Genomic DNA, 144,179 nt, shown 5'->3' with positions numbered 1-144,179 from the left:
ACACACACTTTGTGCAATTTGGTAATTTTTATGTAACAGTGGAGCCATCACCACAGTCAAGATAATGGACATATCTACCACCCCAAAATGTTTCCTCTGGCCCTTTTGCAACCCCTTCCGCCTGCCCTGTCCTCCCCACTCTGGCCCCCCTTCACCTCATCTTCCATCCAAACAACTGGTCAGCTTTCTATCACCATAGATTAGTTTGAATGGTCCAGAATTTTAAAGAAATCATACCGTATGTTCTCTTCTTTGATCTTTTTTTAAAACTCAGCATAATTATTTTGAGATTCATGCATATTGTAGCATGTATCAGTGGTTGATTCCTATGTATTGCGGAGTCATACTCCATTGTATGGATATACCACAATTGGTTTCACCCTTCGTTGGGTGGTAAACATGTAGGATTGTTTCTAGTCCTCCGGAGATTTGGCAGAAGTGAGGTCACATCTGGGTAGGATGAGTCTCATGGCCCTGGAGCTCTTTGTTGAGGATGCTCTTGTGGCATTGTCACCCCTTCTTACAGCTGGCATTTTATCTTCAGTGTTTCTGTGCACCTCCTTAGCTCTTAAGGACAGCAATAAGATGCGTTCCCGAATTACATATCCCTATGGCACTACACAGGGCAGTTTCTTGTTGACCTGGGGCCCCAGCCCGTCACACTTTGCATCCCTTTCTACGTTCCCATGTATTCTTCTCCCCAGTCCCTTATTTGCCTCATCTCCAGCCAAACTGAGGTATCTACTGTTCACCCTTTTATGAGGCCTCGACCTTCCCCTTTGCCCTATTTATGCTCCAATGCCACTGTCTGCCCCGGAAGTCCTTCCCTCTCTTCTCTGCCAGCCTCCTTGGCCCCATTCATCGCCCCCAACCCCCAACTCTGCTTATTAACATTCTGCAGTTAGTGGGTTGTCGCTCTAGGAAAAGGCAAACAGGTTGATAACACAGAATTGATGGCCCCGATGTGGACCTTATTAGATGTAAGAATTTAATATATGCTGTCAAGAAGGTATCACAGATTAAGGCAGAAAAGGATTGTCAATAAATGGTATAGGAATAATTGATAAGCTTGGAGGAAAAATCAATTCAGGTCTTTATCTCAGCCTTCCCAAAATAAATTCCAGATGTATTGATGAAGTTAGTTTTAAAAACCTAGAAAAAATTGAGGGGTGCCTGGGTGACTCAGTCGGTTCAGCATCCGACTTCAGCTCAGGTCATGATCTCATGGTTCGTGGGTTTGAGCCCCATGCCGGGCTCTGTGCTGACAGCTCAGAGCCTGAAGCCTGCTTTGGATTCTGTGTCTCCCTCTCTTTCTACCTCTTCCCCGCTTTGCTCGGTCTCTTTGCCTCAAAAATAAATAAATATTAAAAAACATTAAAAAAAAAAGCTTAGGAGAAATTGAGAGTGAGTATTGATTAAATCTTTGGAGAGGGAGGACTGTCTCCTTTTTAGCTTAGATTTGGGTGATGCTCATAAAGGAAACAAATCAGTAGTTTAAAAAAAAAAGTATTAAACTTTTGCATGTCAGAAAAGTAATCCAAAACAAAAGGTGCTCTTTGAACTTTAAAAAACATTGTGGCAAATACAGCCACTAATGGCATCATGCAGAGCAATAAACATTCTAAAGAAAAATTGCCAGAGGCCATGTGTCCAAATAAGGAAACGCACTCAGTTACTGAACATATGGACAAATGTTCAACCTTATTTGCTGCACTCAAAAATGTGTACAATTAAAAAAAGAATGAGATGAGATTCAATCCTTTATAGATTAAATTACTCAAGATTAAAGATAATTAGAATACTTAATGAATTACAGTTTAGTTACCTCTGCCTGATCCTGACTTTTGTGTGCATGTGTCCCTACGGGTGCTCTGCTCACAGCAAGAGGCTCCTGGGGCCTAAGAGCTATCGTTTTTGTTTTTTTTTTAATTTTTTTTTTTTCTTACATGTATTTATTTTTTGAGAGACAGAGCACAAGTTGTGGAGGGGCAGAGAGAGAAGGAGACACAGACTCCAAAGCAGGCTCCAGGTTCCGAGCTGTCAGCACAGAACCTGACACGAGGCTCGAACTCACAAAGCATGTGATCACGACCTGAGCCAAAGTCAGCCGCCCAACCAGTGGAGCCACCCAGGCGCCCCAGAGCTATCGTTTTAAAAGCCCTGCTTTTATCAGAATCTTTACACACAGTCTCTGAAATCCTTATGACAAGGTACAGAAATTTAGGCTCATTTTACAGATGAGGAAGTTTGAGGGGTGGGATTTGAACTCCATTTGGCCTAACCACACGTTCTCGGTCTCTGGTCTCTTCCCACTGGGGTAGGCTGCCTCTCTGAAATGCTCTTAGCCGCTAGGAGCGCCTGGCTGGCTCAAACTTAAAAAAGAAAAGAAAGAAACGCTCTTAGCTGGTGACGAAAGTGGCAGCCTCTGCTGCTGAAGCCTGAATCTGGAAGAGCTGCGCCCCTCCCCCCACAACCCGCAATCTGGAAGGAAGTTGAGTAAGAAGTTATAAAGGAGTTGTAAAGAAGAAAACAGAATGAGGACTGAGAAGTGCCAAGCAGAATTCAAAATCAAAGAACAAAGTGTGCAAAAGAGGCAAAACAAGAGCAGCTGCTGGAAGAGACACGTTGCAGCCGCTCTTGAGACCACTTGCCGCCCCGCCCCCTCCCCGGTAACTGATCCCCGTCGCCATGAGGTAACCCTGCCTGTGCCGGGTCCGGCCTCCAAGGGGATCACAGTCAAGACATTTTACGGCTGGATATCAAAGCGCCAGGCTCCGCCCCTTTGTGGGGCAATAGGACAGGAGTCTGTCCTTTGAGAACCTTTGTCCCTTCTCATTCTGCCCTTTGTGGATAGCGGACGTCAAATAACTGGGGATAATTTAGCTTAATATGACCCAGTATATAACAGTGTGATGCATGTGGAAACAGTTAGCATTTGAGGGCCCCTAATCAGAAAGCCACACCTTAGGGATGATAAGTGAGTCCCTGAAGTACCCTAATCAGGAAGATATACCCCAGAACTACTACAGATTTGAGTATTGTTGTTTGAAATGTAATGAGAGAATGCTTGTCGACTAGCATAAGGAACAATTGGAATGATTTCCCACTGGTGACATACAGAATGAAAGCTGTGGCTGACTAGAAAGACTATACTCGCCCTAGTGCCCTCACCTGAGAATCCAGCAAGCCCAGTCCCAAAGCTCTGAAGCAGCACTTGACTCCCAGATGTTGACGTGCCCCTGTGTTCTGCCTGGTCCCCAAGGCCTGTTTCCTGACCCAATTAGAAATTTGGCTAATCCTGATGTAAAAATATTTATTGTTCCTCCTTGGAGAGAACCTCTCAAGCAAACAGCTAGTTGGAACGCCTGAAGAGAGATGGGACCTTTCCCCAACTCACCAGAATGGACCGTCTGATCATTTTTATGCCAGTAGGTCAATAAACACTGGCACATGTAGCAGAATTTGGTCTCAGGCTCCCTTTCATTGTCATCAAACACACGGTAGCAAAGTTGTCCAGGAGAGGATACACAGACCTCACTGTATGTCATACCAGAGGCTACCAGCATTTACAAGAATAACAAAAACTACAAATAAATTGCCTAACACTTGCTTGTAGACACATTGACAGAGATCAGTCTGCAATGTGGCCCTTTTAGCCTGAGAACACATCTCTGAGATGCCTGACAGCCTTTTCCTACCTGAGTGAGAAACAAAGGCAGGGATGCTAACTTGAGAGAGGGGAAGCTAAAAAAGATTCCCCTCCCTCCTCAAAATCCTACTTTGATTGACAGGTAGGGCCAGCTCCATGCATGCTCCAGGGCTAGTGCTCTGCAAGCCTTGTGTGTGTGTGTGTGTGTGTGTGTGTGTGTGTGTGTGTAAGGATGGGGACTTGTTGGTAAAAAAGACAGGGGAAGTGACACCTGCTCCTGGTGAACCTGATCCCGTTGTCTTTAGGAGGACAAGACTTCCAACTGGTCTATTGCTGCATGTAGACAATGAGAACCAGGCCTCTGATCACAGCAAACCTGGGCCATTTTCATTGTCACTGTCAACTTGACCTACTATTATGGAAATTGCTGCAATTACGTGCATAACATTTGCATGTGAAATGACAACTAAGTGCTTGCCTAAGAGGCATTTTTTTTTTTTTGCAAATGAAGCTGGGTGTTTTTAAAATAGGGTATTTTGCCCTTTGTTGGGATTTTTTGTGACCAGATGAGATGACAGCCCTCCTCAAGCATTGCCCTGTAGCATGTCGTAAATTACTTGTCCCTGAAATGCTTCCTATGGCTTGCAGACGAGCCCCCTGAAATAAATGGGCTTCAATCACTAACTTCAACAATTCTCCTGTCTCCAAGTAATAAAACATCTGGAAAATTGGGCTAAATGGATAAAACAGTTCTCTGTAATAAGTATCTGGCATCCTTACAACTCTGTATAATGCATTTTTTTTTTTATGACCAGATGTTGTACTTCTATGTTATAAAGAACAGAGGCATGTTTAGTCATGCTTTTTATTACATTTAAAATGCAAGGTATATGTTCATAGCTCCCTGGAGAAATGCTATCCCATTGATTGGGAATTGTTGATGTGTTGGTTTACAAACTTGAAAAGTAAGTGAATGGCTCAGAAAATTGCGGATATAACTTAAACAGTCATTAAACTGGACACTCACAGGGAGCTGGCTGAAGAAGAAGAATTCGGCCTATAAATTTCCCTTCACTCCTAGTGGATGTGTTCCACAGGGTCTTTGATCACGCAGCCGTTTATGTTCTTATGTGTCTTCTGTAATATTTACAGCTTTATGAAGAAATGATTTCATCAAACTTGCTATGCACCCTTCCCAATTTCTCATTAAGAAAGCTTATCTGGGAACCCACCTGCGTAATCTCGATTTTATAGTCCTTTGTGGGGTTCCAACAAGATGTTTTAAACATGTGTATGGTGGGGGAGGGGGATGGTTCTCCCGGAACCGGAACCGGCACCACCAAACACATGCACGTTACTTATTTAGGTTAGGAAGTCTGCAAAACACAGAAAATCACGAGACGAAAATCGAAAAATTGCAACTATATCTAGTTGTTATCACTCACCATTCATATACGTATTTTTCTTTTTTTCTTTTGTTTTAATGTTTATTTATTTATTTTTTTGAGAGAGAGAGAGAGAGGGAGAGAGAGCATGAGCAGGAGAGGGGCAGAGAGAGAGAGGGAGACACAGAATCCGAAGCAGGCTCCATGCTCTGAGCTGTCAGCACAGAGCCGGACGCGGGGCTCGAACTCACAAACAATGCGAACGTGACCTGAGCCGAAGGTGGACACCCAACCGACTAAGCCACCCAGGTGCCCCTAACGTATGTTTCTTTTTATAAGATTATAATCATGCTCTCTATGCTGTTTTGTCACTTCACACACCAGGAACCTTTTTTCTTTAATTAAGTATCCTTTTAAAATAGGAGTCTGGAAGGCTAGACCATTTTTACTGAACTAGTTCCTTCCCGGGCATTTAAATTTTTCAGAGATCTTCACTACCAGAAATAATCTATGACAGATATCTTCATGCAAAAATGTTTTTATAGTTCTCTGAATCTTTCTGGGAAGTAGAGTTACTGGAGTAACGTGTATGAGCTTTTATCTTTAAGACTTTATTTCAATATGTGCTGTCCCAACTGTTCCGCAGAAAGTGCTCAGGGGTGTAGCTCCCGTCTGCCCCTAATGGGATGCGAGCATTCTGTTAGCAGGCACGCGCGGTGTCCTCACATTAGTGACGGTCCTGCAGTGACAATGGTAATCTCTGTCTGCTCTTTGAGTTGCCGGTGTTTTCCTGGTTTGATACTTGCCTTTTAACTTGGATGATGAGCTGGAACATTTTATTTGTTTTGTCAGGTCTTCTTCCCTCTCCCCGCTCCTATTTAGAGGCTTTCAACTTTTCCCTCAATCTTTTCCTTTATGGAGTCTTCCTTCTTTGGCTTTGAGGCTTTGCCACCTTGAAATCAGATTCCAGATTTAGGCTTTTCTTAAATGCATATTTTTGAGTTCTTTAATGGTTTCATTTAAAAAACATTTTTATAACATTTATTTATTTTTTGAGAGACAGAGACAGAGCATGAGCAGGGGAGGGGCAGAGAGAGAGAGAGAGACACACACACACACACACACACACACACACACACACAGAATCTGAAGCAGGCTCTAGGCTCTAAGCTGTCAGCACAGAGCCCAACGCGGGGCTCAAAGTCACCAACCACTCATGAACCTCGAAGTGGTGACCTGAGTCGAAGTCGGATGCTTAACCGACCGAGCCACCCAAGGGCCCCCATTTCATTTTTAAAATTTTTTATTTATTTATGTTACTTTCTGAGGGAGAGGGAGCAGGGGAAGGGCAGAGAGAAGGAGAGAGAGAATCCCAAGCAGGCTCCATGCCTGGAGCCCCATGTGGGGCTCAATCCCACGACCCTGGGATCGTGACCTGAGCCAAAATCAAGACCGGGATGCCTAACTGACTGAGCCACTCCGGCCCCCGGAACCAGGTCACCATTTTAGTTGAACAGTTGATTCTAAGGGTGCAACAGACACCCATGTGAGTCTGTGGGCCTCCCTTCACTCATTTGTAAAGTGGCAGAGAAGCAATGAGCTTGGAATGTGTCCTTTAAACAGCACGTGTTTTGTTAGATATTGCAGGTAAGACTGAGGAGTTAAAAGAACCCAAAACAACCACGGTGGTGGTGGGGAAGGGCGATTACTTAAGCAGGCCTCAAAAACCCTGCACTGGATTCCCCCCCAACTTAACCCTTTTAATGACGGTGTAGCCTTGGGGAAATAGTTTAACTTCTGCCAGCATTTTTTTTTCCCCCTTCACAGTAAAATGAGGTTTGCCTCTGACCTAGGACCAAATCTTCATAACCGATGAAATGTAGCTGGTTAATAAATTGCTGAAGAGACGCACCAACCCGAGGGGTGATCAAAGATATGCAGATTAACCTCATAATGAGATATGGTGTTTCACCAATAAATAAATATTTTTAAAACACCCACTCAGTGCTGGTGAGTGGGGACTTGGGGAGTGCAGATTGGTATGAGGCTTGGAGAGGCACTTTGGCAGTCGAGCACCTTAAACATTCATTTCTTTTGGAGAACCAGGTCCGTCTCTGATCACTGAGCCTGAAAAAATTCGCCATAGTTTTAGATAAAGATTTGTACAGACGGAGGTCCATGAAAGAATGAATGACAGGAGGAAAGACTCAATAGTAGGAAGAGTGATTAGCTTGGTAGATTCTATAATGGCAAAGTTGTTTTAGATTTTTGTGTGCACGACACGGGCAGGGTGATCCAAAACAAAATGGGCAAAGTATTTCATCACTGGCAATAATGAAGCAAATTATAGCGTGCAGTTGTGAAAAAAAATGACACTAAGAGGAAAAACATCCTGAAATAATATGCACGTTACGTTGGGTGAAAAAAAAAAAGCAGAAAATAAAATGGTCTCACCAGTATTACGCCCAAGCGAAACTTACATGCAGGGTGCAAAGACAAAGAAAACCTTATGAGAATGTAAGGTGCACACTGTATGGCATGGGGACCATAGTTAATAATACTCTACTGCATACTGGAAAGTGGCTAAGAGTAGACCTTAAAAGTGTGCATCACAAGAAAAAAACTGTGTAACTATGTGTGGTGACTAGACTTACCATGGTGACCATCTTGCAACATATACAAACACCAAATCCTGCTGTATTCTGGAAACTACCATAATGTTGTATGTCAACTGTGTTTCAATTTAAAGGATTATTTAAAAAAAAAAAAACCTTGGGGCGCCTGGGTGGCGCAGTCGGTTAAGCGTCCGACTTCAGCCAGGTCACGATCTGCGGCCCATGAGTTCGAGCCCCGCGTCGGGCTCTGGGCTGATGGCTCGGAGCCTGGAGCCTGTTTCCGATTCTGTGTCTCCCTCTCTCTCTGCCCCTCCCCCGTTCATGCTCTGTCTCTCTCTGTCCCAAAAATAAATAAAAAACGTTGAAAAAAAAATTAAAAAAAAAAAACAAAAAAAAAAAACCCTTAAAATCGTGGTGGTTTTCTTTGGAGTGTGGAGGGTTTTTTTTCTTTTTTCCACTCTTCTGTATTTTCCAATTTTCTGCAACGAGCACATACAAATTTTACAATCAGCTGGAAACAAACCTATTTTTCAAATGAAGATTGGCTCTTTGAACAAAAACATACGATTTTGAAAGTAACATCTATCCTTTTCACAAAGACAGCGCTGCCATGAGGATTAAATAGAGTGGTCATGAGGGCAAGCATGTTGTGGACGTGTTTTGCGAAGGACGAAGCACTTTGCACGCATGAAGGGTGTTCTGCTTACACACGGACACACTGCTAAAGAATTCTGATGAGTTCAAATCCCGAAGCATAGGCTCATGTCATGAAGAAACCCTGCACTACGCAAAATGAACTCTCCATCCAGAATGTGCACGATCTTCCAGTTTGTTTTGTAGGTTTGGATTTTTTTATGTGTTGGATTTCCTTTAGGTAGAACTCCATTTCAAAATTCGGAACTAAAAGAGGCAAGACTTCTTGAGGTAGCGGAAGACCTGACTGGTTTGTCTAGCACGGGCTCCTTTCCCCCCCTGGCTTTGCTTTTCCACCTCTTGGCCTCCTAGTGATTTTCTCCTATTCCCATGCAGAGGATAACTCTCGGGGTCAACGACTGTGGACTTCAATTTGTATTCAGCCTCCATAATGCTCTGGGAATCTAATGAGTGCCTGTTACAAGTGCAGTTGGCCTGTGTGAAAGCTCTGGGCTTGTCATGCTGGGAGCCAGGGAGGGGACCAATTGCTGCACGACGCCCTCACCAACACCAACAGACACGGCTCCCTGTGGTTCAGCCTGCTGCAGTCTGGCGTGAAGGGCGGATAGGCCGAGCAGAAATGGATTTCTTGCCACCATTCTCTCTCTTCTCTCTCTGCCAGAGGGATGCCGGGTGTGCCCAGGTTCCAGCTCCCACATTCTTACTTTCTTTTTTTTTTTTTATTAGTTTTTTAAATGTTTATTTATTTTAGAGAGAGAGAGACAGAGCGTGAGCAGGGGAGGGGCAGAGAGAGAGGGAGACACAGAATCGGAAACAGGCTCCAGGCTCTGAGCTGTCAGCACAGAGGCCGACGCGGGGCTCGAACTCACGGACCGCGAGATCAGGACCTGAGGTGAAGTCAGACACTTAACAGACTGAGCCACCCAGGTGCCCCTCTTACTTTCTTGAGTTGCCCCTTTTCTTCTAGTCAATGTCTTGTCTGTCTTACTCTCGCCATAATTGCTTCTCTTGCCTGGTTCAGCTCTCAAATGCAGTTTATGGAGCAGGAGGATCAGAGGCCTCTTTGATGGGATGCATGAGTTCTAAGGCAATCTTTTTTTCACGTAGGCTTCATGCCCAGCACAGAGTCCAATGCAGGGCTTGAACTCACAACCCTGAGCTGAGATTGAGAGTTGCACATTTAACTGACTGACCCATCCAGGTGCCCTCTAAGACAATTAAAAAAATTACTGAGATTCCTCTAGTGATACTCTAAAATACGATTTTACCAGTTATAAAGGTAATAATCCAAAATTGAAAGACATTTTCTTTTTTTGATTATCAAAAAAAAAATTTTTGTTTAATGTTTACTTATTTTTGAGAGAGAGAGAGAGTGTGAATGAGCAGGGGAGAGGCAAAGAGAGAGAGGGAGACACAGAATCCAAAGCTGTCAGCACAGAGCCCGACGCGGGGCTTGAACCCACGAACTGCGAGATCATGACCAGAGCTGAAGTTGGACGCTTAACCGACTGAGCCACCCAAGTGCCCCAAAGGACATTGTCTTAGCATAAGACCTTTGTACTGGGGCTGCTGCTAGGAAGACAGACACGCCAAGGATGGCTTCAGCAAGAAAGTTCTCATTTTCCTCACCTACCGACATGCCTGGCAGTGGGCAGCTGCTGGCTCAGTTCAGTGGTTTAATGACGTCACAGCTGCTGTCACTGTGATTCTCCTGCCTTGCCCCTCAGAGCTGCAAGTCGGTTGCTGCAGCTTCAGGCATCGTGATCTGCGATGGAGGCTGGATGAAGAGGGAAAGGGGAGGCATAAGCCTCATGGACCTCTTTTAACGGACAAGCAAAACATTTTCCGGAAACCTCCCAGCTGGCTGCCTTTTACTCAGGGGCACCAATCGAGTCACACAGCTCCCCTGGCCAAGAGGGAAGCCTCGAGATCCGCTCCTTGATAAAAGGGATGGGGTTGCTAAAATCGGCTTAGACGAATCACTATTTGAGACTTGGGGCTGCACCCAGTGTTGAGGGTCAGATCAAGGTTTGAAGTGGCTGTTGGGCATGCGGCGTGGGCCATGCAGCACACGTGCCCTTCCCTCTGGCCTCCTCCCCTTTGTTCCCTTGTCTCCTCGCCCTTGGCTTCTTGCTCTGTTACCATGGTGACTTCCTCCTGCCTTTGGGCTCCTCCCCGCCTCCTCCACTCCATCCACTCTGTCCAGTTATGGACAGAGTATCGCCCATCAGTCCCCAGTCCCTCACCATCGGGGTGGGAAAGGTCATTACATCGAAGTTAAGAGCCCCTTTGACTTCAGAGCTCTGATACGAAATCCCAGGTATTTATCACACTTTCAAGGTTGGAATTCTATTTGTCGTCATCAAAGTGCAACTTCCCGGGTTGAGGAAGAACACGCGTGCTCAGCTGATAGCAAAGCAATGTTAGTTTCTGCTCAAGGACCTGAGAGTCAAGTGTAGCTAACTGAAAAGTTAAGAGAGAAGGGATCTAGCGCAGCTCTTGGTTCCCCATCCACCCCCTGCCCCCCAGAGGAATGAGCTGGGCTTGTTCCCTAGCTCTCCATGCTTCCACACCTTCTCTAGGACATCCTACTTTGTTCACATCTACTAAGTGCCTCTGCGTCTTTCCTTACACCTCCTTTACCCCTCCCTGCTGGCCGGGACTCATCTTTCACCTTGTGATCCCTTCAAGGTCAGGATTGCCTGTGGCTCCCCTTCATCATTTCTGCACTTTTCCTGAGGCAGACAAGCTCCCCTGTTTCCTCCTGGTTCAGCGCCTTCACCTGCTGCTTCCTGGTTATCATGGGCTTTCTAGTGTGTTCTAAGGTTAATATGTCTCAGCCCTGACCATGGTCTGTGAGGCAGCGAGGGGTCGGGCCCTGCATGTTCTTTTCTCAGTTTGGCTGTGGGCATTGTGAGGCCTCAGGCAGGTGACTTCGTTACGCTGCAAAATTCATACTATGCTGGGACATTATTTTCAAATTCAATATTTTTAAAGTCTCTTGGGACTTAGTGACACAAATATTACATAAGTACCAATGACATGTTGTTCCCCTGTTTGGAAAGTCTGTTTCCTCTATGAAAGCTTTTAAATGTAAAGAAATGTGAAAATAAAAGATAAAGTGACATGGGGCGCCTGGGTGGCGCAGTCGGTTAAGCGTCCGACTTCAGCCAGGTCACGATCTCGCGGTCCGTGAGTTCGAGCCCCGCGTCAGGCTCTGGGCTGATGGCTCGGAGCCTGGAGCCTGTTTCCGATTCTGTGTCTCCCTCTCTCTCTGCCCCTCCCCTGTTCATGCTGTCTCTCTCTGTCCCAAAAATAAATAAACGTTGGAAAAAAAAAAAAAAAAAAAAAAAAAAAAAACATTAAAAAAAAAAAAAGATAAAGTGACATGGAGGAAGGAACATACGGTATTGGACTGAAACACCTCAGATCCAAGGCCCCCGTCTCCTCGTGCTTTGGGGACGTCACCAGTGTCGCCAGACTGTGAGGTTTGAAGGCACGGTCCCCAAGCCGCCCTCACTTCTGACACCAAGTCCAAGGTTGTGGGAAGGCAGTTTATAAGACTCTGTTTTGATAATTCACTAGAAGGAAGACTTATAGAAGCCGCTGGAAGCTATTGTGCCCACAGTTATGCTACATCGCAGGACAAGGATACAGGTTGAAATCAACCAAAGGAAGAGAATATAGAGCAGGTGGGGGAGGGTGCCAGGGCAAAGCTTCCGACCACCCCGGCATCACCGTGTGACAGACACATGGGACATCACCCATCAGGGACGCTCACCTGAGCTGTGGTGTTCAGAAGATGTTGGGGCTCTTTTTACCTTGGCATGATGGACTATCCAGGGGTTGATCTCAGCCTCCAGCCAAAGGCCCCCACCTAAATCACATGGTTGGTCTTTCTGGCATGGCCAGCTCTCACCCTGAAACTGTCAGGTGTGGCTAACCCCACCCTAAGATCTGGTGTATCCAGACCCTGCCCTAAAGAGACACTTCTAAAATGTCTTTTTTTTTTTTTTAGTTTATTTATTTGTTTTGAGAAAGAGACAGCGTGTGCAGGAGGGGCAGAGAGAGAGGGAGAGAGAGAATTCCAAGCAGGCTCTGTATGGTCAGCGCGAGGAGCCTGATGTTGGGGCTCAAGCTCATGAACCGTGAGATGGTGACCTGAGCCGAAATCAAGAGTCAGATGCTTAACCAACTGAGCCACCCAGGAGCCCTTCCTTTCTATCAGGAATGACACAGATTACATCCCAGGAGCCGAGCTCAAGGGCCAGGACTCTTTCTGGGCAAAGGCTTCGCTGTGCAGGATGCTTTGCTTCTGATTCACTATGGACCTCGCGTGTGCCTCCAGGTAAGTGCAAAGTGAGAGAGGCATCTGGCACCATTTGGAGGCAGCAATTTGTTAGCGGGTGCTGGTGTTCAATCCCCACCCCTTTGGGGCCCGTTTTCTTTCTCACCAGAAATGCCCTCTCGATGCTGGGAGACACAGGTACCAAAGGTCTCAGGCTGCCACTTCCCACAGCTCAGACCTCAGAGATGCCGGAGAGGCAGGGCCCCTGGAATCTTCCCTGTTTCAAGATGCCGACGCCCTGGGGGCTCACAGACAGCTGACGCTTTTGAAAGTTACTGACCTTCCATCAGCCTAGGTCAGAGCCTGTGATTCAGCTCTGTTAGTGGATTCAGCTGGAGCTGGAGACTGGGCAGGAAAACCTGGCCCTTACATGCTAACAATAAGAGAGGTAAGCTGAGGTAAGAGAGGTAAGACACAACATGTGACATGCAGACCCAATAGCAAATCAGCCAAGGAGCAGACAGGACGCGGAGGCTCGTTTGAAAACATGGGACTGCCAATGATCAGTGTCAAGTTTCGCAAGGAAAATACATTCTTCACTCAGTGAAGGATTTATTAGCCTTCTAATAAAATTTTGAAGAACAAGTGCTATCTATTTAACAACTATTTATTGAGGATTTACCAGGTGTCATGCAACATTCTAGGTGCGAAGGTTTTAGCAGAGAGCGCAACTGACAAACTCCCTCTCCTCACAGTAGGAGGCGGTGAGAAGTAAGCTGAAGGAAAATTAAGCAGGAGGAAGGGATGGAGAGGGAAAGGACCTTGTTGTCTCAGGCCAGGAGCTCAGGGACAGCCTCACTTATCTGGAGACATCTGAGCAGGGATGTGAATGAAGGGAGGGACCTGGTCATGTGATATCTACGGAAAAGTTTTCTAGGCAGGTCCATAAGTGCAAAGGTCCTGAGGTTGGGGAACGCTTGGTGTGGAATGGGGATGAATGAGGCAGCCAGTGTGGCTGGAGTGAAGATGAAAGTAGATAAACAGGGGCGCCTGGGTGGCGCAGTCGGTTAAGCGTCCGACTTCAGCCAGGTCATGATCTCGCGGTCCGTGAGTTTGAGCCCCGCGTCGGGCTCTGGGCTGATGGCTCGGAGCCTGGAGCCTGTTTCCGATTTTGTGTCTCCCTCTCTCTCTGCCCCTCCCCCGTTCATGCTCTGTCTCTGTCCCCAAAAAAATAAATAAACGTTGAAAAAAAAATTAAAAAAAAAAAGAAAAAAAAGAAAGTAGATAAACATCACCTTGTGGTTGTAGAAAGGGGGTGGAAGCCACTAGAGGATGTCAGCTCTAAGTTTATGTGACGGGGACAACAGAAGGTTGTGTATGCACACACACACCCACCTCACCGTCCTTAGTCTGGGAGGATCTGACAGCTTCCTGCTTCCATCATGATCTTGACCAGGGGGGGAACTGAGGAAGAGTCTTGGACACAGCTGAGAGGCTAAACTGATTTCATACTGGAAAGGAGTTGGAGTGACCATGGGAAGGAATGAACTCTGGAAGTCACTACGGGTGCGGTGGCCAGTGAAGGGGCAGCAAGGGGGCAGGAAGAAGGTACTGAGAGCAGTCTTTTGGGGAAGAACAATTTTAAGGGAAGCAGCTACTGAGATAAAGGAAATGAAAAATTTTAAAATATTCTGTGTGTCATCCAGTATGGTTCCCTGTTTGCTGCCTCTCCAAGAGATTTCGCACATTAAGCTGCAAGGCTTTTTTGGAGCTGGGTTTGTGTTTCTTTTGAATGCAACACGCTGCTGAGACCAGCTCCAAGGTGGCCCAGGTTTCATTTCTATCCATAGTGCCCAGGAAGTGATCGATGAACTAGCTGTTTTATAGCCTTTTCTAGCCAGCTCTAAATATTTTCTTTTTCTTTGAACGATTAAAAAAAACCCCTCTGTTTCACTTTAGAATATTTATGCAATTGCCATTATGCAACAGGTAACCTCATTTGGAGTCTCAGATTTACTGTCACCAGCCATGTTACCTCACTCAGGTCAGTCACCTGACCTTTTTAAACTCCAGGAGTCTTATCTGTAACTGGAGATAATCCTTAAAAAATTTCTACACAGAATCTCAAGAATGAAATGATACTCTGCACATAAGAAAGAATGCAAACGACAGTGTTTTAACTGATTATTGTTTTTAAATTACCATTTGGATACTAACACATGCTCATGAAATATATGTGCAATAAACTTAACAATTAAAAGAAAAGTATACAATGTCAACTTAGTTGTGCATAAATATCACAAATGTAGATTCATTTGACCAGAAGAGACAAAATGTGTGCCTCAGAGTGCAGTCAATTATATCGAATTGCTGGCATCTCTTTCTTAGCCTACATGAGTCAAGAAAGACATATAAAATGTTGCTTCTCTTTTATATTTCAGAGTACGCAATCTTGAGAATAAATTTCCCTTATTAATAATAAAAATAAATTCTCCCAAACTATAACTTGTGTCAGAAGTCACATGATGATTACTGAAATTACAACTCAGAAATAAACACCAGCTATATATAGAAGTCTATATATACACACACACACACACACACACACACATATTAGAACAACCTAGTATGTAGAATTTCTGGAAAATAACGCAGAAAACAGCAAGAATAATCATTTGTACAAGACTGGCTTTGCTGTGAAAAGGAGATTTGGCTCCTTTAAAAAAAGTAAACTCTGGGGTGCTGGGTGGCTCAGTCGGTTAAGCATCCAACTTCGGCTCAGGTCATGATCTCACAGTCGGTGAGTTCGAGCCCTGCATCGGGCTCTGTGCTGACAGCTTGGAGCCTGGAGCCAGCTTTGGATTCTGTGTCTCCTTTTCTCTCTGCCCTCCCCAGCTCGTGCTCTGTCTCTCAAAATTAAATAAACATTAAAAAAATTTTTTTAAATTAGTAAAATAATAAAAAACCAGTAAACTGATTTTTTTTTTCATTGCTTCAAGTCATCTACATTTAATAATAGTGGAGTACCTAATCGTGTGAATTAGCATAAAGACTGATTGCTGACCAGTTCTAACTGGCTTTGCCACACCATAATGAACACAGGTTTTAATAGACTCTGAGAGATCAATGGTCAATAGTCTGAGACTCTTTTCCAAGTTAAAAAAAAAAGTTCAACACTTTAACAGTTACAATCTCCATGCTTATCTGAATGTTGGCTACAACATTCTTAAAAGCTTGATGTTCTTATCACAGCCCTTCTTAGCGCCTGACATAAACAACTATGTCGTTTTTACCCTTATCTTAACAGATGCTGTTGGGGCGCCTGGGTGGCTCAGTCGGGTAAGCGTCCGACTTCAGCTCAGGTCACGATCTTGCGGTCCGTGAGTTCGAGCCCCGCGTCGGGCTTTGGGCTGATGGCTCGGAGCCTGGAGCCTGTTTCCGATTCTGTGTCTCCCTCTCTCTCTGACCCTCCCCCATTCATGCTCTGTCTCTCTCTGTCTCAAAAATAAATAAACTTAAAAAAAAAATTAAGGGGCACCTGGGTGGCTCAGTCGGTTAAGTGTCCGACTTTGACACAGGTCATGATCTCGCAGTCTGTGAGTTCAAGCCCCGCATCAGGCTCTGTGCTGACAGCTCAGAGCCTGGAGCCTGTTTCAGATTCTGTGTCTCCCTCTCTTTCTGACCCTCCCCCATTCATACTCTGTCTCTCTCTGTCTCAAAAATAAATAAATGTTAAAAAAAATAAAAAACATCGCTGTTATTTTAAAAAAAATAAAAATTAAAAAAAAAATTAAAAAAAACAACAACCAGATGCTGTTAGTGCTGGTGCTGATGGAAAAGGACACCCAGAGCCAAAGAACCACTTAGTGTGGCTTTGCCAGGGCCTCACATCACCTCTACCCTCCCTGGGAAGATGCATCCCCCTAACTCCCGACCCCCTTTTGATATGCACGTGGGAATCAGGGTCCATCCTCAAGGTCAGACACCAGCTTCAGATTGCTGATATCCATCTCCCGGACTTTGAGCCCCACCCAACTTCAGTATCTGCACAGCCACACCCACTGTCTTCCCACTCCCCCAACTGCCACTTCCTGGACAAAGGCACCAGGAACCACATCTGAACCACATCTGCAGGTTGTGGGGATCCTGCTTCCCTGCTGTCTTCAGCGCGGTCTAGACCCTCACTGTCTGTTACATTAGAGCTATCTTCCTGGCTCTGGCCTGCCTTTCCCTACCTGACTGCATACCCAGCAGTCAGGATGCTCTAGAATACATGTTCAATTATAACACAATAAAATACATTAAAATACATATTCTCCAGGGGCACCTGGGTGGCTCAGTTGGTTAAGCATCTGACTTGGCTCAGGTCATGATCTCATTCAGTTCCTGAGTTTTATTAAGCCTCGCGTAGGGCTCTGTGCTGACAGCTCAGAGCTTGGAGCCTGCTTTGGATTCTGTGTCTCCCTCTCTCTCACCCCTCCCCTGCTTATGCTCTGTCTCTCTAAAATAAATAAACATTAAAAAATTTAAAGTTAAAAAAAAAAATGTTCCCCGGTTTAACCTTTGAGTCCCTTGTAGGGACTTACCCCTCTGTGCCTGTTCTTCCTCTCCATCCACTGAACTCCTATTTTTACACACCTAGCTCAGAAATCACCTCCTTCCGGAAGCCTTCCCCGACCTCCACAGGGAGTCCGTCATTCTCTTACGTTCTATGCACTATGTTTATTTACATGTCAGATCCCCTTAACTAAGGAATGAAAGCTAACCTCGCCTCTAAGGAGCCATCGTCTCACGAGGCTGAAGAGCGGTTCATATCACTCACGGGAATGTCTCCAGGAGATTCTGTGGTTACAGATGGCTTCCTTAATACTGTATCTTGCAAGACCTTGCCTCTCAGGTGTGGCCTGCAGCCCAGTAGCATGGGCAGGCACCCGAGAGCTTGTTAGAATCACAGAATCTCTGTTCCTACTCCAGACCTTCTGAGTAAGACTCTACGGTTGAACAAGATCCCCACGTAATTTGTATGCACATTAAAGTTTGAGAAGCACTGGCGTAGGGGATGTTAGTGTCAAGAGTTTAAGTAAAAAGTGTAAAAGACCTGCTGATTCCTGGCAAGCAATTTTAGAGCTGGGCTAGATTCGGGACGGGTTGGCTCCCCATTACCAGTCCTGGGCATTAATGTGACGCCTGGGTAGCACAAAGAGAGCAAAGACAGCTTCATTAGGGGGAGCTGGGAGGGCTCCCCATCTCTCCCTGCATCACCCAAGCTGGTGCCCACGGGATATCTTTATCTTTTGTTGCACAGGAAATTAACATATAGGAGGTGGCCTAATCGCTGATTAAGAATTTAGAGACCAGAGCGCCCCCTACCGGGCTCTGAGTTCCCCGAACGTGTCTTATTGGCCTCTGCAAAGCTGACCTGTGGTGGGTGCTCAGCAAATGTTTATGGTTGGATTTGGGCTTATGTGATGTGCATTGTGCCTGCTCGCACCTCTCAGGTCAGCGTTCTGTGTTCAATCCCCCCAGTTCTAACAGAAATCATTCAGTCACCACAGAAGTCCGGGAGCTTCATCGGGGCTTAATGTTATCCTTTTTGGCCACAATTATCTACAACAGCATCAAACTCAACATCGCAAGAGCTAAACCTCACTTAGTTAAGTGCAAATCTATTTGTGCCTTCAAGCAAAGAGAGGGGATGGATTTAATGTTCTAAAGCAGAGGTGCTGGGGGAATAGGTCTGCCTGTAAGTTTGGACTGTGGCCCGTAAGGTTGGCATTGGTTGCCTGACGACCCAGTGTTTTAAGGGTCCTTATTTCATACGCTTTGTCTAGTTTTCGTTGTTTCAGATGGAAGGTAATTCTGGTCTCCATTACTCCATTTTGGGCAGAAGGGGAAATTGCCCACTTCATTTACCTACTTTTTTTTTTTTGAAAGAGAGAGAGTGAGAGAGAGAACGTGTGCAAGTGTGGGCGAGGGGCAGAAGGAAAAGAGAGAGAGAATCTCATGCTGAGCGTGGAGACTGATGTGGGGCTCGATCCCACAACCCTGGGATCATGACCTGAGCCGAAATCAAGAGTCAGACATTCAGCTGACTGAGCCACCCAGGTGCGCCTATTCATGTATTTTTGTGGTGTCTTAATACCATCTGAATTATCCAGGGTTAGGACCACTGTGAGAAGTGAGGGACAACTCTTCTCTGTCTGGTTTGGGATTTTGGCAAGATAATCATTTTGCTAAGCCATGTTGCTGATGTAATGTGAGTCCTGGTCCTTGAGTGGCCAATGTCATTCTATATTTGGAGATGTGTGTTCACAGTGATCCTGCATTCGTAGGAGACTACCTGACTCCTTTCTAATGTCTGTTACTGTGGTCATGTTAGGACATTTACATATTTAAGCACGTATGATTTTATTACACTTTTCCATGGAGGGAGAAGGCTGTGTGGTGAGTTCAGAAAGGGTCTTATACAACCTCACAGAGTTTCCAAAAAGGAACAGGGCAGCAAAATGATGGAGGGCAACTGAGAGGGGCTGGCAAGTTCATCGGTAACCACCGGATGAAGATCAGAAGGGGTGGTGGTCGTCCTGGGGGTGGGGGTGGGGCAGGTGTGCCTCCATCCTTGACCTTGTGGCTCCTCAAAAGCACTTCGGAACGTGGACAAAACCCCGGGGAGAAAGGGAAGGGGGCTGAGGGAGGGAATCCCTTCAGTGACTGAGAACAGTTTTCTGCCAAAGGAGCCGTGAATAAAAATTAAGTTCCGTTCTAGAAAAAAAAAAAATGACATTTCATATACTTTTAAGTCCGTGCCTTAAGATTCGTAATTACTACCCAAGCTCTTTTCAGTGTAAAAAAAAATTGCAGAATGTCCCAAGCATGAGAGCTGCTGTGATTTGACATCTGTTGATTGAGAAAAGACATGAAGGCAAAACGCTGCCCTGTATTCAGGAGGCGCTTGCTTCTCGCACAATTAGACTTGCAGATCAGTAGGCTCACAAGCTAGGCAGAACACCCCCGCCCCCATTTAATGTTTACTTACTTATTTTTGAGAGAGAGAGAATGAGCAGCAGAGAAGGAGACGCAGACAGAAAATCCCAAGCTGGCTCCGCGCGGTCAGCACAGGGCCTGATGTGGGGCTCGAACTCACAAACTGGGAGATCGTGATGGGAACTTAAATCTAGAGTTGGAGGCATATATTGTTTATGTTAACTCCTTTCATGACTATTCTATTTTGAAATAAGGTAAGTATTGATTGACATAGTCTACATAAACGAAAGGTTTTGGAATTGTCAATAATTTTTAAGTAGTGACCCAGGATTTGGAAGGACGCCTTTAGTAATGGCGACAAGAAAACATGGACAACTTTAACTATCAAATTTGTTAAATGAAAGGTGTTATAAAAAGGTTTTCTGGGACACTCCCCTTCTTTTTCTAAATAGGGCTCTGGCTGTTTTGGAGTAATTTTTTTTTACTTACTATACATGATTATAAGCTCCGTATGCACCTTGCCACTCAGATTTCATGCACCTATGTTGATGATTGACTTTATTTAACTTGATAGAGATTGGCTAAATATATGAATAATGATTAAAATGCTGTATTAAAGTAATTTTGAACTAGCTTTTCATTAAAAAAAAAAAAAGAGTTGGAGGCTTAACCGACTGAGCCACCCAAGTGCCCCAAGAGCAAAGGTTCTGAATAAGAAAGTCTGGGCCCAGAGTTTGCTATTTACTAACTGTGGGCAAGTTAAATTGCATTGTTTCTCCTGTTTCCTCATTAACAAAATGGGGATAATGAGAATACCTACCTCCCAGGATGATTGAGACAATCCAGCCCACTCCGTAAGCCATGGTGTGATTATAAATGGACACGAATTGTTGTTTATAGATGCTGCATGTATATGTATTGCCTACAGACATAAAAGTGAGCATTAATTTCTGTGTTAGACTCATTCCTCCAGAGTTAGGTATTAAATCAAGTGAAAATAATTTAGGGTTAGACTTTTTAGGGAATTCCTAGTCTGTCGGCATGAGGGGAGCTTTACACGGAGCCGGTGAACAGACTACCTACCAAACCACAAGATTCGTGCTGGCATGTTAGAATTAACAACCGGCTACTCATTGTGAAGCTTTCCCCACAGGGAGATGCGTTCTGGTTTTCCATTACCTGAGTCATATCCTTTCTAGCGCCAAAGAAGACAGACCGATTGATCACCAGGGAACAGAAATAAATTACTTCACCTTTGGGCGTCCTGCTGTTTGGGTGACTTGGCACTTCTTATCTCGAGAGGAAAAGCACAGTGATGCCGGTTGGTCCACAGTGGGAGGGGTCCACGCTTCCACGAAGGCCCAAGTTCTTGCGAAGAGGCATTCGTCATCTGCTGATCATGGTTCCTGTTTGGGGGCTGGGGGAAAATTTCTTCTCAGTCACGGCTCTGAATGTGGTCCTATTTCTTGAGGCATCCAGTGGAACCCTGATTAAGCAAAATAGGGAAATAGGATTTTCCCCGATAAGGTAAGGGGATCATCTAGGCTGAGCCCAAGTTGCAAATGTGTTCTGAACGCTTTGCTAGACCTTCTTGCCTTAGCAAGTACAGAGCAATGAATGCATTTTGGATATTTCTTTGTGAGGTAGTTGGAAGAGGTGTTCGTTCATTTGTGACACCATTCATGTATTCATTCCACAAATATCTATTGTATTACTGCTGAGTTCTGGGAGAGGGGCTGGCCACGGGGTGGTAAAAAGACAAAGGTGGTCTGATCCTCTGCAGAACCTGTGTTCAGACCACAACCATCGCCACTTAGCAACCGCGTGATCCCAGGCAAGTTCTTTATTCTCTCTGACCCAGTTTCTTATCAGGGAAATGGGGCCCGATAACTCTAATATTCACCTTGCCAAGGGCGTCTGAGGATTATAAAGCAAAAAACACTCTACAAACTGCAGGTGTCTATGAATGGGCATATTATTCGATGACTGCGAACCTTGCCTTGCATTGTGAAAATCGTTCTAAAAGGCCCAAACCATTATATCGTTTTAAGGGATGTCTATGTAGACTTCGTATTGTATAAAAAAGTAACATTTGGGGGGGGAGGGGGGAAGGAACTATCTGGTTCAATTCCTTTTTGACTAATTAGAAAACCCAGGCCCCAAGAGGTGGACTGACTAGCCCAAGGATTCTGTTAACAGATAAACTGAGGCACATTCAAAATTTTAAGAGTTTATTTGAGCAAAAGTTGGCTCAAATTGGGCAGCGTCAGATCTAGCTGAGAGGAAAAAGCCAGCTGTAAGATGCTGTGCGAAAAGTGAATGACTTTTCTAGACAGAAGGGAGGAGGAACGAGGAAATTATATTAAGAGCGGGCTGGTTATTGCAAGGTTACTTTCCTTTAGGGGAGGGCAGGGGTCTGTCAGGCAGATTACCTAACTGGTGCTGATCAGATTTCTGACTGACTAGTTGAACATTCCATTTCTGGAAGAGTTGAACCTCTAATCAAGTTCAGTCTTGGTGTGGTGACATGGGGTTCAGCATAAGCAACTTCCTTCGGGACCCGGTGTCCTGTTTTTAACATCGCACGGAGCTGGGGCTAGAGCTCAGCCCTGTTCCTCCGACCAGGTTCATTACTCAGCCTGAGTAACAGACCCACAAAACATAGGCAGATACTAGCTCACAAATAACAGTAGCCTGTACCCCGATACTGGGCTGTAACTTCTCTCCACTTGAATCTGTCTTTGAGGAAGAATAGAATTATTGTCCGTTCAATCCATTTCCAAGAACCGTTGATTTTATCTTTGTTTCTTTTTTCTTTCTTTCTTTCTTTCTTTCTTTCTTTCTTTCTCTCTAGTTAATATACAGCGTAGTATTGGCTTCAGGAGTAGAAACCCGTGATTCATCACTAACACTATAACACCCAGTAATCATCCCAACAAGTGCCGTCCTTAATGCCCATCACCCATTTACCCCACCCCTGGTTTTATCTTTCTATTTAAACCTGTGTGGCAGGCATAATTCTGGCCTGCACTGTCTCTGCCCTCCCATGTCATGCCCATGGTTATATTAGGAGGAGAAGGGACGTGGCAGATATAATCAAGGTCACTAAACAGCTGGCTTTAAGAGAGGGAGATTATCCTGTATTATCCAGGTAGGCCTAGATTAATCACAGGAGCCCTTAAAAACCAAAAAGGAAGCCCAAAGAGGAAATCAGATAGACGTAGCAAAAGGGAAAGTTGGAGATGCCAAGCCTGCGAGGGGTTCCATGCACCACTGTTGGCTTGAAGATGAAGGGGGTTATGTGATGGGAAAATGGGGATCCCAGTGCTACAACCTCAAGCAACTGAATTCTGTCAATAAGTGAAATGAGTTTGGAAGTGGAAACTCCCTCCGAACCTCTAGGGAAGACACCAGGCTGACGGAACCCAGACTTCGGCCTTGGGAAGTCCTGAACAGGGGACCCAGTTGAGGGCTCTCTGCTGGGACTTCTGACCCACTGAGGTATTACATAGGTATTGCTTTAAGATTTCCTTTTTTCTTTTTGTCATTGACTTTAAAAAATTTCTTTTAAATGCAGATGGATATGCAAATGGTACAGAAGGATGAGAGGACAGAGCAGCCATGCCCTGTTCAGTAAACCCCTCCCAACCTGCCCTCCCTGCAGAGGGCCGCCAGGGGGAGCAGTTGCTGTTTTCTGCTCTTCAGCTACACCCTCCATCTGTCAAATCACCCCTCTACTGCTTTTTTAAACAATTTGAGATGCTACTTATTGATTTGTCGTTTAGGTGGATATCATTTACTTTTATAAGAAATCTCCAACAGGGACATCGTTTCTTGTGTTTGGTATCTTTCTTCTAAAAGTTCAGCAGAGGAGGGCCCCTGGGTGGCTCAGTCGGTCAAGCATCCGACTTCAGCTCAGGTCATGATCTCATGGTTCGTGAGTTCAAGCCCCGCGTCAGGCTCAGAGCCTGGAGCCTGTTTCCGATTCTGTGTCTCCCTCTCTCTCTGCCCCTCTCCCGCTCATGCTCTGTCTCTCTCTATCTCTCTTTCAAAAATATATAAACGTTAAAACACACACACACGTAATTTTAACCAGTTGATGGCAGCTTCTCATTTGTCATACCTTCATCAGACCTGTCAACGCAAAGCAAAGCAAACCAAGCAATTCATTTCTTCTTCTCTGGTAAATTTGCTGCATATGTGCTGGGTGGCTAAAGCTGACATTCCCCGGGACAGAAAAGCAGAAGCCCTAGTTGATCAGGAAAATGGAGGAGGCAGTGTATGTCAGTGGTTAGAAACTCACCTCTAACAGGATACAAACCACTTTGGGTTCTGGCTTCAGTCGGTGAGATCTTTAATCTTTTAGGGTTGTTGTGGGGATTATGATATGAGATGTGTACATAGTGCTTAGTGTATGTACATAAACGTTAGGGTTGCTAGTCATTCTTATTACTTCCAAGACCATCCCAATGGACATATGGGTCCCTGTCCAGCAGCCTTGAGGACAACTTATATTAGTATTGTACGCAGGAGGGGGCAATGGCACTAGACTGACCAGCTGGGAACTGCCCAGCCTGTGCTGAGGAGAGACATGACTCAGTGGTGCCCTCTGCCTGCCGGTTTATAGAGCACAGGAGTAGCAGGGCATTGTTGCGGACTGGCCAGACCTTGGATTACACTTGGCATTGCGCATTTGAAGCATGGCCTTTATCGCTATGAAGCTGCTCAAAAGTTTCCACAAGGAGTTTCAACACTATGTTCACCTTTTCTTTTTCAATATGGGCCTTAAAAAAAAAAAAACAACACCCACTGGGGGAGCTGGGTGTCTCCGTCAGTTAAGTGTCTGACTCTTGACTTCGGCTCAGGTCATGGTCTCACTGTTCCTGAGTTTGAGCCCTGCATCTGTTAGCACAGAGCCTATTTGGGATTCTCTCTCTCCCTCTCTCTCTCTGCCCCTCCCCCTTTGTTCTCTCTCAAAATAAATAAAAATAAACTAAAAAACAAACAAACAAACCCACCCACTCTATTGAAGTATGATCGACCTACAAAAAGCTGTATGTGTTCAATGCATATGACTTATGAGTTTGGGGATAATTATACACCCGTGAAACCATCACCACATCTAGGCCATAAACGTATCCGTCACCTCCAAAAGTTTTCTCCCACCTTCTTTCTTTCTCATTATTGTGATAATAGCATTTAACGTAAGACCTACCCTCTTGTCACAACACAATACAGTGTTGTTAACTGTGGCCGCAATGCGAACCGCACCTCTAGGATGGGTCTCGAATTTTGTTTCTTCTGTAATTAGTTCTTCGTTGGAGCCAGGAGAGGGCACTGTTGCCTCATCCAAATTCTGCACCGTGGTCTACCAGCTGTGCGTCTTAAGCTACAGTGTCTCATTTTCTGGCTTTGTTGGGTGTGGCAGTTAATTTCTTAGGTACCCAACAGGGAAACGAAATGAAACGAAACGAAACGAAACAAAACAAAACAAAACAAAACAAAACAAAACAAAACAACCTTTTGTCTGTACTAGGACAAACACAAAAACTTGAGACTTGACAAATTAAAACAAAAATTTTAAACCATAAAATTGTGTGTAGAAGTTTTTAAAAACACACACGTGCAACACAGGCAATTCTTTGAAACTGATCAAGGATCTTTCTGAACCCACTGTCTGAAAAATTAGAGTCTAAAGCTGGTGTTCCTTCTCATTTCTGGCATCAAAGTGACAGGGAAAAGACGTAGAAGAGGCTGATACGCAGTTTTAGGGAACTCTGGGATGTTTCCTTCTCCTGTGGCAACACTCATAACCTCCAGAAAACAGAAGCCTTTGTTAAGAGCAAGGAGGGTGCAATGTTGCCACTCACCCCCTACTTCTGCCTCTGAGGTTCGCCTGTTTCTTTCTTGGCCGATGCCATTACGAGCCGTGGCAAGCCACGTTGCCATTTTTAACAGGCCCTTTTTAAATGAGGCAATAATGGCTTGATTTATAATCTTTGGGTGAAAAATGGCACTTGAAGAGGACCGTTTCACAATCCAGGCGGCCTGCATTCTCGTGGTTCTCTTCCAAACTAGCAGTCTAATAAGGGTGGCAGGAGCTGAGCTCCTTTTTGGCCCCGCCATTCCCTCTCAGGTTTCCCTATATGTGATTTCTGTCCATGGCTTCAGAGTTGGACTGAGATATTCAAAATGAAAAATACAAATATGCTGATGGCAAGCCGAGCCTACACAGTGTCACATCACAGCATAGGGCTAAAAAACCTCGCGGTACTGGAGAATATCCCCAGCACCAAGTACTCATATATGATGCCTGTAAATAAATATTTGCTGGATGAACGACTGATTGATTGGGTGAGTGAAGGAAACCGCTCACTTCTCAAGATAATTGTGGGTGTGAAAACTGATTCGTAACTATTTGAATAGACGTGACCTTTAAAAAATGTTACCATTAATTATTTGGGATTTTATACCGAATGCTTTCCAAAGATTTCCCATGAGGCCAACAGGAATTGGTGAATGCGTGTCTACGTGCATTTATGTCCTCACTCACGCTGTTATTTCAAAATCACGAGGAGAGACAAGTGTGGGAACTTGAAGACATCGCGTCTGTCAACATTTCGCATTTCTCCTTTTTTATTCTTTCTTCATTCTGGTAATGGTAGCTTGCAGCTTGTTTGGCTGGTTGGTTGGTTTTTTTCCAGACTCCTGTCTGAGCTGAACTCCGTGCAGTGAGTAAAGTCTGGGCTCACAGAGGGCCATAAAATCCTTTTAATATTCATTTGAAGGTACAAGCTCTTGGACCACAAAGGTCCCTTCTCCTGGTCCCCTTTTCATGCCCAGACATGCTCAGGGACTTGGCATCTTGCCCTGGACGCAAGGCATATAGGCCCAACAAAACGCTCATTTTCACTGCTTGGAACAATGATCAATTCTTTAATGTAATTACTTAGAACAAATTAAGAGTTTAGATCCGGGAGCCTTGGGGCACTCAAAGATTATGGAAAATAGTGGGGTGGGGAATGGTTTCAGATGCCCCTGGGCTGTAAAAAGCCACACCCCTCAGAGGCCGGGTGTGATTCTGATAGATAGGTGTGAGCTTTTACTAAGTACACCCTGAAGATCTGCAGGGCAGGAAAAAGTAGGAGCTTACGGTCCATGCGTGCTCTGTCTTTGCCAGGCCGCCTTCTAAAAATAGCTAGCGGCTGCTTTTTTAACTGTGTGACTTCTTAAATACGTTTCCCTTTCCAGCAGTTCAGTTTGCTAAAGGAAGTGGAGAGTAAAAATATTGTTTCTCTGTCTTCAGCTGAAGACCGGTGGCCCCAGTGTAAGACACGAAGACAGTATCGATAGGTGATAGGAGGGGGCAAAGGCAAACCCCGTGAATTTGAGCTTTTATTGCACGCGCTGTCGGGTTCCTGGGTGTGGGAGAAAAGCAGACCCTTACATACAGACGCCAAGAGAACCTCTCATTTCACTCAAGACAGGAAGTGTCCTTTAACCCGATGCTACTGGGCAAATGTGGAAATAGGAACTTTGATAATGATTCAAGTTACTTTTACTTGGGAAGGTTCGGGAGGAAATAGCTGTAGGAATACCATTCTTAAACAGCTTACTAAGCCATTATCCAGGCATAAAGCAGGCATTATCCAGGGCTCACCGCAAGCCAGGCACTGCCCTCTGTGCTTTCCATATGCTAGTTTATTTAATCAGCAAAACAATGCTCGGAGCCAGGTGCTCATATGACCTCCCATTGCAAAGAACCAGGAAACTAAGGCACCAGGATACTAGGAAGCTTGCCCCTCAAACAGCTAGTACAGGAAGTCCAGCTTGATTCTAGGCTCTGTCCTTGACCGCTTAACTGCTAAAAATAAGACACTTTATGGATATAGAAAGACGGAACTGAAGTGCTAAATGTCATTAACTCCAAATGGCGGTTTCACGGTTTTTTTCTTTTACTTTCTTGTGTTTTTCCCCCCAAATGTCTACCATGTGTTGCTTTTATAATCAGAGAAAAAATAATAAATGCGGCTTTAAAATCCTGACCCTAAAATCCATAACCTACAGCAGACTGTGAAGATCATTGCATGGAAGGGCTTTGGAGAAGAAAGAACACAGGCAGCCTAGATTGCTTGATTCACTAAAGACCAGACTTTATAGACGGACACCAAGGACAAGTGGCTCAGATGTATCCCCCTCTGCATTCCTGTAAGCAGCCAGTAAACAGTCTACTCCTTGCAATGTTACCTGGGGCTGCAGGACGTGATGGTCAGTCTCAAAGGAAGAGTGAATTTCCCAGCTACCATAACTCTGAATGGTGGGCTCGGCACCGAAAGGACACAAATACACTTTCACACACAACTTTCTATGAAAAGTCATAAAACAGTGGCGCCTGGGTGGTGCACTTAAGCATCCGACTCTTGGTTTTGGTTCGGGTCAGGGGCACATAGTTCGTGAGTTCAAGCCCCGCGTTGGGCTCTGCACTGACAGTTGGGAGCCCGACTCTTGGTTTTGGTTCGGGTCAGGGGCACATAGTTCGTGAGTTCAAGCCCCGCGTTGGGCTCTGCACTGACAGTTGGGAGCCCGCTTGGGATTCTCTCTCTCCCTCTCTCTGCCCCTCCCCTGCTCTCCCTGTCTCTATTTTCTCAAGATAAATAAACTTTTAAAAAAAGTCCTAATACAAAAGTCCATTGTATTCGTATAGATCAGCCATGAACAACTGGAATTTGAAATTAAAAAGTAATGCTATAGCCCAATTTAATTCACAAAATACACGGAAGGTGGTGGCACACATAATGGATGCAGGAAGCAACTGAAATTTTAGAATACGACCGTGTCCATTTGGATACAATTTTAAGAATATTCTCAAGGTTTATCCTAACAAATATTTGACACAAATACAGTTGAAAAGACATACATGCAGAAGGTGGGAAACCAAAATTCAGAAAACCATCAGTTCAGAGTTCTTGTTTGTTCCCAGAGGAAAATAACTGACTTCTACAATGCTGATAACTTCTCATATTGACCAACTTACTTTATAATTTTCCTTGTAATTTTTATTTTTATTTTATTTTTTAACGTTTTATTTATTTTTGAGACAGAGAGAGACAGAGAATGAACGGGGGAGGGGCAGAGAGAGAGGGAGACACAGAATCGGAAGCAGGCTCCAGGCTCTGAGCCATCAGCCCAGAGCCCGACGCGGGGCTCGAACCCACGGACCGCGAGATCGTGACCTGAGCTGAAGTCGGACGCTTAACCGACTGAGCCACCCAGGCGCCCCTGTAATTTTTAATAAATAGCCAGACTAAAAAAAAAAAAATCCCCATCTTTTTGAAAGTAAGAGGAGTGCTGGGAGGAACTGAGGTCTCACTTTTCTAGGTTTGAGTATCTGTGTTAAGGGGAAGTGTTGAAATGGGCGCAGAGCTGAGTCCCTCAAATCCTCGAACGAGAGAGAGGACTCCCTCCCCCAGCTCTGGGGGCGCTGGCAGCAGAAGGTCCTCAGCCACCTGCCCTCTACAGAACTGGGGACTCTGTGGACGAGTGCCACCTTGGCCAAGGCCTTGGGCCCTTTCCTGGGTAGCCCGCGCTCAGCAACCGGTGGATGCGGCCCTTTAAGCCCTGGCCTTCTGGCTTTTACGGGGGCAGCTCTGCAGGGTCATGTCCACTCCAGACCTGCCCACATGGCCACCCAAGGCCTCCGCTGAGACCGCATTTATCCCAGCCGAACTCTGCCTGCCCGTCCCACTTCCCTCCCTTTCCTTCCACAGGTATTGATCCCAAGGCAAGCGCAGACGGGGGAATGCTGTCCCTGGCTCTGGGTCCATGTCCCAGCACAAACCCAACACGGGGTGTGGGGGGGTGCTAGGGAGGAAGAACACAAGGCTTTGGTGAGCAGCTGGCCCCTCTGCCACACGGATTCTACGGGCCACAGCCCTGGAGCCCGTCTTGGAAATTACACGAGGAAGGAAAGCAGTGCCATTTTCCACACACAGATTCAGGAAGTGAACCGAAGAACAAAGAAGACACTTTGGGAAGCCTGGCAGGGGACACGTCTGAAATTCGGGCGGGGCTTTGGGGGACCACAGGAGGCAGGATGGCAGCTGCATAGCCCACTGTTTGGTCTAATCCCCTGAGCTGTCCTGTCCCTGGTACCGTGGTCTCACTGTGTTAATTAAATCATTCTCATTAATTCAGCCCGAGTGTAAATTAGGAAGGAATGAAGATAAATTAGGTTTGAAGGCAGCTAATACATTTAACCCCATGCTGCTTATTTTGCAGCCTAACAGAATAACGTTGTTAAGGGAGATAACAAGGCCAAAGCCTTGGGCACAGCTTCTTAATAGCATTAAAAATGAGACCTTGGTTTGGTGTCACAAGGCAGAGGCAAAGACCAGCTCCCGGGGGCCTTTGGGACTGGCCTAACATCTTGGGTCAGGTGGTGGCCATTTTATGACACGGATCCATAGCATTTCCTGAGTTGTTTATGCCTCAGATAGCTACCACGTTTGTGGTTGTCCAGTTTGATCACAGGCCTGTCTAGAGAGTTCTTCCTGTACAGATACAAGATTTGCTCCCCTTCTCGTCCTGTGAGGGAAGTGATAAGGATTACCTTTAGGATTGGCTGGAGTAATGACAATTTGAGTTGCTATGATCAGAAATATGCTAACTTCCAAATCGCTCTCAGCTGTGAAATAAACACTAGAAACTGCACACAGGCCTGAAAACTTTTGATACAGTGGTTCAAGCAAACCAGTGCAGTTTGTAGGAGGTCATTGAAGGCACACACATTTTCCCCCAGATGCAAGTTTAGTTCCTCTATCTCTCAGCAGGAACGTGTCCTTCACTTTTATGCCCTCCGTAAGCTCATTTCTTTCCCCTGCCTCATGTTGCTTATCTCCCTGAGGCAGATGAAGCAAATGTCGATGGTCACTGAACACATTTCAAGATTTCCTAAAGCTACAACATTTTTTTCCTTCTCTTTTCTTGCAGCCTAGAAGGACGGCAACATTAGGTTGAAGAGACCAGGAAAATGGCATCGGTGGACGATGACACGATGTCCACAGCATCCCTGCCTGCTTAGCAGAGTTTTGTGCAAAGAGAGATAAATGCTGCTGTCCCGTCAGTTAAGGACACTGCAGTTTCCAGGTGGTGAAGATACAACAGAAACAGATTGGCTGTTCCCAACTCAGTGGCTTCCTGGGACAAAATCCCCAGCCAACCAACTGAGCTATGCACATGTTTTATATTTCTAGGCAAGATCAGCTAGGCGTAGATTGGGTAAGTAACTGAAGTAAGAAACAGATACTTCTCCTTAATGAGAAAAAGTGTTAACCTCTCAGTTGAAACAGAACGATTCCCCCAAAGGAAGACGTTGCATCCGGCTCTTCAAACCAGCGTGCCTACTTTGAGCCCACGACCCAGACAGACAAAACGCTTCTAGAAGGTGCCTTTGCGGCTGCCCTGATGGACTTCCTCCACACCCCTCCACAGGCTACAGAAACGTGTTTTTAAAAGCGGGGGGTGCTAGCGCTGCACATAGCCACTTCGCCTCTTTTCAGCACCTGCCTCTGGTGTGTGTCTACACTCTCTCTGGTCCGGCCTGATTTTATCCACCTCTCCTTCAGGAACAGGGTCGGCTCTTCACCTGGCCAACCCCAGAGTCGCTGCACGTGGCTCTTACCATGAGCTGATCCAGCTGTCGCTGGCTTTGTGAAGCAGTCTGGAGCTGAGGCCCCGCATAAAGAATTAAACTATGAAACAGACTCGGAAAGGCTCCTGGTGAGGCTGGCGAGTTAATGCTAACAAAGGACTTCAGAGGGCACTGTCTTTCCTTGCATGCAAGGAGCAAAATTTCTCAGCGCAGACCGGCAGGGACCGGGGTACAGAAAAGTGTGGATTAGAATAAAGAACCGACAGAGTCTTGGTTCAGGCAGTCTCTGGACACCGGGAGCTCTAGGTGGGGCCTCCTCAGCCTGTGTAAACCATTTCTGCGTCTAGTGTTTAGAGGAAAGCTGGGGGGGGTGGGGCGGAGAGGGGAGAAAACCCTTGCTCGGTGGATCCTTACTCGAGCTGCAGAGCAAGGCCACTGCTAAGTGGCCGTGGGACCTCGAGCTGGACAATTCACATCACCCTGGGCCCCACTTTCCCAACGTGCAAAACGAGGTGGCTGGACAGGTAATCGCTACAGTTCATTCATAGATTGTATTCCAAATACCTAATAAAATCCAAACACGAGCTTTAGCTCCCGCTGGAAAACCAGTCCTTAGTGCAAAGATCAGAAATGGATTTCGCAAAGGGCGATCGCCACGCGAGATGAGTTTTCGAACCGCCTTCCTTCCTCCTGGCACGCGGCGCTTCAAACAGGCGCGCTGGGCCATTTCTTTGCTGAGCTCCAAGCTAAACACAACGGAGCGATAAAAGACAGGAAGGGCCCAGCCCGAAAGGGCGATTTCGGCTCTATAGCCAGGGAGAAGGGGCGGCGTGGCCGCTCCTTTGAGCTGCTCGCTTTGAATCAAGCGGCGGCGGCGATTGGCTGCGGAGCACGTGGTGCGCGCCCCGCGGGACAGCGCCCGACTGCGGCTGCTGCTGCTCCCCGCAGCGTGGGGCAGAGTCCGGCCGCACAGGGTGCCGCACCCGCCGGGGTGGGGCGGTGGGGCGGCGGGGCACAGGGGAAACGCCAGGGGCTCGAGTCTGGCTGCCCCTTGCCAGCGAGAAACCCCACGGGCCGCCTTTGGCCGACCTGCAGTGTCCCCAGAGTGGCCAAACTTGTGCCCCTGCCCTCGCTCCAGGTGTCCCACGCAGCGCGCGTGCGCCGGGCACCCTGCCTGCCCCTCGCCACCTTTCCTGAGCATCTCGCGGGGCTCCGGCTTCGCGGAGCGCACAGCCGGGTGCCTCCCCTGCCCAGGGTCCCTCAGCTCCGGGGCTATCCATTCACCGGGCTGGGCCAGAGAGGCGCAGGTACTCCGACCCGGCCAAACTTCTGCTACTCTCGGTCCCTGAGGGTTGCAGCTGCTAGTGGCTCAGGCACCGTGTCCGCTTTGTCTCTCTCTACTCTCCGCAGCCCCCCCCCCTCCCCCGCTTCCTCTCTCGATTAACTCCCCCGACACGCTCTTCTCCAGCTCCTCGCCGTCGCCTCCTCCTCCCCTTCCTCCTCCTCCTCCTCCTCCACGGCGGGCGGCCTTCACGCGCTTCCTCCCTCCTTCCCCTGGTGTCACTCCGCACCCGCGCCCTCTCCTCCCTCCCCTCCCTTCTCCTCCCCGCCCCGCCGCGCCGCTTATAGCCCGGCGCGCGGCTGCTGGGCGCAGACTGCTTGGGCAGCCAGAGTGGAGGCGGCGCGGCGGTGGCGCTGCGGAGACCGGGTCCAGACGCCAGGCGGCCGCCGGCGCGCACAGCGCTTCCTCGCTCCCTCCCCGGAGTGCACTGCCCGCCTCCTCGCGCGGCGCCGGCAGCCGCAGGCTCGCTCACCCTTCCCGAGACGCGCTCCCGGAGACGCTCCGCGGGTCGCGGGCAGAGGCCGCGGCGTGGGAGTCGCGAGGCGCTGTCCTCTTCCCGGCTGGCGCCCCATGCGCGCTCCTTTCGCCCGGGTTGTCGCCGCCGCTCCCCGGGGCTGAGACGTCCGCCTCGTCTCCTCCTGCCTGGTGACCTAGGCGAGAACCCATCTGGTTGTGCGCCGACGCCGGTCGCCTCTGCTGTAAGTTTCATCCGCTGCCCGGAACCTGTTGCGGGCGCCGCGGCTTTGCGGGGCTGCTCGGCCTGCGGGGGTGCGTTCGCCCTGGAGCCCGGAACTCCGACTTGGGAGGAGGTGGGGGAACCGTTCTTGGGGAGGAGACCTCGGGAGCCGCTGCTGCCCTTCCATAGCGTGCAGACGCTGGCCATCGCCGGAGGGGCCTCCTCTCGTCCGCGGCCCCCCGGGACGAGCTGCTGGGGATCCGCGAGCCCGGCCAGGGTAGTATCTGTCTCCTTCCTCCGCCCGAAGCGGCTCTTCCCTCGGGGTGGGTGTCGCTCTGCCCGGCACCGCGCAGCCCCTAGGGCTAAGCAAGTTGCACCCTACCCGGCACAGGGGAGCGCTGGGGCCACACGCACGCACCCTTCGTCAGGGCATGTTCACTGCGGCGGAATGTCTGTAGGGAATGAATGAAAACTTCCTGAAAAATTAATTTCCTCTCATGCAGGTATTTGGCCTTCAGTGTAATATTCTGAGTTTCGAAGGATAGGAATTGGTGGGCGTGGTGGGGACGAACCATGAAACTTGTTCAGGATGCAATTTCGTGTTGCCCTCTCAGGTGTGGCCAGCGCGTTAAAGAGCGTTGCAAGTGTTCTAGGCGGCTGTATGGTCGATTGTTTTTCTCGTTGACAGTGTCTTTCTAAAGTGCCATTGTATCAGTAAGGTAAATGCCCGAGAAAATCTGCCTAGTTTCTCTTTTGAGTGCATTGAGAACAGGTTCAAAATCTTAGGAGATGTGACGGGATGCAAAGTGTTGGAAGCAGAGGGCTTGGGTAAAGAGCATTAAGTGAACTGAACTTACTGTAACTAGGAGTCCTTTTGATGTTCACGGTAATAGCAGCCCTTTTCTCTCTCTTCTTTGTAGATGCAGGTTAAGTATATGTGTGCAGTTTTTTTTGTTTTTTGTTTTTTTTGGCTACTTACTTGGCATGCAAATATTATTTCTCTGGGGGCTTAAAAATGCCAGAAGGATGATTCATTTTCTGTTGAAGGTATGTTTAGTGACTGCAAAAATGGCTTCTGCTGATATTTTGATGTTTGCATAATTTTCAACCAGAAAGCAGGTCGTTTCCCTTGGGTCTTTAAGTTTACCTTTTATTTTAAGCAAATATTGCTGTAAGAGTGTTGGATTTTGACTGTGACATGCTTCTCCATCTGGATGGTAGCCAAGATGACAGGCTAGCCTCTTCCTTCTGGTTTTGTGGGCCAACTTGGAAAATGCAGGAGCATAAACATAGACTGCATACGGATGCAGATCCTATATCCTAAGGCCTTCTAAACAAACTGTTTTCTTAAGTGTAAGCCTCCTGAATGTTGTTTTACACTGTCTGAAATCTAATGCTCAGGGAAACATGTTCTGGGTCAGGGTGTGATTCCCACTCGGTGTGATGGCACTGTGGTGCTTACGTACCTTGTGCAGGCAGTCTCATTCTCCAGTTACGGCTCTATTCGCTCTTAGCTTGAGAGAAGGCAGCTTTTTTTTTTTTTTTTTAAATATTTTTTTTCAACGTTTATTTATTTTTGGGGGGACAGAGAGAGACAGAGCATGAACGGGGGAGGGTCAGAGAGAGAGGGAGACACAGGATCGGAAACAAGCTCCAGGCTCTGAGCCATCAGCCCAGAGCCCGACGTGGGGCTCGAACTCACGGACCGCGAGATCGTGACCTGGCTGAAGTCGGACGCTTAACCGACTGCGCCACCCAGGCGCCCCGAGAAGGCAGCTTTTGAGGGTGCTTTCGAAGCATTAGCTTAAAAAAAGAACTACTGATTTGATTTGGCATGTTTGTGAGTTTCTGTGTAAGGCTTAGGAATATTCATACTATGTTTTTTTTTCCCCCTCATATTATCTTTTGAGGTTTAAGCTTAAAATCGTGCTCAAAGTACTTGGGACTGGATGTACGAATTCACAACTGTAATAGTGGAGCATCAGAGATGTTAGGCTCTCCGGAGCACTGGGCGTTGGTTAAAAGGGACCAGACTGTAGAGGCTTTGCTTGAGGTAAGAGTGATGTGTGGCTGGCTCCTGGGTCCTAGCCTAAGTCACCATGGACACTAATGTTGTCTTCCGAACAACAGAACCCTAGGACTTTGTTACTAACTTTCTTCCAGTAAGCTGTTTACTCTTAATGAAAAGTTACAATCCAAAAATGAAGGAAAACAAGTTGCCTCACCTAACAGCTCCGTGGCTGGAGAGTCAAGGGCAAATCTGGTGCTGCCTTTGCTGTTTGCTGTGCTGTGCCACAGCTGCTCAGGAAATCCAGCTTGGTATCTAGCCCGTGCATCTGTGGTACATCATGCATTTGCATGTATTAATAATTACTGCAATATAAACCAAAACAGTAAATATCCGAGCGGTTGAAGGAAACAAAGAGGCGGTAGGTTTCAGCTCTATGCTGTGAGAACTAGCTGTTCTGGGTTTGGAACAGATACTGTAACTCACACAGTTCACCCTCTTGGGATAAACAACTTCCTTAAGAATCCCTGGACAGGCAGGTTCTTGAAGGCTTTATTGCTTTGAAATAACAGAAGGATACAGTTTGAAAAAAAAAAAAAAAAGCATGTGGTTCTGCTTTTGAAGGTAGGTGATAGGTATTTACTATGTCTTTAACCTACAGTTTACCTCCTGAAAAGAGCCAAAGAGAGCATTAGATTTTGCAGTAATTTCAATAATATGGAGGAAAGCATGTCAGTCAGCAAATAAATTCTAGGGTGGCCCTCAATTAACAACGGCTGGCAACACACACACACGCACAAGGGCTTTTGATTTAGATAAGGCAGTGTTTGCATTTTGAACTCCTATGCACGTGCCTGTGTTTGCAGGTACATAAGGATGATTCTGGTGATGCACTGTCTAATCGAAAAGAGAGGGATGGATAGATCCTTTGTTCTTGCATCTTGTTTTCTAAGAATTGATATAAAGCAGGAAGAATAGAAAAACAGCAGTCATGGGTATGCTACTCAAAATATTCTTCCTTTTATGTTTGCAAATCCTCATTTTGGAAGCTGTCCAGAGCAAGAAAGATGGGTGGTAATCGTGGCCAGGATCTGTTCTGTGTTTTCACAAAAGCCTGCTCATCAGTACTTGGTCATGTTTATATTGGTGTTCTTTGAGGACCCTGCAGTGGTAGAATTGTCTGGTTGGAAATTATTTGTGACACTTAAAGAAAGATCCAATCATAGTAGAAGTTGGCCTAGGCCTATGATTTTAATGTCACGTTTCCCATTGACTGTGATTCAGAGAGAGACTGGATCTTACTAAAGGAGTTCTTAATGGGATTAATTAATAGGTATTTTGTTTTACACATGGCTTTATGTTGCATAGGGCATAAAAGCTGGTGCCCATCCTGGCGTTACGAGAGCTGGAGGCCCAGCATTTTACGTGGCCTGCGTGAATCAGCTGGACAAGGGACAGGAAGGTGTGAGAGTGAGGCCTGGGTTTTGCTGACTTACATTCTCGAGGACTTCAGTATCCTGAAAGTGGGCAGTCAGGTTTTCCAAGACGAACCTGCTTTCAAGCAGTGGCTTTTTTTTTTTTTTTAAACAGTGTTCCAGTAGCTCAACAGTGTTCCAGTGAATGCCTTTCCTTCTAGGTGGCCGTCTCTGACGCTGGACAGGAGTGACTGTCCACTATTCAGAACAGTGGGCAGTAAGACCAGTGGCGAAGTGTCCCGTTTTCTCTGTTCATGACTCCTTGTTTTGCTTTGTTCTGCTGTTCTGAGCCTCAGGAGCATCGCTGTTCAATGGTCTGTTTTGTTTTGTTTTGTTTTGTTTTTAGGAGTGGAAACAAAATGTCAGTCAGCGTGCATGAGAACCGCAAGTCTAGGGCCAGCAGCGGCTCCATCAACATCTATCTGTTTCACAAGTCTTCCTACGCGGACAGCGTCCTCACGCACTTGAACCTTTTACGCCAGCAGCGCCTCTTCACAGATGTCCTCCTCCATGCTGGAAATAGGACCTTCCCTTGTCACCGGGCCGTGCTGGCCGCGTGCAGCCGCTACTTTGAAGCCATGTTCAGCGGCGGCCTGAAAGAGAGCCAGGACAGTGAGGTCAACTTCGACAACTCCATCCACCCCGAGGTTTTGGAGCTGCTGCTTGACTACGCGTACTCCTCCCGGGTCATCATCAATGAAGAAAATGCGGAATCGCTCCTGGAAGCCGGTGACATGCTGGAGTTTCAGGACATCCGGGATGCATGCGCAGAGTTCCTAGAAAAGAATCTGCACCCCACCAACTGCCTGGGCATGCTGCTGCTCTCTGATGCGCACCAGTGCACTAAGCTGTACGAACTCTCCTGGAGAATGTGTCTCAGCAATTTCCAAACCATCAGGAAGAACGAAGACTTCCTCCAGCTGCCCCAGGACATGGTGGTGCAGCTCTTGTCCAGTGAAGAGCTGGAGACGGAAGATGAAAGGCTTGTGTACGAGTCTGCAATTAACTGGATCAGCTATGACCTGAAGAAACGCTATTGCTACCTCCCAGAGCTGTTGCAGACAGTGAGGCTGGCTCTCCTGCCAGCCATTTATCTCATGGAGAACGTGGCCATGGAGGAACTCATCACCAAGCAGAGAAAGAGCAAGGAGATTGTGGAAGAGGCCATCAGGTGCAAACTGAAAATCCTGCAGAACGACGGCGTGGTAACCAGCCTCTGTGCCCGGCCTCGGAAAACTGGCCATGCCCTCTTCCTCTTGGGGGGCCAGACCTTCATGTGTGACAAGCTGTACCTGGTAGACCAGAAGGCCAAAGAAATAATTCCCAAGGCTGACATCCCCAGCCCCAGAAAAGAGTTCAGTGCATGTGCAATTGGCTGCAAAGTGTACATTACTGGGGGGCGGGGGTCTGAAAACGGGGTCTCGAAAGATGTCTGGGTTTATGATACCCTGCATGAAGAGTGGTCCAAAGCTGCCCCCATGCTGGTGGCCAGGTTTGGCCACGGCTCTGCTGAACTGAAGCACTGCCTGTATGTGGTTGGGGGGCACACGGCTGCGACTGGCTGTCTCCCGGCCTCGCCCTCAGTCTCCCTAAAGCAGGTAGAACACTATGACCCCACAACCAACAAATGGACCATGGTGGCCCCACTCCGAGAAGGCGTTAGCAACGCTGCGGTAGTGAGTGCCAAACTCAAGTTGTTTGCTTTCGGAGGTACCAGCGTCAGTCATGACAAGCTCCCTAAGGTTCAGTGTTACGATCAGTGTGAAAACAGGTGGACGGTACCCGCCACCTGTCCCCAGCCCTGGCGTTACACAGCGGCCGCTGTGCTGGGTAACCAGATTTTCATTATGGGGGGAGACACAGAGTTCTCCGCCTGCTCTGCTTACAAATTCAACAGCGAGACTTACCAGTGGACCAAGGTGGGAGACGTGACGGCCAAGCGCATGAGCTGCCACGCCGTGGCCTCCGGAAACAAACTCTACGTGGTTGGAGGCTACTTTGGCATTCAGCGATGCAAGACTTTGGACTGCTATGATCCAACGTTAGATGTGTGGAACAGCATAACCACGGTCCCGTACTCGCTGATCCCTACTGCGTTTGTCAGCACCTGGAAACATCTGCCTTCTTAGGCGCGGGACATCGTGAAGGAAGCGAGCGTGAGGTAAGACGTTAAGTCAGTGCTTCTCAGCCTTGACTGAGCCTAGGAACCTCCCAGAGAGCTTTTCAAGAGCTTCCCGTCCCGGAGACTGGATTTCATTTGGTCTGGGTAGGTCCCAGGCCTCAGCACCTTTAGAACGTTTTCTAGTGATTCTAATACACAGCCAGGTTGAGAACCCCTGACCTACGTTCATGATGCCAACCCATGCTTAATGAGCCCTCCCTGTATGCCTGGAGCCGGGCCGTGTGTTTCACATGGATCATTTCATTTGATCCTGACAACAACCTCGCGAGATACTATTACTAGAGCGTTTTATAGACGAAAACAACTGATGCACACAGAGGTTAAATAAGTAAGTTGCCCAAGGTCATAGAGCTTAGTCTGTGGAGGAGTTGGTCGAGAAAACAACCCAGGCACTCTGGCTCCAGGGTGGAAGCATGTGAGCATCATGCTCAACTGCTTAATAAACTTGAGCTTCACATTGGTATCACTCCAGGAGATATTTGGTGACGTCCAAACTTAGATTCCTCAAACCCTTTTCTGGAATGAAGTAGGGTGTAAAAAACTGAATGCTTAAATTGATTCGTAGTTCATTCTCTCCAATATTATTTGTTTGCTTATTTAAAACTTCTTTTCCTCAAAAAAAAAAAATAATAATAATACTAGGCCCCTTTAGGCATTTATTAGCTTTCGAGGGAAGTCAAGGTCTATCTTTGTAAAAAAGTTGCACCTGCATTGTATAAATTTGTCTGCGGCGTGGATACACTGAACCATCTAGACCGCCTTATACTGCAGCCTTTCAGAGTTAATCAGACAGGCTGAGCCTATTGTCAGGGCTAACAAAAGTTGTCTTTCCGTGTCATATATCTGAGTCCATAATGGTCGTCTTGTGTACTTAAGAGTATATAATACCCTTGGCTCAAATAATTAATAGGTCTACACAGTTCAGCGTTCGTGAAGCTAATGGCCGCTTTGCTGCCGTTAAGCATCCTTAGTATTGGCCCCAGGAACCACTTAGGCATGTCTAAGTGTAGCACAGAATACGTGGGCTTTGTTGATTTGTTTTGCTAATTCACGGGCTTGTTCCTAATAGTAAGAGAATAAAATCAAAACTTTGCTTTGGAGGAAGTACAGTGAAAACTGACTCATTCCTTGAAAACTTTTGGCTCTGTTTTCCCTAGTATGTTTCACATTTTTGAAGGGGACTTTCAAAGGGAAAAAAAGGAAATCAAGGAGTCTTTGCGAGCAAAGCAAAGAGGGATTTTGACTCATTTGTCTTTCCTTTCCACATTTCGTACAGCTCGTTTTAAGACACCACTAAAGTTGGCCTCACCTTTGCAATTACTCTTTCTTTCTTTTTCATCTCTTCAGTTATCTCTCCAGCCCATTACAGTTAGTAGAATTCTTATAATATAGTGTAACCTTGGAATGAAGTTCGTTCAAAGGAGCTGGAACAGTCAGAAACCTCCTGTGGGGAGCTGGGCTGACAGCGTCCCACACCAAACTGGTTTTTGCAGCCTTGCTGGCATCTCAGTAATCCTAAGTAAACAAATGCTCTGAATGTGGTTATTTCCTCTGCGATATGAGCGCATGACTCAAGTCTAACGCAGGTTTCAAGAACCTTCTAGGCAAAAGCATCAATTAACAGCACGCCAAGTTCGGTGTTAGTCCAGAACCGACTAAGTTTGCATGGGAGAGCCATAAAAATGGCCAGTGATGGTGGTGGCACATCAGAATGATGACTGGTCGATTGGCTGGCATCCTTGGAGCAAGGTAAGGAAACTGAGGCAGGAAGAGGCCACATGTGCATTCTGGCTCTGGCTCTAAGCTGTGGTGTCTAGACCTTTCTGTACTTCGGATCCCTCCTTTGTCAAGTGAGTGATTTGAATGAGGCTTCTCCTAGCTCTGTCCCCAGACTTGGGTGAATTGATAAGGGGTGGGGGAAGGGAGAGAAAATACCTTGCCCAGTGCCTGGCATATATCAGGTGTTCAATACTCTTAGCTTTGTTTCCTCCTTCAATTTAGACCTTAACTTGTCATGGAATTAGCTTTGTGTGTGGAGTTTGACCATTATCTGATTGGAATGTTTGTACTTCATTTTTGGTGCCTCCTTTCTCAGCCCAGAGTATGTTGGCAAACACTTGAATTCACCCTATCCTGGGTATTTGAACCTAAGCACATACTTCCGGTCCCTGGGAAACGAGCAAATAAAGTGTTAGGTCATATGTGAAACACCTACCCACCCTTGGTGCTCCCAGCCGGAGTCCAGCCCACAACAACGAAATCTGACAGGGCCCGGTTTGCCTTTTTAAAGGGCGGCATGAGCCTGCTCAAAGCCACCCTTGCGGTTTCCGATAGGGAGAATGTTGGCTTAAATTTCTCGAGTTTTCTACCCACAAGATAGTGTTAAAACACTTAAGCTCCATGGAGTGACTTAAAAGAGGTGCTGTGTAGGTATCAGCCCTAAACTGCCAAAACTTCCGGGACATCTCTTTGATCTCCAAGTGTAGGTGCTAACCGAATTAATACAGTGTTAACAAGAAGTTTCCCTAGGTCTAAAAGCTCATTCACCAAGGGGATTTTACTCTCCTGCTGCTCTGTCAGTGGGTGGGAAGGACAAAAAGGAAATTACGTAAAAAAATTTTTTTTTCTTTTAATGTTTATTTATTTTTGAGAGAGACAGAATGGGAGTGGGTTAGGAGCACAGAGAGAGGGAGACACAGAATCCGAAGCAGGCTCCAGGCTCCGAGCTGTCAGCACAGAGCCCGACGCGGGGCTCGGACTCGTGAGCTGTGAGATCATTACCTGAGCCGAAGTCGGATGCTCAACCGACTGAGCCCCCCGGGCGCCCCAGGAAATTACTTTTGATTACTGTCCCGTTTTCCTGGTGCTGTGTGGCTCCAGCCTGACACGTGACAGCTTTTGGATTTCGATTTATTTCTTCCGTGTTTAGATATTTCCTTTCCCTTCCCTTTCCCTTCCTCTTCCTTCCCCTTCCCTATCTGAGTATGCAGCATCGTGAAGTGTCGTGTTATTACAAGATACATTCTTCTGGCCGAATGTTGATCTATAGGTTCCTGGGAGGTGGGTTAGAAGGATGACTCTGTAGTCTAAGGAATGCCTTGAGAGCTTGAATCACGGTTATGAAACTGCCAAAAGAAACAACTAACGAAATGAATCAGACTCCTGAGCACACAAAAGCGAGAAGAATTCAGGGCAAGTAATGAGCAGCCCCTCCTGCGTTCCCTTTGTGTGCACTTAGAGTTCTAGCAGCAGGAATGAGATTCCTCCACTGGTGCCGGAAATGTGCTCTCTGAACAGATAGGGCGAGTGTTTGAGAGACCAAAAACCCTGTGCAGAATTTTCCCCGTATCTATACAATTGGATACAGCGGGTGGGGATGGCGGCCTGTGTGAGGAGATAGCGGCTCTCGTGCAATGTGCGGCCTCTGTGGTTATGGCTCCCTGAATTTATATTCACGCTTGACGTCGGTAGTCTGTAGATCCTAAGTGCATACCATAGCTGGCGTCTCCCAAGTGTGGACTGATGAACGTGGAGAATAAACTCCCAGCCTTGGGCTGTGGAGGCCTGGTATGTTAGTCGTGTGAAAGGAAGCGAGACTGATTTCTGCCGTAATGAATAGCAGAGATGCATTTAAATAAGAGGATTAATATGTCTGCCTTCTATATGGTGAATAAATTGATTTGGGGATCCTTTGTGGGAAATGGGCCAAGGAGGGTTTGCCCAAGAATCTTTTTTGACCCTCGGCCGATCGCTTCACAGTGGCTCTGCTTAACCATGGAGATGAATTATGAATGTTGGAAGCGGAAGGTGGCAACTCATAACAGCACCTGGACGTATATAAGTTTGTATTTGAACATACGCACGTTTAAGGTTTAGTAGAGAAATGAAGATTTTTCTTCGGGCACCGTTGTGTCTGTTCAGCTAGTCTTCCGTATCCGTGCACACCCCATGCGTGTGCATCGAAGGCAAGCGCTTTATCTTTGCACACTCGCTACTGAACAAGTACTTAAGACCTCTAGAAGCAATATTGACCGGCTCTGTCCTGATGTTACCTTTTTTGTAGATTTCGAGGCTACTAACAAGAATCTTTTTGTTCCCTCTGTTTTAGCTCACTCCATCACTTGGCGAGACAAAAACCAAGATTTCGACTTTGGAGAGGCCAAACTTAATGAAGAGGAAGAAAAGAAAAAGGAAAAGAAGTTGCTACAAGACTCGATTACAATCCACTGCACCTTGTAAATGCTCTAACTGGACATGAAGGAGGGGGTGGGGGAGGGGGTGGGATTTTCAGTGCAAGTAGCACATGGTTTAAATATGAATGGATGAACCTGTGATCTAGTCCTTGTCTTGTAATTGTGGATTAATGTCAGCGTTAATCAGCCCCTCAAAGGGAGAGAAAAGCCGGGCCTTTTCCCTTGCTGTACCATATTCAGCATTTGATTTCCATGGGCTCCACCATTTATGTGTAAAATTTGAAATGGTTGTCACCTCTCTCCGAGGAGCAAGCTTGAAGCCTCCACACCAGCTGCTGTTGGAGATTGAAAGCCCAACTGTGGGGCCAGGAGGGGAGCTGGCTTGGCTGGCCGCAGAGTGAGGACCCCTGGACTCTCCACTAATCTCTGAGGGGTTGTGCTCCCCAGGAAGGTTCTGAACAATGGGGCCATTGTTGGTAGGCATTTGGTGGATGTTCTTTTCTATTTATAAGTGACTTTAAACTTTCCCTTGGCTGTTAAGAAGTTTGTTATAGATTGAGCTATTTATTGTTTGAGGCCTGCATGCTGAAACAGTGCTTAAAATGGTCTTCACGTGTATGGATGTGTGTGGATGGTTGTATGTTTTGCACAATTTTGTGGCTGTTGGTGAAGCGCTTTGCTGCACAAATATGAAAACTTGGGAGTTACTGTTTGGAGTATAACTGGAGGGTGGGTTGGGAAGGGGGGGGGTTTGTAAATGTCAAGACAGGGAAGGAGTACAAAACACAAACAAATCACATCGTAGAGGTAGAGGACGCACGGAGGTCGCTTTTCTTAGACTCACTCACTTTTAATGGTGTTTCGTGGGCCCTACTCGTGCTGATGGCTCATGGGGTGAGAGGGAAGGCTTCCTTCTGCCCTGCTCCTTCCCATCCGGTTCACCCACTTCAATCTCAGCTACTGAAATTTGGAAAGGACCAAGTCGCCTCGCGGTTTTTTTTCCTTTGTGTCGTATCCTGAAATCCTGGAAAATGCTATGGCATCGTTTTGTATATAGGGCACAGGTAAAGGCATTGCCCCCGAGTTTATTTATTTCTCTATTTATTACCCTGTGAAAATGCTTTGCCATAACCACAGTTACCAGGAAAAGGCTGAATTGTCAACAGACGGCCGTGAATTCGCTCGCCAGATTTGCTCGACCTGGATGCATTGTTCTCGCTTCTCGCCTTATGACCGTCGCAAGCGTTAGAAGTTCTTCAAGACCGCGTTCACGTTGGCACAGCGCTCACCCTTCGCGAGGTCTCTAAAAGAACTCTTTGGTGTGTAAAAGTGACACATCTGGCAGGGAGACACCAAAGAATTACGAGCAGTGGCCCCCGTTGAGAGGTTTTTCCGGGCTAGGTGGGAATCTGTTGTGAATACATTCTTTGCTAGTTCGAGTGTTTGTTTACTAACCGTGTGCCGTGATAGGTATTAGTGCCGGACCCCACGAGGCGCTTCCTCAGGGGCGTCGGGGGAAGGCCAGGGGTTGCCAGTCAGCACCGCTTTCATCCGTGCTGTTCACGTTACCGTAGTTTAGAAAATAGAGCTTAGGACTGATAACAACCTTTTACATCGTGAGTGTGTTTGCATTGTCTAGTGACAGATCAACCCTTCGCATTTCTCTTTACCTGGATGCTTTAGACTAACTGTCCCTGTCTGTTCATGCCACGAGTAAGTGGGCTATCGCTGGACCAAAAGCAATGAGCCGTTGGAATAAAAGCATCCCAGTACTTTTCCAGCAGTCAGCCCCTCACTCCTAGATGTGTTGCAAGCCATGCAAATGTCTAATTGCACCCTGGCAGCAGAGGGGTGGCATTTATACTGTAGCTCTTACAGCTCTCCGGTTTATGATGCAAATCTGCCGAGATGTGTGTGTGTCACTGCGTGACTTCTGAAAGCGGGATGAATTTTCTGCAGCTGTTTCAAAGTTGTGGTCTGTCCTTGAATCCTCTATTAATTACTGTGTGTGAGCCAGAGGGAGCCGTGGTCAGGGTGGGCCCCCAGCCTGCAGGGAACTTTCTGGACTCCCGCTCTTTGAATTGATGTAGGCATTTGGGCTCACTACTTGACCATTCTCACCCTGTGAAACGTCCCCCACTTTGAAGCAAACACAATTCACAGCACAGTGCACACAAAAACCTTGGCAGAAGACAGAGAAGGTTCTTCTTATTCTGTGGACTGGTTGCTGTGGAAACAGATAACAAAGGGCAGCCTTCCACTTCTGGTATAATTGTGTAGCCCCCTTTTCTCTGGGCTTGACACCTGTCTGAATAAGAGTGATTAGAGCTGAATAATATCCCTCTCTTGGCTGTTGAATATGTGGTTCACGTACAAAACTCCGTGTAAGTTGAAGTGAAGTGTTCGTGTTCGTATGTGCTCGGTTGCCACTACTACATTTTTGAGGTTTTGTAAAACTGTTATTTTTGTTTTTCACAATGTGAAACTGAAGGTCAAATAAATTATTAGAGTTTTTCTCTTCATTGTGTGTGTGAGTCTTTATTTTAATACAGCAGAACTTAATCTGCGGAAATCTTGTGTCCTTTCTAGCTTAATCAAGATGAGGATCGTTGCGTGTATTTTCTGAAGGCCTTTCTTGCGCCATCTAGTCACGTACAATCAGGAAAGCAGTTTTGCACATTGAATCATTAAAAATGTTGGCCTTTTAGGATATTTCTTTAAGCGAAGCAAAACACCTCAGTTCTGGGTTATTCATAGCTTAGAATATAAAAAGTCATGTATCATGCGATGTTAAGACAGCGTGTGTAATGTGTAGAAGAAGTGATCTTTTAAATCCCGCTCGTGTGGGTTATATTTTGGTTGGAAAACAGAGAGAAGGGGTTGGCGTTCAATCCCCTTTTCATCTGATGTGCCTTAGAAATCATTTAAAGTAAGTGGGAGTATATGCCTATTCTTTCCCTGGATTGGCACAGAAAAACACAAGTTTAATCCCTCTGATACACTTAGCTTCCCCCACGTTTGAAAGCCAGTGTCCCAGCTGGCTCAGTATAAAGACTGAGGAAGACTTTCACCCCCACCTCACGGTCACTTCCTGTCACAACAAGATGCTCCTTTATCACTTGGGCTGGGCTCCTTGCTGTTTTAATGTGCAGAGCAATGTTGGGCATAATCTTTTTCGGATAGGCAATAAATGCTACCTAATTAGAACTCTAGGAGAGCTCACGGGTGGGCAGAATGCAATTATAGCCTTTGGACTTTGACCAAAATGCCAGAGCAGATGCCTTGGGCTTTACAGAAGGATCATCCAGTGCTGTGCTGGGTGAGGCTGGTCTAGTGCCAAGTTTTGGAGGCCTCAGATCCCATGGGCAGGGTGCTGATGACCCATGGAAACCCTGTTGACACAATATACAACACCATATGACAGGGAAGAGGGAAAAGTTAGCAGCTGGGAGTCGACACGTGGGACTTGGATGTTCAGCAAAAGTCTTGATGTTAATCCTCAGAAAGGTTGAGAATGACTCCTAGGGAGATGATTGGAAACCAACCCTTCATACCCAGTAGTTCTTTTTCTTGATCATCTCAGGACATGTAGGGAGAGTGGAGTAGAGAAGATACTTCAAATACTTAATTTTTGTTAATTTGGACATTTCATTTCATTCAGACGTTCAGGTCGCCCAAAACAGTGGATGAACTGGTTTGGATCGCCTTCGGTTGCGTGTAATAGGAAAATAGGAATCTGGCGATGATGGTGGCTTAACCGCAGTGGTGAAACTGTTCGGCAGCTGGCAGCCCAGGGCTGTAACGGTGCCGTGCACAAGCCCACGGAGGTCTGGGGCTGCTCCTTCTGCTTTGCCATCTTGGGCATGGACCTGTGGGCCTCAGGATAGCAGCTGTAGCTCATGGCGTCACATGGGCTTTCCAGTCAGCAAAGATGGGGACAGGCTAAGGGAGAGAAGCATGGGCCAGATGAAGCTCTTCTCTTTTCTGGGGACAGTAATGGTTTAACAAAGGACCCACCTAGGAGATGCACACTTCTCTCTTGGCCAGAACCAGGTCACGTGAACTAAGAAATAAGGGAGACCGAAGAGAGGCGTGCTTTCACTGGAACACATTGTCAGCCCACACAAAAATGTGATTTTGGTAGTGAGGATGAAAGGAAGAATGAACGGATTGGCAACCACACAAAGAGTCACTTTAAACTGTAGCCTCGTTGATTGATTACGTTGTGCTCAGACGACACGAAGGACGTGCTTTAGGTTCTCTCTTAATCCTCACAAAAAATGTAGGTAAATCCAGAACTTTCTTTTTTATTTATTTATTTATTTTTTTTTTCAACGTTTATTTATTTTTGGGACAGAGAGAGACAGAGCATGAACGGGGGAGGGGCAGAGAGAGAGGGAGACACAGAATCGGAAACAGGCTCCAGGCTCTGAGCCATCAGCCCAGAGCCTGACGCGGGGCTCGAACTCGCAGACCGCGAGATCGTGACCTGACTGAAGTCGGACGCTTAACCAACTGCGCCACCCAGGCGCCCCAATCCAGAACTTTCTTAATGTCTCTGAACCTCAGCTCCTTCATTTATGAAATAAGGATTAATACTCTCTAATAGGAAGAGTTAATAATTCACAAATTTAAATTAAAAAAAAAATCTAATGTTAGTTTTGAGAGAGAGGGGCAGAGAGAGGGAGACACAGAATCTGGAACAGGCTCCAGGCTCTGAGCTGTCAGCACAGAGCCCAATGCGGGGCTTGAACTCATGAGTTGTGAGATCATGACCTGAGCCGGAGTCGGACACTTTACCAACTGAGCCACCCAGGCGCCCAATACTTCATAAATTTAAGACAAAGCACTATACTTAGTGCCTGGCATATAGTAGGTTCTTAATGATTTTCAGCCATCGTTTTAATTTTTATTTTTAAAGATTTTATTTTTAAAGTTGTTTTGGTTTTTGGTTTGGTTTGTTTTGGAGAAAAAGAGAGCCTGAGCAGAGAAGGACCAGAGAGAGAGCAAGAGAGAGAATCCCGAGCAGCCTCTGTGCTGTCTGGACAGGGCCCAATGTGGGGCTCGAACTCACAAAGCGTGAGCTCATGACTTGAGCCAATGTCAAGAGTTGGACGCTTAACTGACTGAGCCACCCAGGTGTCCCAAAGATTTTATTTTTTTAAGTAATCTCTACTCCCAATGTGGGGCTCAAACTCACAACCCTGAGGATCAAAAGTCACACGCTCCTCCGACTGAGCCAGCCAGGCGCCCCTCCGTCATCATTTTGAAACACTGCTAGGAGAAATACACCTGCTAAATCTAAATGCTAGTGCCTATTTCATGCAAAGGATTGCGTGAAGGGGTGCGGACCCACCACCTAACTCTGCCCTCACAGTGACCCTGATAGCCAGGCACTATCATTACCCTCACTTTGTAGATGAAGAAACAGGCTTGGAGAGATTATCTAACTTGCCCAAGGGAGTGGTGGAGCCTGGGTTTCAAGGCCTGCTCTCCGACCTGCTCCTCTCCATCCAGGAATGTGGAGAAGGGATTCACAGGGCTGAGCCTGAATGTAGGAAACTCAGGGCTCTTTGTGTCCCGCACTTCCAGCAAGACTTCACTTCACAAGAAGATCCAAGGGAGCTACAGCTGGAGAGTCCGGCCCTAAGACACGAGAACTGAAGAAGCACGAAATGCCCCTTGACAACATGCTCTGAAGACAAGATTGTGGAGAATTTAAAAATAAAGCCCCCCCCCACCCCGCCCCGGGTGGCTGTTACATTTGAGAATTTATGGAGCTGTATGCTTATGCCTCGTGTACTTTTCTATTTGTACAACTTTTATTGACTGAGAGGTTGAATGTACAATGGACAATAGCCAGACCATAATAGGCAGAGAACTCTGACCCACAGACTGCAACAAGCAGCTCGGGAAACCATAATCTCTAGCAGCCAGCCCCAGTTGAAGCCAGACTTGTGGGAAAGTCAGACCACTATCTCTAGCAACTGGTTCAGGAAGCCAAACACCCCGTGTAACAACTGCCTCAAAATGGCCAGCATTCTGGTTGATAACGGATGCATTCCCTAATTTGTGTCCTTGCTTCCGATTTAGGACCAGCCAAAGTCAAACAGGCACACCTGACCATCACCCACTTTTAATCAGCCCACCTACAGCTTCCCCAGGCCACCTGCCTCCAATCAGGGCAGAGCCGAAGCCTTCCCTTTCCTCCTCCACTCTAGAGCTTTCTCACTTCTCAGCCAGCCTTTGAGACTCTGCCAGAATGCAACTGACAGCGGCTGACTCTCTTGCTGGAGCAAGCTCTGAATAAATAACCTTTGCCTGCTCTCATTTGGCGGGCCTTTGTTTACTCTCGCAGACAAATGTTTGTTCAATAAAATAATTAAATATTTCAATAAAAAGGTTCACAAAAATGAAGTGGGGATCAACACTGTGCGTTCTGGGCAAACCGGGTTTGCAGAAGGATCCTGTTTTCGTCCTGACGGAATAAAATGAAATGTGCGCCGTACATATGAGAAAAAATGGATTTTGAGTTAATGGGGTTGAGATTAGGGCATCTGGTTGGCCAAAAGGAGAGCAACTGCTTTGTTTGGGAATATTTTGTAAAAAAGTGAGAACACTTAAGTAAGTTTTTACGGCCATATTCGTGGTGCACATGAATGTATGAATAAATGCAAAAATTTAGCAGTTAATTCCTGGTCGTGCCTGTCACAAATCTTAAGTGCTTTGCCTGTCTGACACATACTCAGACAAGCCATCTGTCCTGCATTTGAGTTTAATCGTAGACAATGAATTTTAAAGCTCTGTTATTTGTCAGACATTGGGCCACAAAGTTTAAGACCTAAATTTCAGAGGAAAAAAAAATGTACTCTGAGGCATGACTGTGAATTAAAAGTAATTTGCCTAAGTAAATTATAAATCTATCATAATCTTGTCCAGCTCTGTTTATAGCCCAGCTTGCTTTGTGATTCCCGAGGAACCAAACGAGACAAAGTTTCTGTCTTTCTCTCTCTGGTCCTGTTTCCTTGGCAACCTAATCTTTATCTGAAGAAAGATGGAGGTCTGTGCGGAGGAAAGGCAGTCGGAAATTCAGCAAAGTCACTCACTCATCCTTCTGGTGTGTTATCAAATGATTTGTTTTGTTACAAAAAGTTATTTTACACCCACTTTGTAGATAGTACTGGGAGGTGTTTATTGGATATCCTGTAAAGGCTAAGAGAATGTGTCCATGTAAAGCTGTACCCACAAAGAAGATGAAATCAGCCTCTTGGGGGACACAACTAGGCACCCGCAAAGTGAGAACTGAATGTCTCTCGGGGCGCCTGTCTGCCAGTCCGTGGAGCTCCAACTCTTGATCCCGGGGTTGTGAGTTCAAGGCCCACGTTAGGCCTAGAGATTATTTTAGAAAAATCTCTCTCTCTCTGGTCTCACTCAGCTACCCACATACCTTCTGGCCAAGCATTGATGCCAGGAGAACCATTCTGAGAGAATGAATCTTGGAATTTTGACATCATTTGTATTCTCGGGAGGAAAGGAAGGGAGAAAGAGGAAAAAGGTGAAGGACACTGAGGGATAGGCGTCTGGTGGGTCATGACCCACTTCGCATCCCTTTCTGGCACTTCCTGAGAGTGCACTTGCTGAGGAGATGGATGGGGGTCCACCAACGTGCCCAGGCCCCTTCTGAGGGGGCCGTTAGCCATTCACACGTTTATATAAATCAGGCCAGTTGGAAGGGTGGGTGCAGCTTGGGAGTGCTGACAGGCGGCTTCCGGGTACCCCAGCAGGGCGCTTGCCTGAGTGGGATTCAGACACTATGGCACCCCCAGGGGGAACACCAGGAGGTAGGAAGCCTGGAGGTGTAGTAGCAGCAGGTGGGAGAAGAATGAGAAAGGCAAAATTTTACTTCCAAATATTATGGTTAGAGAGGAAGGGCGGATGACTATGTAGGACCCAGAAGATTTTTAGGGCCATGGAACTACTCCGTAGGAGACTACAAAGGTGAGTGCTTGCCATTACATATTTGTCAAAACCCATAGAATGTGCATCACCAGGAGTGAGTCCTAACGCACACTATGGATGTCGGGGGGTAAGGATGTGTAAGTAGAGGTGTTTTGTGCGGTGCCAGATGTTGGCAGGGGGGAGGTTGTGTGTGTGCCTGAGGGGGTCGCTCTACCCTGTCCTCTCAACTTTGCTGTGAACCTAAGCCTGTTCTAAAAAATGTTTATTAAATGCCAAAAAAAAAAAAAAATTACCTTAGAAGCAAAGGAGTCTTTCTGGGGTGTGCAGTACATTGTTTCATCAAGCATACAATATATTTATTTATTTATTTATTAAAAAAAATTTTTTTTAACATTTATTTATTTTTGAGACAGAGAGAGACAGAGCATGAACGGTGGAGGGGCAGAGAGAGAGGGAGACGCAGAATCGGAAACAGGCTCCAGGCTCTGAGCCATCAGCCCAGAGCCCGACGCGGGGCTGGAACTCACGGACCATGAGATCATGACCTGAGCCGAAGTCGGACGCTCAACCGACTGAGCCACCCAGGCGCCCCTCAATATATATTTTTAAAAGTGTCATTGTGAATGGATTCCAAGTACTGGAACAAGAAAAAAAACTCTTCTTCCCATTACTGTGTCTGTTTTCCCAGGACCCGGAACCAGGCCGACACTAGTAGAGGCTCAGGAAATGGCATCACGATGGCTAATCATGACCCAACCCCCAGCGATTTCATGGCCGATAGGGTATGTGTCCCACCTTCTGAACTGGCAACTTACAACTCACACTGTCGGAACCGACTCACCCATAACTTAATGACAGCCTATATTTTGGCAAATACCTGTATACGAATATCCGCGCTCACTGTGTCAATGCTGATTCAGGGACTTTATTTCTGCAAGGGTTTCTCTCTGCAATACTTGGCAGTCAAAATTTAATTACTATAATATATTTTCATTTTCCTTTTCAGGTATTTCTCTGGAGCAGAAAACTAATTTTGTAAAACGGCTGCATGGGTGTGCAAATGCCCATGTGTGGCTAGAAATTCATTTCTTCATTTGTTGCTTTATTTGCTGGGGAAAAGAAAATTAATGCCATTTACTGGAAGTGTAGAAATGTTCAAAGAGATAGATTAAACTATTTGGGCAGAACAATGGGTGTTTCAAAAAGTTTTACCAGAGTTGATTAAAGATGTCTGGGAGGGGAGCAGAGTGTTTCTCTTGGATGACAGGAGCTTGGCCTTGATGGCCAGTGTTAGGGCAGAACTCCTTGAGCTTTCTATGAAGAGGCACCTGTCAGCCTTGGTATCCCTAAGGGTGGAGAAGTTTGTGGGGAGGAATTTTGTAGGGTGGTGACTGCCTATACAGTCTCTAAATGGCACTCACTGCTTCTTCTGACCTTCAAGAATCATGAGAAAGGCAGAGAACCATGATATCTTGACGTCTCTTGGTTGGCTCTGCTTGTGCTCTGACATGCAACGTTGAGTGTGTCACTCAAGGTGATAGGTGTCATTAGTAGATCTTGTCTAGCCTCTGACAACAAGGGATGGGCGTGACTCCTTCCTACACATCACTGAGAGCGTAGGAGCTCTCAGAACCAGAGAGGAAAGAACCATGAGGTAGAAGGTGTTGCCATAATTGCACCTGGAAGCCGGCGCCAGGCATTAGCTCTTAGTGGGGAGCAGAGAGGGGAGAATCTGAGACAGAGATCTGGGCATCTCTCTCTCTACTTCGGCTTATGCACCAATAGCTCTTGTTCGCGGGTGGGCGTGGAAAGGCATGAGAGAGTCTATGACGGGCACAGCCCTAGACTCTGTAATCTGCGGCACTGAACAGAACCTGCCAGAATAAGGTAAGAGAGATGACAGATGGAGCAGCTCCTGCCCCACACAGAAGGCCCCCCCACCCATGGGGAAACATGAGTGTTTACAAGAATGCTGTGCATCCTTCTTCCGTCAGGTCCCAGGGGTCCCCCTGCACTGTGGTCTGAATGCTCTCCCTGGTCCTCTCTCCTTATTCTGCAAGTTCTTTCTCTCTAGACATCTCTTGCTCGTCTATTCCTGTCTTGACATCTGCCCTTGAAGATCTAAATGAACTCAAGAGGGTTCTAATTGAAGACTAAGATCGAATCCGCCCCCCCCCCCAACCCCCATCATCTTGTCCTCTGGCCCTATGATTTCATGTGGGCAGGGCATGTGTAGGAAGGTGACAGAAGTTGTTTTTACAAGGGGTGCCATCACCCCAGTGGCCCAGCTTTTAGCATCTTACTTAAAAAGGGCCAGTTTCTTCACTTTCTTTTTTATATTTGGGGAGATGACTAAATGTTTTTGAAAATTTCTTAGCATTTGGCAATAATCTGCCTGAGCATAGTGATATGATTGCTCTGTTCACAACTAAGCTGCAATTTTAGGCAGAATTTTCAGAGCATCTCAGCATCTAACAACTCACGAAAGCTTGACAGTAATTTCAGGACACATAACATCTGCTCATTTCATTTTGTTACAAGTCACCTGGGCAAAAACTTCCTCACTCTGGTCTGTAAATGAGCTAATATCCAGTTAGAACATTCTGGTTAATAGCAGTAGCAATCTTCCCTGAGCCATGTATAACGAAGCCTTAAAGGTAATGGCACTTCTCGGTGTTAACAAAACAAAACCATTATTTTTCTTTGTAGCTCAGATGGGCTATTTGCTAATGTCTTACTAGTTCTAAAAGCTTATTCTCTGAGGAGGGAGCAGTCTTGGTTTCTTTGAGTACAAACTACTCCTTTTATCTGTGAATTTTGAGCAAATGGATTTGGGATCCATTTAATGGGCATTTTGTTTTATTTATTTTTATTTTTTAGAGTGAGAGAGAGAGAACACGAGCAGGGAAGAAGGGCAAAGGGCGGGGGGATGCCAAGCAGTCTCCACGCCTAGCACGGAGCCCGATCCCACGAACCCGGGATCATGACCTGAGCTGAAAGTCAAGAGCTGGAGACTCAACTAACTGAGCCACCCAGGTGCCCCTAATGCTCTTTTTATTTATTTATTTATTTATTTTTAACGTTTATTTAGTTTTTTGGGACAGAGAGAGACAGAGCATGAACAGGGGAGGGGCAGAGAGAGAGGGAGACACAGAATCGGAAACAGGCTCCAGGCTCTGAGCCATCAGCCCAGAGCCCGACGCGGGGCTCGAACTCGCGGACCGCAAGATCGTGACCTGGCTGAAGTCGGACGCTCAACCGACTGCGCCACCCAGGCGCCCCGCTAATGCTCTTTTTAAAATAATGCGGTGCTATACTAACACTATAGCCTCGTACTTTCTGATCATTTTTTAAAGTATGACTATTGCATCTATTTGAGATTTTCCAAAGGGGGCCTTTGAGTATTGTTATTAAATAGATGCCAAGCACACGGAGCTCCATAGTTATTTCTTCTCCCATTTGCCACCAACCCCGCCTCCCCCCGGCCCCCCCCCCCCCCAGATGGCTATAATGTCACTCAAGAGAAGTGTATCGATTGAACGCGTTTGCAAGGACTTCCCTGCTTTGGAAGGAGCAGGAAGCGCACGTTGGTCATCTTCAGTTTATTACATAACCTGGCCACACGGCAAATGTCTTTCTTCAAGGTCGGCTTTCTGTTGCTGGTGTGCGGTTTTAGAGGATGACCAGAGTACAGCACCCTGGAGAAGACCGCAGGTGATGCCAGGCTCTTGGGGCCGTCAACCACGGCCAGAAAAGAGCCTATCAGCCGCCATTGCAGGCTGCAGTCCCCATCCTGCTTCTGGGTCCTTTGGCCAAACTGGAGACGGCAGGAAATCATTGAGAGTTGGGCGCCTGGGTGGCTCAGTGGGCTGAACATCTGACTTCGGCTCAGGTCATGATCTCGGGGTTTGTGGGTATGAGCCCTGCATCGGGCTCTGTACTGACGGCTTACAGCTTGGAGCCTGCTTCGGATTCTGTGTGTGTGTGTGTGTGTGTGTGTGTGTGTCTCCCTCTGCCCCTCCCCTGCACACACTCTGTCTCTCTCTCTCTCAAAAATAAACACTACAAATTTTTTTTTAATTAAAAAAAAAAAAAGGAAATGACCAAAAGTCATCTGAGCTGGGGCCTAACCAAAAACTCGAAAGTTCCTTTTTAGCGCTCCATGCACGTTTCCTCTGCACCTGTGCTTTACCCCAGAGACGAAGCTCTCAGGATATCATGGGCTCAGAGCGGATCATCAGTCCAGGGCTTGAAGCTGACCTTGAATCTGGACTCTGGGCCTGTGCTTAATTCTCTGCAGTGGCAATGAAAGCTCATTAAAAAGCTGACACATTGTTTTCAGCCTTGAGCTCATCTCTGTGATTCACTTCAATGTCTTAAGGAAGGAGAAGAAACCAAATTAGTCACAGGAAAAAAAAAAAAGAAAGAAAGAAACATTTGGGGCCTCCTTTTTTATGTCATAAAGTTATTTGTAATTGGAGAGTTATTAACTGATCCCACTAAGAGCCCCTTCTGTTGAAATGTTAACAGCAGGAGACAAGCTAAACCTACCCGGAGCGCTGTCCTTCACCCACTTGAAGTGTTACTGAAGAACTAAAATAGAATCACAGACAGCCACACGCCTTGCTGCAAATTCATCCTTAGAATTTAGCTGAAGGAGGAATGACAGATGATGAAGAAGTGTTTTAAATGCGGAAGAAGTTGACTGGAGAGCTTTCATGTTTCAGCTTGATAAAAATAATTTCAAACTTCTTTTTTTTTTTTTTTTACCAGAATTAAAATATCTGAATAACTCGGGCTAGTCCCTTTATACCGCAGTGCATAAAACCAGATCGATTTCAATAGCAATAAACACCCAGTTGTTATTTAACTTGATAATCATACTTCCAGATGGGAATAATTTTCCAGGGAATTTGAAGAAATATTTTTTGAGGTGAGGTTTGGGGCTTTATGTGGCACCTGTGATGGCAGAGTCCCCAGAAATGCGCCAAAGGCCCAAAGGAAAAGGTAGGTGCTTGTCAGAAGTAACCGCCCAGATTTTGGAAAGTAAGTGTCAGGATAGATTCTCAGTGAAGCCAATTATTATGTAACAAATTTTTGAAAGCCTGTAAGAATGACATATGTTTAAAAGCTGATGAGCAAGAATTGTTTAAATTTGAGACCCAGCTTTCCACGGAGAGGGTGTTAACCTGGATGGGTGCAGTTTTACGCTGGCCCCTAAAATGGGGTGGCCCAGATATAGTTGATCCCTAATACCACACGTGCCTGGTTTCTGATGAATCTGGCGTGGGGACAGAGCAGGCCGGAGCAATCATACTATCCTTATTAATCTGCAACTTGTATTTTTTCTCTTCGTATACCATTCAGGTTTTCCTATGCAAATATTCTCCGAATCTTGTTCTCTTTTCCTCTGGAAGGGGGTTGGATATCTGGACATTAGGAATAAGTAGGCCCTCTGGCCTACCCTGTCTTACTCGCTCTGCAGACATATCCAACTGGAAACACTCTTCGTTTTTTCCTATTTCACATTCTCTTGGCCTCCTCAATCCAAGCTGCCCAGTAAACACTTGTACTTGACTTCTAACTGCCTTTTTTGGGTCCTTTGCCAGTTTGGATCTGAGTTCCAAACATATTTGAATGGATGCAATCAGCAAACATATTCTCAGTGGCTTGGCTATGGATAGAACTTCCTAACGCTAACTGTCATAAAGTTTATTTTTCAGAAGCGCAGTCTGTTGGCAAAGTGCTCAGACCTCCAAACCGCTTTAGCTGATGCCTTTGCGATGCATGTGATACCGCCGTTGTGGTTGGTGGCCTTGGCGCTGTTCAGCCTCTCACAGTGATGTGCCAGGACCTCTGTCCATCGCCGCTGCCACGGCTGTAAGATGTTCAGTCAAGAACTGATGCACTGAGCAGCGGAGCAGGTGCACAGCAGAACAGTATGGCGATGATACGTGGGAGAGAAGAAAATGGACGTGCAAAGCATTTGCCCAGGTTAACCGGTAGACCTTACATATCTTCCTGCCTTTAACAGCAACATGAATTTTATTAAAAACAGTGACATGATGAACAAATAGAGGTGCCATGGATTTTTTAACTCTATTTTTAGCTTTGAATGAAGTGACCACAATAAAAATGTACACCTTTGTTTACTGAGGAAATGGAAGGTGAATGAATAAAAACCTTTCTTTCTTGGGGCGCCTGGGTGGCTCAGTCGGTTAAGCATCTGACTTAAGCTCAGGTCATGATCTTGTGGCTTGTGGGTTCGAGCCCCGCATCGGGCTCTGGGCTGAGAGCTCAGAGTCTGGAGCCTGCTTCAAATTCTGTGTCTTCTTCTCTCTCTGCCCCTCCCCGCTCATGTGCTGTCTCTTTCTTTCTCAAACAAACAAACAAACAAACAAAAACCAAAACAAAAAAACCCCTTTCTTTCTTAAACTGATGTCTTCTTTCTTGGGGACTAGAGCTTTTTGTTTTGTGTTGTTTTGTTTTTAAATTTTAATTGCAGCAGGGCGTCCCTAAATCATGAGAGCAGGAAAAGTATCATGGATGCCATAGCAGGGACACCTGACTTAATCTTATTTTCCTAGCTTGCAATGACACCAACCCATGTCACCAGCTGCAGAATGTGTTCAATTATGTGGTGTCTTTAATCTGGAATGTCTCCATGCTTGGGAAACATCATTGCTTTAATTATCACCACACCCCTAGGAGGAACCACAGGTGGAAACTCTGACCTGCATCCCGGTATTACAGGTGAAGGAGTGAAGGAAGGGCTGCTGAATGGCTAGACAGACAGCCTTGAAGGCCTGGGGGCGGCAAGCATACCGGCACCGAGGCGCTGAGTTCAAACTCACAGGTCATTACGCTGGTCTGTAATGACCAGTGTCCATTGACTGAGATAGGTGATGACCCTGAGGCACGCTGAAGTGCTATATCAGCAATGGATTTGAATGGAGTCAAGAACCAGGTAGCTAATCCCCATCCTCGCTTTACTGAGTGTAAAAAAAACACCACTTTCCTGGCATATGGGAGGACTAAGTACCTTCAAAGGATTTTGAATCACTAGTTCGGGGCAGCCTGGCCAGACGGTTAGATCTGAGGGACAAAGTAATGCTCACTGGTCTTGCCTTCGGATTGTCCTCTTCTGTAGTCCTGCAGGCCAACAAAAGCACGTGTGCGCGCGCGCTTTCTCTCTCTCTCCCTATGTCTCTCTCACTCTCTCTCACCACCACCACCCCCACCCGCCTCCTGCACCCTCCAGCTCTACTCGGGCTGTGTGAATCTTTTTCAGTTGACAGTTAAGGAGAACTACGATATCATGATATTAAGAATTAAAACCATATTTCCTCTAAAAAAAAAAAAAATCTCAAAGGAGAAAATGCCCGGGGCTATGGACCCAGCTTGTTGTCTTTCTGGGCAGCTGGTGCATCTCAGAGCTAAAGATGCACATAGCCATTTGGAGGTGAGGCATCAGGACAGCGGGGTTCTGTCTGTGTCTCACATTTCGTGAGTATTTACCGAGGGACACCTGGTATGGCATGGTGTGGCAGGAGGACAAAGTGGCAGAAAGGACTGATGAGCAGGGATGCTGTATACAGGACCAGTATTTTATTCACACGTGTGAGAAACAGTCACACGAGGTGTCATTCTGCGTCTTCCGTACTGGTAGCCCTCGAGCAAGCAGTGTCTCTGCCCTCCAGGCGAGAGTCCAACCACAGGCAGTGCCCCCCACCCTTTTTTAAAAAATTATAAATATTGTATCATTTTCCTCTTGACTCTCCTAAATTTAAATTGCCAGATGACCTACCGCCCAGAGGCCAATAACCGTTACAGTGTTCTGTGTCAGGTTCCCCCCGGGGGAAATAGAACCTGAGATGGCATTAGGAGGCAAGAAGTATATCAGACGTACTCTCAGGATCAATGCGAGAAGGAGAGGGAGGGAAGCAGGACTGGGCTGAGGCAGAGGTTGGGCTGTGCTTTGAGGCAGTCTCCCAAGTGACTCAGCAGATCTCACAGGGAGCTCTGGAGCTGGGGTGATCCTGGAGAATTGTGCCCAGCCAGTGCCTTCCCACCACCCACCTCCCTTCAGTGACAGTCAATGGGTGCGGGAGGCTCCCAGAGAGCAGTCAGCAACCCAGAGACCAGAGCGGTGGCTGGGAAGGGCGGTGGCACTCAGCTATGGGCCGCCAGCGGTCACAGCTGGAGCAGCTGTGGGAGCCCTGATGCGGGGACCTAGGAAGGGGCCCCAGGGCCCAGCACAAACTGTAATAGAAAGGAAATATAATAGGAAAGTAATTCATAATAAAAGCATGTGTATTTCCGGCAGGACTAAACTGAAAGGTATTATGAAGTGGTTTGATACTTACAACTATTTGTAACCAAGTAGTCGGGGCTTAAGAGAAGGTAATACTCAACTGAATGTTGTCAACACTTTATATTGCGCATTTTGAATTTTTTTTTTCAACGTTTATTTATTTTTGGGACAGAGAGAGACAGAGCATGAACAGGGGAGGGGCAGAGAGAGAGGGAGACACAGAATGGGAAACAGGCTCCAGGCTCTGAGCCATCAGCCCAGAGCCCGACGCGGGACTCGAACTCACGGACCGCGAGATCGTGACCTGGCTGAAGTCGGACGCTTAACCGACTGCGCCACCCAGGCGCCCCTATATTGCGCATTTTGAAATAAGGGCTAGGTAAGCGTATGTGTATCTATACTCAAATGTGACAGTTACATATGCAAACTGATACATTGTCATTGGATGTAAATGTCAGACGTTTACTGAAAAGATGATCAGTTCTTGGTAAAATTCCACACAGAGCAAGTATCTGCACACAGAGGCTGCATTCTTGGAAAATTCAATGTATATTAAATCTGTGAAAAAATATTTGTTATAGATGTTAAATGGAGTTAGATATGAGGTGCAGCTAATTTTATCACGTTTTCCACTTACATAAGCAGATATTTATTTGAAGTTTGGGATGGATATGGGAAAATTCCTCGCCATGGGGACCAGATCCCACACTTGGTCGAGTGTTTACCACCTCTAGCCACACACAGTAAATGCTAATGGTGCCTCCCAACCCATGTGACAATCAAAAATAGTCTCACAAATTTTCCTATTTCTCCAAGGAGTAATATCCCTTCCTCTGAGAACTCAGTTACTCCTCTGCTTCTAGCCCAAACAGAATGGTCTTCCCTTCTGTTTAGGTGTTTTAAAGATGTCTTAAAGCAAGAGATCTGGCAAGCTCTGTTAGGTCCCAATTTCAACAAAGCAGTCCAAATTAAAGAGAGTGCACAGCTATGTGCACACATGGTCAAGAGCGAAGTCACACGTGGGATCCCACAGCCTTGAGTGCTGGTCCCCTGGCTCTCCCATAAATCCTGGGAGGTCACCCTCCAGTGTTTGATCGTCAAAGCCACAATCTAGTTTATCTAGAACTGACTGATCAGCATCCGGGAAGGGTTGTGGGCATCCTGGGTTTGTTCCCTTTACTTAGTCAGACTTTCACTGCCCACTGCGTTTCCTCAGTGGCTTCTTGCTCTGGCAAAGCTGAATTTTAGGAGAAGACCGCAGATTCATGGCGGGGGGGGGGGGGGGGGGGGATGTAATCTATCATATCTGCTTACATACAAGCCAGGGAAATGGTTGTTTTCTCACAAGCTTGATTTGACCCTTAGTGGGGCAGACTCTGTGCTCCTTTCTTCCTACATCAAACAGTTGGCCCCAGCAAACAACAAGAGTAGCCCGCCCAAGGGAAATTGAGAAGAATGGTAGGATGAGGACCAAGGAAATGGAATTTGAGATAAGGAGAAAGATTTCCCAGCTGATTTGAAATAGAAGAGGCAGCCACATCAACCGGGAAATCGAAAAGGGAAGTCTTGGCTACGAATTATCTTGCAAGGGATGTTTTATGCTAATTCAGATGTTAGGATTTAATTGTAAAGCAGCAAAACTGCTGACGCTAGTGATGGTTCAGTCTGTATGAAGAATTACAAGAGTCTGGAAATGACTGCCCAAGACTTAGAGTAATTTGCATCCACAAGAGTCCACGCTAAGGAGATGGACGTGTTTTATCCGTGCACCTGAATAACATACAGACAAGTGTTAGTCGTTTGTTTATGAATATTTTCCATTACCACTCCTCTCTCAACATGTGGCAAACATTTATTATTTCCTTCTGTCCCCTCTTCGGTGGGCTGTTGGAAACAGCTGGCACATATCTTTTGATAATTTTGCTGATGACTTTTCTGATGCGCTGGGTTTCTTCTCGTGAGAGAAGAAATTATCGATCTTCCCGAGACATTAGTTCATTGCTGCCGAGAGGCCCAGGAGTGTTTTTTAAATGACTAATCAATCATGCTGCTGATTCTACCTCAAAATGTGAGTATCTTAGGAATTTCTGAACAAATGCATATTGACATAAGTGCTGTTCTACACTCAAAGGACTACAGTGTGATAATTTTCTAAATCGTGGTATTACACCTTCGTGGACTCGAATAGTTCACATTTCATTAGAAAAAGTAGTGCTGAAAATTGTGTGCATGCAGTTAATTGTACCAAATCCTTGTTAACTCTGATATGATGCAGCCTAATTTCAGTTTTATTTTGGTTTTATGCAACTTATCTTAGTGTTTTTTTTTTTTTAAGTAATACAAGCAGTTCTGAGTATTTGGACCTCATGTTCTTAGATTCTTGGGGACGTGGGCTGAAATGGACAGATGCATCATGGCAATCCCGTAGTCCTTGAGATGAGCGAAACTTTACCATTGGAACCCTCTCAAAGTAGATTAAATCAAAATAGGTCAAGAAGAGTTATAATCAACCTGGGTGATCTCATTGATGGTAAAATGAAGGAGACTCAGGGGCGCCTGGGTGGCGCAGTCGGTTAAGCGTCCGACTTCAGCCAGGTCACGATCTCGCGGTCTGTGAGTTCGAGCCCCGCATCAGGCTCTGGGCTGACGGCTCAGAGCCTGGAGCCTGTTTCTGATTCTGTGTCTCCCTCTCTCTCTGCCCCTCCCCCGTTCATGCTCTGTCTCTCTCTGTCCCAAAAATAAATGTTGAAAAAAAAAAATTAAAAAAAAAAAAAATGAAGGAGACTCAGAAACTAATTCCAAAGGCAATTACAAGTGAAGATTTCTGAAAAGATATTCTCCGTGAAATCAATACACAACCTTCCAAATTGTTATTTTTTAAAAATTACATGCTTGCTTTTTTTAAAAACAAGTTTCTCATTACCTAGTATTTTTATTTTACATTCAATTCTCAATTTTCTCTGTTTCTAAGGATAAGGATATCATGCATAATTGGTACCTGTAACTTAAATATTTTACTGAACTGGTGACTAAAACAAAAGAGTGAATTAAACTTTATCCCTTTTTCTGCCTGCACATTGTACATGAGTATAAAAATATATATTCACTTATACACATACGTGTATTTTTTAAAGGTGAGAAGGCAAGCTGTAAGAATATAAGAAAAGGCATAAGCCTAGTAAAATGTACATTGTATAGTCTGTCTCAGAGTAGTTGAGTTAATCTGAAATAAAAAGGAGCTGTGTTTAAATAGTGTCTCAAATGAAATCATATTATGTATTATGGTTCAGAATTAACAGCAAAAAAAAAAGAAAAAAAAGAAAAGATTATTATGCTTAAAATTTTAAGGCAAACACTGAGTGATTTTTTTCCTCAAAAGCATAAAACACAGATAATTGAAAATGGACAAAGAACATGAATAGACAGTCTATCAAAGAGAAAATAAAACTAATAAAAAACATGGGAGGGCGCCTGGGTGGCTCAGTCAGTTACGCATCTGATTCTCAATTTCAGCTCAGGTCATGATCTCACAGTCTGGGTTCGAGCCCCATGCGGGGCTCCGCGCTGACAGCACAGAGCCTGATTGGGATTCTCTCCCTCTCTCTCTGCCCCTCCCCTGCTTTCTCTTTCTCTCTCGCGCGCAATCAAAATAAATAAATAAACCTAATTTTTTTTTTTTTTTTGCCTAACAAATTAGTAAAAGTTAAGACAGAGAGAAAGAGAGAGAACTGACAAAATTATGATAGAACAAGTACTTTCATACATTGTCAATGGCAGCATAACTTGACACAATATTTCAAAACACAATCTAGACTATCCATTTCAGGATCCTTAAAAGGCTGAAGCCTTTGGGGCACTTGGGTGGCTGAGTCGGTTAAGTGTCCGACCCTGCACCCAGCTCACGTCTTGATCTCAGTGTTGTGACCTCAAAGCGCTGTACTGGGCTCTGTGCTGGGCGTGAAGCCTACTTAAAAAAACAAAGGGGGCGCCTGGGTGGCTCAGTCGGTTAAGCGGCCGACTTCGGCTCAGGTCATGATCTCGCGGTCCGTGAGTTTGAGCCCCGCGTCCGGCTCTGTGCTGACAGCTCAGAGCCTGGAGCCTGTTTCAGATGCTGTGTCTCCCCCTCTCTGACCCTCCCCTGTTCATGCTCTGTCTCTCCCTGTCTCAAAAATAAATAAACGTTAAAAAAAAAAAAAAAAGGAAAAAAGGCTGATACCTTGGACCCAGTTATGCCACATCCAAGTGTCCTTACTGTGGGAGGACTTAGTGAGAAAGATTCAGGTTACAACGAATGCTCCCCAAGCCCCGATTGTCCAGTGACAGACTGCTGGACAGTGAACAATGGCCTATCAACTTGATGGAATGCTGCACAGCCATTAAATGGAATGTTTACAAAAGATACGTCATAAAGAAGAAGATGTTTATGGTAGGATGTTAAGTAAAAATAAAACAGCTCTCATGGGGATGAAGGGTATATCGTAGGGAACACAGTAGCAGGACTGTGATCGTGGGTGACGACAGACAGTAGCTCTACCGGGGGAGAGCAGAGCACAATGTACAGAGACATCGAATCACTGGGTTGTGCACCTGACAGTAAGGTAACATTGTATGTCAACAGTACTTCAGTAAAGAAATAAAAAGAAAACAGTTCTCAGAGTCATACATGGAGTGTTGGTTACATTAAGAAGAAGCAGCGAAACTCAAAGATGACGGATAAGACAAATGGCTGAAAATAAATAAATCCAAATAGAAACTCTGGTTTTCTTTGGGTGATGATGTAGCCCACGTATCATGTGTTTCCTTTTTTCCTACTTTTCCAAGCGTCTTTTGAAAACAACAACAACAAGAACAAAACTGGGGCGTCTGGGTGGCTCAGTTGGTTAAGCGTCTGACTTCCGCTCGGGTCATGATGTGGTGGTTCGTGAGTTCGGGCCCCAGGTCAGGCTCTGTGCTGACAGCTCGGAGCCTGGAGCCTGGTTCGGATTCTGCGTCTCCCTCTGTCTCTGCCCCTCCCCTGCTCACACTCATTCGCTCTGTCTCTGTCTCTGTCTTAAAAATAAACATTAAAAAAAACCCCTACTTCAAAAATCATAAATTTAAAAACTTAATAACGTGTTACAATTATACGCTAAGAGAAGTAGTTAGGGTGTCAGATGGCAAATCTTACCAGGTGAGTTTTCAAAAAATTCTGGATGGTGACATGGTTTAAGCTGTGTCATGACTCTAAAACATGAGACATAAAAGTGCCAATTATCTAGCTATTATCTGCATACATGAACTTCCAAGGACGGGACTAGCTGAAACGGTTCTGGGAACCACCATTCTATGAACCTGTGCTGTGTGAGCTCACTCTGACTCTGTCCTGTTCGCACACCCCGCCCCCCTTCTCTGGCCTGCCCGTGCGTCCCCTTCTCATTACTGGGGAAGCCAGACTCCTGGATACTTCCGCAGAATGAATGCTAGAACAAGCCACTCCTAAGCCATTCTGCGTTTTAGTTTCTAGTGACTCACTATTGCCTGTCTACAGAAAGGCCCAGGGTCACCAGGTCTGATATTTCTTGTTCTTTTAGAATTATGCCTGCCGCCCCCAGTAACATCAGGAGTTATAACTAGAAAACTAAAAATGTCTTAGCTACAACAAGCAAACGGGGCTGGGGATCTTGATGGCTTGGACGGAGAGGGGCGCTTCGAAGAAAGGCATTAATAGCTCTGGAAACTCCTTTTGCATTGTTTGCTGGAGAAAAGACTGGCTTTGCTCTTTCCCCCTTTTCTGAGCTGATCATACTCCTCGTCTTTAAGGTCTCAAATTTAGCATCGCTTCTTCATAAGTGCCTTCCTTGGCGCCAAAACCCGGGAGAGACACCGTATGCTTCATAGCGCACCACCCTCCCTTTCCTAGAACTTACAAGGAGTACTTGTAAGTATTAGTAAATCCTTCTTTCCTGCTGGACTCTGAGTCCATGAGAGCAGAAACCTTATCTATTCTGTTTATCGTCATGTCCCCGATGCCAAGAACAGGAGCCTGGTATGCACTGGGTGCTGAATAAATATTAGTTTAATGAATGCATTTTCCGGTGTGGTCTACTAAGGTAGAGAAAGAATGGTTGGCACAGAACCAAACAGTGGTGGAGTTGGAGGCATAAATACTAAAAGCCTCACTATTTTTTTAAAGCAAGTATAAACATATACATAAATAATATCCTATCATGGCTCTAGTATTGAATTCAAGAAGATTGGCCTTGGCTTTTGTCTCTGAAAGCGATGAACACAGTTTGTCTGGTTCCTCCACTGTGAGAGGAGCAGGCATTTGGTACTCCTCCAAAATTTAGGCTATCTACTCCTTAGATACGTTTACCCACTTGAGCACGATTTTTATGTAAATAAAGTTTAGCACAACTGGAGAAATGCAGTGTGGCAAGGTGAGTTGTGAATCCAGAGACCCCCTAAGTCCCTCTTTCCTGGAGTTCAAGATAAATTGCTCCACTTAGCATATCTGTTGTTTGCAGCCTCTACTTCCATGCCTTTTTGTAAAAGCAAAATTCTTGGAATTTATCTTACAAGCGCAAATCACCTGTAATTCTTTGCACTTAGTAGCTGTTGAGCATGTAACTACAGAGCTTAACAATTACCATATACTGTAATCATGCAAAGATTTTAATCTTTCAAATTAGATCTCACCTCCACACTGGGAGAGGAAAGGAAATTTACAGGATCATTAGCTCATGGGCTAGCTGGCACCTCTAGCAATGTCAGGAAGTCATATGCATGAATGGTCTTAAGGTATTATTTATTTTTTATTAAGTGCCTTTCATTAAAACTGCCGTGCGTGCTCTGTATTGAAGAAACTGGAGAAAAATCCTTTTTGCAAGGGAAGGTAGCCCTTGCTCGATAACAAAACTTGAGCGGAGGATGGCATATTTTGTAGTGGCATATTCTGCTGCCCTTCGGGGTGAATACTTAGACGTTCGCGCGTAACAGGGGAACCGAGTCAGATGTTAGAACTGGAATGCCAAAAAAAAAAAAAAAAAAAAAGCTTGTGCTTAGTCTTTACGAGCTGGTTTCACACCAAATTTGGGAAAGAGAGTTTTGAGCTACAGAGCTACCTCTTCTTCCCCCAAACCCCAAACCAGAGCCTGCTCCATCCTGCTCTCTGGAGCAGATCGCGTACATGTGTTCCCACCTCCACATTCAGTGATGCCACATTCATAACTTGCAGTCAGCCATAGGGGTGCTCATTACACCATGACAATTGCCAATGTGCAAACCAGGGCTCCATCCACCAGACTGGCTGGTACACATTTACCAGTATATCGCTTTCCCAAGCCTACTTCTAGGAGAGAGGAGGGATGAACAAGGAAGAGAGGGAGGGAGAAAGATTTGGGAAGAAATACACACACACACACACACACACACATACACACAGACATTGTAAGGCAACCAGTAGAAAAGTCCCTGACCTAGAGCAGGTGCCCAGTAAATTCAAATATCTCCCTCCCTTTAGCAACAGACAAGAGGAGTGAGACCACAGAGCCAGTATGGCAGCACGTGGAAATGCGCGTGTGGAGGACATCATGCCAATCGGGTCTACTGGCTGTGATACATGTGGCATTTTTCAGAGGTTGATCTATGAGAGTGAGGAGGCTGGAGGGGACCATGGCCAGGAAAACGTGGGTGAGTTGAAAAGAGGCAGATCGCGCTCAGCATCAACCCCTGAGAGCAGGAGTGGGGAGCAGAGAGATCTTGGGGGAATTTATTAAGTACACGGGGAGTGTTGGGACTGAATTCAGGGCTTTGGGAGGGTTTGGAGCAGTTTCTTTTCCAGAGACATAAAAATGAAAGGTATTGAACTTGGTATTTTTTCAACTTTTCAGTCTCATGAAGTCAGAAGCCATCTTTATGCACGTATTCACTTATATGATAAAGGGAATCATTTTTGCCATTCAAAAAGTGCTAATGAGAACTTACATGACCTGTCCTAGAGCTCATACTGCAGAGTTTCAGGACAAGGATCGAACATAAGCCTTATTTCCAAAGGTTTTATAATCTCTTTAGGACAAAGCTAACCCACAGAATACGGTAAGATAAAAATTAACTGCTGGGCAGTTTTATGCTTGTTAAAAAGATTCCAGTAGGGTTGAGAGAAGGCAGGGTGCGCCGTGGGTAGATAATTCTTCAAGACAATGATAATAGAGCTTTTCTGAGCTTCTGTGCCTGCTGATATATTTCTCTATATCATTATGAGCTCCATTACAATCAGCAGTCAAATTATAGTACCGCTAATAGAGATCCATAATAATAAATTCTTTACGATGGTTATAGACTCACTCAGCCTTAGAGCTTCACTCCAAAGTAGGACGATTGCCAAGTGTTTTTAGATCCTTGCTTTATACTCACTGAGACAGTCAAATTCAATACCTCGTCCCCAGCTTTTTATCATGTCAGTAGCAGAACCGGGGAAAAACAAAACAAAACACATGTCCCCACCTCTGATCACTGGCTCTAACGAACCAGCATGAAGAGTGGTATCAGGTCTGAATATGGAAACCAGCCTAGAAAAGTCCCAAGATATCAGAGACGACGAGAACAACCAAGGAAGTGATATATGCACCTCTTGGATGGAGAACAGACACAGGATTTTCATCTGTAGACCTTCAGACAATAGGGAGGTATGTGGACCATAAAAGAAAAATTGGAACTGTCTAGAGAAATTGAGATTAAGGTGTGCACGTGGGCTTCGATCTCAGCAGGGAGCAATTCTAGGAATGTTTTAGAGATAGCACTAGGCAGACCAGTTGAGGAAGTGGTGTGGGAATTCAGTAAAAGTTGAGGGCTCAGCTTTTAGCCCCGACCACCTGGGAACAAATTACAGAAAAGACAAAAAAAAAAAAAAAAGGAAAGAAAAAAGACATATTTTGTTCTAAAGTAGAACGTATAGCACATACAGGCAGTAAAGACAGAAAACATCGGTGTGTGTTAAACGTGACCGAGAAGATGAGTTGGGGAGAAATGCAGATTTAAGGAAGGATCATCATCATCATCAGAGATACAATAGTGTTTGGGGAAAACGTGAGGTTAAATATCAAAGTACAAAAGGTGCAACTAAGCTTAGGAGAGCTCGGTATTGAATGGGCTACAAATTTTAGTCTGACTGCTCAGAGAATGTGGGGCAGAACAAATTTCTAAGACCCAGAAATGTCAGTTGTTGCCTGTCACACTGTGGTGCAGACAGGTCACGATAATACATGGTTCTTAGATTTATCAGACTGCTTCATCCAGAAGAAGAAAGAGACTCAGAGGCGCCTGTGTGGCTCAGTCAGTTAAGCAGCTGAATCTTGATTTCGGCTCAGGTCATGATCTCACCGGTTGTGAGTTTGAGCCTTGTGCTGGGCTTCATGCTGGCAGTGTGGAACCTGCTTGAGATTCTGTTTCTCTCCCTCGCTCTCTCTGTCTCTTTCTCTCTCTCTCTGCCCCTCCCTTGCTCTCCCTCTCTCTCAAAATAAATAAATAAACTTAAAATAAAAAGATAGACCCTCCAATCTTGAGTTCCTTCCTCCCTTCATAATTCCTTCCTTCCCTTTTCCATTCAATCATTTAACAAATACTTATGGAGCGTCCACTTTGGGTCATTCTCTGTGTTGGCTGTTCAGGGTATGAAGCTAAATAAGGCCCACACAGCCCTCGTCCTTGAGCAGCTCGCGGTGAAGCAGACAAAACAGATGGCTTGGAAAATATGTATTTACAAAATAACATAATGATGTGTTATAAGAAAAGAAAGTTCATAGGCAATCACACTGTCTTTTGAAAAGGAGCTTCCATTTCATTTTGGAAATTATATGTTGCTTACTCTGCATCAGAGAATTATCCAAATCCTTTACGGTGCTCTTTGGGACTCTGAGGCAAGGGAAGGCTATGTCAGAATCACTCGTCATCACGCAGAGACAGCACAGATGTGCAAAGGGAGATATGAAGCTCGCATCCGAAGGAGAGTTTTCGTTGGGGGAACCATTCATTTTTACAGCATTCATCATAGTTCAGTATTGAGCATCACTGCTGTAGGAATACTGACATTCTTCCTTATCTAGCAGAGCAGCTCCTGCCAGATGGCCTTTCTGTCTTGCACAATGACATATATCATTATCAGACACAAAGGCAAATACTCCGTTGAAAAGGCAGAGATTCGTTCGGTCAATCAATAGGTTATCTTGTTACATTGATATCAAACAAGAAATTTTATTAATTTAGGAATTGGAAAGACATCTTTATATTCAGAGCATTAAATTAAGTTGGAGGTGTCAGGGGGCATTGAGCGGACAACAAAGTACACTTTTAGAATCTTGTTCAAGAGGGGCAAAGACAGGACTTGCAAGAATTCTGGATTATGTTGGAAATCCATACCACGTGAAATACATGTAAGCGATAGGATCTGATCTATAGTATAAACTGACGATACATGAAGGAATGTGTTATCATGGGGTTTGTCTCTTCTGGTCCATGCCTCTAGCTAACTGGCTTTTATCTACACACTTTGTGGTATGAAGAATATGTCACCCATAAGGCCCAAACCAAAAATGATCTAAATATTCTAAGAACAGAGGTAGCAGGAATGCCTACAAAAGGATGTTAAGAACTGAAGCAAACTTGCGGATAATTCAATAGGAAAAATATCCAATTGGCACATCTGGGTATTATAAGGGAGATACAGAGTGGGGGGAGGGCGCCTGGGTGGCTCAGTTGGTTGAGCGTCCGACTCTTGATTTCGGCTCATGGTTCATGGGATCGAACCCCGCGTCACAGAGCCTGCTTGGGATTCTCTGCCACTCATTCTCTCTCTCTCAAAATAAATAAATAAACATTAAAAAAAAGAGAAATCCATAGGTGTCTTGGGGGGGGGGTCTGTCATTTTCTTCACATGTGCTTCACATTTGCTTATTCTCAGAGAACATTTTGTTTGCCACTTATGCCCAAATTGCTAGCGGGGGCGCATCTGGACAGGCTCCAGAACATTACCCGAAGCTCATGTTTATAGCACTGATACTGTTTTTACTCAGTTTACATTTTAGGGGTGGTGGCCAAGGGAGGTTGTACTGATGGAGATTATCGAGGGGGAGCTTTGAAGTGCTCTCAGGTTACCACGTGGCACTGCACCTCTCCTCTGGCCAACACTTGGGAGAAACTGAGTACTACAGCTCCGCAGAGAATCTTAACACCATTTGCATATTAAAAGTAGCTGAGGCCTGCTCCATCTCAACTCAGCATTTCTGAAACTTAACTTTACCACAGAAACCCACCTCCCCTTGACTTTGTCTGCCTTCCCAACTCAGGACGACATCCCAAAGAAATGGGGTTTCTAAAAAATCATCACTCCCAAACGATTTTTCAAAAACTACATACTCTCTGGTAGAGTTAACATCTAAAATTTTCATCCTGGATTTACAGAAGTACATTCTTGGGGCAGCCTGGATGGCTCAGTTGGTTAAGCATCCAACTCTTGGTTTTGGTTCATGTTGTGATCTCATGGTTTGTGGGATCGAGCTGGTTTTTGGGATCAAGCCTCGTGTCAGGCTCTATGCTGACATTGCGGAGCCTGCTTGGGATTCTCTCTCCCTCTCTGCCCCTCCCCCGATTTCTCTCTCACTCTCAAAATAAATAAATAAACTTAAAAAAAAAAAGTAAAGGGGCGCCTGGGTGGCTCAGTCGGTTAAGCGGCCGACTTCAGCTCAGGTCATGATCTCGCGGTCCGTGAGTTCGAGCCCTGCGTCAGGCTCTGTGCTGACAGCTCAGAGCCTGGAGCCTGTTTCAGATTCTGTGTCTCCCTCTCTCTGACCCTCCCCTGTTCATGCTCTGTCTCTCCTTGTCTCAAAAAAATAAATAAAAAAATGTTAAAAAAAAAAAGTAAAAAAAAAAAAGTAAAAAAAAAAAGTAAAAAAAAAAAAAAAAAGAAGTATACTCTTTGTAACCAGGAGGTAGAAAACATTAAATATGTTATAATTTGAAATAAGATGAGAACTGACTGTAATTAAAAGAAATATTTTATGACAGTTTTGAGAAAATAGATTTTAGGTGACTTCCTGAAATGCTGCTTGAATCAGAAAGAATTTGAAAAGAATCCCTGCTTGTGGGTTTCATCTTTAAAAAGTTGATAATTCTAGGAAACATTCCAAAAACATTTGAGTGATCAATGTCATTACTCTATACTGCATTGATTATTCTGAAGTCAGAACCTCCCACACAGGTCAAATTTCATTCTGTTTTTTTTAAATTTTATTTTTTATTTTTTAAAATTTACATCCAAATTAGTTAGCATATAGTGCAACAATGATTTCAGGAGTAGATTCCTTAGTGCCCCTTACCCATTTAGCCCATCCCCCCTCCCACAACCCCTCCAGTAACCCTCAGTTTGTTCTCCATGTTTATGAGTCTCTTCTGTTTTGTCCCCCTCCTGTTTTTACATTAATTTTCCCTTCCCTTATGTTCATCTGTTTTGCCTCTTAAAGTCCTCATATGAGTGAAGTCATATGATTTTTGTCCCTGACTAACTTCACTTAGCATCATACCCTCCGGTTCCATCCACGTAGTTGCAAATGGCAAGATTTCATTCTTTTTGGTTGCCGAATAATACTCCATTGTATATACATACCACATCTTCTTTATCCATTCACCCATCGATAGACATTTGGGCTCTTTCCATACTTTGGCTATTGTGGGTAGTGCTGCTATACACATGGGGGTGCATGTGTCCCTTCGAAACAGCACACCTGTATGCCTTGGATAAATGCCTACTAGTGCAATTGCTGGGTCGTAGGGTAGTTCTATTTTTAGTTTCTTGAGGAACCTCCATACTGTTTTCCAGAGTGGCTGCACCAGCTTGCATTCCCACACATTTCATTCTTAACAGAAGGAAATGAGATGACAAGACAGGAAGCCCCTATGTTTAAGGTGACTTGAATGATTAGCTCACCATAAAAGATCTGGCTTAAGAGAAGGGTATGTCTTTCTTTTTCAAGTGTGATTTGGGCTACCAGGCAGTTTCAGAAAAGGACGTATAGAACATATAGGACACCGAAAAAAAAAAAAAAGCATAGAGGACATAGAGGAGATGAAGATCTAGAAACTGATTCCCTTCAGATGGCTTATTTAGCATCTATACCCCCTGGAAAGTCTGTGGGTCCCTAGGGGTGTAAGTGTTGCTTTGTAGGCCTCTTGCCTTAGAGCACACTTTTGGGTGCTGTTACCACAGCGTTTGGCAGTAACACCTGAACTGGTCTCTTACAAGTCTCTTTTTGTCCCCTAACCAGTTACTTCCATCCCCACAAAACCTTTTCTCCATGGAATGAAACAAATGTCTTGACCAGGGCAGGAAGCTTCTCCACAATATGGTCTTTGCTGACCTCACACTTTCTTTTCCTGTTCCCAGCCCCAGGCCCTAAGAACCCTGAACTCCAACCCCAGGGATCTCCAGGCTCTTTCTGGAATGTGCATTGCCCTTTCCTGCCTCCGTGTCCTTGTTCTCTTTGTTAGGCACTGTTATTTTCCAGGCATCTGCTTCTCCCTACCTATTAAGAAAGAGCTTGACTCACACCTTCAGAAGGGCTGCTCATTCAGTCTCTCTCCCTTCTCCCATTCTCATGTTGTTCTTTGTACCTCCCGCGTATCTTCTGTGTCTCCCATTAGCAATATCTGGACAAGTGTTTGTCTTCTGAATTACAGTCAAGTCCCTGAGCAGCCATGACTGTATTCAACTGTATTCAACTGTATTCAACTGTATTCCTCCTAGCACCTAGCACAAGGCTGGTTAAATGTTGGTCAATTGGTCAATTTAAATGGTTTAAACCCATTTCGAATATGAGAAGGGTGTGGAATCTCCAAGAAGGAAAGTTTCTCTTCCTTGTGCCTGGGGAGCCCCCTGGCCTTAGGAGTTGCATATTTTGACATACCAGCTGTAGCCTGAGAGACCAAAAGAACAAGATGGCCGTGCCCCCAATCCACCTTAACTGTAATGGCGGCGGTATGCTGGTGATTGCAAGCTGGCTTAGATTTGTGGAACAGCTGTGAAATTTGCAAGGCTACCCACAAATTATACTTATTTGCAAAGGCAAATAAGTATCTCCTTTTCTTAAAAGAAAAAAAAAGTTTGCATACCCAAAGTGTTTTAGGTAAATGAAGACCTTAGTTTTCCCTAAAGGGCCTAACAAAGAATTTCAGTCCCTATTGTCAGAAATGTCTTTGTGGCAGGTCCCTAATCTTTCTTTTTCAAATTTCCTTCAAAGGATGGTTAAGGAGTCTTTAATTAACTATTAAAACGGGTGTTCTAACACGGAGGACAAGATTTAGAAAATCCCTTTAATTACTGGAACCAGATTTTCTCCTGATTTGTAAATACCAGTTTACTCCTCAACCAAATTAGGCTTTAATTAAACTGGGGGTAGGGGCTTGGGGGCCTGCGTACTGGGAAGTGCTTTAATTTGCATCAGCCCTCGTTTCAATGAAGTTGGTTTAGGGGTGGGGATGAGAGACTCTTACTGTTTATTGTTTAAACTGGAAAATCAGGCGAAATGGGATTTGCTTTCCATACAGGAACTCATGGAAATTAGACACACCCTTGCCACCTCCAATTTATTCAAATGCCATTGCTAGAGGATTACCATGGGGTCTCTCGGTGGTATGAGTTTATGAAGCAGCCCCGTGTTTCTTGCTTGCTTGCTTTTTTCCCCTCTGTATACATTAATTAGGCAAAACGAGGCTTATGGTTCTAGTGACAAGGAAAGGAAAACCAGAGCTTGCTCGACACCTCCCTCAATATAATGTTTAACATTCAATATGGTGCACAGTTTGTTGAGAAAATAAGGTACATGTTTTGTCATTCCCCTTATGGATTTCAGTCAACACATGGAGGTGTTTGAAATGATCTGCTAATCCAGTTTCCTTTCCTTGAACCATCTGGTTCAAATTCTGTCTACCTGCTTGGAGTGCACCAGTCTCGTCTGCATGTACATATAAGGAAGTCACAACTCATTAACAGTTTAGGGACAATCCCTGTGGAAATATACAACTTTACTATTGTGGTGGGTTTCCTCTTGGGAGAAAATTAGATAGGACTTTGATGTAAACCAAAGACACTTGAGGGTTTTGGGAAGACATGAGTGGTCCTGAAAAAAATGAAACCACTTTAAAAGCTTTTATTTTAAATGGGAATAAAGTTATTAGCTCACTCATACCACAGCTCAACTACCAGTGGTCATGTGAAGTGATGTGACGAATGTGGTCTTACTAGTTTCATGATGGGCCCCTTGATCGAATTTTCGGAAGGAACATCCAGCAATAATAAAATTAATGGATAATTGGCTAAGTCAATAGACCTACTCGGTCTTCTTGTGGCCCACTTTGAAGGTTGGGAAATCTTAACACCCTCTTTTCCAGAGCCCTTGAAGCTAGGAATGTCTATGTCACATGGATTTGGCCAATGAATTATAAGTCAAAACTTGTTGGGGGCTTCTGGGAAATATTGCTTTCCTGGTAAAAGGGAAAGATATATCAGACCTACCGCCTTCTCTTTCTTAGACCCCAAAAGAAAGACTGAATGCAGACGCGATGTCTACAGTAGAGGCGATCATTTTACGACCATAAGAGGAAGTCTATAAACATTGCAGACATTAAACAGATTTTGTCAAGACAAAACCAAAACCAGCAGCCGCTTCCCTCTAGATTTCTTTGTATTTAATCCACCTTGTTGATGACTTGAAGCTGAGTGCCATCAATATAAATCCTACATACTTGCATGTGCCTTGAGAAAGGTCTTCCTAAGCTGAGTGACTCAGCCAACCTTCCCTCCTCCACTGGGGCCTCCAATGGCTTGGGATGTCTAGGTGAGCCTGGAAGGTAGCATCCGGGCCTGAGCACAGAGCCAAGGATATAGTGTGGGTTGAAGGAAGAAGTCAAAGACCCAAGAAGAAAGACGAGAGATGATTCCCCAGTCTCCACTTTGCACATGAGGAAATGATGCAAGCAAATGTTGCCGTCTAATGATTTTGCACGATGTAAGTGAGATGAAAAGTCAGAACTCCATACAAGTATTTGCAGGTGCCCCCCTCTACCCCCCACCCTCATTCACTGATTTGCTGCATTTCTCTCTTCCCACGACCTTCCCCAGCACCTGGAATCTTCTCAGGAAGTCAGAGCCTTGACATATTTGCTTATTTATCTCCGTGTTTATTTGTCATGGCTAAACTTTGATACTAGTCTACATCCCCTTCTCAATTCCTCCCACCTTTCCGTTTTTTTTTTTTTAATTTTTTTTTTTTAACGTTTATTTATTTTTGAGACAGAGAGAGACAGAGTATGAATGGGGGAGGGTCAGAGAGAGAGGGAGACACAGAATCCGAAACAGGCTCCAGGCTCTGAGCTGTCAGCACAGAGCCCGACGCGGGGCTTGAACTCACGGACCGCACGGACCGCGAGATCATGACCTGAGCCGAAGTCGGACGCTTAACCGACTGAGCCACCCAGGTGCCCCGCACCTTTCCGTTTTTTAAAAGCACTTCCCCTCAGCTCCCCTGGTCTCATCTTACACAAAGTTAGTTCAGAGGTACGTGCAAGTTTATAGTGTCTGACATTTTAGCCAGAAATGAAAATCTGTGGTGATGAGGAAATAAAAAGAGAACCCTTAAGAGCACACGCAGATGTTGCATTTCCTGATGTGGAAGAGGATATAATATCTAAAAAAAAAAAAAAAAAAAAAAGCTGTCATAAACATTTTTACTTTTCCTGAGCTGGATTTTGCCTTTTTTTTTTTTTTAAGAGCGCTTCTCATTGACTCGATATATGGAATAAAATGGAAAATAAGGCTACAAAAATCTGACTGTGTTCATTTTTTATTTTCCCCTAGAGGTGCGCTGCTTAAGGACAAAGAGACTTTTCTAAGAGGAGTTTTTCCCTGTGTCCTGGAAAAATCCCAGAGACAGACCCCCAATTCAGCAGGTCAAAGGCCCACTTGAGCAGAGGCGCTGCTAGGGCAGGAAATGGTGGATTTCCTCTTCAATAGGAATCCCTCCCAGAGCCCGGCAGGTTTGGGGGAGGGGAGGCAGCTGTTTTGACCACTCAAATTCAGAATTTAAATTGGGAGAGACTGCCCAGAGCTGAGATCCTGTCCCCAGGTCTGTGGAGATGGGAAAATGTGCCTCCTGGTTTTACAAACCCAAGTCAGCCCTGACAGAAATGCCAGGAGGGACGCCCAGGTGATTCTGCAGAGCCAGGGGCTGAATGCCCCAGAGACGGTGTTTCCCAAAATGCGTTTAGGTGTTGGGTAAGACCCTAAGATCCTAATTAGAGCTCTGCGAGCGAAATGAAGTTTCCTTGGGGAAGCACCCCCTTACCTCAACAAGTTTCTCCACTCTCGCGATTTTCTAAGAGAGGATTTAGTGTCCAGGGTCCCCCAAATGGACTTGATGGCAAACTTAACTGCTTCTGTTTTTCTTTTTTGGTGGAGTGGCGAAATATTCCTCAACAGTAGCAAACGGTTACTACAATGCAGGGAAATGCTTGGGGGTGGGATGGGGGAGAATCTGCTGCGGGGATTCATCTTCCTCCCCCTTCTCACTCTTAACCGGCTACACAGTAATGACAGCTAACCGTATCTGGCCACTTGTACTTAACGTGTTCCTAATCCAGCTCTCCAGTGAAGAAGTAGCCAAAGGACGACAGCGTTTAATATCTGAAGACTCTTCTAAAAGAACCTGGAGACTGAGTACATTGTTCTGCCTCTATTATTAGCAAAGCAAAGTTTACCTTTTTGAAGAAGGAGAAAGCTTCAGAGAACATGGCACTGTTTACACAGGCACAGGAAATTATTGGCAAAGCTGCAGCTGTATTTTTCAGAGCCTCATGAATTACCCATTGCGTTCATGTAGCAAGATGATCCCTTCCCCCTTTTTGTTTGGTCTCGAAACAGACCCTTGGCTAATTCCTTTGTTGGGAGAGAATGAATTTGAAAATGATTGTTCATTTTTTAAAGAAGAAATTACTTTCTTCCTCTTCCTCTTCTTCTTCTTTTTTTTTTTTTTGGCCAGCTGGGATGATCCATGATTAAGATCTCCGTTCTTTTGAATAGCCCTAAAGCACTACCTACGCTGACAGCTTGCAAATCAAATTCTCAGCCCAGAACTTTCTTTTCTGGACTCCCAACCAATCTCTACAACCAGCCAGTGAATAGCCATTCTAGGATGTCCCAGAGACACCACAAATTCACTGCTATTCCGGTTCGCCTCTTCCTGTATTTCTCTCCTGACAAACAGCCCTACTGTCCGTCTACTAACACGGCACGAAACCTGGGATTGGTCCCCCCGCACCCCCCCCCCCCACTGACTTTCTGCATCCAAATGTCAATCAACTTCAAAACGGTTCTCAAAAATGTTGCCTCTTCTCCACCATCTGTCCCTTCGTTCAGCAAAGATGACCCTGGCATTCCTTACCATCCCTCAAGATGGGACTTTACCAACTTCTCCTGTGTCCTCTGCGACCCTGCGTCCTCCTCCCATGTTCCTGGACAGTTACCCAGACTCCCCCTGTGGTTTCCATTGCTCTGCCCTTTGCCTGCTGTTGTGTTTCTTCAAACGTGCCACCCCCTTTCCTTCTTTGCCCGATGAGCTCATACCCCAGATCTGAGGTCTGCGACCTCCATCAAATGCTTCTTTTTGTAGAGCCTTCCCGGAGCTCCCCAAGCAGAAACAGCCACTCTTACCTTTGTAGCAGTACTCACTCATTCTTTCATCAAAATCCCTGATTTTTCGGGGCGCCTGGGTGGCTCAGTCGGTTGAGCGTCCGACTTCGGCTCAGGTCACGATCTTGCGGTCCGTGAGTTCGAGCCCCGCATCGGGCTCTGTGCTGACAGCTCAGAGCCTGGAGCCTGTTTCCGATTCTGTGTCTCCCTCTCTCTCTGACCCTCCCCCGTTCATGCTCTGTCTCTCTCTGTCTCAAAAATAAATAAACGTTAAAAAAAAAAATTAAAAAAAAAAAAATCCCTGATTTTTCCCTGGGCCTGAATCTCATGAGAAGTAATACGTGCTTTCTGTTTGGGGGTGAACTGTCATGCGGCAAAAGCAAAGTGGTACCGCCTAGCACATAACAGGTGCTTCACAAAGGTTCAGCGAATAAGCCGGTTATGAATGCCTACCCGAGGGTATTTTATTTTCCTCTACAAGATGAAAGAAGATAATATTTTGTGACTGAGTTGCCTCCCTTAGAAGCTCACTAATGGAGAAGGAGGTCGCTGGGGAAATACCAGGGGCTCAGTCGTTCTCTTCTTTGCCATCCCGGAATGGTCAGCGTGCAGATGGCAGCGGCCTGTCAGGTCGGCCAGGGCCCTTCCACACGGGCGTATTTGATGCCCTGAACTCCAGTCTCAGAACCGTGACCAGATATCACCGGGCTGGCATCTCACCTCCATAACCAGCTGAGCATCTGAGACGTTTTTTATAATGATCGAGTAAGTGTCAAATCATCTAGTACAAAGCCTGATACAGAGTATGTCCTCGCTGTGAGTTTTGTTGTCTTGCCATTTTTTTAAAGGCAAAAAATATGAAACTAATTTTTTTTTTCTTGAAAATCTGCGCATAGGCTATGGGAAGACGATGGTTGCCAGTGTGCAGGATGTTTTGTGTGTGTTCTTTCCTCTTCCTCAGGCAAACCCCTCTCTCTCCACACTGTTTCTCTTTCTCTTGCATCCCCAGTGCAAGACGTTGCTCCTGCCATGTCCCCTCTGCAGAAGTTCAAGGTTCTCTTGTTGTACAGAACCCTCCTTAATTCTGCTCTGCACGCACTCGGGCTATTTTCACTAAGTGACCTAAGAGCAGGTCTTCTCTTGGGGCCACTGCATATCGTTCCTGTTCTGGCCACTGCAGTCTGGCTGCTGTCCTAGCTATTCATACGACTCCTGCTAAAGTCAACTCTGGCCTCCTGTTGGCTAAATTCAATGGGAAGTTCGGCCCTTATCCATGTTACTGCATCTGTTGCCATCAAAACTCTTTCAATTCCCTCTCTGAAGCCCTACCTCCTCTTGGCCGCCGTGACATCACTCTGTCCTTGTTCTCTTCCTACCCTTTGGACAGTATCTTCTCACATTTCCTCCCTTTTTCACCCTCTCTAAATATTGATACAAAATCTCACCCGTTCTTTGAAACCAGCTCAATTTCTACTTATTCCAAAAAAACCAAATCCCATTTCTATACTTTGTGATCGTAACTTAATTGTTCTAATATTACGATTATTCTATGTTAATATTATGATAATATTATTTCCAGATGGAATCAGTAGCTTTATCTCATTGTATTTATGAATGGCTATTTGTCTCGGGACTGAGGGATTCCCAAGGTGGTTGGGGAGTTGAGGTGGGCAGCTGGTTTACTCATCATTCCTTTCCAGCTATGGTCACGTTTTCTGTACCGGATATTGCTCTCACTCATGATAACTCATTCTGTATTATTCAGTATAATAATTGAATGTGGGCATTTCAGTTCGATTCAGCAAAACCACGCCGAGCTGTCCACGGAGCGTGAGGCATCGTACCAGGCCTCGAGATGCACAAATGAATGAGGCTCAATCCTTACCCTCAAGGATTTCTTGGTTGGGCTGGAGCTAGTTTGGGTATGAACTACCTCAACTCCAAACTGACTTGGAAATGCAGCCTTGATGACTGCAATATGGCTGGTCTGGTGACCCTTGAAGGTTGGTTGAAGGGGTAATTCACTATGTGGCCCCCTGTGACAAAACTTGGAGCTACGGCGGCTTGAATCTTTGAGGTGATTGTCTTCTGCTCATGCCAGTGAGATTGTTCAGGTGTGCTTTGTGTCCTAACATCTCCTGCTTCTTCATGGGCACAAGGCTGATTTTATTGGCCGGGCTTCCACAGCTACCGGGTTTACCATGCTAGGAAGTTTGGAGAACGTGTCTTCAGATGTCTCTTTCCCAAGCAGCAGAAGAGAGTTAGGACTGGGTGAGATCTACAGTCCCTTTTGACCTTGAAACTCTGTGGTGGTATAAAAACAGCCCAGAGCCAGAGGTCTGAGTCTCAGCCTCACTATTCATGCTGGCCTGTTTGGCTTGTTAGCGTTAATCAGGAAGCAGGTTGCTAAGACAATATTTGAGAGGTAGATTCTACTGGATTAATGTGGAGGTGGGTAGAAGAAAGTATATTTTGAGGAGAACGGTGGTTACAGGGACACAAAAATAAATCTGGCTTAAGCCCCACTTTTTCCTGGAAGAGTTTTTATACTCTACGAACCTTCAGCTTAAGTAGCACACAGGCCTTTACAAAATACTCTGCACTTAGACTCTGAAGAACCTCTGACATAATGGTTTCTCTCTCTCTCCTCCCTCCCCCTCTCTCTCCTTCCCTTCCTCTTCCCCCATCACCTGTTACATAAAATGATATGTATTTGGTTTGTAACGCCCAATGTATTTGAGGTTAGGGACCATGTCTTACGCATTTTTGGGAAATGCCCCTTCTCTCCTAGTACCTAGCCTATGTCAGACACACAGTTTGGGCTTCAAAAGAACTTGACTGGTTGTGTGAAAGTTTCCAAGGATTTTAACTTAAGCCTTCTGTGCTGGGAGGGCAAGGAATGCTCAAGGCCCTCTCTCGTCAGTACAGGTCCCTGAGAAAATTCTTACAGATAACTGGGGTGCTAGAGTTAGGTGATCACAGTGTAGCTTTTCCCAAAACTTGTGGGCCACCAAATCCATTGCCACAGTGAACTGAGGTCTTTCGTGGTTGGTTTCCATGAAGAATAAACCAAGGACAGAAGATGATGACAGACTTTCTTTGGAGTACTAGTGGAGGCTAGCTTCCCATTCTCCCAGGGCAGCAAATACTTCATGTCCCCAACACTGATTGCTACCTCTTGGTTCAGGTCCTGTGAACTCTTGGGTCCAAGGATGGCCACAGGAGTAATGGAAGCCTAGCTTTCCAAAATGTCGTGCAAATGAGTGATGTGTAATCCCATTGCTTTAGGTTCTTGAAATTACTGAGAAACAGTACTTTATCCACATTTCTGCTACACAAGCTTTCTTGGGGATGATTTGTATGGGAACATGCACAGATCTTACAAGAGAGGGTGGGGGTAAGCAGGCCATTTGGCCTAGGGCCTGAGGCTCAAAAGGGGAGGTCACACTTTGATTTAAAACAAAAAGACTTAATTTTTTTTAAAGAGCAGTTTTAGGTTCACAGCAAAAGTGAGAGGAAGGTACAGAGATTCTCCTGCTCCTGCACATATGCATAACCTCTCCCATTATCAACACCCCTCACCAGAGTGGTGCATTTATTAGAGATGATGAACCTACAGTGACACATCATTATCACCCAAAGCCCATAGTACATTACGGTTCATCCTTAGAGTTGTACATTCTATGGGTTTGGACAAATGTATGTGTCCCCCACTCTGGTACCATACAGAATATTTTCACTGCCCTAAATGTCCTTTGTGCTCTGCCTATTCACCCCCCTTTCCATTAACTCCTGGCAACCGTTCATCTCTTTACTGTCTCCAAGGCTTTGTTTTGTTTTGTTTTTCCTTTTCCAGAATGATTCCGGTTGGGGTCATATTGTTTGCAGCATTTTCAGATTGCCCTCTTTCACCTGGTAATAGACATTTAAGTTTCCTTTACGTATCTTTCCATGGCCAGGTAGCTCATTTCTTTTTATCACTGAATAATATTCCATTGTCCGTTTATACTGCTCTTTATTTATCTCTTCACCCCCCAAAGGAGAGCTTAGTTGCTTCCAAGTTTTGACAATTATGAACCAAACCGCCACAAATGTCTATGCCAGTTTTCCGCGCAGCCATAAGCTTTTGATTCCTTTGTATAGAAACCGAAGATCGTGATTGCTGCATCATAGGATAAGAGAATTTTTAGTTTTGTAAGAAACTGCCAAATGGTCTGCCAGGGTGGCTGTACCATTTTGCATTCCCACCAGTGATGAACGAGAGTTCCTGTGGCTCCACACCCTCACCAGCGTTTGGTGTTGTCAGTGTTCTGCATTTTGGTCATTCTAATACATGTGTAGTGGCAGCTCACTGTCATTTTTATTTGCATTTCTCTGATGACATGTGATGGAGACCATCTTTTTATGTGCTTACTCGCCATCTGTTCTTTGGTGAGGTGTCTGTTAAGGTCTTTGGCCCATTTTTAAATCAGGTTGTTTGTTTTCTTATTGTTGAATCCTAAGTGTTCCTTGTATATGTTGTGTAGCAGATTTTTTTTTTAACGTTTATTTATTTTTGAGACAGAGAGAGAGAGACAGAGCGTGAACAGGAGAGGGGCAGAGAGAGAAGGAGACACAGAATATGAAACAGCCTCCAGGCTCTGAGCTGTCAGCACAGAGCCCGACGCGGGGCTCGAACTCACAGACCGTGAGATCATGACCTGAGCCGAAGTCGGACGCTTAGCCGACCGAGCCACCCAGGCGCCCCTAGCAGATCTTTATCAGATGGACCTTTTGGAAGCAATTTCTCCCAGTCTGTGGCTTGTCTTTTCGTTCTCTTGATCGTGTCTTTCTCAGAGCAGAAATTGTTAATTTTAATGAAGTTCAGATTAGCAGCTCTCTCATAGATCATGCTTTTGGTGACATACCTAAAACGTCACCAACAAACTCAAGGTTGTCTCTATTTTCTCCTATGTTATTTTCTAGGAGTTTTATAGTTTTGCATTTAACGTCTATGTCTATGATCCATTTTGAGTTGATTTTTGTGAAGGATATAAGGTCTGTATCTGATTCATATTTTTTGTATGTAGATGTCTAGTTGTTCCTATTTTTTCTCCATTTTATTGTTTTTACTTTTGATCTTTTTAGTGGCATACTTGTTCTTGCACGGAGTTGAGGTCGCAACACTATGCAAGATGAATAGTGATGATGAATCTACTTCATCAGTTTGTCTCCCACCCCCACATTAGGTAAACAGGGTAGGAAGCCTGCCTTAAGGTTAAGCGTCTTTCAAACTGGAAGCCCTGGGGTTTCGAGAACTTGGGCACTGTCTGGTTCCAGCAGTGAATCTGGAACAAAGATCTAGGAAAGCTTTTCTCCTTGAAGTAAGCCTGGAAAAGCAAAAGCTGGGAGAAGCCTTGCCTGAAAGGCAAGCAACTCATACAATATTAGGCGCAGAAACACTAGATAGTAACATCCCAATCCTGTGGCTGGAAGGCTCTTAAACAGAGTTCTCTAGATTTCACAGCACCCTATCTTTGCACAACGAGAGATCTGCTTTTAACTTCCACTTTGAGCCAGAAATCCTTTCTTGCTGAAGAGGGATTGAGCTGCCACCCCCTTCCCTTTGCTGCATAACACATTAAGACAGAAAGTGCTTAGTTGGGGAGCAGGAACTATAACATTATACAGCCACTCCTGGGGTTAACAAGCAACCAAAACTAAGAAGTGCATGTGAGTGGAAACTAGAGCCCCTAAGCAGGTGGTGTGCACCAGGCGTCACTGTCACGGTCAACTTGGGAAATACAGAAGGGGCTCCACATTGGACCATTCCTATTTAGCACTGCTTAACACTAGGGAAACCACCCTGGTTAACATGAGGAAGGAGTTTGCTACTGGTTTTGCACTAAAGAGAAATTAAAACTGAAATCCTAAAACCGAGCCATTGCATATCCTTTTTGTTTATATCAAATACGCCCAAATCTACATACCCAAACTATACATAATTCTCGTAGAGAGTGGGTTCTTTTGTTCCCAGCAAAATATTTGGTTGTCCTCCTAAAGTCATGAGTTAATAAAGAACTCGGAGGTAATGTTACCTTGTGTCTGATTTGGTCGATCTTCCAGGATGAGGAAAACCAACATCAGAATTCACATTGGGCTAATGTGGCTAATTAGCCATAATGTGGCTAATGTGGGCTAATGCAGAGTTAGCCCAGAGTTTTAAGATCATGGCTATTGTGTTGAATGTTTCGGTGAGCTCAACTCTTCTTTTTCTCTATTACTACCTCTTTGAGTTTTACTCCCTCTGGTTAGAGAGATAGGAGGGAGGAATTTTTTTTTTCTGGTATAATTATTGAGTAGCATATTTTTCTAATAATAACAAGATTAAGAAATGGTTATTGAACATTTATTATAACTTTGGTACTGTTTTAATTGCTTTACATTTATTAAATCAGTGACTCCTCACCACCACATGAAAAAATATCGTGACTATCCCCGATTTACAGATGGAGAAACTGAGGTGCCAAGAAATTAAGACCTTGCCTGAGGTAACAGCTAGTAAGGAGCAAAGCTAGGATTCAAACACAGGCAATCAGTTGCCTCACTCATGCTGTGTTTCTCTTCAAAGTATTCAGCCTTCCAATAAGACCCTCTAGAATGTTGTAACGACAATTTTGGTCTTGGTCAGTTCTGTCACTGCTAGGTGAGTGGGCTCTCTTTTGTATCCTGATGAGCAAATGAGGAGAGTGGAGAGAAACCAGGGTCTTCTTCCCAATGTGTGCATGCCTCTATTTAAATCCTAGGGCATCTGTGTTGGGCACCTAGTGTTGGATGAGTAAGGACAGAGAATCAACGTCTAGTGATCTGATTTATTTTCCCTTGTCCTATAAGGAATATTCCCAGGGCAAGATGATGTGTATGGTATGAAGGCAAAACGGAAATCAGAAAATGTGAATGTGGTCAAAGTCTGACAAGCAAAATTTGGTAGAATTGGAATTTCATTTTCTATTAAAAATAGATTACCTGAGATGAAACATTATTTGCTATGATTTATGGAAAGACTCCTCCCGTACCCATGCTGACCCTTTTCCACACAAACAAATGAGCACAACAGACATGAAGACACATGGACACCGAAACAAGGAGCTAGCCCAAATCCCCCATTAATCTATCTAATAAGCTTTGAGGCTTAAGCAAATGCCCACCTTGTGGCGAAGCCAGCCTTGCCACAACCTAAATAAGCCTGCTCTTGTGACGTTGATATGGCTCTCCAGGTGGCGAGTGGCAGCAGAATGCACCAAGCCCTACGGCCCAAAGGGTGGGCTTTCCAACTGGACTCTTGTCAAAGCACAGTAGAGCTGAGGACTGAATTGGTGGGGGACTCAGGCTGACACTGACTTGATGTTTTTCTGGAATCCGAGGGAAGTTCTGAGACTTTTGATCCTGGCCAGGGATATTTCCACAGAGCCGGAAACCAACTCCCCCCCTTCCCCCCACCTCCTGTCCCCCCACCGCCCCCAACTCTTCCTCACTTCCCTTCACTCCCAGTACAATACCATAGCAAGATTAGAAGCAGATTGTGTGACAGCAAAATGACGAAACCATTTCTCACAAAGGACACTTTAAAAAAAAAAAAAAAAATGAAGACTGCATTGCTTGAAATAATTGTTACATTAAAGTGTATTTTGAATTTAGTATTGACTGTTGCTCGGAAAAACTGCAGTTATGAGTATGCACTTGGGATAGAAGGTGAAACACATTTAAGGATGATGAGCTCTTCCTTTTGTAGACTCTATGACCTAACGAGCGTGTTCCCATGCATCGTCTCGTGTAATCCTCACAAGTGACCTGCGAGGTAGGTAGGACTCATCACTATTCCACAGGCTATCGTTCACTATGATCACCATTTCACAGACAGAAATCTCAGAGGCTGTGACCTTACTAGGGTCCAAAACCTGTAAATGGAGCCTCAAATTCAGATCTGTTGCTGTAGTAGCCTGATCTTCCCTACATACAGCCTTGATGAAGTGCACTGTCATACAGGTGGTGTTTTTCTAGCTGCTTCCTAAAATTCTTTACACCCCAGAGAAGTCAAAGACCTGTCCTATTGTAGTTTACAGTGTCAGAGGCTTCTTTTGTCATAGAATTTTCGGTAGGGGGGGGGTGGCTGAGCAGGAGAGCTTTATTTGCCACATTGAATGCTAACCACCGTCCCCTGCCCCCCCCCGTCCCCCACCACCCACTCCCCAGTAATCTTTGGCTAGCAAAAATTGGAGTAGAAGTAGTTCTCGACTCATAGTAACATCCCACTCTTAAACCAGGAACTTGAATAATGGAAGTGAATTAGGTGATTCAATTATACTATTCAGTTAAACGTCAGTAATTATAGTCATCTTTGTCCTCCGTAATCTTCTTAACCTTGTGGTATTTCCTAACTCTGACATTCTTGGTGTGATTCTATCTATCAGCTGGGATGATGACTAATTCCTCTGAGCTATTTTCTGTCTGCTTGTTCTTATTTGTAATGGGGAACTATCTCTTTGTAAATCTGTACCAAAAAGACCAATTATTATTATCACTTTTATAAATGTAGCTTAACGCAGTACCTGGGACATAGCGCCCAATACACGGTGGTTATGATAGTGAAAAAAATCAAGGTTTGCTCAGGAACCTGCTGAGCGGGTGATTTTTGAAGCCCGACAGTCACAGAACTTGGGAAATCTGGTAAGTTTTTCCGAAGTGGCTACATGAGACATCCCAGGAAAAGCAGTCAAACCAATGCTTTGCCAGACCATCTTTTTGTTGGTCCCTTTCATGTTTTCAGCTCCTCGGTGAAAAAGACAGATGAGGACTTCCCCAAATTCACAGGCACTTGATACATAACCACACGTTGCAATAACAATGTGAACATTCGTGCTTGATTGGAAGAGCTTTGACAGTCTTCCACTCATCATCCCATGTTTATAAAACACGTCCTGGGGCACCTGGGTGGCTCAGTCGGTTAAGCGGCCAACTTTGGCTCAGGTCATGATCTCGCGGTCCGTGAGTTCGAGCCCCACGTCGGGCTCTGTGCTGACCGCTCAGAGCCTGGAACCTGTTTCGGATTCTGTGTCTCCCTCTCTTTCTGACCCTCCCCCATTCATGCTCTGTCTCTCTCTGTCTCAAAAATAAGTAAACGTTAAAAAATATATTTAAAAAAAAAAGAAAGAAAGAAAGAAAAAAAAAACAAAACACGTCCTGAAGGACCATTCCAGGATGGCTCTGCTCACTTTAGCTCCTCTCAACTTCAGTTCAGAGAACATTTTCCAGAGACCTGCTCCACCCTCTTGGTCCTGAGCCATCAGGACCAAACTTGACAGAAAGTCAAACATCTGATTCCTATGCCCAGGTGAAGGAGTGGAGTCAGTCTTGAGTGCCTAATAAGCTGTAAGCTTCCAACTCCCACTGTGTGTGTCCAGTTTCTGAGTGAGACTCCATTTCCTGCATCCTGTCACTACCTGGAGATTCCTGTAGCTGTACCTGTTTCATCAGAGTAGACAATGATCGGCACAGTTGCATTTTAAGTGCAGGTCAGTGGGATCACTCCCCCGAGGGTACAAAAAATAAGGGGTGCCTTTTCCAAGTTCTAAACAATTGATTTTTTAGTAATTTATGTCAGATGAGCATATGTTTATTATTGTCCTTTAATACACATGGTTTGATACAGTTGTGTAATACACATTTTAATATTATTGTCTTGAAAAAAAATTTTTTTTAATGTTTATTTATCTTTGAGAGAGAGGCTTAGGGGCAGAGAGAGAGGGAGACACAGAATCCGAAGCAGGCTCCAGGCTCCGAGCTCTCAGCACAGAGCCCCACGTGGGGCTTGAACCCACGAGCCATGAGATCATGACCTGAGCTGAAGTCAGATGCTCAACCGACTGAGCCACCCAGGCGCCCCTAATATTATTGTCTTTTAATTACACATTTCACAAAAACATGGACTTTAGTTCTGAGGACACCCCTCATTATACAGTTGGACCTCAACCCAGGTGGAAACAGATGTTTGTTTCCTAAATTCACAGCAATTCAAAATCCTTTGAGCTGGGTGTAGGGCATAAGTTAGAGGGTCCAACCCCTGTGATAACAGCCATTGCTGCATTTATTTATTTATTTTTTCAGATGTCGCTGCATTTAAACAGTAGATTCAAAATAAAAAATGATGGCATAATGATTGCAAACGTGAAGGAACAAGATCACGTGGAGCTTCTGTGTTTATAATTAAAAAAAAATTTTTTTTAACGTTTATTTATTTTTGAGACAGAGAGAGACAGAGCATGAACGGGGGAGGGGCAGAGAGAGAGGGAGACACAGAATCGGAAACAGGCTCCAGGCTCCAAGCAGTCAGCACAGAGCGCGATGCGGGGCTCGAACCCACAGACCGCAAGATCGTGACCTGAGCCGAAGTCGGACGCTTAACTGACTGAGCCACCCAGACGCCCCAGTGTTTATAATTTTAAACAGCGAAGCCGAGTGCGAACTGTGAGATTCATTACTGTAATAGACTGTAATAGACCAATATGTACTTATGAGTTACTCTGTTTCCAGAAAATATGCTAATGTAAATTAGAAAGTATTAATATTCATGTTTCCCTTTTATATACTTTAGCGTATTTTATTATGATGACTTTTTACAGGCACAATTATACACAGGAAGTTCAATAAAAGAACACTTTCACTACCTTTATTCCTTTTCTGGCCATTGTTATTTTTAGGTTTATTTCGTGATTACTACTAAAAAGAGCTTTTTAGGGGTGCCTGGGTCGGTTAAGCGCTCAACTCTTGATTTTGGCTCGGGTCATCATCTCGAGTTTCATGAGTTTGAGCCCCACATCGAACTCTGCCATGACAACATGGAACTTGCTTTGGATTCAGGGTCTCCTTCTCTTTCTGCCCCTCCCCTGCTCGGGCTCTCCCTCAAAAATAAATAAACATTAAAAAAATAAAAATTAATAAAAATAATTGTTTGGTGTTGAGGGGAGCAAGGGTGTCAAAAATGATCTCCTCGCTGTGTCAGAGACTCTACCTACAGCACGGTGTCTGAGTTCACTGTGCTTCTTGGACACTATGATTTGAATTATAGGCCATCCTTTCCACCCAGAGGACCCCTCCTGTCATCTATCTTACTTGGTCTTTCTATTCCTAGTTTGTGTCTCTGCTGAGATACCAGCACGCCTTGCATCAGACCCACCAGGGTTTTGACACCTGAAACGTCAGACGACCACATGTCCCTTGTAGCAAACGTCCAGGTGAAAAGAAAATTCCAGTTAATCATCCAGATCTTTTGTTTCCTTGAAGGCAGGCGTCTGGTTGATTGAACACTTTTATCAGTGTGATGACATGGTCACCCTCAGTACGGGACACTTTCATCTTTCAAATCTATCCGGGGCAGCAGTCAGGCAGGTGTCATGGTCATTGGTGGATATGGCTAGGCATTGTTGGCAAAAATGAGCCTCTGCGCTGAATGGGCCTCTCGTCTGCCATGGCCACAGCATCCTATTTCCATTTTGTTCTGCCACCCTGTGTGGTTTCAAGGGTGACTTGATTATAACCGGCGCCCCATGTGGCCCAGTCTTGGGGTGGTTTAAAGAAATAGTTGTTTCACAGAAAGATAAACCTAACAACGCGTTCCTTTTGAACGGATGCCTGGAGAAACTACAAAAGGACAGAAGAAAACACATGCTCTATGTAGGCCAAATGCTCTTCAAAGTCTAATGCTCTCATTTCAGTCACCTGGGTGCTTTGCAGACAGGGGCGGTGCCTTCCTCTCTCTCTCTCTCTGTCTCTCCTCACTCTTACTCCTAACCAAAAAGAAACAAAACAAAACAAAACAAAACAAAGCCCTTATCACCAGGAAGCAAAAACTCTTGCCCACCCAGCTGGCCCAGCCCTTTTCTTCTCCGTTTGTTTCCTGGCTTTTCCATGACCTCTCTCCCGTCCTCTATCCACGTCCCTCTTTCTGCATCACAAATGCACAGAGCTGGATGAGCAAAGACCACTTCCTCTTAAGCCTAGAGGGAAGGAGGAAATGCTGTGCACATACACATAAATGGCTTTGTCTCATAAGGCTTCCTAGGTGCGCGGCTATCAGAACGACACCTAAGGGCCTATTATATTTGATATAGTGCTATGCAAACAATATAGTTACCTTCTGCCCCGTGGCACTTGTCTCATACCCGAGGGGAGCGCTCCAGTTTGGGTATCTTGCACTACCGATCAGAAACCATCAAAAGAGCCGGGGAAGTATAAGGTTTGAGACGGATGGTAGACTGAGATGCCTTAACAAGTCATTTGATTCAAGCCTAGCTCATCCTCAAGTCATTCCCACTTAATGATTGCTCAGAGGCCTGTGCATGGTTGTTTGTTGGTCTCAATCTAGTCATTGGTGGCCAGCTCTCCATGACCAACGGCCCCATTTTTTGACCGGGAAGTGCCGTCTGTTGAGCTGTGTCAGATCTCCTTTTGTATTCCTCTTCTGAATATGAGCTCAGGTATTACAGGGTGTTGGGGTCGGGGCAGGGGAGAAGTTCGGGAGAGGAAAGGACATTTCGAAAGGTGAGATTACTGTTGGCTATCGCTTGTTTTTTGCCCCAGGGGACCAGAAAAACAAGCTCAACCAGTGTCAAACTCCAACAAGTGTGTGAAGCTGCATGTTAATGGCTCAGGCTGAGTGTAATAAATTGCCACGACTGCAGCCTTGCCAGGTTGTTGTCCATTCTGAGGGAAAGTGGCATTTTCATAGGCTCCTGGTTATTCTGAGCTGGAGAACTTTTCAAACATGCTAAGGAAATATACAACCGCACTTTCCGCAAGGCTAACCTTTCCAGAAGGGTGTCCAGTGTCATGTCTGGAGACGTTTAATCTTAGCTGCTGTGATGGCTTTTTGATCAGTGAACTTTTTCTGCTTCCTTTTCTCCAATTTCATGACCCAGTTTACTCGTTCACTTCCTATTGTACATCCACGCTGTCAAATGCAGTTTCAGATGACGGGCATTTTGTCTTGATCAAAGCTAAGGAGAATTTTATGTTTGCTGTTTTCCTGGTTGCAAGTCAATGGGGTAATTTCTTAGGAGATAATAGAGAAGTGGCCAGAAATACAAGTCTTTCCTTACTTGGAGATCAGGAACCGAACTCTGTGGACCTCAGGAGGTCCCAATGTGGAAATTATTAAAGGAATATGAATTTGAACCTAAAACCCAAGACAAACCAACACAACCTATTCCAGAGTTAGCATAGCCTTTCTGAAAGCAGAGCATCACCTCCTAACTTACTTCAGTACAAATCAAATAAAACGTAGAGTACATTTTCCCATCATTTCCCTACTTTAATTTTTTCCACAGTCAGCGACCAGCAAGTGCCTTTCTGATCCCTGAGTTGGAGGGACCCCGGGGGCTGCAGTCACGCTGCCCTCCTTCCCTCAAGAAAATCTCCCAGGTCAATAACCTTTTATTTCTGACCTTTTAACCAGCGCTAGTGGGCCATGAAAACCTAAATGCCATTTCTTTCAGGTTCCTGGGAAGCTTCAAGTCTCTTGAATCCAATTCTCTAGGGGAGTTTACCCCGTCTGCTCAGGTCATTGATCCTGGAATAACAGCCTCAAGTCATTTGTGCCAATCCTTCCTTGAGGGGAGGGCAGCGCCTGCTCGACAGGGGGAGGATGATGTCATTAGACAGCTGTAGTCCTCCCCAAAGCCAGGAAGCTGTCATTTCTAAGGTCAGGGAGACTCGGATAAGCATTAGGAACAGGGATGTGGACTGTTCTCATGGCGGAGAAGTTTGAAAGACTAATCGATATGGGGCGTTGCTGCTTACTCTGACGCTTGCTGAAGACCCTGTGGGCAAAATGGGTCTTGAAATAAAGCAGGCGGTACCCATGTTCACATGTGCTTCTGATGCCCACGTGTTCGGACCTTGAAAGTATTTGGATGGAAACCTCAGGGGCTACGACGGTTGTTTGAGATTGTAGGACATATTTGCAACATCTGGAAGCTTCGGCACAGGTCTGGCCTGTAAAGCAACAATATGGCCCAGAGTGGGGGGGACTGGGCCACTGAAGGCCTATCGTAAGTGGGAGGTCATTTCTAGCAGACTTGACTAAAATGACCGGGCATGTCATTTCTAGAGAGTTCGTATCCTTTTGCAATCAGGAAGTTGATATTCTACGTTAGCAATTTCCAAGACCTCGATTGGGAGTCAACATTCCTGAATTCTAGCCCAGGCCCCGTCGGTAGATCAGATCAGCTGTCTGATCTTGCGCTCTGAAATTTCTGTCACAATTTCTGAACCTGTGCAATGGGAACACTATCACCTGCTGGCATCTGCGTGTCTATTCCATAGGGTTGTTGTACCAACAACAATAGATGTGAAATGCCTTGGAAATAACAAAAGCAATCGTGCCCGTCATGGCCTTAGAATTTATTCAAATTTTCCTTGACGACATCCTGGGGAAATGAGTCTCAAAGGAAGGCCACTCACCATAGAACTGGTGCCGCTTCACCAGTTTGCTTTTTTTTGGAGGAGACGTGGCAGGGTTTAAGCTCGTGTCTTTCAAACTTAAGTATGCACTCGATACAGAACGTCTCTTTAACATTTTATTTACCGAGAACCGTTACCTTTGAAAATAGAGGAGAGTGTGCAGCTGAATGACCGAAAAATAAGCGCATCAGTGTAAACGTTATAATCTAACAGCAGTTAGCTCTGTGTTTACAGCTTCGATCACCCTTTATTGTATTCCACGACAGGATATGGAATGAACGGTTGAGATTTTATGAAAACCTGAGGTGAATTGTTCATCTTCCCTACTGCATCCTGGCTGTCCTGCTGTGCGAGATGTGACTTACGCTCCTCGCTTCCATTTTATAAACATAACATCACTGGAAAATTATTCAGCAAGGACACTGTGAGTGGCAGAGCGGTGATTTGACTTGAATCACGGCTGGGCTTGGCAAATGAATCCTGGCCTGCGTGGTAGGTAGGTTCAAATTTAGTCAATGATTTGTGGCTCTCAACAGGTGATGGGTTATCTTTAATTTGACCAGATGGTTAAACCTGATTTCATAACAGAACGGGATCCTTGGATTCCCTTAACTCTTTGCCTCGGGCTTCCCTCCTATGCCAAACAAAATGGTCCCTTTGTTGTTGAAAGGGCTGGTAAATGATGTAAATGACATTGCGGCCATATATATATATATATATATATATATATATATTCCAATTGAGGTTATATATTTCATTAAATTTCCTAATAACCCCTTAAAATAAATTCATATTTAAATATACCCATGATGCACGAATACACTCTAGTTGTAAATACACTCTTGCAAAACCCCCAAATAATACAGGAAAATCAAACCCTCCGGCCAATTTGTGCCATTGCCCTCTCTCCAATGAACCAGACTGCTTTTCCCCTTTTTCTCTACACAGTTACATTTATATGTTCCCATAGGAAAATCATTTTGTTTTCGTTTGGTATATGTGTGTACATACACAAATGGGGTTACATTTGTTCAGTAACTTGCTCCCCCCCCTTAATATGTTTTAGACATCGTCCCAAGTCACTACATGAAAATCTACATTGTTCTTTTAAACTACTGGATAGTATTCTAAAATATGGGTGTATAACAGTTTATTGTAATTAGACTACTTGCGATTTTTCAAACATTAGAAACAATACTACATCTTGCCATTTGCGACGACACGGATGGAGCTAGAAGGTATTATGCTAAGCGAAATAAGTCAGAGAAGACAAACACCATACGATTTCACTCATGTGGAATTTAAGAAACAAAACAAATCAATGTAGGGGGAAGATAAAAAAAAAGGGAGGCAAACCAAGAAACAGACTCTTAACTGCAGAAAACAAACTGATGGTGAGTGGAGGGAAGGTGGGTAGGGGAATGAGTTACAGAGATGATGGGGATTAAGGAGGGCACTTTTTTTTTCAAAAAACATTTTTTTTCAACGTTTATTTATTTTTGGGACAGAGAGAGACAGAGCATGAACGGGGGAGGGGCAGAGAGAGAGGGAGACACAGAATCGGAAACAGGCTCCAGGCTCTGAGCCATCAGCCCAGAGCCCGACGCGGGGCTCGAACTCACGGACCGCGAGATCGTGACCTGGCTGAAGTCGGAGGCTTAACCGACTACGCCACCCAGGCGCCCCAAGGAGGGCACTTTTGAGAAGGACCTGGTGTGGGATTGGAAGTGTTGAATCACTAAATTCTACGCCTGAAACTAAGAGCACGTCGTACGCTAGCTAACGCGCATTTAAATAAAAACTTGGGAAAAAACCCACAATGCTACAGTGAATATTCTAATGCATGCCAAATTTAGAAGTGGAATTTTTGGACAGAAGGATATGAAGGATATAAAGAGACCAAGGGAAAGGTAGTAGTAAGTTACATGTTTGCTGGGCTGGTGACTGTCTATTTATTTTGTTTCTGATGCCAGAGATTCTGGCTTTCGTTCTGGCTTCTGCACCCCCTTTGCGGCTATACTTGTGTTCATCCGCCCCTGAAGGATAGGTCACTACTCAAAGTCAATTCCAGGAGCATATGGGTTACAGGAGCTTGGACACCCTTAACAGTAAAGACACCCAACAACAGAGCTACCAAACGAACAGCTTGGAGAGGGCTTTGCTCTCTCTGTTCTGAGTCGGCAGAGGTGGCTGGGGCCAAGGCAGGGGTGGGACCAGGTCAGGGGTTATTCCTCCCGGGAGCCAATGAGGCCTAAGTGATGGCAGGCAGGGCTGTACTTCCTGGCTCCTGGGAGGCATGGAGACTCTACTCAGAGCACAGGTCCTTGTTTTGTTTTGTTTTTGTTTTTTTCTTTTTAAATTAAGTTATAATCGACACGTAACATTATATTAGTTTCAGGTGCGCACCATAAGGATTCGATGTTTGTACATATTGTGAAATGATCACGGTAAGTGTAGTTTAGTCCACATCCAACACCACACATAGTTACAAACTTCCTTTATTCTCTCGACGGGAACTTTTAAGATCTACTGTCGTAGCAACTTTCAAAATTGCAATAGAGATTTATTAACTAGGGGCACCATGCTGTGATTACATCCCTAAGGCTTGCTTATTTTAATAACTGGAAGCTTGTACCTTTTGACCCTCTTCACCTCTTTTGTCCTCTCCCCATCCCCAGATGGGCGACTACCGATCCGTTCTCTACATCTATGAGTGCAGTTTATGGTTTGTTTGTTTGTTTGTTTTTTAAGATTCCACATGTGAGAGAGGACCTTTTCAATGGCCTGTGTGCCAGTGGGAATGACACCCAAGTCTCCTGAGCAACAGCCAAGCGGTGGGCAACACGGTCACAGGCATCCTCTCTAGGAAGAAAGGAATCCTATGCTAAGGAATGTCCCTCCTCCTCCCCTTTCCAATTGACTCCTGAACTTATTTGTACTTCTGATAAGAACATTTTGGATAATATCGTAGGTCAGGGCATTTTGGTTTTTTTGTTTTTAGAGAGAAAGAGAGCGTGGGTGAGTGGCAGAAAGGGGCACAGGAAGAGGGAGAGAGACAGTGACAGAGACAGAGAAAGAGGGAGAATTCTTAACAGGCTCCAGACTCAGCACAGAGCCTGACGCAGGGCTCCATCCCACAACCCTGGGATCATGACCTGAGCCGAAATCAAGAGTTGGGTTCTCAACTGACTGAGCCACTCAGGCTCAGCCCCATCCATCTTTTTAAATAGAGGGATCATTACATAACAGAGAGAAATCTGGATTTACACTCAGAGTGTGAACTGGTTTTTGTTTGTTTGTTTGTTTGTTTTAAATTCAAGTTAGTTAACATACAGTGTAGTATTCATTTCAGGAGTGGAATTCAGTGATTCATCACTTACATGCAACAGCCAGTGCTCATCCCAGCAAGTGCCCTCCTTAACGCTCATGAACTCTTAACGATGATCATAATTATACTCCTGTACACTCTTGCCTCACTTGGTCTTCTGAGAGAGAATTTTTTTTGCTCGCATAGAATATCTGCCCCAAATCCCCGACTCTTTCTTTAGCATGATGATCTGGGGTGTATTAACCCTAGGAAAACCTGAAGGTCTCCATGCTATAAACTCAAGGGAAGGAGAGACTAATTCTGGTCCAAGTAGCAGGTGAATTCCTTTGGAGAAAAAAAGGTGATTTTTTTGAGCTATTATATCTCTTTTTTTTTAAAGTTTATTTATTTTGAGAGAGAGAGAGAAAGACGGAGACAGAGAGAGCACGTAAGTGGGGAAAGGGCAGAAACAGAGGATCCCAAGCAGACTCCACACGGTCAGCACAGAGCCTGACATGGGGCTTGAACTCACCAACCGTGAGATCGTGACCTGAGCTGAAATTAAGAGTCGGATGCTCAACCAACTGAGCCACCCCCTGCTTCATGCGCTATAATATCTTGATAAAATATTCCTCCAGTCCAACTCTCTTGGCAACAATTATGCTTACCAAGTAAGCATCTGCTATTATTTTGTTTTCCCTGATGAGGACAAAAGGTTCTAAGAGGTTGACATGTGAAGTCTGGTCATCTTGACCGTTATATTTATCCCTAAATGAAGAGACCAGAATTTTGGATTTCTGGCTAACCTCTTGGGATCTTGTTAAATAGGACATGGAGAGCATCCAGAGCAAAGGAGGGGAGGAAGAATACATTTTAGACGACTGTGCTTTTCTCCTTGACCTCAAGCATAGAAGACTCCATGACTGGAGTCTTCCTGGTCTTGAGGAGAAGACTAGGCCATCAGTGGGGCTGCTGGCTGCTGTGCTCCCGGGAGGGCCGCTGGCCACTGTGATTCTATGCCCTGGACTCGGAGGGCGACCCAGCATTCATCCGCCAGCTCGTGCTCTGGTTTCATGTGTGTTTTGAATTTATTTCCATTCCTTTCCACCCACCATTTTGACTCCCTTTGACCTCTTGCCATTCTCAGAGAACCTGAATAATCACATGTAAAAACGAAATCTCTGCAAGGTTCCTGCCCCTGGAGACGCCACATTTAGACGCAGAGGCTGTGAATGACGGATGGCTATAGGCCATTTTAAGGGCCACAGCATCCACTGTTCATTTGTAAAAACTTACTCTCCTGCCAGTTTCCTGCCAGAACTGATGTAAATCAATGTGTCAGTGTCTGGACTAAAATAACTTTTTTCCCCCTCTGCGAAAACAGGTTTTCAGATAGAGTTAGCCTGACCCTCACTGTGCCCCTGGGGAGGTGTAATAGCTCTGTGCCCTCTGACACTGCAGAAAGAGTGTGCTCCTGCACCCAGCCACAGCTCCTCCTGGATTCCAGGCTTCACTGGGTCCAGGACTGAGTGCAGCAGGGACCCAGGTAGCCAGAGCTGACAGCCTCTGGGAGCACACTTTCCAGAACTGCATGAGCCTGAACTCAGCACAGAGCCTGATGCAGGGCTTGAACTCTGAGATCATGACTTGAGCTGAAGTCGGACACTTCACTCACTGAGCCACCCCAGGCGCCCCGGGTGATCCAACTCCTTATACCACAGTCTATACGTTCCCCTAACATGCAAACACACACACACACACACACACACACACACACACACACACTCACACACACACTCTTCTCTAAATAGGACTCAAGCCCACATTTAGGTTGGTGTCTTACAAAATAAAGCAACTTTGCAATTTCTCTTCTATAACCTAGCTAAGCTTTTATAATCCTGACTTCTTCTAGGTTCAGGGAATAGACATAGGCTGGAGTTCATCTTCTTAGCTGAGCTATTGAGTTATTAAAGATCTCCCTAACAGACGCCTATGTCAAGTCACGTTCACAGAAATTATGTATTTTTTTTTTTTCCGTATGAGACCAAAAATGTGCTGGTCTGATTTAATTCCTTTCCTTCTCTCTCATTTATGACTTAGTTTTATCACGAAACCAAAAAGGTGGGGGTGGGGGGGCAGGGCCACATTTAATCTTTCAGTTGACCATTTCTTTGCAATTCTTTTAAGCCGTAACAATGTTCCATTAACTCATCTTTACCAAGATAAATGAAGGTGAAAACAAGCCTATGGGGTGAGTGGTCTGGGAGGTGAGGGCTGGGAGGAGAGAGAGCTGGAAATGAACAATGCTGAACACGTGAGCGACCTATGCACCTCGTCTCAGATTTAACAGCCATTTGCCACGATTTACAATCCAAGGTACCATTCCTTGCCTCTTCTATCCCCAAGACATGAAGAACAGAAAGAACAAAAATGTCATGTATTCCTTACATTGATGACTTATGGGTTTTTAAGGAGGTTCTCTTGGACATCAGAGCAAGTTGCCCTTGACAGATGACTCTGCTACTGTATTTGATTTCAAGTTCCCACCAAGGAGTGCCAAACAAAATCGGTTATGTTTTAAATTGTCCTATAATTTTTGCCCCTTCCCTCTACTCTGCCATGCCCCCAACCAACAAATAAATCATGGCAAGTTCTTTTAACCACACGCTTTAGAAAGAAACAAGCACAAGGGATATTTTTCAAACTGACATCTGGACCCATTGTTCAGGAAGAACTTTACCAGGTAATGTTCAATTTCTCATGACAAATCACAGCATCCAGTCCATCTGGGAGAGCATTCTAGGGTGATTCGGGGAGGCTGAAGGGCTTCCTTCTGCGTCTGATATAGACAAATGACCTGTGCTGACACAGAGGGCTTTTAAGACTATCTAGTCACCCACTGAGCAAATTGAATCATCAAGCATGGATGCTGCCTCCACCAGATGGTCCAGGTCCAGATGATGCAGCTTATAGAAATAGCCTTCTGAACCCAAGGCGATTGAAGATGAAAAGAGAAAAAGAAAAGACAAACTTTGAAACTCAGTCTCCGTTCTTTCTCTCTTGAAGTTCTCCATCAGTCAATCCAAGGAGAGTATGTTCTGGAGAAACATAGTCTCATGTCTGAAAGTCATGGAAGATAGTTAATCAGGAAGTCATTGCTTTTCTTTCTTTCGCTCTTTCTTTCCTTTTCTCCCTCCTCCCCTTCCCTTTGTTCTCTCTTTTCCCCTTTCCCTCCCTCCTTCCTTCCCTCCCTTTCTTCTCCCTCCCTCCTCTCCTCCCCTCCCTTCTCTCCTTCCTTCCTTCCTCCCTCCTTCCCTTCTACCCCCCCTTCTCTCCTTCCTTCCTTCCTTCCTTCCTTCCTTCCTTCCTCTCTCCCTTCCCCCTTTGTCTCTGTCTCTCTCATTCTTCTATTTCAGGACTTAAGATAGTTCTGGGCTCACAGAAGTTATGACATGGATACTTTGTGATCTTGCTTGGTTTGATGGTTGAAAACACCAGAGTCAACAGGGGACGAGTGCCCTACTTGAATAGTAGCTATAGCAGGAGGCTCTAAAGGATGTTACCCCGTGTTCTCTGCACAAGAAGAAGAAACCAGAGGGTGGGAGGAAAATTCCCCAAGAACGATCTTAGCTTCTTGCCATGAATGGAGGGAGTCAAAAGCAGCTGAGAAATGAGCTATCAAAGCGGAACCTCAAAAGCCAGATTCTTGGGCAGAGAAGTCCTTACGCCCCAAATGGGAAGTTTTGAAGGGACATTATGGACATGGCCTCTGAGGAGAAGCTATGTTTGAACACAGAATTTATTTTAAAAATTTCTTATTGTTTACTTATTTTTGAGAGAGAGGCAGAGCATGAGCAGGGGAGGGACAGAGAGAGAGGGAGACATAGAGTCCAAAGCAGGCTCGGTGCTGACAGAATAGCAGCCTATTCAACCATGAGATCATGACCTGAGCCAACGTTGGCCGCTTAACCGACTGAGCCATCCAGGCACCCCTGAACACAGAATTTATAACCAGATCTCCGTTTTGTTCCTGTTTAGAGTATATTACCCACAGGGCCTTGTGCCTGATGATGACAATAGTAGAATTTTAAAAATTCTTCTGAAACTAATCAGTTGGCTAACATCTGGCAGGTCATGGGCACATGTGACTAGAAGTGAGGAAAATGGGTTGATGTGACTCATGGTTTTATGGAGTGAAGAGAGGGTCTCAACCTCCTTCCTAGCTTTCCCTTCCTCTGTAGGCAAAGAGTTCAATGTTTCATGTGTGAGAAGCACAAAGAACATGTGATAACACTCGCATGTTTATATTGATTTCTTGGCTTCGAGAAAAGCGTTTCTTGCTATCAAGAGCTTGGCTTTCTTAAGGGTCTCTGAAAAAAAAAAAAAAACCAACAAAGAGAAAATGCTTGTGGTGTTTTGAAACTTTTATCATGGAAAGTTCCAAAAACATACACGCATAAAGAGAGCATTGTCTACTGGCCCCATCCTCCCATCACGAGGCATCAGCAATTATCAATTCAAGCCTGAGTGTGCTTCCTTAATTCTCCACCCTTTCCCCTGCCCCCAACAGGACTTTCTTGACCAAGATCCCAGGCGTCATATTTTTTCACTGGTAACTACTTCGAACCTTATCTCTGAGAGCTATGGACTCTTCCTCTCTTTCTTAAACGTAACCGCAATATCATTATCACACCTAAAAAATCCTAACAATAATTCTTTAATGTCATCCAAATTTCATGACCTTTTGCATTTGATTGGTTTGAGAACCTTCTGGCTGGTGGGAAGGGGCTCTCAGGCAGGTCACTGGGCACCATGTTAATGCTTCTATTATATGGTGTGGTGTCCACAGGTATAATTAGGCCTGTGGCCTTCTCAGCCCCAGGCAGCCACTAACGAAAATGCAGGGCAACAGCTAAAGGAAAAAAAAAAAAAAGCTCTGATTTAGCAATTCCCCTCAGGCGTTCTCTTTTCCTCCTGGTTGTTATCCCACAAGCAGTTACCATTTTGTAATTTCCCCAAACCACCCCCATTCTTGTATTATCTAATCACTTACAGAGCATCATAGATGTTGGTAACATTGTTGTGTTTCCGAGAAAATACTTTTCTATTTCTAAGTCTGTCACTGAGGCGAGAGCCATTGAACTCTGGAAAACTGTCAGGTTAGCTGTAATTATGGTGTGGGGTCAGGGACAAAGATTTGGGGAAAACACCAGGCCTCCTTAGAGCGAAGAAGGGGACCACTGAGGACAAGGCGCCCTCTGTTTCTGGCATATAATTGCTTTAGCATTGAAAAAAATGGCAATCCTTGACCTGTGAGTCTGGAACTTTCTTCAGCATCTCTGACAGAATGTCACTCTGTTTATGACTGTGGTGAGATGATCCTTTACTCCCAGTCTTCTCAAGAGTTGTGGATCACGACGAATATTGTCTGGCGGTCTCACGTTGAGCGTTTTGAACTACAACGAATCTAAAACCTCTTTGGATCACTGTGTTTTGGGTTTGGTAATTTTTTCCAATTTGCAGGCACAGCCACTCACATCTAAGAGCACCAATTCATCGAGTTAATTGAGGTGGCCCAGCAAGGGCTTTTCGCTGCAAAATGTTAATTTGGAATAGGCCTTCAAAGCTTTCTCTTCCTGGTAGAGCCACATGGCTCGACAGAGGCCCGTCCAGCTCTCCAGTGCATGAGGACAGTGTTGATTATACAGTTCCATTTCGGCCACGGAAAGGTTCTGTGCCTGTGCCCTCAGGTAGAGACAGGGGAGAGTTACAGTTGCCTTTTGAGTTCCCACGCTGGGCCCAGGCGTGTTCCTCCCTGCAATCCTATGAACTCACTCTGGGAAGGTAAAGGAGGGTGGGATTTGTCCCTTCCTTTCTGCATCACAATTGCACCTGTTAGACTGGCTTTCCTCAAACCTTTGCTCTTTTATGCAAATATCCAAAGCCAATCAGTTCAGCAAACCTGCTGGCCCTCTCCTACTAAATGCAGGGTCTGTAGTCAGGCTCAGGGAAGCAAGAAATACTGGAGACACAGATTTTTGTCCTCAGGGAAGAAAGATCTACCCCCAGGTAGCCTCATCCAATACAAACCAATGTCCTCTTGACCCACCCTCTGAAATACCATCGAATCTGTCAACATTTCTCCATGGCCATCCAGCCCAAGCCACCGCCATCACCACCACCATCATCTGTGTGGCTGCTTGCAGGGACTTCTATCTGGTCTTTGTGCATCCACCTTTGCCTCTCTACAGTCCCATGTCAATCCACACAGCACATGAAACCAACTTTTCAAAAACAGACACAACGATAAATCACCCCTCGGCTTGAAGGCTAAAGGTACAAATTCTTAACAAGGCCTTCAAGGCCCCCCTGTCCCCCACCCCCCAACCGTCTCTTTTGCCCCCTTTGGCTCATCTCCCTCACTGCCGTTCACTGTGACCTGCAGGTCCTGTCCTCACGAGACTTCCTCCTGCCCCAGCTCTCCCTGATAAACTCTTCCTTCCATTTGCCTAATGAGTTCCCAAGCAGCCAGGAGCTCTAGGCTCAAACATCTCTCCTTAGGGACTTTCCCAGAGAGCCACATAGCATCATGTTCTTCTCTGCAGTGCCCCTCACAGTTGTCCTTTTCCTCTTGTTGTGTGATTACTTGATGTAGGCCTGTCTCTCCATGCCTTTTGGACCATAAGCAACATGATCCGTGAAGAAGACAGGGACCATGGCTCCTTTATTCACTGTTGCGTCCCTAGTGCCCAGCACAACCACTGGTGTGGAACGAACGAACAAGGCAAATGCCCTAAGTCAGGGAGACAAGTCACATTGGGAAAGGTGGTCTGGTAGCCTTAGAAATGAAAGGCAGTGCTAAAAGATAAACTGAGGTACATTAAAACTTTTAAGAGCTTGTTTGAACAGAAATTGATCTAGGGGTGCCTCGGCGGCTCAGACGGTTGAGTGTCCGACTTCGGCTCAGGTCATGATCTCGCGGTCCGTGAGTTCAAGCCCCGCATTGGGCTCTGTGCTGACAGCTCGGAGCCTGGAGCCTGCTTCTGTGTCTCCCTCACTCTCTGCCCCTCCCCCACTCATGCTTGGTCTCTCTCTCTCTCTCTCTCTGCCAAAAAGAAATAAACATTAAAAAATTTTTTTTAAAGATTGATTTGAAGAGGGCAGCAGGAAACAGAAGGGGTTAAGGGCGCTGTTCTGACCAGAGCACAAAGAGACTCTCATAGACCAGAGGCGAATGCAAAACAACGAAGTTATTGATTAGCTATAGCTCAAACGTTTGCCCTACTTGGAAAAGCCTAGGTGGCCATTTGTGATTGGTTGTCCTTAGGTTCCCACTGAGTAACCTTGAGGCTTTACAGGCTTCAGTTTTGGTTTGTTGATGTTGGTGGCTGCTAAGCTATTAGGACCACTTCAGTCTAATGACCACCTTGATTAACTAATTTAGCAGGAGAGAAGGGAAGGAAAGCAGAGATGAGAGACTTTGGGAGACAGAGTCGAGGTGACTCGAAAAGCACCAAAGGTAAGAGAGCCTTGACGTTTATGAGTTCCCACACTTGATGGCTATTTCCCAGAATACATTGCTCAGCACCCTTATCCCAAGAAGCGTCCCCTAAAAGAAAAAAAGGGGTCCACGGACAAATACTTTTGAAAAGTATTCTCACCCATATCTCTTTTATGGAGCTTCACAATACGAATGATCATATTTGTACCTGATACTTTAAGGTTACTTAAAGAAAGCCTATTTGACTTGAAATGAGGAAGAGCTATTTGGTGGGTGGGGAGGAGTTAGAGGGTAATTACCTTTTCTGATCTGTTGAGTTAAAATGCCAGCGACTTTCCGAGGGGGGATGTTAAACAGGTCATTGCAAATGTAGCTCTGGAGATGAGAGGGTAGATACGTGAAAATGCTCAGAAAAATATAAGTTCAGGCCTGAACACGTCCATCTTCTATAGGAATGGGCTTTCTGGGGATACAGTCCTTTAGCCTCCAGATAAACTATCTTGGAGGAAAGTTCAGACAAAATGTGCTCACCAATCTCCCTTGCAGTTAAGGGTGGCCAGTAAAAATAAGTGGGAGTTGGTTGGGACTTCCTGCCCAGCTCTTCAGAAGGGACCTACCTGATATACCTGAGCTCCTAAGGAGTGCTATTCACCACAGCCAAAAAGGGGAAACAACCCAAATGTCTACTGACATGCATGGATAAACAAAATGTGGTGTTGCTTTCTAAAGGGAAGAGCCGACAAACAAAGAACCACGGGCAGGCCAGTGAGGTCTGGGTGCTTCTTGAGCGATAAGCAGGAGAATTACATTTTTTGCATGTTTCTTTAAAGGTAAAACCTCTTGGTAAAGAATTCAACGCTATCATAATTTTAGGGGTGAGACTGCCAGGTTCTTGGCTACAACTCACGGTTGAGTATTAGTTGCACTATCTATGATTGAGCTAATTGTAGGTTACCGATGCCATATGTATATTTATTCAATATCAACCCATATTTGTTTGAGTCCCACTTTGTACGTGTAGTGAGCAGCAAGGAACAATAGACCTGACTGAAGCCACAGTGATGGATCTTATTGCAAACCACAAGCTTTTCAAATTCCCCATTAAATGCAGAGAGTCCTCATGGAAGGAAGGAACTAAGATCCCTATTGATAAATACAGACACCGGATGACCTCATTGCCTCTGCCCCCTTCCACCCGCCAGAGTGTCTCTCAAGGTCCCTGGGTAATTGTGACACTAACAGGCTCCTTTGTAGATCAGCCATTAATTTTAATTAAAAAAAAAAAAAGTCTTGGGATTGCATTTGAGCTCAAAAGAAGAATGAAGCCCCTGCAACCAAGAGTGACTGTGGGGCAGGTGGAGAGTAATGAAGACATGACCTTGGGCAAGTCTTCTCTGCAAAACCCCGCTCCTCATCTATAAAATACAAGTGTTGGAAGAGGTTATTTCAGGAACCTTCCAGAGCTGATAGTCTGTGAGGCTAGTTATTGAGCTACTTAAATGAAACGGCTTGTGAGGAATTTGAAATTATGTCTCTCCCGGACTGCTAGAGCCCTAAGTTACGGGATGTTCAGTCACACATTTACTCATCCATACTTGCATCCACCGAGCATTTATCAAGGTCATACTGTGTGCCTGTTCTTAGCCGCTAGAATTGTCTTGATGGATATGACATGGTTCTTACCTAGAGAAACTCAGGGTTCACCTGCCGAGGCACAAACACCTTAAGAGCTTTAACAAAGGTGAGATTGCAAAGGAGGAAATACCTGCAATATGTTTATGCAGGTATTATGCGGGACAAAAGAAAGTTTCTAAAGCAATTAAATGAGATGACAGGATCTTAAAAAGAGTGGAATGCTCCAGCTTGGGAGCTAGAGAGGGAATGAAAGGGGTGAGGTCATAGGGACCTATCATGCTAAGAATTTTGGTCATTTTCTGGTTGAGAATAATCAAGGACAATTATTAAATAATCAAATAAACTAGGATAACAATCACATGATGAACAAACAAGGAAATAATCAAAAGTAGGTTCTAAAAGCATCCCACTCCCCTTTTTAAGAAAAGATTTTATTTTTAAGTAATCTCTACACTGAATGTGGGTCTCAAACCGATAACCCCAAGATCAAGAGTTGCGTGCTCTGCTGACTGAGCCAGTCAGGTGCTAACATCATCTCTGAGAGCTCAGGATAAGAAAAATCCAAGGAGTTGTTCATATCCATAATCTCGTGGAATGTGACAGCCGAAAGTGTAAGGATGTCCCCAGGAAGGTTCCACAAAACTCAAGAGGTAATCATCCCCCCTGCCCCATATTATCACTTTAACAGAGTAACATGGCCTGCAAATGGCAAGATTTCATTCTTTTTCATGGCTGAGTAATATTCTACTGTATATATGTACCACATTTTCTTTAAAAAATTTTTTTTAAATGTTTTTACTTATTTTTGAAGGAGAGAGAGAGAGAGCATGCAAGCATGAGCAGGGGAGGAGCAGAGAGAGAGGGAGACACAGAATTCGAAGCAGGTTCAGGTTCTGAGCTGTCAGCACAGAGCCCAACGCTGGGCTCGAACTCACAGACCATGAGATCATGACCTGAGCCCAAGTCAGATGCTTAACCGACTGAGCCACCCAGGCGTCCCTGTACCACATTTTCTTCATGGAGCTAGAGAGTATACTGCTCACATGTGGAATTTAAGAAACAAAATAGGGGTGGCTATCTGGATCAGACATTGGAACATGCAACTCTTGATCTTGGGGTTATGAGTTAAAGACCCATGTTGGGTGTAGAAATTACTTAACAGAGAGAGAAAGAGAGGGAGAGAGGGAGAGAGAGAAAGAGAGAGAGAGAAAGAGAGAGAGAAAGAGAGTGAGAGAGAGAGAGGAATCAAGAAATAGACTCTTAATTATAGAGAACTGATCGTTACTGGGGGGAGGGGGTTGGGTTAAACAGGCAATGGGGACTAAGGAGGGCACTTGTGATGATCACTGGGTGATGTATGGAAGTGCTGAATCACTATATTGTGCATGTGAAACTAATATAACACTGTATGTTAGCTAACGGAAATTAAAATAAAAACTTAAAAAAACCCCAGAGTAACATGACCTAATGTGTCATGATTCAATGTCAAAACGCTCAAGTGAGGTCCTTCTTTTTTTAGTGTTTCAAGAATGCAGAGGGATAGCTTTGAACTTGGACTGATGTAGATCAAATAGCAATTCCATGTAACCTTACACTGATCACTTAATCTCTCTGAACCCCAATTTACTCTTCCATAAAATGAAGGTAATACTTCCTACTTTTTAGGGTTATGAGAATCAAATAAATCAATGAAAGTATTTAGAATTTGCTAGTGCAATTATACATTTATTTCTGTGATTATTTTTTTAATTTTTTTTTCAACGTTTATTTATTTTTGGGACAGAGAGAGACAGAGCATGAACGGGGGAGGGGCAGAGAGAGAGGGAGACACAGAATCGGAAACAGGCTCCAGGCTCTGAGCCATCAGCCCAGAGCCTGACGCGGGGCTCGAACTCGCGGACCGCGAGATCGTGACCTGGCTGAAGTCCGACGCTTAACCGACTGCGCCACCCAGGCGCCCCTATTTCTGTGATTTTTAAAAACAAAATCTTTCCCACTACATTAGAAGTTCTGTGAAGGTAACAGCCCTGCTTTTCCTCATCCTTAGGTGGATGGATAGTGCCCAGCCCACGCACGGACTCTGTTAAACAGTGGTGATGATGATAGATCTTTTGTAAAGCGTACGGGGTGATGAGAAGGGGGAATCCCCTTAGGATGTGTTTCTACAATTTTTGTTAAACCAAGAAGTCAGATGCAATAGCTCACCCTATTTGTATAGACCTAATTTCTGGGCTCTATTCTGCCAGGCAACGTATTGCAAACACATCAGTTAGGTGAGGCCGATGCTCATAAACAATTAGGTTCACGGCATCAGTAGGAAGAGAGTCCTGAGGCAAGGTGATTCATTCCCCATGTTAAATCCAGTATGGTCAGCCTCTGGATCTTTTAAATGATGCTTTCTCAGTCATGATTTCATTTTTCTTGGGGTTAGTCTCCGCGGTAATTTTCTTTCCTTTTTTTCTATAATTGAAATATATTTGATGTATCACATCGTGTAAACTTAAAGTGCACAACATGCTGATCGGATACATTTGTATATTACAGCATGGTTGCCACTAAAGCAATTATAAGCGACTCTCAGGTCACATAATTATCATCTCAGTGGTTCGAATAATTAAGACAGTTTCTTAAGCAAGTTTGATGATTACAACACATCGTTGTTGTCTGCATTCACTGTATTGTACATTAGATCTCTAGCACATTGCAAATTTGTACCCTTGATCGGCATCTGTCCCGTCCCGCCACCCTCCATCCCCTGGTAACCATAATTTTACTGTTATTACAAGTTGGTTTTTTTTTTTTTAAGATTCCACATATACGTGATATGCGATATTTGTCATTCTCCATCTGACATCTCGCTTAGCATAATGTCCTCAAGGTCCATCCATGTTGTCACACTGCAATTTTCTAAAGTGGACAATGTTAAGGTCTGAGTACTTCGGGTGCTTGGGATAAACATCACATCAAGATAAACTCCTCTGTCAGATTTTAAAGTTACAGACGGATCTGTAGCAGACTCATATAATAATTTGGGTGTTCTAGGCATTATTCTCACTGGAGTATGCGCAGGGAAATTCTTCTGCAGGCATGATTTTCTGCTTGACACTTTCTTCCTGAATATGGAAGAAAATGGCCTTTCCCCATTTCCCTTTCTTCAAGATTTGGTCCTTCATCTAGACCCTCCCGAGATAACCTCCAGATCACGGTGTCTTGCAAAACACATGGACTTCAAAGTCAGATCTCAGTTGCAATCTGGACTTACTACTTACCAACTACGAAAATGTGGGCAGAGGCTTTGGATTTATTGTACATCAGGTTCTTCTTCTACAAAATGAAAATAATAATATCGTGTGTTTCAGAGGGTTATTACAGATGTCACCAGATGTAGACATTTTATTTGCCTTAGCTTCTCTTGTAGAGAACACTATATTTGTCTGGAAGGAATACCGGGGCGAGGGTAAGACCCCTAAGGGCAAGCTCAAGACACCCGATGTGATTAATACACTCAATTGCAGGCAATACGAGGAGGATTTGACTTTGCTTATAAGGAAAAAGGGAAAAGGAAAGGAGGAGAGAGCGGAGAGAGTGATGGTGGAGGGCTCTATATTGTTCAGTCAGACATTTCCTCAAGCCCTTTTCTTGCCCCCTAGCAAGTCTATAAATTTGATTAAACTCACCAGATTGGTTCTAGAAACATGTGAATGGGGCTGGATTTCCGTTTGGGATCAAAGAGGAGATAGCACATGTGGCTGTAAACCCGGTAAAAGATTAGACTAATGCTCTGGGAATTCATGGAAATTGAGGGAAGGGCTTGGAACTTCCATGGTTTTTAGAATTGAGGTTCAAGCCAAGTTCACTAGAGGTCAAGGAACAAGGAAATCCTAGGGGATGGCTGGATTCTTGAGGATTCGAGTTAATGTACCTAAAATTGTCTACTACGCATTGTTCATCTAAAAACTGATGGCTAGTGGAGTGCCTGAGTGGCTCCGTCCATTGAGCATCTGACTCTTGATTTTGACTCAGGTCATGTTCTCCCAGTCTGTGAGTTCAAGTCCTGCCTCAGGCTCTGCACTGACAGTGTGGATCCTGTTTGAGATTCTCTCTCTCCCTCTCTTTCTGCCCCTCCTCCAATTTCTTTCTCTCTCTCTCTCTCAAAAGAAATAAGTAAACTTTAATAAAAAAATAAAAACGATGGCTGCTATCTTTGGCCACATGCAAATCCAATGTTGAGTATTAGACTTGAATTGCATTTCAAAGCTGGAGCTAAGCCCAGATGGAGAAATTAGATATAAGAAGATTTCATCTGACTTAAAGAGGGGAGGGAGGAGAGAGTGCAGAAAAGAGATGCCCAAAATAGGTATTTCTGTCCATCCAGTCCTCTGTTTGTCATTTCTAAGTCCAGAAACAAGAGCTGTCATTTTTACATTCCTAGTAACTAGCTCTGGAGCCTTTAACATGCCTTCTAATGTCTCAGCCTTAGTTTGACTTTTTTTGCAAAGTGAATTTCCCTACATTGACCTCAAAGGAACCATGTCTGGTTTGAATGAAATCAGGGAATGTTAAAGTACTTTTCCAAATATGAAGTCTTACACAAGAGCAATCGTGAGCATGATCATGGCTGCCCTGACCACCCACCACCGCAAGCTACTTAAAGGCATGGGCTACTGTCTTATTCATGGTCTTATCTCTTTGCCTAAGACAATGCCCAGAAAGTATTTACTGAGTGAACAAATGACCGCATTCAGCATTTTTCACTTTTTGAATAACCACCACACCGGAAAGTTTATCGTCTACACTGTCTTCATAGCACCTATGCCAACGTTTCTCTGTTCCTCTGACCCCCCACTTCCATTTCTTCTCTTTGAGCTCATGACTTCATCCACTAAAGAAGAGTATTAAAAAAAAAAGTTATTGCAATTCTTCCTCTTGAGCCAATTCTGTGCATCTGGGATTTCTATTTCCTACCCATAAACCCAAGTGATCTGGTTTCTGTCCCAACACTCGACTGAAATTGTTCCCAAATAGTCAATGTAAATTCACCGATTGGAAAGCCTGATTACCTTTTCTTAGACTTTATTCTTCTTGACCTCCTTGAAACACAGGACACTCTGGTCACATTTGGCCACTTTATCCTTTGGCCACTGGACTCTACCCCCCCGGGTCTTTTACCATAAATAATGTATATCCCCCTTGGCTTCCCTCCCTTCTTCTATCTGTCCCCATTTCTGGACCAAATTCTCATTCCCTCCTCAATGAGTCTCCAATGGTTTCTACCTTTTCAACTTCCTGATACATGTACCCTGCCTGCTTTGGGCACCAGCACCTGGATCATATTTTCCCACGTCATAGACTCTCCAATTCCCTAGTGCTCTAACATGCTGCTCTGTGGTTCTGGGAGGATGCTTGGGATCCACCTCCACCTCTACCTTGGGGCAGGTCTCCCCTTCCTGAAACTGGAAGGCAGCAGCTGAACAGAGGGACATAGGGACAGTCTCTTCAGTCTTCCCCTCTCTTGGAATATATCACAACATCGCCTGTGATTCCTGTTTAGATGACTCAGGGACACATTTCTCTGGCTGTCATGTCACCAGACATCAGTCCACATTTCCCATGGCTTCCTAGATACTTCTATTAGAAGCCCCTGCCTCCTTCTCAGCCTCAACTCCATTAAAATCTGACCCACCTTCCCACATAATCTGGATCTCCCTCTTTACAATCAATAGCACTACCATTTTCTCCAGTTTTTTTTTTAATTTTTTTTCAATGTTTTTTATTCATTTTTGGGACAGAGAGAGACAGAGCATGAACGGGGGAGGGGCAGAGAGAGAGGGAGACACAGAATCGGAAACAGGCTCCAGGCTCCGAGCCATCAGCCCAGAGCCCGACGCGGGGCTCGAACTCACGGACGGCGAGATCGTGACCTGGCTGAAGTCGGATGCCTAACCGACTGCGCCACCCAGGCGCCCCACATTTTCTCCAGTTTTTAAAGTTTATTTTTCATTTTCAAATTCATCTCTGATTCTTTCTGCTACTTCTAACTTATTTCTGCTCTGTTTAATTATAGTAAAATAACTTGCTGCCTCTTCCCCTCTTCTCTGTAACATCCCTCTCATTTTCCCTCCTTTTCATTTCCACTCAATTTCCATTCCAGCCTCACTTTTATGTAGGTCATCATCTCAGGTCTGAATGAATACAGAATTCCTCAGCTTACCAGGAGTTGGAGCTTGGAGTATTTGGAGTTGGGCTGCCTAGGTTTGTGTCCAGACCTTACTGCTTCTTACTGTGTATTGAGGACATTGTCCTTGTGCCGTATCCCTGGCCAGATATGCATGACCTGTTCCCTCTCACTGCTCAGCTTCTACTCCCGCTGCATGGCTCAGCTTGTCTCACCTCCATGTGGCCCCCGTGACACAGCCATTGCACACTGCTTTCTTTCTCCTCTGAAACACACTAGCCTTTATGTATTAGTAGCACCATTTCCTAGTTAGGAAAACTTACATCGTACTACATGAATGTATCCAGTAAATATTTACAGAGCGCTTTCCTAGGCACTGGGGAAATAGTGTGGCATAGGGTATATAATGAAGCCTACATTCTAATTATGCAGGTATGGAAGATGTGGTTGGCAATTATGTAAACAAGTCAGCAATCAAGAACAACCTAGTCATAAGTACTATGACAGAAATTAAATGGCGATGGATCCGAAAGTGTTTCATCAGCTATTTTGGATTGGTGGTATAGACAAAGAGAAAGTGTTGATTTTCTGAGGAGGGAACAGCGAAACTGAGATCTGAATCACAGAAGAGTTAACCCTGGGACGATCTGGGACCAGAAGTGTCTAGGTGAAGAGACCAGCAAGTTCAGTGCCCCAAGGACGGAACAAGCCTAGTGACTGGAGAAACACAAAGAAGGTCCATTTACCTGCAGGGTATATATAGGAGGAGGCAGATAAGTCAGAGAGGTTGCCATGGGCGTATGGGAGCCCCAGATCAGATACAGCCTTGTAGCCTCGGGTAGGAAGTTTTAGATTTAAGTTTAGATGTGGTGAAGCGGAAGAATGATACGGCCCGATTTATTTTGAAAATCTCACTCTGGCTGCTGTGTGGAGAAATAGCAGAGGAACATCCAAGTGGAGGCAGGGAGGCTGGCTGCGAGGCCACTGCAGGAGTCCCAGAGAGTGTTGGTGGTGGGAACGGCACGGGATGGGGGAAGGGTGCACACTGGGATATGTTTTGAAGGTGTGGTTGGCATGGCTTGCTGACAGACTGATGTAACCGTGGGCAAGAAATGACAAACCAAGGATGTTGGGGTCTCAGCTTGAGCAGTTCGCGGTAAGAGTTGCTTTTTACTGAGGTGAGGATGACAGGGCTCCCCTCCGTGAGGCGGGCAGAAGGTAAGTGTTTTAGAGGAGAGAGAAGTCCCTATGGGCGAGAGGGCAGGTTGGCTCCTCAGAAGGGGACAAGCTGAGCCTTGAACGATCATCATGGAACTTAATCTAAGAGAGGTTCAACTTATTTTTTTTACATTTCGATATCGATATCGCGTTTTATTTATTTATTTATTTATTAAAAAAAAATTTTTTTTTCAACGTTTATTTATTTTTGGGACAGAGAGAGACAGAGCATGAACGGGGGAGGGGCAGAGAGAGAGGGAGACGCAGAATCGGAAACAGGCTCCAGGCTCTGAGCCATCAGCCCAGAGCCTGACGCGGGGCTCGAACTCCAGGACTGTGAGATCGTGACCTGGCTGAAGTCGGACGCTTAACCGACTGCGCCACCCAGGCGCCCCGATATCGCGTTTTAATAAGAGAGATATTCAAAATCATTATGGTCAAAATCATTACATCAAAAACTTTTATAATAAATGCTTGTTGTTAGTCTACCTACAATTTCGTTTTTGGTGCAAAGTTCTTTGACTGCAAGAAAGAATTTTTGGCTTACTTCACTAATAGGAATATCTCTTAATGTTGGGATGGCCTCTTCTTCGTATTTCTTCTGCTGTTGATTTTTAGCCTAGTCATCGGTGATGGCATGGGTGGAGTTGAGCTGAGAGGTACTCATCATGTTTATTCCCAACAAGAGTACGTAACCGATTACTATAGTAGTGAGGAGGTAGACGGACAACGCAAACGCCCAATACTTTTGAGGCCAGTAGGTTAAGCCTAAGGAGTTTAGCCAAGATTCAGAAATAAAAGCTCATAGAAGATATAGTATGAAGCCACATTGGGAGCTTAAGAAAAGAGCAAAGCCATACATCGCTCTTTCTGGCAATGGTGGTGGTGAATGTTCCACCATTTCCCCTGTGGCTTTGGACAATCTTGGGTCCTCGAAGCGCCCACTCAGACCCCTCCTGACAGCTCGGCCACCTCAGCTTCGAGTCCCCTGTGCAAGTGCTGCCCTGGGCTTTCGATATGTTAGGGTGAATGGATATGTTTGATGAGAAAACTAAGGACAGAGAGACTACATATGTTAAAACCAAGTCTGTCCTCATTCACACCAACGATTTTTCTAAACTCAAACCTCATTAAGTTTCGGCACTTTACTGGCCCATGTCGCAGAAGCGTTAGCAGTGAGGTGGAGGGAAATGTAGAGATTTGAAGAACGGGATTCGACAGCAGAGGGACTTCAGGTATGTTCTCTGACCTTCTCCCATGGCTCTGACTTCTAAAGCCTCACCTTTTCTATTCATACTTGTGCTGGTTTTATGTTTGTCTGACTTGTCTCTTTGTCTTTGATGGCACCCCTGTTTTTGTTCCCTGGGGGCCTTCATTTAATACTCTTCACTGATCTCCTGTCTCCCTTGCCTGAGGAATTCTCTTTCATCATCAAAAGCATTTCATCAGGCACCTATTTAGCACCCTGCTCTGTGTTAGGAGCTAGACATGTTTCTGGCCTCCAGGTTTCTGACAATTCTTAAATTCCTCTTATATTGTGCCTTTTTGCAGAAATTGTTGTGGCCGCCCGGGTCTACAGCACCAGACTTCAGAGAGTTGGTGACAGTGGACCTTGCTCTAGCTCTATGGCAGGTGCTCGGATATGGCTGGTAATTAGAGAAACTCTATGTTTCCTGGGCTCTCTGTGTTTTAGGGCAATGGCTATGGCCAGAGTGCTCATGAGCCAGATAGAGCAAGGTTCGAATGCTGACAGCCACTTTCTAACTGTGTGATGTGACTGACAGTGCTTGTTTTCCTAAACCTCGGTTTCCTCCATTGTAAATAGGCTATTACACACCTACTTAGCAGTGCTGTGGAGACCTACGTGAGCTAATGTATGTAAGCCCCCAGCACAGTGCCCGACACAGGTAAGGGTTCAATAAATGGTGGAATTTCTTATTGATTTATCAATCTGTCATTGATAAAATGGCATGCCCAGTAGAGCATTAACAAGGGATAGAAAAACAGACACAAATACGATGAGAAAGTGATGATAGAATCTTAGACGTGGAAGAGGCCAAAGTAGAAGAGATAAAAGTTATTCAGAAAATAAATGGTGAGTGCATACATGGAAATTTAAAGGCTTGTGTTGTCAGCCTGATTGAGTTCATGGGGGTCTGAAAGGGCAGGGTAATAATATTCCCCAGGACCCACCCCATCAGGAATAGTAAGCTATAGGACTTCTTTCTTCCCAGATACACAGAAAGGCAGCAGCACAGTGGATAACTTCCCGAAGCCTTCTTTAGGAAGGTTTGCAGGCAGGGACTGAATCTCTGACAAAAATCCACTCCAGGGGGGCACTGATGCTCCGAGGGCCAGGAAATGGTTCTCTGAAGGGCCTTCTCTTGGCTTTGCCTCCGACAGGATTGCACTAACTTCTTCGAGTTAGCCTATAGTTTGGCAAAAAGCCTTCCCTCCTGGGTAGCTGAATAATTTTCAGATGATCCAGCTGGCACATTGTAGAAATGGGCTAATGAGTCAGGAATGATCTTCTAAGGCTCTTCCACACCAAACTCGCTCAAGGGTAGAGAATTTCCAGGAAAGTCAGTGAAAGATTTATGAGACGAATCCCGGAACTATTTTCTCCTCCGTCTATTGTTTCAGAAACAGTGGGCTTGCGGTGCGAGGGGTGGAGAGGGCAAATTAGCGTGGGACAAAGACACGACTCCTGCTTTCCAGAGAGAGCTGGAGAAAAGAGTGACTCCAGAAGCCAGCTAATGAGGATTCCCTGACAAGGAAATATTCAAGATTGGAATGCGCCTGCCTGCAGGCCCCACAGAGCCTCAGAGATGAATTTGAGGAGGAAAAGAGATGCAAAACTCAGAGGCACTGAGGGGAGAAAGCTTACTCCAACTCTGTGCTGGAAGGGGTCTGATCAGCTGGCTCCTCTGTCTTCACACAGATGGGGAAGAGGTGGAGGGAGAGAAGAGGAGGGGGAGTGGGAAGGTGGAGGAGGAGGAGGAGGAGGAGGGGGAGGAGGAAGAGGAGGAGGGGGAGGAGAAAGTGGTGGCTGCAGTGCTCAGCCCGGTGGTGTTTCTTGTCACCAGGTGAAATTCCTTATTCACTCCCCGCATGTTGCTGCCTTTTCTTGGAGTGAGATGGTCTTTCCGTTACATCGTTACATGGTAGGCTGGAGAGCCACCGAGGCTTTCATAGAACCCGAGAGTCCTTCACAGAAAACTTAGGGGTATGACTTGGATCGCTATTGGATCATTGGGAGAATATCTACAAGAGGGTGCTGCTCTTTGGTAAAAAGGGCTCCTACAGGCACTCAAAATATGGGGACTTCTGGGGTGCCTGCCTGGCTCATTTGGTGGAGCGGGCGACTCGATCTTGGGGTGGTGAGTTAGAGTCCCACATTGGGTGCAGAGATAGCTTAAAAACAAAATCTTAAAAACCCCCACATTTATATTTTTAAGAAATACAAAACGGCAAAATGGAATAACAAGACTTGATTAATTTGGTTCCATTTCGGTCATGCAGGGACAAAGGGGATAGATCCATCAGGCATGATTTACATGGACAGATTGTCCAAAGAAGGTTGATTGTGCCACAGCTTTAAGGTTTCTTCTTCAAAAAATCTTGTAGTTGTAAAGAGTGGAACAATTGAATTATTAGAATTGCACCTCCTAGATGTCCCCCAGCCAGAAATAGTCAAAAAGTATGCCAACGCTGGAGAGACATCAGGCACATGTGGAACCCACCAGTTGAATAACCAAGATATAATAAGCCATAGGCAAGGCCTTATCTTGGTTAACAAGGTGGTCACAAGAAGAAGAGGTCTTCTGGAGGCCAGGGACAGTGGTTGGGACTTTCAGTTCAGATTCCTCCGAGGCCCTCAATGGCTGCTGTCACATGGGCACAGCGGTTGGCTTCCCACCTACTTCCAGCTCCACCCAAAGCTTTCCAAACATGGATGAACAGTTTAATAAGTAAAACTGAGGGGCGCCTGGGTGGCTCAGTCGGTTGAGCATCCGACTTCAGCTCAGGTCATGATCTCGCGGTCTGTGGGTTCGAGCCCCCTGTCGGGCTCTGTGCTGACAGCTCGGAGCCTGGAGCCTGCTTCAGATTCTGTCTCCCTCTCTCTCTGCCCTCCCCTTGCTCATGCTCTGTCTCCGTCAAAAATAAATAAACATTAAAAAAATTAATCAGTGAAACTGAGCTTTTCATAATATAGTAGGCTTTAACTACTGACAGTCTTGGTAGCAGAAAGGATGTTCACATCATTTCCCTTCCAGACATTTCTAAGAGGTCTCCAACGCTCTCAGAAATGACTCTTCTTTTCTTTTCTTTTTTTTAATTATTATTATTTTTTTAACATGTATTTGGTTTCGAGAGACAGAGACAGAGTGTGAGCGGTGGAGGGGCAGAGAGAGAGGGGGACAGAACCGGAAGCAGGCTCCAGGTTCTAAGCTGTCAGCACAGAGCCCAACATGGGACTCCAACCCAGGAACCGTGAGATCATGACCTGAGCCGAAGTCGGCCGCCTAACTGACTGAGCCATCCAGGTGCCCCCAAGACTCTTATTTTCAAATAAAAGGAGTTTTCTTGGATGAATCCACCATTTTTACAGTTGATTTTTTCAATACTTAAGGTCTCTACAATGTGTTTGTCCTTCCCACTAATATGAAATTTTGTGATGGCATGCATACGTGTGTGCATGGGAGAAGTGAAGAAAGGGCTCAAGTATAGCAAAGAAAACTTCAGTTTGACTACAGGCCTCGGGCCCTAACCATAGGCTCCAGATTGGGGAGCCTTCAAAACTATTCCCTTCAAAACCAGAAGTAATAATAAGTAATAATCTTCTGTTAATGGTTCATCCCGTATACCGTTGACTTATCCTTTGGAGGAAGATTGAAATGAGTTACCATGTCAGAACTGGCAGCCACAGGGCACATGTTCAAGATTCGATTATGAGAGCAAAACTTTTAATTAAGACTTTTAATTTTGACTTCTGTTTGTAAGATGTGCAGGATTCCAAGCCTTGCAACACTTGGGAATACCCAGTGGATTTTTTTTTGTTTCTTCATAACTCTAAGTCTTTGCTAACAGGAAACAGAAAAGACTGATTAAAAATTTTTTTGGAGCTGGGTCTGGTGGGAATTAGAATGACACCCATGATGCATTTCACAGGGGCTGCTAAACAGCTTCAGATAGAAATTACTTTCGGTGCTTTTTCCCCTTCTCGTCCTGAACAGGAGCTTGTGTTTCCTGCTGATTACAGAAAAAAAAAGCCACTGTGTTTACCAACATTGCTGATCCAGTCAATCCCTCTGGCCTCTGTGTTTTGAACTAATGTGTGGTTTCTTTGAGTCTGAAGTAGGCTTAGAAGCAGAGGTTCAGACCACCCACTTTTAGGATCGCTAAGGCAGTGCTAGAACTAAGTTGAAACTGAGGTACTTCATGCAAGCTCGTGGGTTTGAGCAGAGGCAATTTTAATGGTCAGAAAGTATTTTGAAGCCATTTTCATATTAATGTCCCCAGTGGATGAGGCCAAGCCCGGGCCTCCTGCCTACCCGTGCTGTGTGAATCAATCTACCTACATATGAAGTACAATTTCAGTTTCCTGACTTGTCAGCAAATGCAAACATTATTTAGGCATTTTCATTAAAAAAAAAAAAAAATGAAATCAGGGTACCTGGGTGGCTCAGTTAAGCATCTGGCTCTTGATTTCGGCTCAGGTCATAAACGCATGGTTCCTGAGATGGAGCCCCGCCCCGGGCGCCACCCTGACATTGTGGACCCTGCTTGGGATTCTCTCTCTCCCTCTCTCTCTCTCTGCCCCTTTCCCACTTGCTCTCTCTCTCTCTCTCTCAAAATAAATAAACTTAAAAAAATGACATCAGAATGCCCAACATTCTCCCATTGATTGCTTATTTTCTCTCTCTAGTAGGAAAACTCTATTTGTTTTTTAAAGTTTATTTATTTATTTTGAGAGAGTGAGCAGGAGAGAGAGAATCCCAAGTAGGTTTTGTGCTGACAGTGCAGATGGCAGGGGTCATTCTCAAGAACAGTGAGACCGTGACCTGAGCCAAAATCAAGAGTCGGACGCTTACCAGAATGAGCCACCCAGGTGGCCCTTGGAAAGCTCTGTGTAAATCAGGCATACTCAACCTTTTCCGGTGAGCAGCTAGCTTTGAGTTTGCCAAGTTTTCCAATAATCATAGATTATTCAACCTGGATCCTTGGCTCGAATTCTTTCATCTTATTGGTGTGGCAACCACGGTCTTGGCTACTGCATTTATTCGTTTAGTAATTTCTTCATGCATCTAAGTTTTACAGATCTACTATGTGTCGGGCCCCGTGTTAAGCGCTGGGTATACCATCATGAGCAAGACAGAAAGGATCCCTTAAGGAGTTTGCAGTCCGGTCAGAGAGGTAGATGCTAAGAAAACAAACGTTACACATGTTAATGCATTTCATGAATTGAACAGGCAGGTGGGGTGGGGTGGGGGGGGGAAGGGAGAACCTCTCTTGGGTAGAATCTTCAGGTAGGTCCCTGGAAAGTGATGTTTTAGGCACTGGGAGAGGAAGGGGTGTGTTGTGAGTGCATTGCTGATAGAAGGAAGAATGGGAGTTATGGTGAAGAAGCGAAGACATCCACGGGCCATTCTCAATTCTCCAAAAGGAATCCTCGTCAATTTTCCTGTGGGTCCCAGGGGACTATCAGTGTTGGGCTGGTGGATCTTGAATGGGCAGTGGGGTTTATTATCAGGTGTCACTCTAAATTACTGAGAGGTCCCCCACCCTCTCTTTTTTCATCTATTGTAGAAGAAGTGGTATAAAGATTAGACCAGGAGAGATTTGATGTAAAATACAGATTCTACCACATCCTGGGATGGAGAGAGGAAAAGCTCACCCATGCCCACACGCTCACTGAGTTACAACGGTAGAGGTAAATCACTCACCCTCGAGTCTAACATACATACGAGGACAACTCAACACAGCCCAGTCCCTGATTGTTCTTCCTCAGGTAGAAATAGCCTTTCTTTCCGTCTAGCTCCAGGTCTCTGGAATGCTACTTTGGATCACCTAGTTTTTATGGGCACTTCCAACCTCTGTCACGTCTCACAAGTTCCTTGAGGATAGGATGCTATTGAACCCAGCATCCGCTAGCAAAGCCAGCACCCAGCATATTGCCCTGGGCACAAAAACCACTCAGTGAATATTTGTTGAACGGATCATATAGAAAGATTTAGTCTTCAGGAAGAGGAGTTAGAAAGGCAGTACCACTTTTCTTCTTTCTGGCTTTTGCACCGTGACCGGAAGTGGGAGCCCAGGATGATTACTCTCATTAGCAACAACAAAAAATGGCTATCACAGGATCCCGGCTTCATTCCTGTGATGAAGCCATTGGCCTGGTGACAAGACTATCACTGAGGACAGAGAAGCAAACGTTGAGCTGTTTAACAGAACCCTCAGCAGGGACGTTGTTGCATCATTCCGCTGAGATGTGAAGTAATGTCTGAGCGCTCGGTTCCCAGCGCTGGGCCCCCTCGGTCCCCGCTCCCACTTCAGACAGTGGCTAGACCCTGCATCCTGTCTCCTGACCCGGGCTCTGCCGGCTCCAGGCCAGTCCGACCAGAGGCAACTGGGCAGCAAGGCCCATGAGGAAGTGCACGCAGCCCCACGAGGCCCTCATAAGCACAGGTCAACCCTGTGTCTGCCACGGACACTTTGGGGGAAGGATCAGCACCCTCCGTACAGTCCTTTCCCCTGACACTGCTCAGGCCCCACTCCCAAGCAAAGGAAGAGTATTGCAGCCAGAAATTTGAAACTCTGTTGTTCTAGGGCTATCCACTGAGAAAACCACTGAAGATCCCAGGTCAGTTTCCCGTTCACGCCAAAGCCAAGAACCCGCTCTGAAATAACAGTGGTGGGTGGTGTTTCCAAAGATAAAGGAGTTTGGGGGTGGGGCCCAGAGGCAGGCAGTCTGTCCCTGCCTGGTGGGTGCCGGGGTAGGTCCCTCCTGCTGTATCACCACTCCAATAAGGGTGCTTCACTTCGGTCCTATCAGAAAGATTCATTTTTACTGGCAAGGGAAGGGGCCCGTTCTGAGCTGACAATGTGGAGTTGTCAGAGGTCAGAGGTGGGAGATGAGATGAAAGATGGTAAAAAGGATTAATGTCAGCAATGTGCAGATTGGCACCCTGCCTCTGGAAACCGCTCAGCCAACAGCAGGGAAACTGGGCCACAGTTAACTGGACATCTGGGCCAGAGGCACGAAGAGGTGTTTATCATTTAGAGGATTCCTGTGCTCTTGGTGAATGAAGACTTCAGGAATGACAAACTTCCCTCCTCTTTTGGTTCTTCTCGAAGATACTGTACGGTCTGATTGACTTTGGTTTTAATGGCCTACAATTAGCATTAGATAAGGAGAGAAAGGTCCGTTTGTTGTATTTCGTACTACTTTCTTGTGCCTTTACCCTTCCCTGAAACATAAGCTGAAAAGAAGAAGAAAAAGAAAAAACAAGCCCAGGTAAGAAGGCTCAGCACCCTGGACTAACACTGAGGGCAGAACCTCTTCAGTTGAAAAGAAACCACTACCGGTTATTGTGTGGGGGGCTGGAATCACCCAGAGACAAATTAACACCTTGTTTTGGGGATTACCCCCTGCAGTATTTGCAGATAGTTTCTTAAACAGCCGTGTTTAGAGTCCACACTGTAGGAGTGACTCAAGTGCTGATGAAAGAGCTTCCAGAACAAATAAGGAACCCTACGGGAAACTCTGGCGGAGGTGTGGAGGGCTTCAGTCTTTGGGTTAACAGCTTGGCACTACATTCATTGCTGGAGGAATCTGAGCCTCACAAAAGACAGCTTTTCAAGGAAAAAACTCTTTTTCTTAGAACCGGTTAACAGTCTATTTGTGCTCCAAAGGCTGTTTGGTTAGGGCCCCCTAACATGCAGTTCCTCCAGGGGCCTGCACCTCCCGGGACTTGGAGCTTGTGTGTGCCAATTGGCTTTGGGCTGAATCTATGAGATTCTAGCTTGGGAATCGAGTCCTTGTTGTTCTCAGCGGCCACCGTTTTTATTTTAAACTGCTCCGCACAATTGCCAAGGTACTTTCCAATTAGAGTAACTTGCCCGCATTTTCTTCACTCACCGTTTGCTGTATTCGTTTGGTAAACTGCTAACCGGGGGTAACCGGGACTGGGAGGATGGAGATAGGAGTCTGAGGGGCAGTTTGGTGACATCCGGAGCCTGCTTCTTTGCAGTCCTAATGCTAGTGAAACTGTCCCCAAACAGAAGCCGTCCTGGGCATTAACTGACGTGACACATTCCCACCGCTATCTCCCAGGGAAATGGGCTAACTCTTCTTTCAAAGAATGCATAATGATGAAATTAATTACAGCTCCACACTCCAGGTACATAAAACTCATAGAGCCCCCCTTTCGCACAGGAGGAATCTCAGTGTGTGCCCGTTTTCTTGGTATGGGCATCTTGTTGCTGTGCCCAGTTTGGTGCCTAAATGGACATTAAATCAATAAACATAAATAGAGGTTTTGATCTATAATGCTTTTACACAAAGTTTTTTATTTTAATAAAACATTTTATTCTAAAAAAAAAAATTTTTTTTTTTTTTGAAACTCAGTGCCAAAGATCATTAGAGCTGGCGGGGATTAATACAATCTTATTTTATAGATGAGGAAACTGAGTCCCAGAGAGGGAAAAATAATCCTTCCTCACCCCTTGCTCAAAGTCTTAAAGCTAGTTACTAGCCGAACTGGGATAGGACCAGGTCTTTTGACTTCTAGAGTAGGATTTAGCTCATTAATTAGAATTGTCATAGTTCCAACCTAGATTTCTCCCAGAATGCGTGGCACATTTTTATGTTTGGTGTTGATTCCCTCAGGGCTGCCTGACTAGTTTAAACTTTGAGCCAACATTTCAGAAATTATAGTCTTTCTACCACCCATGTAAGAATTACCTGTTAAAAATGCAGAGTCCTAGACTTTCCCAACTTTCAGAATCAAAATCTGAGAACTGTATTGCAATCTGGATTTTAATGAGCTTCCCTATGAAGACTCTTATGCATTTGAGAACCATTTTACCTGGCTCCAAATCGAGTTAATAAACTTTATTGATTTAAAATGCTAATTTAAAATAAAAAGTCAACAAGTGGGACTACATGAAACTTAACAGCTTCTGCACAGTTAAAGAAACAAAACGAAAAGGGAACCGACAGGATGGGAGAACGTTTTTGCAAACCGTGTATTGGATAAGGGGTTATTATCCAACAATTACAAATAATTCATATAACTCAAAAACAATGACAAAAGAGCTCAAATAAGCTGATTAAAAAATGGGTTGAGGGACTAAATCGACATTTTTTTCCAAAGAAGACCTTCAAATGGCCAACAGGTCCATGCAAAGGTGCTCAACATCATTAAACATCAGGGAAGTGAAATCAAAACCATGATGAGAAATCCCATCACATCTGTAAGAATGCTCCCCATCACGAAGACGAGACATAAGTGTTGGCAGGGATGTGGAGGAAAGGGAACCCTTGTGCATGTTGATGGGAGTGTGAACTTGTTCAGCTGTTGTGGAGACCGATATGAAGATTCTTCAAAAAATCAAAAATGAAACCTCCATAGAATCAGGCAATCTCACTTTTGGGTATGTTTCCAAAGGAGATGAAAATGGTTTGTTGAAGGGATAGATATATACACTCCTGTGTTTATTGCAGGAGTATTCACAATAGCCAAGATAAGGAAACAAGCTAAGTGTCAATGGACGAACAGATAAAGGACATGGATGGATAAAGATGAATGAGAAAAAAGGAAATTCTGTTTCAGGACATTATGCTAAGTGAGGTAAGTCAGAGAAAGCCAAATACTATAGGATATCTCTTGTAATATGGGGAATCTAAAAAAAAAATTCAGAGTACAGTGATTTTAGGCCATAATCCTGTAGTTTAAACATTAAGCTTACTAAGACACTACATGTCCATTGTTCCCACCACTAGAAGATACTTGTGTGACACAACAGAGGTTTTAGCTCATGCTACGATGGTGATCCTACTTGAATATGAATGTATCAAATCAATGTGTTGTACGCTTTGAGCTTACACAATGTTGTATGTCAAATATAACTCAGCTGAAAAAAAATAAAATGCGTAATGTTTCTGAAATTAGGTGGCACCTTACAATCAATGATTAATGTAGACAAAAAAGTGTTTAAGTGAATGGAGTCATAATTAATAGCAACTTCGAATTGAGGTCTAAGTTTTTCTCTTAAATCCTTTAGTTACTGAAGAAGCAAAAATTTTAATTTTTATCTGACTTCAATTTCACAGCATGTGATTCTTTCACTGCTTAAATTCCTTTTCAGTAGCAAACAAGAAATGTGGCAAAATTTTGTTTCCTCAGGCCCTGGGCAGTCGTTGGTGAGCCGCTTCTCCACACCTTAAGTTCTGCCCCACAGAGGGTTCGAGTCCATTCAGTAGAAGACTTTGACTCCTATATTTTAGATTTTACTTTCTGTGATTATATTCAAATCTATGACTTATATTTATGATCTATAATATATATTTGTTATATGTATTTTATGTGTTTACTGAAAAATTTCTTTTTTTCAACGTTTATTTATTTTTGGGACAGAGAGAGACAGAGCATGAACAGGGGAGGGGCAGAGAGAGAGGGAGACACAGAATCGGAAACAGGCTCCAGGCTCTGAGCCATCAGCCCAGAGCCTGACGCGGGGCTCGAAGTCACGGACCGCGAGATCGTGACCTGGCTGAAGTCGGACGCTTAACCGACTGTGCCACCCAGGCGCCCCGAAAACTTTCTAACAAAATCTTGAGTTACCCAATATCTGTACCTTCTTCCTGAAAGATTCAAGGAATTTAGCATTTCCTACCCACCGAATATCACCCCCCTCTTTCAGAGTATCTCTGCCTAGATTTTTAGACTTTTATTTATTTTACTTTGTGGAGTGAGTGAGAGAGAGCCCAAACACAAGTGGAGGAGGGGCACAGGGGTGGGAAACAGAGAGAGAGAGAGAGAGAGAGAGAGGGAGGGAGAAAGAGAGAGAGAATCTTAAGAGGAGCCTGATTTGGTGTTTTGATCCCATGACCCTGGGATCATGACCTGAGCCAAAATCTAGAGCTGGACACTTAACCCCGCGAGTCACCCAGGCACCCCTAGATTTATTTATTTATTTTTTAGAACACAAATTAGTTATTTAAAGTCAGTGGCTAATTATATTCGTCCAAATATTTTATCCATTTTTGGGGGCTTAGCATGTGAGTGGTAACCCACTTAATCTTTTTGTCTGAAAAAGATTTGTTTGACTCTGTTGCAGATAATATAGATATAGAATTCTTGGTTAATAGTTGTTTTTTGTCAAGGCTGTGAAAAGATTGCTGTCTTCTGGCATCCGTTGTGCATGAGAATTCGTTTACCTGTCATTTCTTTGCAGCTCATCTGTCTTTTCTTGCCGGTAGGAATTTTTTTTTTTTAAGAGTTTTTTTTTTTTTTTTTTTTTGAGGAACCTCTACACCCAACCTGGGGCTCAAACTCACAACCCCGAGACCAAGAGCTGCACGTTCCTCCGACTGAGCCAGCCAGGTGTTCCCTCTCCAGGAGCTTTTAAGATTTTCTCTTATCTTCAATGTTTACCAACGTCACTATCAAATGTTTCTTGGTTAAGTTCACTATTATGTATTCTGTTTGACATCTGGTGCTCCCTTTTACAGACGTAAAAGGTTTCATATATTATTTTCTTCTGAGAACACATGTCATTTCCTTTGTTATGAAAAGTTCTCAGCCAGTGTCTCTTGGGCTACTGATTCACAGATATTTTCCTCTATTCTATTCTTGAAATCCCCCGTTAGACATATATTAGAACCTCTCAGTATGTGTTCTCTGTCTCTTAGCTGCAGTTCAGCCCCCTGTTTAATTCTTTATGTTGCATTCTGGGTAAATTCCTCAGTATCATTTTCCAGTTCACCAGTTGTCTCTATTACTATTTCCAAGATGGAATTAATCCTGTCTATAGCACTTTTAATTAAAGTACTATGCTTATCATTACCAGGATTTCCAATCTGATCTTTTCCATACACACCTGTTTTGTTCCACAGTTTACTGACCATTTTAATGGATATTCTTTCTTTTTCTCTTTGAAGATTCTAAAAACCCTTATTTTAAATGAATTTTCAGGGGCACCTGGGTGGCTTGGTCAGTTAAGCATCTGGCTCTGGATTTCAGCTTAGGTCATGATCTCACAGCTTGTGAGTTCAAGCCCCGCATCAGGCTCTGTCCTGACAGTGTGGGTGTCTCCTTGGGATTCTGTCTCTCTCTCTCTCTGCCCATCCCCCATTCACTTGCACATACTCTAAGTAAATAAAAAATAAATAAATGAACTTTCAGATTCTGCTACTACTCTCACATAATGTGGCATGAAAGTCTCCCAATTTTGATTTTATTGGCTGCCTTTCTTAGTGCTGGTTTTTTTTAAGTGTGTTAGCATTTGAATGTTCGAGACATACATCTGGAGGAGTATCACACAGACTTTCTCTTACTTTCTTTTTCTATCCCTTTCTCTTCTGCCTGTTTGCTCTTTCCTGTCTCACAGTTTTGCAGTTGCTTCCAGTTAGGACTCAGGGTCCCTGTCCACAACCTGGTTTTGTGTTGGTGGCTATGGACTCCTTTCTTATGATGACGCTGGGACATTTCGGATTCAGTCACTGGCAGTTTGGCCCATGTCCTGGCCACAAGGTCTTGCTTGTTTATTCCTGCTTTTCTAGATTCACATTCATCTAAGCCCTCACCTCAACTGCATATTTTTTTCTGGCAGGCACTCCCACCCCATTCAAATTCAAGCAATAAACTTGGAATCAGGCTTCATCCATGCAAGACAATACTTTATCCCCAGTATTTTTTGTTTGTTTGTTTGAGAGAGAGGAAGAGAGGGCGCGAGTGAGGGGCAGAGAGAGAGAGAGAGAGAGAGAGAGAGAGAGAGAAGCAGTGCTCACCCAATGCACGGTTTGTGTTTTACCTAAAGTAGGGCTCGCCGGATGTGGGACTTGAACTCACAAACTGTGAAATCATGAACTGAGCTGAAGTCACATGCTAAAGGACTGAGCCACCCAGGTGCCCACTTTATCCGTAATATTATGGAGGAGATCTAGCATATCTTGGCTTACCTTGAGAGTCTACCAAGCTCACAGCTTTAGGAACTTGTTGTGTTAGATTTCTGTTCAATTACTAGTGCACAAATACTTATTTCTTCTTCTTTTTTTTTTTTCTTTAAAAAAATTTTTTTTTCCAACGTTTATTTATTTTTTTTGCGACAGAGAGAGACAGAGCATGAACAGGGGAGGGGCAGAGAGAGAGGGAGACACAGAATCGGAAACAGGCTCCAGGCTCTGAGCCATCAGCCCAGAGCCTGACGCGGGGCTCGAACTCACGGACTGCGAGATCGTGACCTGGCTGAAGTTGGACGCTTAACCGACTGCGCCACCCAGGCGCCCCTTATTTCTTCTTTATGTACGCATGTGCGCATGCTTTACTCCCCCCACAACTATCTTTTTTTATTTTTATTTTTATTTATTTATTTTGAAAGAGAGAGAGAGAACAGGGAAGGGGCAGAGAGAGACAGGAAGACAGAGAGAATCCCAAGCAGGCTCCATGCTGTCAGCACAGAGCCCGATGTGGGGCTCGATCACACAAACTGAGATCCTGACTTGAGTCGAAGTCAAGAGTTGGATGCTTAAATGACTGAGCCACCTAGGTGCACCCCCCCCCCCCACTATCTTTTAAATTTACTTAAAAAAAATTTTTTTTAATGTTTATTTTTGAGAGAGAGAGAGAGAGAGCACGCATGAGTGGGGCAGAGGCAGAGAGAGAGAGGGAGACACAGATTCTGAAGCAGCCTCCAGGTTCTGAGCGGTCAGCACAGAGCCGATGCAGGGCTCAAACCCGCAAACCATGAGATCATGACCTGAACCAAAGTTGGATGCTTAACTGACTGAGTCACGCGGGTGCCCCTAAATTTGCTGTTTTAAAATAGGTTATCTGAAATGTCCTTTGTTTCCCATATAACATGCATTCCTCTCCGAATATGGCTCAGTGCCTGACAAAGTCCAGTTGATGTAGTTGAGTTTTCCTTTAAATGACTTTATTAAGCCCATCAATGATTCACTTAGCAAGCCCTTTTGTAATACATTTGTAATATCCTCTAACGAAATGGATCTGGAGGACAGCCAGGCTAATTTAGCAGGGAACATGGTTTAAAAATGAATGAATCATTCTCAAAAGCACACAAGATGGTTATAGAAATATATTAATATGTTTCTCTCTTTCCACACATTAAACTAAGATTCTTCGCAGATATTAAAACAAACAGAAAATTCCCACAGATTAGGCATCCCAACCAAGCATTCAATGAGCTTATTTGCTTTAGCCTGGAGAGAAAAGTCATGATATGCTGCTGAATTACATCAGCGAGGAACCAAAGGTGAGACTGGATTTGGTTCTAGAATCCCCTTAGGTGTGCAGTATGCAAATCACTGCAGCAGTGTAGAGATGCATGAATTATTCAGGGATTTCTTAGGGCTTCCCAGAGAAACCTCCATTTCTTTCATTAAAAATGGTTTCGTAAGGCAGTCCAAAAAATCATTTTTGGCAGGTCACTATATTTAAATCAGTTGTTTGAAACGCATCTGCATTTTTTTTCAGTGTTACCCTTGGTGGTTAAGGATTCCTTGGCAGTTCACAAGGGGCCATTTAACTCATAATCGTGGAAGAGGACAAAGAAATAATTTCAGCTTGGTATCATGAGAGCTATAATGAAGATATGCAGAAGAGGGGCCCCTCACATAGACTGTGGGGTTCAAAGAAGACATCCTAGATGAGGTAATGCAGAGCTAAGCTTCCCAGAAGAAGCAAGAATGCATCAGGCAGGATGAGGGTGGTAATGGTGGGTGGGTAGGGTGGGATGAAGTGTTTCAAGAAAAACAGCGTCGTGACATACACAATTGTTACTTTTCGGATGACCAGCAGCTGCACCCCACACTGATTTATTCTGGGGACTTAATCTCTCTCCTTACCCATTGCCCACTGTTGTACTGTTGACAGGAGGGAATACACAGGTCCCTTTCTCCTAGAGACTTGAGTTAAACACCCTTCCTTACGTGATCTCAATAGTACAATGACAGCAAGCTGAGCTATGCCGTTCAGATTCTCTCTCCTTGAACTTCACTTTTGACCCAAGGCTGGAATGAAGACTTGGAGGTCATTCACTGCAATACTGGCATGCCTAGTGGATTGTTCCCATTGGAACACTCCTGCTGTTCTTTCTATTTCCTCCTTAGTATCCATGGTTCCTGCCTCTTCCCAAGCCTCAGCCCCCATATCCTTTCAGTAAATCTCCTTTTGTTTTAACTGGTTAAACTATTCCATTTTGGGGGAAGAGAGAGAGAGAGAAGTAGATCAGAAAGTGTCTTATATGACACACAGAGGCATTTCATCTTTATGCCTGAGGCATCAGGAAGGCTTGATTGTAAGCACGAGCAGCTTTATATTATTTTTGTGGCAGCTCCGTGGTACCCTATTGGGAAAAGGATGGGTGAAGGAACAGACCGGAAGCAGGGAGAGGGTAGTTACAGAAGATTTCAGTAATTGAGGTAAGAAGTGATGTGATGATGCTTTGCGTCTCTAAGGACTTGGCTGATTCAGATGTGGGAGGTGAGGGAGAGGTGCGTGTCTTACTGTCCGATGTGGGGACTTGAGGAGGGTACAAGTCAGGGTTTTCCAGGGAAACAGAATCGATGGAAGATTTATTATGAGGAATTGACTCATAGATTTTAGAGGCTGAGAGGCCCCATGATCTCCATCTGCAAGCTGGAGAGCCAAGAAAGCTGGTGGTGTAATTTAGTTTGAGTCTGAAGCCCTGAGAACCAGGGGAGCCAGTAGTATAAATCCAAGCTCTAGGGCTGGAGAAAATGAAATGAGATGTCCCATCTCAATCATCAAGGCAGGAGGGAAAGGGCACAAATTCTTCCTTGTTCTGCCTTTTGTTCTATTTAGGCCCTCAAGAGATTGGATGGTGCCCACTGTTTGGTCTGTTTGGACTGTAATGATGCACCACAGATCTGGTGGCCTATAACAGAGGACATTTATCTCTCACAGTTCTGGAGGCCAGAAGTCTGAAATCAGGGTGCCAGCAATGGTCTACTTCCGGTGAGGGCTGTCTCCTTGGTTTCATACTATTGACTTCTTGCTTTGTCTTCATACGGAGCAAAGGGGCAAGGGAGTTCTGTGGGTCCTCTTCTATAAGGGTACTAATCACCTCCCAAGACTCTCACCTTCTAATACCATCAGCTTGAGGATTAGGATCTCAACATAGGAATTTTGGTGGGGGGACACAAACATTCAGACCATAATACCCACCCACACTGGGAGGGCAGTTGACTTTCTTGAGTCCGTACATTCAAATACTAATCTTATCTGGAAATAGCCTCACAGACACTCCCAGAAATAACACTTAACCTGGGTGGGCATCCTGTGATTATTTAAGCTGACACATAAAATTAACCATTATAATGGAGCTATCCCAGAGATAAGAATATAGGAGGAAGTAGGAGGGGTATATGTGTGGTAGTTAAAGAGCTCAATTACGGTTTTAAGTGCTCACTTTGGACGAGAAAATTCTCTCCTGCTGCAGCAGCAGGGAGGAAACATCCGTTTGCTAACCACGGTGTTGACTAACTTGGTCCACGTTTGAAATTCCAGCTGGGCAGGTCTGGTGGAGGTCTGAAAGCGGGGCATGGGGCCCATTGGAGATAGAGGTGGGTGTAGTGGGGTGTGGGTTGGTAAGAGTTCCTGGAAGTTCAGGTGGAAGAAGCTGGACCTCCTGCTGATGTAATACACTTTTCTAGGATTCCTCTTCTTTACCCCGCTGGTGGATCCCAGGGTTGAGCTACCTTTTTTAAAAAAAAAATTTTTTTTATGTTTTTTCATTTTTGAAAGACAGAGAGAGACAGAGCACAAGCAGGGGTGGGGCAGAGAGAGAGGGGGACACAGAACTGGAAGCAGGCTCCAGGCTCTGAGCTGTCAGCACAGAGCCCGATGCGGGGCTTGAACTCACAAGCTGTGATATCATGACCTGAGCCGACGTCGGAAGCTCAACCGACTGAGACACCCAGGCGCCCCGCAGGGTTGGCCTAGCTTCTTCTCTTTCCCTTGCCCACACCTGTTGGCACTCAAGGTTTCTATCTCCCAATGACTTGCTGTGAGAGGTTCCTGTGATGGGGAAGAGAATGGTTTTGGTTTAAGATTGGATGGGTCTACACAAAAAGGGTTTGGCTTCCTGGGGAACAAATGTAGGGCTAGGAAGTAGAACTTAGGAGCCATCCAGTTACTAATGGATCAGTTGGTGTCAAGTTGGTCTAAGGAACCAGACTGCATGCCCATATTTTGTTCTACCTCAATGGAGCTCACACCCTGAAATTTCTTTACACTCTGGCAAAATAGTTTCTGTGTTGCAAATTGGTGACTTTTGCAGAAAAAGGAAGCAAGGGGAAAAGATTACAATTCCAAGGACTGTCTGTGGGAAAAAAAAGAACAACTCTCCTTTTCTTTTTCATTGCCTTGGAAGTGGAAAGATATTACTGTCTCTATAGCCAAAATGCTCAGGAGGGCCTATCCCTGGACTTTACCATGAAATGCTGTGATCCCAGGAAAATTTTCATGTCAACTTTGACTTTTGAGTCTAGGAAGAACAGGAGGTGGTTGTAGACAGGAAAGGGCAGATCCCAGAGATAATTTTAAAGTAGGACAATCTGATCTTCAGAGTGGGATGTGTTTTCTTGAAATTTATTTCTCTTCTGGGGCGCCTGGGTGGCTCAGTCGGTTAGGCGTCCGACTTCGGCTCAGGTCATGATCTCACAGCTCGTGAGTTCAAGCCCCGCATCGGGCTCTGTGCTGACAGCTCAGAGCCTGGAGCCTGCTTCTCATCCTGCGTCTCCCTCTCTCTCTGCCCCTCACCTGCTTGTGCTCTGTCTCTCTCTGTCTCTCAAAAGTGAATACATGTTAAAAAAAATTTTTTTTTTTAAGAAACTTATTTCTCTTCCGGCTCCCTGCCACAGAATAAACATGCTTATCATTTTAAATCATATTTATCATTTATACCTTTCCTTAGATTAAGAGCTTCTTAAAAACATGAACTCAGTTTTATTCATTTTCCTCCTCTTTAGAGTCTCGTCCAGAGAGTGGCATTCAATAAAAGCTCAACCAGTGTTTGTGAATTAGATATGAATAATTTCCAGAAACTCCTCTATTCTTCATGATTTCTTTCCTGCCCTTTCCTTTCTGGAAGGCCCTCCACCCATTCAGACTTAATAATAGAGGGGAGAAAGAGCATATTCGAGGATTCTAATAGATCTAACATCATTGTATTCCTTACCTACCTCTGATCCCTCGTTCTGAAAAGGAATCTATTACTCAGTGAAACTCACTGACATTAAGGACCTAATAACTGATAGTGGGTATGTGCTAATAAGCAAATCCTTTTGTTGATAGTATAGGGCTCTAACAATTTTTTTTCTTTTCTGGTTCACCCCATATTCTCTTTCTCTCTAATCTCCTCTGCCTCTCTCCCTAGTCACCCAGGCATCTAGAGATTGAATAATTTTCAGCCATTTTGGTTATTAGTAAACTCTCCTTTTTTAAAAAAAAATATTTTCATGTTTATTTTTGAAAGAGAGAGAAAGAGCACGTGCATAGGAGGGGCAGAGACAGAGGGAGACAGAGGATCCTAAGGAGTCTCTGTGCTGACAGCAGAGAGCCCGACGCAGGGCTCAAACCTAAGAACTGCGAGACTATGACCTGAGCTGAAGTCAGAGGCCACCCAGGGGCCCCTTCTTTTTTTTTTTTTTTTTTTTTTAATATTTATTATTTTGAGAGAGAGAGCGCGTGAGCTAGTTGGGGAGGGGCAGAGAGAGAGGAGAGAGAGAATCCCAAGCAGCCCGTGCACTGAGCCCGATGAGGGGCTTGAACTCACAAAACTGTGATATCATGACCTGAGCTGATATCAAGAGTTGGACATTTAACCAACTGAGCCCCCCAGGAGCCCCAGTAAACTCTCCGTTACGTTATTTTAAGAGAGAAGCGATGGTCTGTATCCATACGAAGAAATCCAAGCAGATGGCAAATTGTCTAAAAGAATTCCACTTTTAAATGAAAGAAAGCAGTTAATCTAAGGGACAAAAGAGAGGAGCCACGAAGGAAGGCATGTGGGTCCACACACCTGCGTGCAGGCCCAGCCCGGGTGTGGCTGTCCTGGGGTCTCAGAATTGGGACCTGTGCTATGTGCTTTGATGCTCATCTTTCCAAACATTTTTGGTTTTTTTGTACGGGTTTTATTTCCGTTTCTAATTTCTCCTTAGATTCGTCGTAAAATTCTTTTGAAAAGTGTACCATGGATTGGCTGAACCAAAAGAGGAAGAAGAGAGTTTTGTGTCCGTTTAGACTGGAAAACAAGACTCGAAATAAGAGTTTGCTATAATTCTATGGCGGTGACTCTGAATTTGGGGGAGGTGCCAGACGGCTTTGAGAATCTTAGTGAATACTTTGGACTCTTTGTAGAAGAATGCACATAGGCACAACACCCCGCAGTCAATTTCAGAGAGTTTGAAGGGTCTTTAGATCCGAGGTTAAAAATCTCTGCCTTGGGGCGCCTGGGTGGCACAGTCGGCTGAGCGTCCGACTTCAGCCAGGTCACGATCTCGCGGTCCGTGAGTTCGAGCCCCGCGTCAGGCTCTGGGCTGATGGCTCGGAGCCTGGAGCCTGTTTCCGATTCTGTGTCTCCCTCTCTCTCTGCCCCTCCCCCGTTCGTGCTCTGTCTCTCTCTGTCCCAAAAATAAATAAACGTCGAAAAAAAAAATTAACAAAAAAAAAATCTCTGCCTTGGCGGTGGGGCGGGGAAGGCGCGGTGGCAAGCTGAGGAAGAAAGCCTCTGATGTTTGGTGCCTTCATCACGTCCAATCTGAATCAATTCCTTTGTGAGCTCGCTTGTTTCTTGGATTATCTCACTTCACCAAGTCATTATGGTTAATAGCTTACACTTATTGAATATATGTTAGCACAGGATCTCACATAATTGTGCCAACAACCTCAGGAGGCAGCTGTGTTATTTTCATTTTATAGGTAAGGAGCCTGAGATTTAGTGAGGTTTAGGTACTCGCCCTCAGCGATTTGCTCAAAGCAAATAGTCCCGATTACCTTCGCTTTTTTTGTGTGTTCTGTTATATTCGAATCTGAGATTTCTTGACACATCTCAGTTATCCAGAATGCTACGGTGCCTCCTGGCTTACCAGGGGTCGTTAAGACCCCGTAGAGCTGCACGCGTTGTTGTGAGCCTCATCTTCTTTGGGGGCAGGTAATTTTCTGAATTTCCAGCTGTCATCTTCTTTCTACAGTCTTGGCAGACCTGTAGGGAATACAGGGAATATTTTCCTGAGGTGAAACGCCAAGAGTTGAGTGATCTCATCAGATGCAAAGAACATAATACTGTTTTCTTTGGAGGACAGCCAATCTCCTCCTTCGTGTCAGCCGTCGTTAATTGAGCGCTTACAGCATCGCCATGCACCTTGCTGGGGCCACAGCAGAACTGTCTGCTCTTTGCTCGCACCTTAGGGGGCAAACAAGTGCTCTTCTCAAGCAGGTGTTGGTCAAAACTGCCAGAGTTTTGAAGTTTTAGGAGACTTGGAGTTTACCTCCTAAATAATACAAGTGGAGTGATCAGAACTTGGGGGAGGTTTATGTCTGTACTGGGGTGTTATTCTCACTAAGGGACAGAGATGTGCTCGCTTCGGCAGCACATATACTAAAAAAGGGACAGAGAAAAGTGAATCGGAGAGGAATTTGCACTTGGACTCGTAGTTATAGCCCTGACATTAACTCACCATTCTGGCTGGGGACACCATCAGCAGTTATAATGGGCTGTGCAGGACAGGTCGGTGCACATCCACTTTATGCTGAGGGCCATTCATAAATGGGAGTCATATTTTATTGATAATTGCAGTGCATACTATAGAAGTTTTTAAAAGTTAAGGGACAAAAGGATGACATTAAGAGTGAGTTGTTAGGGGCACTTGGCTGGCTCAGTCAACAGAGGATGCAACTCTTTCTTCTCAGGGTCCTGAGTTTGAACCCACGGTGGGTGTAGAGATGATTTAAATACATAAATAAACTTTTTTAAAAAACAGGAGCTATTACACAGAAGACTTCATCACTTTCATTTCCTACAAAGCATCACCGTGTAAGGGCCCCCCCGGGCGGCTCAGTCGGTTAAGCACCTGACTTCAGCTCAGGTCATGATCTCACAGTTTGTGGGTTCAAGCCCCACATCAGGCTCTGTGCTGACAGCTCAGGGCCTGGAGCCTGCTTTGGATTCTGTGTCTCCCTCTCTCTCTGCTCCTCCCCTGCTCACACTCTGTCTCTCTCCCTCTCTCAAAGACAATAAATAAACATTAAAAAAAAACTTAAAAAAAAAAACAAAAACAAAGCATCACTATTTGCTTTATGAGTTTGTAGTCATTTTAAGAAGATGGCTTAACCCATGCTATTGCAGTCGGTTCAATTACGTATCGCTCTGGGAAGCATTACTTTTCCTTTAGGTGAAAGGGCTACTCTTCTAAATCAATTTCACTTCTTTTTGACTCTGTGTTTTCTTGCTTGTGTAGACAAACTGCAAATGTTTTGGCTCATTAGCTGAGAACCTCAGATGTAATTGAATGATGCATTAGACATTTTGGAAAGGAAATTGCTTCTTTGAAGAATTAGTTTTTTCCTCCTGTGGTATAGGCTAGAGGACAGAAAAATCCCTGGGGTACAAGTGGGAGAAAAAAAGAGGGCAGGAAAACACAAGGATGAACTGGCTTAGTATTCCCAGATACACCTGTCCTCACTGAGAAGGATCATCAGTTTCTCCATCTGTCCCATTATCCTGCCATCTTATCAAATGCTACATCTCTTTGTATCCTGTCCATTTCAACAGTCAGCACTGTGGCTTTTACTGTCTTTTGTGTGTGCTATTACAGTGTCATCCTAAATCTTCACCGACTGTAAATAAAAGGACAGAATGGCAAATAAACATGAAGTCAATGCTAAGAACTGTGCCTGACCCGTAATACTTACGGACTAAATATTTGGCAGAAGAATAAAAGGGAAAGACAGAATGTTGAGGGAAATTAGACTTAAAAAGGATGTACAATAAACATCAAGCGCCTTAGAAAGCACATACCTGAATCGTTAACTTCAGAGCTGAAAGAGATTGTAAATCATTGGAGGAAAAATTTAATGTAGCCAAATTTGATGTACATGCAACATCTTGGGATCATGATAATTATAAACAATGGTTTGCATGAAGCTGTTTGAAATGAAAACCTGTTTCCATATTATAAGACCTGAAATATTGCTCATTTAAATAATTATTTGCCTCCTAGTGCCCCCATTCTCGCTATGTGTATATGGTTCATATAGGTTCTATTCGAGTGCTCATTCTGCTTAGTCTATTGGGCATGGTGCTGCTAAACCTAGGGAAGATGTTTTCCTGACACAGCTCCTAAAGTTTTAAAAAAAACTTTCATTAAGACTTATTTTGGGGGGCACCTCGGTGTCTCAGTTGGTTAAGCATCTGACTCTTGATTTCGGCTCAGGTGATGATCTCACAGTTCGTGAGATCGAGTCCTGTCGTCGAGCTCTGCTCTGACAGTGCATAGCCTGCTTGGGATTCTCCCTCTCCCTCTCTCTGCCCCTCCCCCAATCTCTCTCCTTTTCTCTCTCAAAATAAATAAGCTTTGAAAAAAAAAGTCTTAATTTTTTAAAGCACTTTTAGGTTCACAGCAAATCGAGAGGAAGGTACCGAGATTTCCCATGTACCCCACCCTGGCCCCACACATGCAGAGCCCCACCAGAATGATACATTTGCTGCAACTGATGAACCTACATCAACATATCATAATCGCCCGAAGTCCATTGTTTACATTGGTGTTGTGCATTCTGTGGGTTTGGACAAATGTGCAATGGCATGTATCCATCATTATGGTATCACATGGAGCATTTTCACTGCCCTAAAAATCCTCTGCACTACAATGATTCATCCCTCCCCCTGCTCCCGCCCAAGCCTCCGGTTACCACTCATCTTTTCACCGACTCCATTGCCTTTTCCACAATGCCATTTAGTTGGAATCATATGGTATGGGGCCTTTTCAGGTTGACTTCTTTCACGCAGTAATTTGCATTTAAGGTTACTCCATGCATTTTTATGGATCGATAGCTCATTTCTTTGTAGGGTTGTGGAGTACCCCATGTCTAGATGCCCCACTGTTGATCCATCCACCTACCGAAGGGCATCTTGGTTGCTTCCAAGTTGTGGCCATTACGAATAAAGCTGTTAGAAACATCCACGTGCAGGTTTTTATGTGGACGTAAGTTTTCACCTCCTTTGGGTAAATACCAAGGAACACAATTGCTGGTAAGAGTACGTTTAGTTTTGCGGGAAACTGACAAACTGTCTTCCAAAGACATACGATTCATCCATTCACTTTTTTAGGCTAGTAAGATGCTCACCCAGTGGGATCCCTTTCCACCTGCTTCAATCCCCACCCTTTCCCAAATCATTAGTGTGGTTAGGATTCCTGTTCAGTGTGTCCTCTAGCCTTTTAGAATATTCTGACACCCCCTGCATGCTGGGTAACAGGCCTGCCCACATTGTTCCTCTAACACAAATGGTCTTCTAAGACCTTGGGTCGTGCAAAGTATAAGCATAAGGCTTGACCCAGTGTGCTGAGCCCAAAAAGCATTTCCGAAGAAGCAGCCTCAATAAGTTGTTGAGTTCGGCAAGTTAATCCATATTTCCCAGGGAGAACAGAGCTCTGCCAAGCCTGCCAATTCCTTTTCCTTTTCCTTTGTCCCTGGTCCCAGAACTCAGTTAAATTCTGTTTGCTGGTGTGCGTGCTGTGACGCAAACGCAGAGAAAGGAGGAAATTCACTTCTCTGCCCAGTTGACATTGGTTTTTCCAGGGGCGAGAGCCCAGGATGGCACCGATGTTACCTCTGAACATCCTTTCCTGCACAGCCGGTGCCTGCCTAGGAGACTGAACCATTTGCATCTGCCATTTGCATATACGCCTTGTGCGCTTAGTGTTGATGTTGGCAGCATCTTCCGGTGCAGCCATTTCCTAACCAGCCTGGCAAAAACCAAGGCAAACCTTTTCAAAAGGGCCGAGTGGGGCTTTTGGAAATGCAAATGTACATATGGGCTTGGGACAGAGGATGGCTTATAATTAACGATCTTTTGTGTATTGCTCATTAAGGGGGTCGACTCAATAAAAAACACATTGCTTCTTCTATGTCAGTGACAGATACTCTTATCAGAAACAAGGCTTTTATTGTGCTAGTTTCCCTCTGATGGGAGAACAAAGGGGTCGCTGTGCACCGGCACTGATGGGGACAGTGAGCGAGAGGGAGCCCGAGGCTGGGGGGGGCGGGGCGCTTCACCCTAAACACCATTTAAAAACACCAGCATATTTATTGGTATAATTATTAACACACTGTTTCACTTCATAGTGCAATTTGAGGTCTAGTGTATGTGTTAAGGTGTGGGTTCCTCTCTGCCGTCTTTTTTAAGGTGTAAACCTGCCAACCTCTTAAAAGAGACTAAACACCCATCACCCACTTTTGTAAATGGTAGACTTTTTAGAAATCGCAAACAAAACACATTTCTTTCCAGGCACTTTCTGTATTACCCTCTCTTTCTTGAAATTTAGCATCCTCCACAAACATTCCAGAAACAAGTCAGAAGAACACCAAGAAGGAATTCAGGGGCTCAAAGCAGAGACCTTGTCTCAACTAAAATAATGGCTGAGGAGTGAGGTTCTTCCCTGGTGGGGAGCAGGTCATGTGTTTATCCTTATGAGAGCTGCAAGTGAGAAATACTGTCTGATCTGGTAGCTAGCTTTAGGGATCCTATAATTGAGTCTCTCCAACAGGTTGCAAAATTGACATGGAGGTTTTCCTCTTCTGGATTAAAACTAATTCTAGGAGTTCCCTTTTGTTGAAGGCATAGGAACATCGAAGCTCTCTGAAATGGATTTCAGTAAGTAATTATAAGTGCCCTTTGATGTGCTGAGCAGCCCTTCCCATTTGTCATCAAACCTACCCAGCTCTGGGACTTGGCCCAGCTCCCTGGACTTCTCTGGTCCTTTTCTGTAAAACAGGGATCCTGGTAGTGTCTACTTCATGGAGCTGTGAGCATTACAGGAGTCAGTGGCTGGAAAGTGTGTGGTGCATAGAAAGTACATAGGAAACACTGCGTTAGCCTTTCTCCTCCTCCTCCTCTCCCCTCATTTATCGGCCCCTCTTATCTTGACAAGGTCTGTCCCTTGTCAACAGACCATTGAGAACGCAAATGTTCTTAACACAAGCCTTAGGTGTGCTCATAATTTTCCAAAGAGTGGGGGGAAATCCCTTGAAAACCAGATAACCAAAAGAAGACAGAGAAATAATGTAGAACGTGCAACATTTCTCTATAGGCTCACAGCCTGCTTTTCTTCAGGGTCTTCCGTGCAATCTCAGGAGCCAAAGGGCCGGCTAGTTGCCTATGGTTCTACCAGTGAGGTTAGCCTGGCCCAGTGAGGCAGGGAATGAAGGCAGGAGCACTGGGCTGGCACCCTGGCCTGATTCCCGTCTTCACTCTGCTGGAATTCTGGAGCGCTAGGCAAGTCATCCTACCTCCCTGGGACTTGTTCCTTCTCCTGCAAATGAGAGGTGTGCGCATATTGAAACTTACGCATCCTTTCAGCAGGGGAGCCTGGGGATTCAAACCCTGGGAACCTGGGATATGCTTGTATAATTAAATAACTCCTGATTTGAGAACTTCCTGTGGGGTGAGGGTGTGGAGGACAAGGACCACCTTCTCAGTGTCAGAATTGCAGGCCGTCAGCCTGTTTCAGCAGCATTAAGAACTGTATTTAGGATGGGAGCTTCGTCGGTCCCAGGGCCGTGCCCTCATTCACCACTGGGGATCTGAAGTGACCGTGGGCTACCCCACTGTCACCCGTCTCCACCCAAGTGCTTGAGACTTGCCCTGCATGAACAAAGCAAAAAATGATCTGGATAAAGGAGCTGTTTCAGAGTGAGCAGAGCCACCGAGCCCGGAGTGCTAGTGTGGCACGCCCTTCTGCTTGGTGGAGCAGGGATGATTGTGGAGGGTGTTTCTGAGGGAGGGGATTCATTAGCTCTCTTTTTGCCCCTGGAGTCCCCATGGACTGAAACTCTTCTGACTGGTCCCAAGAGCTGCAAACAGAAAGAGTCTGTGACAGGCCACTGGGGTTCAGGGGTAGCTGCCGAAAGAGCGGGTCACACCTGGCGGTGTGATCACTTATTCCCATCTTGAAGTGGCTCACTGAACTGGAAGGGCATTGATGGTGGAAAAACCATGGGGCAACGGAGGCCTGGGGGAGCGGGGAGGGAAGGGTTAGAAGATTGTGCACCGGGAGTAGATCCAGGGGCAGGGAAGTGGACTTTCTATGAATGTGTCTGTTCTCATGTTACAGTGATACGTGTCCATGGTTAGGCCAATTTTCGGGGAGCCTGGAGCCTGTCTTATCTTTGGAGATCAGGTGCCCTCGAGTGGGTCTGCTCATGTGGCTTCTCCAGCCCTTCCTCAGCTCCGCCTTCCTGTCCTGGCTCATGGGTCTCTCCACTTGCCCTTTAACCTTCAGACCATACTGCTAGGTTGTAGGTTCCCTTAGAGATAGTTTGATTTCATTTCTTCTTACTGGTAAGGAACCCAAGGTCTGGAGATATGAAAAGAGATGCCCAAGGCCACATGGCAGGGCAAAGACTGGAAGCCACATCTTTGACCTCTAGCTCTGGGTCAAAGGGAGAGACAGGGCAAGGGAATTCAGATTTATTCAGAGCTTCTCTGGGCTCAGCACTGTGTTGTAGTTAGCTCGGCGCTTTCATTTCATTTTACCCTATCACAGAGGTTTTGCCACTCACTTTACAGAGGAAGGAGTTGAGACTTTGGAGAGGTTAATTCATTTGTGCTGATAAATTGCAGACCTTTATCAGACCGGTTCCAAGCCAAGTCCTTTGGAGTTTCCTCCATACCCTGCAGTACGGACGCCAGGCATTACCCTGACTCGTGCAAATGGTGGATCAAACTTGCATTGCCTTTCTCTGGCTTCTCTGGGTTCAAAAGGTTGCTCATCGAGGCTGCATTCTTTTGCTCCCGTGGGGACTAAGGATTCTGAACATCTTCGAATATTCCGATACTCCTGAACAATGAAGAAATGTTCTACACAGCATACCTCTGTGTACCTCTTGAAAAAGCTGCACTCATTTAAAACACGCATGCCTTCCCAAAGACTCGTTGTGATGTTCAGGCTAGAAATTTTGAATGGAAGTGAGCTCTCAAGAGAAAGACTTGAAGTCTGGTGAGCCTTCCTTCATTAGAACATAGTGGGAGATGACTTCATAATCCACGTAGCAATCTGGCCCTGCAGAAACATATCCCGTTACCACTTTCTCTAAGCTTCCTTTTCCTTATGGGCAAAATGGGAATAATTACAGCACCTTTCTTATTGCTGTTTTATTTTAACAAGTCAGTATACACAGAATGCTTACAATAGTGTCTGGCACAATTAATTCAAGCGAAACAATAACTTTAATCCTGAATATGATGTAAAGCGTTGAACGGAAACATTAGAGTTCTTTTGCAAAATGTTCAACTATAGGCACTAAAAAGTTGAAATATCCTAGTGCTCTCCGAAATTTAGAGTAAAAATGAAACATTTTGATACCCTGAAAATATGTACCTGCTGATGGAGAATAAGAATTCTAGAAGTTGAAGAATTAGAACCAAATCAAATCAAAAACAGACACATTAACATTCATGTTTCTGGGGCGCCTGGGTGGCGCAGTCGGTTGAGCGTCCGACTTCAGCCAGGTCACGATCTCGCGGTCCGTGAGTTCGAGCCCCGCGTCGGGCTCTGGGCTGATGGCTCAGAGCCTGGAGCCTGTTTCCGATTCTGCGTCTCCCTCTCTCTCTGCCCCTCCCCCGTTCATGCTCTGTCTCTCTCTGTCCCAAAAATAAGTAAACGTTGAAAAAAAATTTTTTTTAACATTCACATTTCTCCAGGCCTCAGTGATGTCTCTGGGGCTGGGTTGTCTGCTCTCTTCTTGTCATCTGGACCCCAGGATGGACAGTGGTTTTCCTGGTTGAAGGGTCTGCAGGCACCTCACATGCCGGGGCCGAGAGTAGCCAGGAAAACCCGGAGAGAGAGAATTCACAAGGGCTCTCTTACTGTTGTGGGGTGTTGAGGTTGTACTTACATTTGTAACACCCTCAGCTGGATGGCTGGATTTAGGGCTGGGTAGTTGGGCTTTAAAGAGCCAGGTCATTCTAAAGGAATGTGAGGGGTGCATCTTTGTGAACAGAGGTTAAACAGTGGGAAAGTGGATAAGTAATCGGCTATCTCTCAGCTAATGGCTCGCTAAAAGTTAACATTTCACTACCTCCTGCAGGGAAGCTAATGAGCAAGCTACTCACACAGTTTTACGTAGAAGAAGACACAAATGGCGTGGGGGGGGGGGGGGAATGAATTTATCATTGCTGCACACACAGCCCCTCCAGACACGCCAGTCTTGTTGCTTCTTAAGACAGCCCCGTGTTTCATTCTTGGAACAGGCACAACAACGTTGGAGGGCCCATGCAACATGCTCCTTGTGATATTAAGTAGTAAATGTCAATGTAATGACATTTTCCAGTGTCCTTCAATCTGTCATGGGCCTGTTGTTGGAGGGAAAGTGTAGTAAAGCCTAGGGTAGATTCAAAGCAAAGAGTGACCCCTAGCCTCACGGGATTTACAGCATATTAAAATACCTAAGACACGTATAGCAGTGTTTCTCAAAGAGCCCTTTTCAAAATCACGGGTTGCGTCGTGTGGCTGGCTCAGTTGGTGGAGTATGCGACTCTTGATCATGGGGTTGAAAGTTTGAGCCCCATGTTGGGTGTGGAGACTACTTGAAAAAATAAAATCTTGGGGCGCCTGGGCGGCGCAGTCGGTTAACGTCCGACTTCAGCCAGGTCACGATCTCGCGGTCCGTGAGTTCGAGCCCCGCGTCGGGCTCTGGGCTGATGGCTCGGAGCCTGGAGCCTGTTTCCGATTCTGTGTCTCCCTCTCTCTCTACCCCTCCCCCGTTCATGCTCTGTCTCTCTCTGTCCCAAAAAAATAAATAAACATTGAAAAAAAATTAAAAAAAAAAAAAGAAAAAATAAAATCTTAATAAAACTCAGGTCTGTTACACGAGAAGATCTCCAGCAACCTGTAAATCTGCACTTAATCCTCACCCCCGTAATTCTGATCAACACTGGGGTTTGAGGGGCTTTGGTCTGGAGTAAATGTAGGCTCTGAGCCTGGGGTATAAAGCCTTCATTTTCTGTGTCTATACAATTAGCGCAGCCATATCTTATAGGGGAATGTTGAAAGATATTGAAAGAAGTGTGCAGCTCATAGACCCCAAGATGAGAAAGATATGTTAGGGGTGTTTGAAAAGTAGAGGAATTCTGGGGCACCTGGGTGGCTCAGTTGGTTAAGCGTCTGATTTTGGCTCAGGTCAGGATCTCACAGTCCGTGCGTTCAAGCCCCACGTCAGGCTCTGTGCTGACAGCTCAGAGCCTGGAGCCTGCTTCCAATTCTATGTCTCCCTCTTTCTCTGCTCCTCCCCTGCTCACTCTGTCTCTCAAAAATAAATAAACATTAAGAAAAAAAGTTTTTTAAAAAAGAAAAGAAAAGTAGAGGAATTGGTCTTGGGAAGTAAGAAGTGGCTTCACTTCTATGGCAACCAGAGGAATAAATGAATAGAATCCCAATGTTCATGGAAAGCCCAATTGAGTGACTGATGTGCCCATCATCAGGCCTTAGGCCTAATGCTTTTTAGTATGCCATCAGGTCAGAGGGAAATCCTGCGACTTGCTTCTCCACAAATAGTTATCAATGGATATTTGGGGAATGAAAACATACCGGGAAATAGGTTTCATTTATACATGTCTGTCTTTGTGAGGATGAGTTGGAGAGATTAGATATATCTATTGGGTACTATAGACAGAGACTCCTGGTTGGTTTGGGGTGCTTCTGGTTGGGATGGTGAAGGTTTATACCTGGAGGAATAAACTGAGAAAGTCTGAACTTTGGAAAGGAGAATCTTTAGAGGGACAGGGGGTAGAAAGAGCGACGTGTGCATGTGTTGGGAGGAGGAGGCAGTTCAGGGAAGCTCAGAAGTTGTTCTTTTCCTTGGTAGTTTCCCTGGAGGAATTTCTGCGGCGGAGCTCAGAGCACATTGTCCAGCCTGCGCTCAAGAGGCTGAGCGGGAGATGCAGGAGTGTAAAGTCTAGAAGTGGACTATGGTTGGGCAGAAAGGGCCTTCCTTCCTTCCGACCACAAAAGCACAGAGAGCTAAGTGTAGGCCTGGAGAAGAAGGAGGAGAAATTGCCAGAAGAGTGTGATGCTCTGGGTGGGGGCAGAATAGGGACTATGTGGAGGAGAAACAGTTAACGCTGGAAGCCCGAGTCCAGCTATCTGAATTACAGGGCCTTGTCTTTTAGCTTAGCTCTTGACCTTGACCTTGAGATGCTCTCCCACTGCACCAAAAAGTGGGGGGTATTTACATATCTCATAACGGGATGAGGAGAAGCGGAGTCCTAGAT

At 45.1% G+C, this 144,179-nt stretch overlaps 1 protein-coding gene and 1 pseudogene across 1 annotated transcript; one reads left to right on the top strand and one right to left on the bottom strand.

The window, feature by feature from the left end:
• Positions 1–32,879: 32,879 nt before the first annotated feature.
• ENC1 (ectodermal-neural cortex 1) lies at positions 32,880–45,623 on the top strand. The gene is made up of 3 exons (XM_047873066.1): positions 32,880–33,265; positions 37,073–38,887; positions 43,017–45,623. The coding sequence occupies exon 2, from the start codon at positions 37,086–37,088 to the stop codon at positions 38,853–38,855; it is 1,770 nt and encodes a 589-aa protein (XP_047729022.1). The 5' UTR covers positions 32,880–33,265; positions 37,073–37,085; the 3' UTR covers positions 38,856–38,887; positions 43,017–45,623.
• An 11,156-nt stretch (positions 45,624–56,779) lies between these two features.
• LOC125164425 (phosphatidylinositol N-acetylglucosaminyltransferase subunit P-like) lies at positions 56,780–120,582 on the bottom strand (annotated as a pseudogene).
• Between the last annotated feature and the right edge of the window lie 23,597 nt (positions 120,583–144,179).

Source organism: Prionailurus viverrinus, chromosome A1 (genome assembly GCF_022837055.1).
Source record: "Prionailurus viverrinus isolate Anna chromosome A1, UM_Priviv_1.0, whole genome shotgun sequence".
NCBI classification, from domain to species: Eukaryota; Metazoa; Chordata; class Mammalia; order Carnivora; family Felidae; genus Prionailurus; species Prionailurus viverrinus.
The sequence above is the reverse complement of the archived record's forward strand: the minus strand, read 5'-3'. Positions and strand labels throughout refer to the sequence as shown.

What these genes read in the sequence shown, in the direction of transcription:
- ENC1 (XM_047873066.1), top strand. Translation starts at nt 37,086, where the DNA reads ATGTCAGTCAGCGTGCATGAGAACCGCAAGTCTAGGGCCAGCAGCGGC.